The 134,156-nt window shown below is 38.1% G+C and overlaps 1 protein-coding gene across 3 annotated transcripts; it reads right to left on the bottom strand.

The window, feature by feature from the left end:
• Positions 1 to 33,539: 33,539 nt before the first annotated feature.
• CDC7 (cell division cycle 7) lies at positions 33,540 to 90,453 on the bottom strand. 3 transcript variants are annotated; one of them, XM_081307674.1, is made up of 12 exons: positions 90,335 to 90,453; positions 89,452 to 89,610; positions 78,722 to 78,805; positions 78,269 to 78,404; positions 71,865 to 71,958; positions 71,637 to 71,779; positions 70,562 to 70,811; positions 69,811 to 69,906; positions 68,829 to 69,007; positions 67,942 to 68,024; positions 65,358 to 65,507; positions 33,540 to 35,272 (listed from the first exon to the last, which is right to left on the bottom strand). In XM_081307674.1, exons 2-12 carry the CDS (start codon positions 89,564 to 89,566, stop codon positions 35,223 to 35,225), a joined length of 1,380 nt encoding a protein of 459 aa, XP_081163800.1. In that variant the 5' UTR covers positions 89,567 to 89,610; positions 90,335 to 90,453; the 3' UTR covers positions 33,540 to 35,222. The 3 variants fall into 3 exon arrangements, with proteins under 3 accessions (XP_081163800.1, XP_081163798.1, XP_081163799.1); XM_081307672.1 differs by lacking the exon at positions 33,540 to 35,272 and adding an exon at positions 60,869 to 61,574; XM_081307673.1 differs by lacking the exon at positions 33,540 to 35,272 and adding an exon at positions 60,869 to 61,574 and having other exon boundaries at positions 89,452 to 89,629; positions 90,335 to 90,451.
• Positions 90,454 to 134,156: the final 43,703 nt, after the last annotated feature.

The following is a 134,156-nucleotide window of genomic DNA, read 5'->3' on the forward strand; positions in this document are numbered from 1 at the left end:
GGAGGAAGAAGTACGTGTGTGTGTGTGTGTGTGTGTGTGTGTGTAAGAGAGAGAGAGAGAGAGAGAAATGCTGGTATGACCATGTGGTTTTTGTTTTTTTTTTTTTTTTTTTTTTTTTTTTTTTTTTAGAGAGAGTGAGAGAGGAGAGAGAGAGAGAGAGAATTTTTAATATTTATTTTTTAGTTTTCGGCGGACACAACATCTTTGTTGGTATGTGGTGCTGAGGATCGAACCCGGGCCGCACGCATGCCAGGCGAGCGCGCTACCACTTGAGCCACATCCCTAGCCCGACCATGTGGTTTCCTGATTCACTTGTCCACCAGATCTGAGGGTGAGAGAGATATGGATTTTTCTTTGGCTGACCTCAGAAGGCGCCTCACACCTATCCAAGGCAATTGGAGGTCAAGGGCAACTGGGCAGTTGAGTTATTCATGAAGAACTAGCACTCAAAGGGCAGAACTAGCAAGACTAATTTAGTAAGAATCCTGAGGAAAGGAGAGCAAAAAGACTTCTATTCCAGAAAATAAATACTAGAAAATGGCAACCATAGCACCCTAATGGAGGGAAAGAGAACTTGATGATACTGGGTCACCCCAAACCTTGGTTACTCTAAACCCTTATGCATCACTGCCCTTGGCAAGCTGCTTGTAGCCTGGGACTTCACTGCATTGCTGTAGCTCAGTCCCTGTTTTAGTGGATTTCAGGCCTGTGCAGATGGGTCTGCTCCCTTTGCTGCTACTGCGACTGAAGCTCTTGGCAAACCTTGCTAAGAGAATGTACAAACTCAGAGTGCTTCCAGAAACCCAGGGATCATGAATGGGATGAAGAAAAGAGATAAAAAGCAAATATCTGGGGGCTGGGAGTTGTGACTCAGTGGTAGTGCGCTTGCCTTGCACGTGTGGGGCACTGGGTTTGATCCTCAGCACCCCATAAATAAATGAAAAATAATAAAATAAAGGTATTGTGTCCATCTACAACTATCTTTTGTTTTTAAAAAGCAAATATCTGTGGAGAAACTCTGACTCTTGGTAGAAATATCACACAGGTTGGCCAAGGATACTGTCTCTGAGCTTCCCCACAGTTGGCCTTGGGGAGATGGCCTCCTTATCAACTCTTTATCATCTGATGCATTTCCACTGTAACTATGGCAGTGGCCTCTTCCACCCCTCTGTGTGCAACCTTCCATAAGTCCCTGGAGAGGGGCTGCAGAGAAGGGAACATGAGAGCTGACACCAGAGACATGGGTTCTTAGCTACAACACATCTTAGCTACATCTGAGCTGAGTTGTGTGGGCAAAAGCAGCCAGCAAGGGACTTTAAGCAGGGAAGAGGAATGATTTGATGGGAGTTTTAGAAGTTTCTTCCAGAGCTATGTGGAAGATAACTCCTTGAGAAGATAAAGGAAACATTGACATCCCCCCCCCACCCGCCCCTTTACTGTACTTTATTTTCCAAATGAAGCATAAATCATGGTTTTGTTTTCATCTAATTATATATTTTTATTGACCCAATCTCTTTAAAAGGTTAAGGAAAACTTTTGTCATCTTAGGCCTTTGATGAGGTCCTGCTTTGCCCTTTCCCAGCCATGTGAAGTAGGGCACAGAGAAGTAAGGCAACTTTCCCAAACTCATGCTGTGGGCTTTTAGGACCTCACAGAGTCTGGGTTCTCTGAATCATGCTAGAACTAGATCCTGCTGCTTCCCACCCCCACAAACTAGTTCACACTTGCCTCCTAAAATGTAACTTTCAAAGACTAAGGAAAAAAGAGCACACTCAAGCTTTGGAAACCCAGCTGAGCCCAAGTCCTAAGTTAGACCTTTACAGTTCAATGCCTCAGTTTCCTTCTGTGTAACCTGTCTTCCATCATTAATGTTTTCCAGTGGATTTCCTGCCAGTCTCTTCACTGTAAAAAGTGTCAGTGTTGGCCTTTAGCCCAGTGTGACTGTGAGTCCCCAAAGAAACCCTGCTTAGGAAATATGAAGAGTAAACATATGTTGAACAGAGTCAGTGTTCTGCCTTTTCTGTGGGTACCTCCACCACACCCCTGCCCTTTCCATGGTGTGCCAGCCATTTGTCTAATTCACTCAGAGCAATGATGGCTGCTCCATGGGCCACCCCGTTGCTCCATCTCCAGAACACACCTGACCAGAAGGAACTATAGTAAAGAAGATGTTCATGAGGCCACATTTATAGCGTGCTATGGATTTACTGTAAATGCTTCTGCAATTTGAATTAGAAAATGGTGCACTTTCGATGATCTCAAATTCTATCTAAACTATCCCCAGATGCAACATAAATGCATCACCATGCTTTGTACAAAATACTTCCAAACTGTGCAATGATAAACAGGTATATTTCTGAATGGTTTCTCTCTTTCTGTAATACTACACTGTACTTTGCTTTTAGTCTATGCCTCACAGACCTATGAGTCTTCTTTTTTTTTTTTTTTTACCTTTTTAAAAATTTTTTTTAGAGTAGAATTTTCTTTTTTTCTTTTTTTTATTGGTTGTTCACAACATTACAAAGCTCTTGACATATCATATTTCATACATTAGACTGAAGTGTGTTATGAACTCCCAATTTTTACCCCAAATGCAGATTGCAGAATCACGTCGGTTACACATCCACAATTTTACATAATGCCCTATTAGTAACTGTTGTATTCTGCTACCTTTCCTATCCCCTACTATCCCCCCTTCCCTCCCCTCCCATCTTCTCTCTCTACCCCATCTACTGTAATTCATTTCTCTCCTTGTTTATTTTCCCATTCCCCTCACAACCTCTTATATGTAATTTTGTATAACAATGAGGGTCTCCCTTCATTTCCATGCAATTTCGCTTTTCTCTCCCTTTCCCTCCCATCTCATGACTCTGTTTAATGTTAATCTTTTCTTCCTGCTCTTCCTCCCTGCTCTGTTCATAGTTACTCTCATTATATCAAGATTATGCTTAGTGAAGCTAGCCAATCCCTAAAAACAAATACCAAATGTCTCCTATGAGTCTTCTGAGGAAAAGACACCACTACCACCAACAACAGGCAAAACTTCTGCATCACACCAGTCGATGTGCTTCTTGAACAGTATGTTGTTGAACTCAAATTGGACCTTGGGTAACTGGGAACAAACACTGCCTTTTACCATAATCCTATATGTTCCTGGGGAAAAGTAGAGCAGTCTTGAAAGGAGTCAAGCTTCAGACAAGTTAGGACTTTTACAAAAGGGAAGGGAAGGGAGGAAGCAAGGAAGGAAAAAAAGAAAGGATTGATTGTGCTTTTTGGGTATCAACTAGTCAGATATTTTCTGTCAGGTCAGTAACAGCATGCCTTAACCTGTTTTCAGAGAGAAGTACATAAAGTTATCTTGCCAGAAAGCGGAGACAGGAGTGAGGGAAAGGGGTGGTCAATTTATTTTTCCTCAGGGAATGAAGTGTTGTCCCAACAGAATACAGCATTCCCTGGGTGTGGATGAAGCCCCAGGCAGCTCAGCGAGTGCCATGTTTCACTGTGATATGCTCTGGCCCTATCATGGAAGCTCTCCATTCTCCTTTTCTGGAAATGGAATACTAACCCAGAACAAGACTGTGCTTATGGGAAGACTTACATTCAGCTCCCTGCTAAGTGGAAGTGGAAGGCAAATTGTGACCACAGATGGCAAAATCTACATGGGAGAAACACCTCCATGTGTGCCTTTCAGATTCTGAGGTGTCCAGGCCTGGAGCTACAGCTCAGTGGAAGAGTGCATGCCCAGGATGTGTGAGGTCTTGGGTTCCAAGGCCCACGTGCATGTGTGCACAAACACACACACACACAAACAAAAATAAATAAAACGGAAAACCAGAAATGTCCAGTCTATTATGTGCTACAAGCCTCTCCTCGACCTTGCTTAATGAAAAAAAAAAAAAAAATCTTAGAGACCATCTTCTTTGTATTCACTGTCATTTATGTATTTTGTTCCACTATGGGATGACTTGCATTCATAACTTTAAGATTTTCCACGATTCATAACTTTAGGTTTTTCTCTTTCATCCCCAAGCCCAAATAGGAACCACAAAACCCAATTATCATCAATTATTTTACCAGGGAATTGAGGAAAAGCTGAGAGTAAGTCCCTTAGGATTGATTTTGAGATTCAGCCATTAACTGTGAGCCTGAATATTTCTTCCTTTTGCTACAAGAAAAAAACAACCCACTGGAGAAATCATGTTGCTGATGAAACCGAAATGAGAGCATAAAGTCAAATGTCCCCCATAAATTTTCCAGCTGGGGAAATGAGAGAAGCTTCCCTAAAAAGGGATGAGATGGAAGGGAATTGTGTCATCACTTGGAGCCTGTTTACAAGATTCAAGTTATCAGCACAAAGCTTGCTAGTCTTGTTTGCAAGTGTATTCGAAAAAAAAGTCAACAAAAGTCAAATTAAAAATTTATAGAGGGCTGGGAGAGTTTAGAAAAAGAGTTTAAATCTATTTGCCCAAATGTCTAAGTTAATATTTAGAATTTATGATTAAAATGTGAAAGTGCAACATTTCCTTTACTTTAAACCAGGATTGATTTGTACACTTTCTTTACCATCGTTCCCCCTACTTTATAATTGCATGTACTGTTTTTTTTTCTCACTTATTGTACTGTAAGCATTTTTTCATGTTATAGTCTTCATAATTATTCATCAACTTATATCTCAATATTCCAACCACTAGATACACCATATATATTTTTGTCATTTCTCTTTTGGTTATTTGTTTCTTCAATTTTTCATTATTATAATGCTGCAGTGGGCATTTTGAAGAAGTTAGCTCATTTCAGCATTTAAATTTCTCTCCTCCCTCTTTACTAATACTGCAGATAGAAACTTGGAGGCATTTCACCCCTGAGCTACATTTCCAGCCTTTTGTATTTATTTTGAGACAGGGTCTTGCTAAGTTGCTGACGCTGGCCTTGAACTTGTGATCCTTATGCCTCAGCCTCCTGAATTGCTTGGATTACAGGTGTGTGGCACCATGCTCGACTTGAATTATTTCTTTAGGGTAGACGTCCAGAAGTAGAAATAATGGATTAAATATCATGTATATTTTTATTCCCCTGTATGGTTTGCTAAATTGTTTTCTCAAAGAATTATACCTAGTTAGCCAGTCATTAGTAATGAATGAGAAGTTTGTTCTTACCACTGTTGGATATTAATATGTATAATTTGTTCATTAATTTAATAGCAAAAAAATTATTTACCTGGAAGCTTTAAAATTCTTATGAAGGCAAATATTATGTCCATCTTTTCCTCTTAGTATTCCCAAATTGCTTTAAGTTTGGCAGATGGTCCCCTTCCCTGTCAAGAGCATGGAATTTGTAAATGTATAGGGCAAGGAGCAGGTTCCCCTGGCTTGGGTCACACTGTAGAGTGACTAAATCAAACCATCTGGATGTAGGTCCTGGGCCCCATGTGATTTTTTATGTGCAGCCCAGACAGAGAACTTCTGGCATATAAAGTGGGGATTAAATCTGATTTTGAAGGTGCCAAATAAGAGGGGAGGCGAAGGCAACAGTTTCCCTTTCACTAAAGAAATACGAGGATAGTTTGAGGGGATAGCAGGGTCAAAGATAGATGCTCTTGAAAATGGAATAGGTGGGCTGATGTGTTTGAAAATAGGGGGACCAGATTTTGTGGAAAGCAAAAGAATAATGGAACTAAGAGGGGGAAAAAAGACAAAGAAAGCAGAAATGAACTGGGTGCAGTGGCACATGCCTATAATCCCAGCTACTCATGTGGCTGAGGCAGGAGGATGCCATGTTCAAAGTTGGCCTGGGCAATTTAGAGAATTCCTGTCTCAAAACAAAACCAAAAACAGGGCTGGGGATGTAACCCAGAGGTAAAACATCCCTGGACTCAAACTTTCTCCCACAACAACAAAAAAGAAAGCAGGGATGAAGAAGGGGAGTTGGGTCAATGCCCCTGAAAGAGGGCTTGGCACGCATAAGGGAAAATAGTTATTGCTTGAGGTCTGTGAAGATGAGAAGAGGGGTAAAAATGCAGGAACACGTTGAGGTATGGGAGTTGGCCTACCTGAGATCCAGTCTCAGACAGCAAAGCCATTTCCGGGCAGTGGAAATGACATGAGACAACCTCGGTGGAGAAGGGAAAAGGAGGAAATAAAAGGATCGGGTACTAAAAGCCACCAAATTAGTTGACTGGTCAACTACACTGTTCATGAAAGTCACAAAGCAGACAACAAACTAATGATGAAATTTAGAGTTGCCGCTATTAATTGTCATTTACTCACACTATCCTTCCAAGTCTGTGACAGTGCTGGCCCTACACATACCACCAGCCAAGGTTAAATCAGAAGACCAGAACAATTATGGATGATATAAAAAAAGTGGTTTTTTTAAATTGTGAATTATATCACAAACAATTGTGGCATCTCTTGGAGAAGGCTGGGCACACAGTTGCCTCTGAATGTGGTGTTGGCACTGAAGACACGGTAGGTTAAGAACAGAGAAGAACTGGACGTGCAACGAGGAAGAGCAAAGATAATCTGGAACACCTGAGAACAACCAGCAACCCGATTCTTTGTACATCTCCAGCCTTGAGAGTGTTAGTGACTAGCAGAAGAAGTTGGTGCTCTTTATCAGAGATGCACACATAGCTGGCCCAGGACCTGGTGTTGCTGAAGGAGGGGAACTGGCAGGAGTGGGAGCCCCAGGCTGGCATGGTAGACCAGTAGATGCTCAACAACACACATGAGCTGCCAAGCACCTGGTGCCTATACTAACCTTCTGAGCATAAAAGGGGCTGCTGCCTAAACTTTGCCTTCCAAATCTCACTTAAGGAACCATGGAAAAAAGGGAATTCTGGGAGGCTTGGCTTCAACATGGCTGAGATGACACATGATAGTCACCACATACATAAAGTCTTAAGTTTCAGAAGTGTTTTAAAGCACTTTACAGACTTATGGCAGGAATCCAGTACAAAAAGTAGATTGCAATTTTGGGGAGGCGGTAGTGGGTACCAGGGATTGAACTCAGAGGCACTCAACAACTGAGCCACACTCCCAGCCCTATTTTGTAATTTATTTAGAGATGGTTTCACTGAGTTGCTTCCTCCCTCGCTGTTGCTGAAGCTGACTTTGAACTCATGATCCTCTTGACTCAGTCTCCTGAACAGCAGGGATTACAGGCATACACCATCACACCTGACAGTATTTGAGTCTTGTGAGAGGAGAAACGCCATCCCGAAGGTTACAATTTTGGCCTAAAGTCACATCTTGTGTTCTGGCTTTAATGATGGCATTTAGAACTTAGTTTTCTGGTCCTATAAGAAATGAGAACAGAGATGCCCTCTCTCTCTTGCTGCTGGTGGTGTGTATTATGAGAAAACTGCATGCATCTGTTTTATAATGGTCACTGCAGAAAAGTGTGGGACAAAAGGAGCCCCCAGGGTTTTCGGAAATGTAGCCTTCACTGAGCTTTTTCTTGTCTCAGCACACCTTCATAACCTGGGTGTGCCAAGGGATTGAGAATGGCTTCCTCAGCCAGCACCGTGAACAGTGCCTGGTTTGAGTGATTAATTCTCCTGCGGGGACAGCACAGCTGTAAATTTGAAGACTCTGCAACGTCCCAGGTCCTCATAAAGCAGCTCACATATTTGCCATCCAACGAAGCATAGCTGAAATAATATAATCTCCTTGCAGTAGGTTTGGGGAATGTAGTGTCAGCTGGACCCCAGGCCCTGTGGCTTCTGTCCTTTCCCATAGAAGTGGTCAGCCAGAGTCAGGCCCTTTTGGTTGAGGGAGGGGGACAACATCTGCTCTGGGTGTATGTCGTACCTGCTTCATCTTTCACTTGGCTTTAACACAAAGGGAATCAACACCAACTTGGAGGAAGGCTGAGTATTCCTCTCCATATTTAAGGTCAGATGGCCACATTTGATGTCTTGGAGAAGGCTAAATTTTAGATTTCAGTCAGGTTCAGACATCATTTACTTTTATTACAGATGTGCAATCAAGCTCAACTGGAAAGTAAAGCCTTGTAATAGGACCTGGTTTGAAGAATTTTGGAAAACATTCTTGGAACCATGAAAGGTTGATTTTCCAAAGTTTCTCTCCATCTCTCTCACTTCTCTTTTTTCCCCTCTATGATTTCCTTTTTCTTTCCCCCAGTCCTTCTCTCTGCCCTTCATTCTCATTCCAGAAACATAACCAAGTGTTTCCTGAGATCAAGCCTGAGATGTGGATGGGGGTACCAAGAAAAGAGACAGCACCTGCCCTCAAGGGACACACTGATAAGCACAGCATGGTGTGATGGGAGCGGGCCACAGTGATCAGGGTGCAGAGGATGGCTGTTGGGTGAGTCTTGAGGCAAGAGCAGGAGTTACCTGGTGGTCTTCTCCGTTCTTTGGTTCTCATTTTGTCTGTCCAAACATTCTCCTTTTAGACCCTTTGCCAACAACTAGAATATTTCTGAAGAAAATAAGACCTTGGAAGCTGAACCTTGAAGTCATCTGTGAACCTTGAAGTCATCTGCTAATGGCCATCTCTGGATTCCCATCTCCTGGGTAAAGAAATCATTCTCAAATAGCAAACTCCTAACTTACCGACTCTCCTGAAGAACCCAAAGTAAAGTTTCAAACACCCAATCACATACTCACTTTTAATGACAGTCAGCAAGTCTTCTCAGCTAGGTTGGCCATTACCATTTCTACAACTCTCTTAGAATAGAAACACATTTTGCTTTCAAGTTCTTTCCTGTTATTCCTAGTTTTCCTGGCTGCTTGCTGCATTTTGCTGTTGCCTCTACTTTCACGCATTCCCCATCCACACCAACACTTATAAGGGAGCGGAAACAGTTTTGAACATAATTTGACTCCCAGCCTGAGAGTTGAATTTATCATCCACCCCTCCCCTGGTATCACACCCATCCCAATGGTAACCTTTGGTACTAGGCTCAACCTTAGCCTGAAGAAGTTAATTGCCAAGGAATTGGAACCAGCTCTTAAGGGAAGAGCTTTAAGAGATTGACGTTACGGTTACCGGGTCTGCAAAATGGTATTGAGCAAAGTGTGAGATTGCTATGAGACCAAGGGCAAAACTTTATACACATGTAAGACCTTGAAAATAGGCATTAAGTGAGACCCTTTGGATCTACTTTTGCAGAATCTTTAGGAGGAGTGGGTCACTATCCACACTGTTATGGATGCTACATCTGGAGTCAAGAAGACAATTTGAGGGTCTTGGAAGTGACTGTCTGCTTGGTGATCAGAAGGCTGCCTCATGATGCATACAAGTCTGGGGGGACCAGCATCATCCATTTCGTCTGGCAACTTGTTAGAAATGCTGAAGCTCAGGCTCCACATTTGATCTACAATAATGTAATCTACATTTTTAAAAAGATCCCAGGTGATTCTTATGCACAGTGGAATTTGAGAAGCTCTACTATAGAGATTTATAAAATCTTTGTAAGAGCAGGACAGAGAAAACTGAAGATTTCAAGCGAGAGACTCATCTAAAATCATAGGGCTACAACTAAAAATTTCTTAACTGATACTGGCTTGGAGTACTTTTCGCTGCCCCATTTTCCACCTGCCAATTGTCAGGAGAGAATCGTGTCAATGAATACTCCTATTGGATTCTCACCATATGCCAAGGCTTGTTCTGAGCTGTTATTAAATCTCACTGGCTCTGTGAGATGGGGACATTCATTTTTCTTATTTTTAACTAGAGCATCAGCAGTTTCCTGGTGCTCCAGGAAACAAGTAGTATATTTCAGACTCTGAGTTACCCACATGGAGAGTTTGATTTTGGATTTCTCACTAGTAACTGGAAAGCAGTAAAGAAGTGAGGGAATAAACAAGGAACTAGATATGTGACAATTAGACAAGTTGCCCCACATTTGGTTCCTCTTAAGAAATGAGATTGAACTAGATGATCTTTAAAGCAATTTCCAGCTCTGAAATTTTAGGATTCTAAGTCCTTTCCTTAATATCTACTGATGACTTTTCTTCTGAGCAGCTTTGATTTAGGAGCAGAGACTGCCAGCTCAGACCAGAGGATGTTCGACAGGGAGTAGAAAGAGAGGCACATTTGACTGTGTGGGACAGCTGTCAAATCCTGCACCCAGCCTGCTGGCCAGCCTCACCAACCTGCTATGTGGTGTCATGAGGCAGTTTCCAACATGGCTGTTCTGCAGAATTTCTGAGGATAATTTAAAATCACTCCTTACAGCTGTACCATATCTTTCCAATTCAGCTGGCAAGAGGATAACTTTAAGCAAGAGAAGGTAGTTGGGCCCAGAGAGTTTCCTACAAACCCCACGTCACAGAATGAGTTAACTGCCAATGAATCAGAAACATGTGGTACTCAACAGGCCTCTCCCAGAACGTGCTGAGGGAATCACTTTCTCTCAAAACACATGGGGCTTGTTACCAAATCCAGGACCTCTGAGGTCCACTATGAAATGTATTGTCAAACAGGCCATGGTCTCCAGGGCCATATTAATGTATCTTTGCTCCATCTGTGGGAGATTATTTTCCAATTGTATCATTTGGTGATTGTGACTCAGAATGGGGTCCGAATAGGACCAAGGTTTAAAAGACACCTGACCAATTATGCCTAAGCAAATAAAGCTTAAAACAGATCACTAGCAAGCACTACTTAGTCACAGGGCAAAAGAACACACACTCATTGCTTCTATTTTCAGAAAATTAATGAACGATCTCAGTTATGGTGAAACAACCCTGCAGAACAAGGGTCAGTTTGCTCTTTTAATCAAGAAGCCTTGCCAAATATTTACTAAAATAGGGCAGACTCCTTGTAAAATTATAAATAGTTTTGTTTCTTATTTAAAATAAAAAGGTCCCTAGCACCGTATATGGTCTGGTCCTTTTGATAGCACTCAAGTGTTTTTATAGTAGGATTTCCATTGTGGTCTCTGCTACGGAAAAAAGAAGACTACAGCACGAGGTCAGATAAAAATGATACTTCACATAAAAATCCGATAGAAAACTCTGCAGAGTAAACTGTGAGTAATGTTGTCTCAAGAGGATAAGGCTTGTGGCCATGCTATGTTCAGACTCAAGTGAAGACCAAGCTTTCTTCAGCTGACTCAGTTGCTTACTTGTTGGTTCCTCCCTGAGAGAAACCGATTCTGCTCAGTTATCTGTCTCTCCCCAGTGAGATTCAGGGCTCCATGTTCAGCTCCTGGAGCATATTCTATTAGGCAAATCATGGGATTCCCCTTAATGGGTACAGGAACAGGCATTTGACCCAGTTCTGTCCAATAAAAAGAGGAAAAAATAAAATAAAAAGAGGATAAAAAAATTTTTTTTAAATGTCTGCTGGGGATAGTGGTCAGGGGAAAGTTTTCCTTGCTTCTAAGAAAGAGGAACCAAAAAAGACACATGATTCTGCCTATGTGAATCATAGTCCTGTCCTGGTTGGATATGGTGTTGGTAAAGTGGCAGACATCTTGCTTTCAGGAGAGGGCAAAGCTGATGCAGGGGTTGGGTAAGATAACAGAATCAGTGAGAGATGGAACACAGTCCTGGGACATCACATCTGGAGTCCATCTGCCTTTGGATTTCATGTTATGTGAAATAATAAATTTCCTTATTAAGTTTATTTGAGTTGGTATTTCCAGCTCACAAAAGCATCCAAACTGATTTAATATAGCTTCCAAATCAACATACAGACCAGCCATCCATTTTTTCATTCCATTGTCCTGAAAACTTCTCCTCACCCATTATTTTGCCAAAACACTTCTGAAAGGGTAAAAATTTCCTTCCAAATATTGAAACATAAACTAAATATTTATAAATATGTCTAAGTAGTGATTCCTTACCGATTACCACTTATTTTATTTTCATTTCTCAAGCTAGGTGAACCAGAGAAGAATCCTAAAGCATCCTTTTTTGTAATAAAGGTAACATTGAGTCAATAGCACATGTATCATGTATTTCCAGGACTGATTGAGTGGATCCATCCACTCACACTACCCCCTACCCTCCTTTGGTACTGATGTTTATCCCAGGGGCACTTAACCATGAGCCACATCCTCAAGGCTTTGCTAAGTTGCTGAGGCTGGCTTCGAATTCATGGTCCTCCTGCCTCTGTCTCCCAAGTCACTGGGGTTACAGGCATGCACCACCACACTGGGCTTCCACCCTCTCTCTTATGTACCACTTGTAAAGAATAGCCGGAATGTCAATACAACTGATGGGGGTGAGGATCGACCAATGGAGGGCCTGTACAGCAGATCCTACTGCTTTAACCAAGATACAAACTTCTGAGATTTTCTGAAACCCCAAATTAGGACCTCAAACTCCAGTTTCAGAAAAACCTCATTGGCCTCATGTAAAATGTAAAAAGTATGAATTCTCTTGAGTGTTGCCCATTTATGCCTTTGTTTGTGTGCATACCAATAATCCACTTTCAATATTTCCAAATGTGAATTGATCTCAAATTATCACTTTTATAAGGAGTCAAAAAGTTGACATAAATAAAAGGTACAGTATGTATTTTGTATTTAGAATTTCAAATTTTTCTCCTTTTTTTCCTTTTCATTGCCATCATCAAGGGTCTTTAAACACAAATATTCCAAAAACAAAGCGATACAGTAAAAGAGTCAGTAAGAATTCCAAAAGCATTCTCTGCCTCTATCTGATGAATGAAATGGGTGGATTTTTTCACCTTTGATTATTTGGCATATTACCTCAATTTTCTGCTTTCTTGTATATAGGAAGACTTGTATTAGTGCTGTCCATCAAATCAGTTGAGGGAGGTAGTTAATGAATGTGCTACCAGCTCTAACGAGAAAAAGCTTGATGCTTAACTCCATCAGGGTCTCTGGAACTTAGAGTACAGATTGTAGTCATTGCTCTAGGCAGTACAATACACACACTGCACCCTTTAACACAAACCACTTGACCCCAGATTCACAACCTTTGGGACTCCTCCTTTTGATGTGAAATCCAGCCATAAAGCTCATGAACTATACTAACATAGGCATTTGTGTATTGTATTTGTTAAGGAGTCAAATTCAAGCAGAAGGGAAGTGAGTCAGTGACATAGGATCATGGGACAGTGTACTTCAATGATGGTATTTATGTCCTCTAGAGCATACCTCAGTTTGCAAAATGCTTTTCCATATATTATCACGTTAACCTCTTAATAATTTTGATTGGATTCTATAGACAGGAAAAAATCAAAAGGCTCAAATTACTTGCCCAAGTTCACAGTTGGAAACAGAGCTGGCACTTGAGCCTAGACTTTTTACTACAAATCCAGGGTTTTAGAGAAGGTGACAGAAGGAAAGTATGATATGATAGTGAAGAGCACAGTAGATCTGGGTTCACATTCCAGTTCTGCTACTTATTGGCTCAGTCAATTTGGGAAAATTCCTAAGCCTTAGGGCCTTGCCTTGGTTTTCCCATCTATAAAAGAGAAAGAATAATAAGTACATCATTGAGTTTTGAAGCTGAACGTGTTAATGCAAGAAGAGCACTAAGGATAGTTCTTAGCACAAAGCATAGTACTCAGCAAGTCTTCAATGAATAATAGCTATTTAAGAACAAAGAGTAATGAGCCTTGGTTAAGAACTTGAATGTGAATACCATTTCTGTGAGGTTTTTTTCACTGTTATTGACTGTGTTAGTCAAAGATGCCTGGTGAGTCCTGTTTCCTATCCCAACAAATGAAGGCAATAGGGTCTTGATACGAAAACCTTGAAGAACCACTCTGACTTCTGTTTTTATTTTTAATATATATTAATGTTGTAGATGGACACAATACCTTTATTTCATTTATTTATTTTTATGTGGTGCTAAGGATCAAACCCAGTGCCTCACATGTGCCAGGCAAATATTCTACCACTGAGCCACTACCCCAGCCCCCTGACTTCTGTTTTTAACACAGGGCTCTCCATTATCTGTGGTGTGTGCATTTGTGTGGGTGTGTGTATTCATCCAGGTGTCTAGGGAGAAGGGAGGGAGAAAGAAGTGAAGAACACTGGTATCAAATTTACCAGCTTTTTCCTTCCTGTTAACACTCATCCAGCACCCAGGCAGGATGTTTACAGTGCAGAAGATTAAAATGCAAAGTAATGTAGTGACATTTAAAAATTGCCACAGTTGTCTTAGAAAATACACACCAACACACAGACAAGGCCTCTATTGATTTCAAGGACTTAATGATCCTGAAATAATTCACCCATATGATTTGGTAGTTTGATTTCTTACATTTATGTCATTTGCTTAAAATATTGCAGATCATAAGCAAGTGAACTATAATATTCACATCACCTGGTAGGAATGATAACAAGATGAGAAAGGCAGCTTAGAGAAGAGGCTGTTTCTTATCATCATGCTGAATGAGCTGGATGTTTAAAGTAGGAATGGTTTAGTTTGTGCCATAGAAACTGCTCTCACCATGGTCCCTGGGGTGGAGAGAGTTCCAGAGATGCAAGTCCTCACTCCACCCTTTTTAAAGGGAAATTGACCAGCTCTTTGCTAGAATGTGCAACATATAAAGAAAACAAGCAAGAATTAGTACAGATTCCTGCACAGGGTAACAGTAATTCTTGAGGAAGGACAATCTCCAGAATTAGGTTATACTTGGCCATGGTGGGGGAGTCACAAGAGGCTATCAAAGTTATAACTCTATATAAACAACTAATTGTTCCCAAGAATACACCCCCTCATTCAAGGAGTGATTAAGAAAGGATGGTCTCATTTTGAGCCTTCCTCAGATCAAGTTTTCCAACACCTCCTTCTCCTTTGCTAGCTCAGGCCCTAGAGTGAGTTCTGACTTCTCTCCCTCCCTGTGAGTTCACCCTCAGAACACTTGGTGGCCTTTCTCAAAAGCAGAGCTTGGGCCAGGCATGGTGATGCATGCCTGTAATCCCAGCAGGTCATGAGGCTGAGACAGGAGAGGATCATGAGTTCAAAGCCAGCCTCAGCAAAAGTGAGGTTCTAAGCAACTCAGTGAAACTCTGTCTCTAAATAAAAATACAAAATAGGACTGGGGATGTGGCTCAGTGGTTGAGTGTCACTGAGTTCAATCCCCAGTACCAAAAAGAAAAAAAAAAAGTTTGGACCCTTTCTACCCCCAGTGAAGCTCTAGTGGCATGAAGCCCCACAGCACTCCTGTGTTGAAGGGCAGCCTTTGTCAAGTCCTGAAAAGTTCATCTTACCTCTCTCCCCTGGGACAGTGAGTCCCCATGACTTTAAGAGGACCAAAGAAGGACCCCTTAAGTGATTTTTTTTTCTCAAAACAAAGATTTATTCCAAAGCAACTTAGTGTCTCTTCCTATATGCAACACTGCTTGGCCACTTATAAACAAATAGCTCCTGCTAAAAGAAATATCAAGTTCCACCTAACTAGGTAGCCCATTGCATTAAAAATAATATCTACTTAATGTAGTTTCTTTCCATTGACATTATTTAATAGACTGTCTCTGGGAATGTTTCTGAAAGTCTGGTCTGTTGACTACTTTAGAGTCGCCTGAGACATGTGTTAAAGCAGATCCCTGCTCCCTCCCTGGCCTAATGAATCAAAATTTCTGAGAATGGGTACAAAAATAGGTATCGCATGTGATTCTGATGCACACCAAATCTTATACTGATGAATGAGAGTTTACCTTGTCTGGCATTCATTCAGTTCATGAATATTTATTGAGTTCTTACAATGTGTCAGGCATGGTTCTAGGCTATATAAATAGAGTAGAAAATAAAATATACATTAATCCGATAAAGCATAATTTCTAGAGGCAGGGGACAGATAAATAAATTATTTAGCAAATAAGCACATTTTAGTATTAAGTAGTAAGAATCAAGGAAAAAATAAAAGGGTAAGGGTTTGGATGGTGGTGGTGCTATTTTTAGCCAAGGTGCTTGGGGAAGGCTTTTCTGGAAAGTCATGTGAGCCAAGACCTGAAGGCAGTGAGGGTGATGCCTGAAGAAAGAGTGTTCTGGGCAAAAGAATAGCAGGTGGAAAGGTCTCAAGACAAAAGGATGCTTAGCGTATTTGAAGGAAAGCAAGGAGAAAAATACAGCCAGAGTAGAGGGAGTAAGGGGGAACAGGGTGGAAGGATCATGAAGGAAATGATTTTGAGGACTCTTACTTTTACTCTAAATGTAATGGGAAGCCGCTAGAGGCTCTGGACAGGACAGTGATATGCTCTGCCTCCATGTTTGAATGGTGCTCCTAGCTGCTCCTCCTCTGTATCTCCTCTCTAGGTAGTCTCATTCAATTCTAAGGTTTCTAGGTGGAGAGTTGATTGAGGCAAGCAAGAGTAACTTCAAGTCAAAGTTATACATCTGTCATTCCATGGACTTATCCATGTGTCAGGCATTTAAAACACCATGTCATTTAATTATATGAGATAGGCACAGAATAATCACCCCTATTTTATTCATGGAGAAATTGAAGTTCAGAGAAATTATGTAACTTAGAAAGTGATGAAAATGGAGTTTTGATTTTAAGCAGTATACCCGACCTTCTCCCCTGATAAAACCACCAAACTTCATTGTACCTCCATGGGTAAAAGTAACCATGAGAAAAGATTTAATAAGGAAAAGAAAGGGGACCTGTGGGGGAAAGGTTGAAACAAACACATGTTTATCAGAACCTTCAAGTTTCAGCTTTATTATATTCATTCTTTTAGTCAACCTCTTCTTCTGCGGACTCGATTGTGAGTCATGTAAACCCAAAGTCACAGCCTTTAAAAACCACCTGTTCGCACGGAGTTTAATCTATACCTACAATTTCAGGCTGCTTTCTTTCTCTCCCTTAACTGCATCTCTGCACAGCTGCATCCTGCTCTATTAAGCACAACTCAAAGACACTGCCAAAGTCTTGTTTTACGTTTTCAAACTTTTTTTTTCTTTTTTAGGGAATTATCTGCATACAGAGCACATAAAGACGGAAATTAAATTTTCTATCAGCTAGAATTACCTCTCTTAGTTATTAGAAAGTTGAATAGAGCCCTGATTGGAAGTAACCCACCTATTCTCAAACAATGCCATCTCAACATATCAAATATTGGCCCTGTAGACCAGCAAGACATCTTTTAATATAGTATTTTGTAGGGAGCCTTAGTTAACCAAAGGGCAGGGAGGGAGCCAGACACATGTAATCCCAGCCACTCAGGAGGAGATTGAGGCAGGAGAATCACACTGGAGGCCAGCCTGGACAACTTAGTGAGACTCTGTCTCAAAATTAAAAAAAAAAAATAAAAGAGGATGTAGTTCAGTGGGAGAGCAGTATTTTTTTTTTTAAATACTGGGTTCGAACCCCAGTATTTAAAAAAAAAAAAAGGAATGGAGTAGGAGTTAATTACCACTATAGTTTTTTTTAATATTTATTTTTTTAGTTTTAGATGGACACTATATCTTTATTTTATTTTTATGTGGTGCTGAGAATATAACCCAGTGCCTCACACATGCTAGGCGAGCGCACTACCACTTGAGCCACATCCCCAGCCTACTACTATAGTTTTTAAAGTTTTAACTATTAATTGATAAGTTCTTATGTATCTGAATACAAACAATCAGAAAGTATTCTCATTACTAATTCAGTTAAATTGTCACTCACTTTATCACCCCCTGAAGTCCACTCCTGCAAATTCTGTACAAAATAAACTGAAGATATTTATGTTTAATTTAGTTGTCGATAAGAATTTATATTTGCCTAACAGCTGGGCTGAGAGCTGAACTTTTTTTTTTTTTCAAGTCTTAGAAGAAAAAAAAAAAAAAAAGGTGAGAAAGGAGGGGGTGGAAACTAAAACTAACTTTGAGCCAGCTGTGTTTCTTCTTTAAGAGGGACCACTGAGGAGGTGATGGTTTGTTTAATTGCAGAAATGTAAACAGAAGGAAGCTTGTCACAATTAAGTTAGAATTTAAGCACTAATTAAGTCTGCTGCAGTATAATGGAGATTTAGATTTAGTAAATATTGGTCCCAAATGGCCCTCCTTTCTTTATCCATCTCAAATTAATCTTAATGTAAACCAAAGTGCATGTGTTCTTTCCACAGTAAAATCTGCTCATATCTGTATTCCAAGAGAAAGGAGATTGGAAACCGCAAGGATTACATTTCCCAGGAATGTATATGAAGGACCACAGCGGTGGAGCAGTGCTATCTGTATTTCTGCAGTACTGCTTGGGTCTGTCAGTTCACACAGAGCAGGAGCAGATCGCTAAGGAATCCTGGGTAAGAGTAAACACACACACACACACACACACACACACACACTCTTACATATACTGACCCAAAGTATTATAGACTCCAAGGTTTTAAGATCTACTTTTTAAGGTCGATTGCATAACCAAAAGAGTGTGTTCAAAATACTTGAAAAAAATTATAATTAATCTACCAGTGACTACAGCTCCCATTTCAGTCCACCTCTGTGATAGTTAACTGAAAATCCAGATTGCCTTTGAGGGCATGGAGAAATAAACAGTTCCTGATACTTCACAGAAGAGGAATTTATTTAATGCTGCTAAGGGAGTTAGTAATTTCCCAGATTACTTTTAGACGATTTTCGTCATTTGAAAAATAATAAAAAAAATGTGAAAGAAGTTTTTGTGTAAACCTGATATACCTATATTATCTCTTAAAGTTTTACTATTATTTTTAAACAGCTGGCAAAAAGAAAAAAAATTCAACTGAAATAGGTACATGATTTTCCCAAGATGAGAATTTTGCCAGACTAGATTGGTGGATTGGCCAAGAAATATTTTGGTAATGGTATGGCAGCTTACATTTTATATTAGAACCACAGTCTACAAAGGACTATCCCCCTCCCAGGCAGGGCTATCCCTGGAAAAACATTGGCATTTCTCTGAATAGTTTGATAACAAATAGAAACCAAGAAAGTAAAATAGCTGGGCTCCCCTTTTTATACGGAGGAAGACTGAGGCTTCTGAATGGATGACAGTTTAGATGAGATCCAGTTTGCATTTGGAGGAGGAACCAGAAGGAATCAGCAGTAGATGGGATGTGGAAGGTGAGAAAAGGAACCAGGGATGACTCCTAAGTTTTTGGTTTAAGTAGTTGAGTGGATGGTGGTATCTCTTCCTGAGGTGGTGATTACTGGGAGAGCAGGACAAAGTGTGTCATGTGGATGATGTACCAGGTGCCTGTTAACCCTCTAACTGGGGACATCAACTAAGTAGTTGAGTATGTACGTCTGGAAGCTCAAGGGAGCTAAGGGTTACAAATAGAGCAATGGAGAGGATTCAGAGGGAGAGGAGCTCTGTGTAGGGAGTAGTTCTAGTAGGAAAATCAGAATAGGAAAACTCATAATTTGGAGCTCCTTTACAGAGTATCTTTATTACTTTGTTTGGAGTTACAAATTCCTAGAATAGCAAACATACCCATATTCAAACATAGGAACAAAAACATATTCTAGGATCAAATGTTGGTGAATTTTGGATTAATATCTTTAAAATCATTTTAAAGCATTATCAATAAAGAGTTGACTATATTAATGTTTTTATCTCTAGTAAGAACTAGTTCAATGAATTTGACCAGCATTTAGTAAGTGACTTTGAAATCAGACATCCTGGGCTTATATACTAGTTACACCAATTGACTAGTTGTGTGATCTTAGCCAAATGAATTACGGTCTGAGTTGTGGGTCCCTGAGGTAGAAAATAGTATGGGAAGGAGTGAGACTATTTAAGGCAGAATACCTAAAATAATTCCCAGTCACAATAAGAGCTTAATAAAAGGAAGTTATTATTAATTAAGTAAAGCAAGAACCCAGGGAGAGGTGTCTGGTGAGAGGTGTCTACAACCAGGAAAAGCCAGCAAAAAGTTTCCAAAGTGAGAAGATTGAAAGGAGCAAAGAATCTCCTCAAAACACTGCTGTTCCTTGCCGTCTGTCAAAGTCAGAGGCATGGCTCAGCCCAGTGGCAACCCAGCTCAAGCCCATGGAGAACTGCTTCTATGCTCAGAAGAGATACTAACTCCTCAGAACCCAGAGCCAAGAGCAGCTGGCTGGGCAGATCTTGGTCCTTTTTTGCCCTTGGGTGCATCTCTGCCTCCCCTACTGCCCTCCCCTTACCCTCCTAAATATCCTTCCAGCCAGAACCTTACTCTACTCCTCCCAGGGTCACACTTGGTTTCCTGACATGCTGGTATGTCCCTAATTAAGCAGTTTCAGTTCCCTTTCTAGCCAGGGGTTTCCAATAACAAAGTCTATGGTATCCAAAGGACACTGTTTTGTTTTCACATAGTACTTATTTACTGCTGGGTTGGGGTTCCGCCAGATGAACTGTTGTACAACCACCTAGGTTGAGGACACCAAGCTCAGAAAAGGTCTTTTAGGGGCTTGGGCTAAAGTCTCTGGTTTCATGGCCTACTTGGGTCTGAGGCACTGCCTGTATTTTTGCAGGCATGGATTTTACCCCCTGTGATAGCCTGGGGCAGTTGTTCCTGCTGGACATGGTTCCTCGGCTCATTGGTCTAATTTACAACAGATCCTAAAATGTCTCTTTCTTTTATTCATCATGGCACACCAGCTTGAGTAGCTAAAGAATCAAATCTGAGCAGGAGATGAGATGCATTTCCTGCCTTAGACTTGTGCCTGTTGGCAGCCAGGCTGCTCTAGAGGCCAAGGGCAGAACTTAGTACATTGTTCAGCATGTAGCTCAGTAATCGCTCAATTTTTAGGATGTTGGGTCCCAAGGCAATGGGTGAGCCATGTCTTTAGGAATGCACAGAATTAAAGAATAACAGCAACAAAAAGCTATAAGTGTTATTTGCTGGCAAACAGTATCTCATAAATTTATTTAAAACAGCAAATATCCTCTATAATGCAAGTTTCTAAAGCAATCTTTTAAAATGATTACTCTTGAACTGATTAATACTGCCCTTCAATCTATTGATAGTCCTTAGCCTTGACAAATTGCTTTTACTTCTTATCCTGACCTAATTACTTTCTACCCAGCGCTTGAAAGTCTTCATTTATCTCTGTTGCGAAGGAAATCAGGTCAAATCTTGCTTCTTATCATCAGACAAGAGCCATCAAAGATCTCCTTAGGTGGTCAGAGCTCTGGGGTGCAGAAGTGGGCTTATTTCAAAGGCTGGCTTTAGCTCTGGGGCCTTTCACTAGGACTAGTGCTTCCACAGGTTCTGTACCAGATTTAAAATTTATAATTTTGCATTCTTTTTCTTTAAAAGGAGCAGACATTATATAGGCTTGTTATACCTCTAGGAAGGGTTAACTCACGTGCCAGCCAGAGGATCCTGTCAGCCCTGGGCACCTCTGGGCGGCCCACATTGATTGGGCCGGGACTGAGATGTTGGGTGTAGTCTCTATGTCAACAGGGCCCAGGGCACACTAACCAAGAGCCAGATTCTGTGAAAGACTCAGGATCCTAAGACTCAAAGTCCCAGGGACTTTACAGAAGACTTTACATTAATTCTCTACAGAAGCAATGTATACAAAGTGAGGTGATTTCTGGTAGAATCTTGGAAAAACAAATTCACATAAAACATAGGCTGTGAGGTGGTGCTGAGCATCCATCTGATCACTTCCAGGAGCCTCCCAAGAGCTCCTGTCTCTCTGAATTTGCCCACACATGACTGGATCCTCCTCACCTGGAGGCCTTATGCTGAGGGTTCCCAGTTCTTTCCACATCCCATTTGGTGTTCTTGTTGCTTTACTGTTTGTGGTTTCTATTTAATCCTAGTTGTTTCCCCAGGACTCTGGCCAAGTTCCTAGATCCATTTTACCTGCATGGAGGGCGGGGAATGTAAATAGTATATAGATTTTGAACAACATTGTAAATGCTTTACAGACTGTGTGTTACGGGGAGTAGTGAGCTGTAAAATTGGAATTAAACCAATGTGTTTACAGAATTGTGCCAATTGTAAAACTTAGCTGCTTTCTAAATACAGGCTTTGTGGTGTAGGGTTTGGGGTATTCAGAGGGTGACTCGAAGCTGGGGATATAGAGAACATCTCTGGCAGGCTCCTGTGAGTGTCTGAGACAACATCTTGGTCCCATTTTCTCCACGCACTTTGGAGTGACTCTTCTTGTGGAGCATGCAGCTTCTTCCCTGAGTCTGTAATGACTTGTCGAATACCCTTCCCATGTGACTTTCCACATGAGCACGCCACTGCCCTCCCTGTGAGGTGAAAATGCTGCTGCCAACATCCTCCTCAGAGAGCATGCCTCATGAGTGACAGAAATAGATCCCCACCAGCAGCCATGTCCTCCGCCCCTCATGCCTCAGTCTCACAGGAAAGGCTTCTCTTCACTGACAAGCCCACAGGAAATATCCTCCTGAGTTATTATTACCACGGCAGGAGAAAACAGCTTTCTTCCTTCCCTCCTCTCCTCTGTTTCCTCCTCCTCCCTCCCTCCCTCCCTTGCTTCTTCTGGCTCTCCTTTCAGAGTGGTCTACCCACATTTCCTTCTGTCTTACTTTGTTCATTCAATCATTGCCTGGCTCTACCAGCAATGTATAAACTGAAAGAGGATACTGACAGCTATCCTAGGTCCACAGGATTACTCCAATACACTTGTGAGTGTGTACACACACATGCATACACACCCGTGGGGTAATAGGAGAGGGAGAGGGAGGCAGCTTGGCCTCATGAAAAAGAAGTCATTGCTAGTTTTGAATCCTGGCCTAGCCATCTACCAGGTGGGGAGACCTTGGGCAAGTCACTTAACCTCTGAGTTGCTATTTCCTTCCTTTGGTGTATAATAGGGATAAGAACCTTTCAAGGGCAGTATAAGGATTCAGATCTATGTTGTAGGTGTCCAATGAATGGTAGATGTAGATTTTTTGTATGATTTGGGCAACTATTTATAATAGCTGTCTATACACTAAAGCCTATAAGAACTTAAATGAAGAAAATACCTCCAGATTATTTATATCACCTGGGTTTCTGATGGACACAGACAGGAAGGAAATTGTGAAAGAGTGCTTCTGAAATTTTTGAAAGGTAAGAGAGGCTCAATTCAGAGACCATTTTGAATGAGCCTTGGCTCATGATTCTCTGAAGACCAACCTACTGAAGTTCATTCATTGCAAGACAAATCAATAAACTAGGATTGTAAAAGGAATGGTTGGGATTGCTGAGTGCTGTTTGTCTGTGGGCTACTGGGTGTTGAGCAAACAGGAGCAGGGTTCTGGGATATTTTGTCAGTGAAATATGAACAATATTACCTAAAAATCCCATGCTGCACTGAAGAGTCTCTCCCAAAGCTAAACTACCTAATGATCTGGAGCCATGTCTTAAGAAAGGTTGAAGCAGGAAACTTCCAGTATCTTTTTTAGTACTTTGATATAGTATGGATTTGCTTTGTCCCCAAAAGTTCATGTATTGTGAGCTTGGTCCCCAGTATAGCAGTGTAGGAGCCGACAGAACCTTTAATACATGTAACATTTAAGAGCCTACTAGGAGGTCATTATGTCAGTGGGGGTCCTGCTGTGGGAAGAGATAAAGGTAGTTCTTGTGTGACCCCTTGGTACTTCTCACAAGATGATTGTTATAAAAGCCTGAGCTTCGCCCCACCCAGCTCTCTGGCTTCCCATATCAACATGTGATTTCTTGCTCCTGAAAGTGCTCCTATTATTACCATTGGCTATGATGTAACACCACTGAAAGGACTCTCACCAGAACTGAATGCAGTTTCTATGCCCTTGACCCTCCAAAAGTGTGAGCTAAATGAACTTTTCTTTATAAGGTTGGCTGCCTTGAGTATTTTGTTATGGCAACCAATAGTTGACTAATACATATCTCTGACACTTTGATGCCACCCCCAGACTCTAGGTTGCACCTTCACACTCTTTGTATCTTTTCCCAGTTTCATCTGTCATCAAAGTGTTCATTTCTACATTCCACTTGTTCTCCACCGAATGTAGGTAACACCAAGAAGCAACTCGATAAACAAATCCTCATAAAAGTGGCCATTTAATAGCGCTTAAAAATACTTTGCAGAATATATTATCTCAAATCCATACAATAATTCCAATAGTAGCTTTTTTCCTTATACTGCTATGCAGAAATAGAAAATTTGAGGATCAAACAGGCAATTAATTTGTGGGTTGCATATTTAGTACAGGATGGAACTAGAATCTAAACTCAGATTTATCTGCAAATATGTATATGTACTTGCATACATATTTGTGGGTGTGTATGTGTGCACATTTAGAACTATACATTGTCTAAAATCAAGGCTGCATGGGAGGAGGAATACCTGAGTGACAATTGGCACAATTACTAAAGGAAAGGGGAAACTGATATTGGAGAGGCAAACCTCAAGGTCACTGTGGACTGGCCTTCACTTCTTGTGTCCTGCAGAACCATTATATCCCTTCTGAGTAAATTTCCCCCCACTCCGTGCTGAAGCCAAAGGGTGATTAGTTCTCTATCTAAAAGAGGTGGACATGGTGGTAACCAGATGGGGGTGATCCTGGGGGCAATAACAGGGATAGAATCTGTTCCAGAAAAGATGTTGGTGATATGGGAAAGAGGTGAGACACTTGGTCCTCAAGAGCATGGCAGAGCAGAGAGTAAGACACATGATAGTGAGGATGGTGCCCAGAGGTCTCTTGGGCAATGTGTGCTGCATCCCAGGGACCTACTCAGTCTGATTTCCAGCAGCATTTGGGACTGCTGGAAGGAGCTCCTGTTACTGGTGCACATACCATTTGGTTTACTCTTCCAAATGAGAGATGCCTGGGGAGTCTGGGGTATAGTATGATGTAGATTGATAGCCAAGAGGGTGCATGCTTGGGTCAGATCTTGAATCTGCTACTTGTGAGGAATATGAGTTTGAGTAAGTTGTTAAATTCTCTGTCAAATGTGAATAATTTCTTCATCTGTCAAATTTAAATAATAAATTGTCCCCTACAAATTGGGGTATGTGAGGAATAAATGGATTAATGTATGAAAACACTTAATGTAGACCTTACCCATAATAGATACCCAATAAGCGTAAGCTTTTTGTATAATTTTGGTTTCTTTATATAGAACAGTGGTTTTTAACTGAGGGTGGGTGTATCTGGCATCCTGTGGATAGAGGCCAGGGATGCTGCTAAACATGCTCCACTCACCCCACAGAAGATTTATCTGGTTTGTGCTGAGGTTCATAAACCAAACTATGTGGATCTTCCACTGTTTACCAAGAAGTTGGTGAGCTATTTGGTTCAAAGTGAGAGTGGGGAGAGATTCAAGAGCTTAACAAACCAGCTCTTCAGAATAGGTAAGTGGGTCTGTACCCCACATTTTTGACCCAAATTTCACTTTGGGTTTTTCAGATAGGCTGTTCTATTCTAGGTGTTACAGACAAGGTGACAACTTTGACTGATGTGATTTCTTTTCTTTCTTTGCAGAGAAGATCACCAGCATTCCGAAAAACTGAATAGCAACAAGGAAATGAAATAGGCCATGGTAGTGCCTGAGGTTTGGCAGAACTCCTTGCATTGGTAGATGTCGCCACCACGAATGGTTTGACTCATTATACTTACAGAAGACTTTATAAAATTTTATTTGCATGACTTTGTTAGAGATGCCTCCTCTACTCGGAATTATTCTCTGTTCCTCTATTACGACTACCACTACCACCCTTTTCATACACCTCAACTCCAGAGTATTAAAATTGGGAATTTTATTCATCTTTCAGTGTCTGCTTCACACTTTATTTCCTGCAACTTCACTGCTGCAGTTGGAAATTGTCTCTCCTTCTTCTGAACTCCGTGGTCATGGTTCAATCACACCCTACCCTAAATTAAAGTTATTCAGGAATATATCTTCCCCCCCCCCCCACACCTGCCTGAGAGCTTTTCAGGACAAAGGCCTTCTGTTTTTCTTCCTTATATCTCCCAGAGCTACCAAAACTGAGGACCAGTAAGTGCTTGAATAAATGAATGAATGAATAGATAGCCCTATGGAGCTCCCATAGAAACATTCCTCCATTGCAAACCAGGGAGTCAAGTGCAAGTCAGAGCAACCTGTGTCCAGACCCAGACCTCTCTCAGGCATTTTCATGGTACCACATTTCTCTAATGAAGCCATTTTTTTCCTTTTTTTTTTTTTTTTTTCAGATTCTTTGGGAAAACATCCCAGGCATGTATGATAAAGGTCACTACATTGAGCAGAGGAGTGTCCAGCTGAATTTATGTTTTTACCCTCAAGCACCATGAAGCCAGAGTACAAATAGGGTGGGGCCCTGAAAGAAGAGGAGATTGTGGTGTGAATGCCAGCAATGCACAGCATCGGGCCCCCTGCCCTTGATGAGCCAAAGGGCACTGCCCACTCTCTATTGTTAAGGGCCAGAGGGTGTCATGTGAGTACCAAAGGAAAGTTCACGTTTCCATGGAAGGCTCAGGGCCAAGAGAAAGGTCAGGCGTGTCTGTGGGGTTTTTGTCTAACAGCTCTTTGTTAAAACGCACATGTGGCCATATTTTGGTCTAATAGATATCTGCATATGTTTCTGGGTGGATGAGAATGCTGCACAGCTGGACCCTGAGTCATGATTCCGGCCTTCCACGAGCTCTACAGAGGAGCTGCCTTAGACAGGGTTACATTCTGCTCTCACTTTCCAATTTGGCAAAGAAAACTGCATATTCATCTCATCAAGTCAGGGGAGAGTTAAGGGTGTTGCCACCAAATTCTTCTCCCTTCCCACCTGTTTAAGTCATGAAGGAAAAGTTCTGACTATGTTTCTCTGTGATGCCAATTTATGACTTAGGTCAATGCCCACTTACATAGTAGGTGCTATTTTAAAACTTTTAGTATGGAAAACTTCAAGAATATACAAAAGGGAGATAGAATACAGAAGTTTGGAAGCATCAAAAAAGGTAGCTCAGCTTCAATAGTGGCCAATGTTGTTTTATGTATGCCTCCACTTGCTTCCTCCTCCCTTCTGCAAAATCTTAAAGCAAATTCCAGGTGTTGTATAATCTCCTCTGTAAACAGTTCTGTATGAATCTCTAGAGAACTCCTTTTTAAAACATATACACAATATTATTACCACATCTAAAAAAACCCCCAATAAATCCTTAATATCATAAAATATTTAGCCAGTGTTGAAATTTTAAATAATTTCATAAATGGCAATTTAAAAAGTTTTCTTATTTGATTCAAGATCCAAAATAAGGCCCATATGTACTGATTGCTCTATCTCCTTATATTTCATTTGATCTCTAGATCTCTCTTTGCTTGAAGAAATGGCGTTGCTAGCCATGTGGACTTGCTCAGTCCGGAGTTGTCTTACTGATCCCTCCAGTGGCATTTTTATATGTTCCTTTTCCCTCTGTTTTTTGGGTTTTCTTTTTCCCACTCCTCTGAATTGGTAGTTGTATCTTAAGCTCAACAAACTTCAGGTTTGATTTTTTTTATTTTTCAGAAAGATTACTTCCAAGCTGGAGATGTATTCTTCTGTCAGCAAGTATGTAACGTTTGGCTTTTCTCTCTTTGCAATAATCACAACTTGGATGATTAATTTCTAAATTGAATTAACACAGTAGAAGTTGCAAAATGGTGATGATAATATTCTAACTCCACTTTTACCTCTTCATTTTTAGCTGTAATTCTATGAAGAGAAGAGAAAATCCCCCTTACTTGGTTATCCAGTGCAACCATTTATACAGGAAAGGCAGGAAAATGCTTAATTTTTAAATTTTTTTCTTATTTCCAAGTAACAAAAAATAAATAAAAAGACTCACAGCCTCCTTCAAGAGTGACTAATGATTATATTTTAGAATTATTGTGAACTCATGATTCAAACATATTTTAATGTATTGCAGTTATTGTCATTATTGATGCTCAAATCAACTCGATTCTTCTAAAAGTTGACTCGTCAGTCTTCCAGTGCAATCCTTATAGTTTGATAACTTTCTTGTTATCAAGAAGACAAAACGTTCCAGGGACATTTTGTGCATTTCCTGCTCTAATTGTGGAAATGACCATCTCTCCCACGAGCCCTTCCTTGTTCCATTAGTGAGAAATGGTATATCTGGAACTCACTCTGGGCACTGTGGGGCACTATGCTAACTGGTTTGATGGTTATTTCTAGGCCTTTATTGTAGATTGAAGCAGGAAATATATTTATTTCTTAAGATAAAATATATCATGAATTCATATTTATACTTCCAATTCAAGTTCAGGATTTCAGGAATTTTTGTTTTAATACCTTCAATCCTACATCTCCTTTCTCTCATAGTTAGGAATTCGGGTTTTCAGACATTAGTAATGATTATCATGTAATTATGCATTTGTTCTATCATGAAACATGTAACACACACACACACACACACACACACACACACACACACACACACACAAAACCTTTCAGAAAAACTACCAACATTCCCACCAACAATGTTATTCCTAAAAAGAATTTTAATGTTTTTTGTTTTTGTAGTTCTTATTGTTCTTCACAAGATGTAGTCAAGTTGAAGTTTAAGTCTCATGGAATAGTGTGGTTATGAAAACTATATTCATATTTAGAATCATTTGTTTCATTTTATTTTCCAGGATTATTTTTTAAAATTTTGGTTATTACATGAAATATTTACATTTCCAAAGTCAAATCTACCATCTTAAGTATAAAGTAGTCTACCTTGTATCCTATATCTTCTATTTCTTCCTACCTCTTACAGGTAATTGTTTTTTAATTTTATGATTTTTTATTGCTTGTTTTAAAAAAGCTACATACATACACAATTTCCTTTCCTTTTGTGTATGTGTACACATACAATTTTCTCTACTTTGCTTTTTTTTTGTTGTTTATTATAATCTGGAGATCATGCCATTGTGGTGTATAGAAATATTTCTTATTCCTTTTTAAAGTGTATATATGTACAATAGTTCATTCAGTCCCTTAAGATAAGGTATTTGAGTTATCTTTTTTGGCAAAAATAATAACAGCTTTGAATTTTTTTTCTCAGCAATATGTGTTTTGATTACATTCCTAAAAATATAATTTTTGGATATATAATAGTTTGGGGGCTTTTTCTTAATCTCAAACTTAAACTTGCCATTTTTTTCCTGTACATATTTTAGGTAGGATGTCAACATGATGTGCCATCACCATTGGATACATTACTATGTGTTTCCTATAAACAATAACATTTGCTCACATAACCACACAAGAGCTATCAAACTCAGGAAATTAACAATGGTATTACACTCCCTTCTAATCCTGGACACCCACTTGACCTTTACAATAATGTCCTTGAAGGCAGAAGTACCCCGTTTAGAATCATGTGTTACATGTTGGTGTCATATCCCTTTAAAACAGTTCTCTCTTTCCTTGATTTTCATGACTTGGATATGTTTGATGATTACAAGTCAGTTATTTTGAGGAAATTTGAGTTCATAGGTTTTAACAAAAAGATGTAGAGGATTAAGGTTGATCATATTTCCCTTAAATTAGTCTCAAGATCTTGGCTGGGAGGGTGGAGCAGGATGAAGGGAAAGAAATAGCTCTAGAAGAGAGGGGTCCCTTTTGGAAATGTGCTTATCTCACTGTACACAAAGGATGAGGGCTTTTGGCCTTTTCCATGGAGGGTGCCGGTGGGGGAAAGGAACCTGATTCCCCAGGAAGCTCGATCAGATAAGAAATCTGTGCCTTTGTAAACTCATCTGCTTCTGTTTTAGTACTGTCCTTCCTTAACTTCCTCCTGAGTTTCAGTAAAATTATTGGGGGGAGGGGGTTTCCATCTTTCTTTCAGCTGAGCTAAGGGGAGGAGGATTGTCCAAGAAGCTGCTCTTGAGAGGGCTGCCTGGGGCCAGGTGTGGTGAGTCTATAGCAGACAATTAAGAGCTCCTTTTTCTGCTGCCACAGGCATCTGTTCCTACCCCCTTGAAACTGTTGAGTCTCTCTTCTCTATGGAGCTGCAGCTGCCTTCTGAATGGGGGCTGTGAGCTATGATCAGTCAGGCAAAAGGACTGATGTGTGAGGAACAGCCTCATATTCATATGGCTCTTATCTGCCTACCTCATCAGTAGCTTTGCAGGCAGCAGGCACCTCCTCCAAAAAGAAGCTGGATAAGGGCAGTGTTGAAATGGGAGGACACAGGAGGACAGTGGAGTGTTCTGGAAGGAGGACCTGGTGAGAGCACTTTACTTGATGCTTTTGGATACATCAGTCAGAGTAATTTCATTTCAACTGATTTTGAAGAGAGAGGAAGAGAAGAAAAAAAAAAGGAAGTTAAAAGAATTTGTGATTGATTTCCCTTTCAAATACAGGATGTCGGAGACTTCAGAGGTTGCCTAGTTTAGCCAGTGCTCCCAGGAGCCCCTGCGTCCCAAATCCAGCCAAGCCCAGCTCTGGAACTCCACACCCTGAGCCTACCTGACAGGTTGAGAGTTTGGTAAGGCAGGGAGCAATTTACTTTAACTGTATTGCTAAAGCAATGTTTTCTTTTCAGAGGTGGGGGGGTGGAGGGTGGATAAAACTACACACTCTTAGCTCAATCCAGGTGTTTATACTGTTTGCTGAAGTTAGAACAGGCATGATTTCCCTTAAGGAGAGATGGTGGCATTTTGAGGGATGGTCTGTGTTTGTGTGTTTAATTGGGTAGAAGCCCCAAAGAGCCTGAGTCCTTTTTACTTGGCAGGAACTCCAATCCATTCATCAAGGGAAAACCAAAGTGTACCTTCAAACACCAGCTTTGTGATAACCTCAAACACTTAAAAGTCAATATTTGCTCACAGGAACTTTATGTATGTACATTTCAAACACTTCCTACGTGGGTCAATTTTGATTTCCTTCTTTCTGATAGAGCCTAGCTTGGGGAACAACACTAATCAAAAGGTCCCTATCAGTCCATCTCCCCTCCCATCTTTTGGACTGATCATTATTTTTTAACTCTCTAATATAGGTATCAGACTTTGGTTGGAACTCCCTTAATAAGAGAGTTTTTTGGCATGTTTTTGTTTATCATTTTATAAATATGAGAGAGACACAATTTGACAATAGAGCTTCTAGATAAAAACTGGTTTTGTTAAAGTACTTGAAATTTAAAAGTCCTTCTTGCCTTGAAAGGAGCCCTTTGAAAGATGATCTGTTTGGGGCCCTCTGGGATTTCTGAGGAAGCACACAGCTTTGGGGGGAAATGCTTTTTTTCTCCCCTGATCCCACAAGTACACATTTCTCAACCCCACACTCTAGCTGGACCACTCTGCTTCCTGATGCAGTAATCAGATATTTTGATGAAGAAAATTTTAAAGCATAATCATGCTGTAGTAAGGAAAGTGGGATTTCTTTCCTTGTTGCAACTCAAGGTCACATGTTCTTTAAAATTTTGGTCTCTCACAAGATGCCCAACCCATAACTATGAAAAAGTCAGTCTCCAACATTAGACAGGTTACCAACCGGAATGGAAGAGAGACAGCCAGCCAAATAATTTATGCATGCAGTAGTTGCAGTAAATTTTTACTCATGTTATCAGCATAAGTGACACATGCATTACATTTACTGAGTCCAGTGCCTAAGAACACAAAGGCAAATATTAAAATTTATCAAATCTATGGCTTATATTGCAATCATGCCTACTTAAAAAAAACTCACCAAGAAAAAATACACTGCCAATTATATACATAAGTAACCCTCTCATTTCAGAAATGCTAGAAAATGGAAAATCTAGAAATGCTAGAAAATAGAAAATGGAAAATGAATAAATCTTTCAAGATTCACAAGGGAACCAGGTAGGGAACCAATTACAAAACAAGGTAATAAGCACCATTGCAGTGGTAAACAAAGCGGAGGTTGGTCCAGAGTCAGAGATAGGCACTTTAGATAAGCTTCATAGAGGAGGTGACATTTGAACATGTTTTCAAAAAATGAACATGACTTGCAGGTGAAGAAGACATGGCATTCCAGGTTGAGGAAACTATGTGCAAAGGCAAAGTGGACTAATGATCTTATGTGGGGCTTTGGCTACCTCTCTTGATTTAATGCTTACAACATGATTAGGCTTTATCATTACTTCTCTTTTACAAAGGAGGAAACAAGCACAGGTTTAGTAACTTGCTCAAGATCTTTCAGCTGGTAATCAAGAAATACTAGCTATTGCTATTATTTCTGTCCAGTCATGTGGGCCATTGATCCAGAGCTGTTATCAAATATGGTAGATACTAACTACATGTGACTATGGGAAATGTGGATTGTACAAATTGAGATGTGCTATAAAATATACCTGATTTTAAAACCTTAGTGCCCCCCAAAAGATGTAAAATATCTCATTAATAATTTTTATATTATGGGCTGGGGATATGGCTCAAGCGGTAGCGTGCTTGCCTGGCATGCGTGCGGCCCGGGTTCGATCCTCAGCACCACATACAAACAAAGATGTTGTGTTTGCTGAAAAACTAAAAAAAATAAAGAAATAAAAAATTCTCTTTCTTTAAAAAAATAATAATTTTTATATTAATTACATGTTAAATGATGTTTCTGATAATCTGGTTGAGAATATATGGTTAAAATTAATTGTTTCTTTTTTACTTTTGGTAATTGAATTACTAGAAAAAAATTTAATTAAGTATATGAATCACATTAAATTTCTGTTGGTCAGCATTGTTCTAGAGCAGTCTACTATGAAGTGGCATTGTGAGAGCAAATGATCCTGAGGGCAAAGGAATGTATTTGTGCCCATATTCTTTACATTCTGCCAGCAGAATCCACTTGTGGTTCCTCCCACAGGGTGACTGGCTGTCACTCTGCCTCTGGGGCTCGGTGAAATATAGAAGCTAGTAATCAAGAAATACTAGCTATTGCTATTATTTCTAAACTTTGAACACAGACAGCCTTACACCAGAGTCTGCCTTTGAGTTCCAGAAAGGTGACTACCTGTGGGTGTGACATTGAGCACAAAGGGCTGTGGTCAGATTGTTAATGTGCTACTTCTTTCAGGGAACCTCTTTGTACACAAAAGACCTCTAAGGAGTGAGTAGAATGCTGGGGATTTCTGGCACCAGTTGAGTGGCAAGGCCTCAAGGAAATAACTTCCAACCTAAATCAGGCTCCTTCCCCATTACATTCCAAGGCCAGGTATTGGCTTATGCTAGTGAGATTCTGCCCAAGTTCTGAGCAGGGAAAATACCCATCCATACCCAGGACCTGTCTGCTTCTTCTGCCCTGCTCCATCTTCTACCCAGGCACACACCTACCCGGTAAACTTCTATGCATCTGTGGCTTTGTTTGTGCTTCCCCTCACTAACCCTTTCTTGTCTTACTTTCAAGGCCAATTTACCCTTGAAGACTCAGCTCAAACCTCACCTACTCTACAACCTTCCCTCACTTCCCCAGGGCATAATGTATCCTCCTTCTGTTCCACACTGTAGTTATTTGTCTACACATCTATGGCCCCTGCTTGATGATGGGTTCCCTCTAGTCAGGGAAATGTCCCACTTGTTCTCCTCCACCCAGCAGTGCCTCATCAGTATCCACACACATCACACAGATGCTCAATCCCTGCTCTGGAATTGAGTTGAGTCAAATCACATTTAACCAGCTAAAGGAGAATGGGGACAGCTCCTTCACAATAGAATTCTCCCCCTCCTCTTTCCCCAGATTTGCTTGTGCTACTAATCTCCCTTGTATTATTAATTAATGCATTAAAATTATATATATGTATATATATATACATATATGTATATGCAGGATTCATGATATATTCATACATGTACAGTATACATTCATACATGTATATATTCATGATATATTCATACATAATTGGGTAGATTTCATCAACTTCTGAAATGACTTTTACAGAAGAAAACTGTGCAAGAAAAAAATCATGATACCTCACCAGCATGACTCAGCAGCAAGGCACATCTCAGGGGAAAGGAAGATTTGGTTTTTGGTTTTGCTCATATTGGCTTTTTTTTTTTTTTTTTTTTTTTGGTACTGGGGATTGAACCCAGGAGGCACTTAGCCACTGGGTTACATCCACAGCACTTTTTATTTTTTGAGACTAAATTGCTTCAGGCCTTGCTAAATTGCTGAGGCTGGCCTTGAACTTGTGATCCGCCCTGCCTCAGCTTCCAGAGTTGCTGAGATTACAAGCATGCATCATCATGCCTGGCTGCTCATCAAAGGCTCTTAATCTGTGAAATTCAATCACTCTCCCACCCTAGTGTCTCATGCTCTGATTTTGTTACAGGGGTTGATGCATGATCTGGGGCCTGTTTCTGTGGCATTCAAAGGGTCTGCATTTGGTTTCCTTCCTAGTTTGCTTTTCACAACAGCCTCATAGAATACAGTGGGTTTGTTTTTAAATTTTATTTTGGTACTCATACATGCTAGGCAACCACTCTGCCACTGAGCTGTAACCCCAGCCTGCGTTTTTGTTTTGTTTTAATATTTCCATTATTCTTAAGAGTGTCATGAATTAACAGTTTGTGACAACTTCTCCCACCTTCACACAATTTGATGTTTTCCTTTCAAACCTACTATTGACGATATGATAATCTGGATCACACCCTGTGAGTCAGGACTGTCCTCCCCTTACTAGAGACTGATGTAGACAGCAATGACTAGGTGCTTTGAAATACTAGGCAGTAGGGCCTGGAGAACATGTCACAGGCTCTGAAAAGGTATGCCAAGTCAGATCCAAGAGCTAGTCCTCCCTTGCCTCACAATGCTGCTCCCACCCCTAATCCTTTCCCAAGGTGACATGCACCAAGGGGCCCATGCACAAATTGTTTTCCTACCACTGATCCTAATCCTCCAAAATAAAACTGATGCTTATTCTAAAAATAATAATAATAATTTAACTTCAGACACCCTGAAGGGCTGGGGATGTGTCTCATCCTAGGAGCCTGCCCCATCACCTATAGTACTATTTTACATAAGTTTTTCAATTATTTTACTAAAATGTCTAGCAAAGAGTCAGCACCTTGAAGCCAGACAGCTTAACAGGATGATCTCTCAATTTTCTTCCTGATTGTATGTTTGTTCTTAAATTTTTGAGTAAGTACAATTTAGAGAAGGAAGTCTGATTTCTGCTTAAGAAAAACAGGGAATCTGTCTTGGCAGTCAATGTGTGAAGAGCAATGTGTAGTAGGATGATCTATTCACATTTAGCTTTTATTTAATGTCCTCCTCATTCTTCTCCATTTCCCCTTCTTGCTTCTCTTCTTTTTTAAGAAATGCATTAAAAAGTCTGGGAGGGTGAACTATCCTGAGACTCTACAGGTAGCTCCCTCCTCCAAAGGCAACAGGGCTCCATAGAAACCATCGAAGTGATGAATCTGAAGAAGTAGATGTGATATCAGTGAAGAGTCCAGTAGGGGTCCAGGTTCTTGGCTTCCAAACAAAGAACTGAGCAAGACATGCAGAAATAAAAGGCAGAGTATAGATGTATTAGAAGTAAAAGTGAGCTCAGAGTGGTGATCCAGCCATAATCCCAGCCACTCAAGAGACTGAAGAAGAGAATTGCAAGTTGGAGGCCAGCCTCAGCAACTTAGCAAGACCCTAAGCAACTTGGTGAGAACCAGTCTCAAAACAAAAAAATAAAAAAGGGCTGAGGAACTGGGCACGGTGGTGCATGTCTGTAATCCCAGCAGCTCAGGAGGCTGAGACAGGAGGATCATGAGTTCAAAGCCAGCTTCGGCAACCAGTGGGGCGCTAAGCAACTCAGTGAGACCCTGTCTCTAAATAAAATACAAAATAGGGCTGGGGATGTGGCTCAGTGGATGAGTGCTCTGAGTTCAATCCCTGATCCCCCAACCTCCTCCAAAAAAGGGCTGGGGATTTGTCTCAGTGGTTAAGCACTTCTGGATTCGATCCCTAGTACAAAAACAAAACAACATACACAACAAAAACACTCCTTAAAGTAGAGTGGAGCAACCTCAGTGAGAGGTCAAGACCCCAAGGTCTGGGCAATTTGATTTTTTATGTGTCAAACTGTCCCACATTCTTCTCTTTATGTACCTAATTGAAGACCCTGCCCTATTTGTTCCCATTGGTTACTTTATTTTCGCCTAATTATAATATGGGACTTCTGGCAGAGTTGCTATGTTGATAAGCACTCAGTGGCGGGAGTTGCCATGGTAATAGGACTTACCATAAACAGGGACAAGATGATTCATTGTCCCATCTTATATTCTAGCCAGCATTTTTCTTGTACCCTGTCTCTGCCATCTTGATATCCCTAAACTCCTACCTCAGATGCCGTGGCATTATTTGCTGGAAAATATTAAATAATGAGGATCTTTTACATTTTCAGGAATTGCCAGACTTACAGTACAATGTTCCCAAGGAAAGGAAAATATCCAGACTTTTTGGGTCAGAGGGCTGGCTACCCTGATAAAAGCTGTTGCATGGGCTGGGAATGTGGCTCAAGCGGTAGCGCGCTTGCTTAGCATGCGTGTGACCCGGGTTCGAGCCTCAGCACCACATACAAAGATGTTGTGTCTGCTGAAAAACTAAAAAAAATAAATATTAAAATTCTCTCTCTTTAAAAAAAAAAACCAACAAAACTGTTGCAGCCCATTTAGATGACTAGATTTTGGGGGACAGACCACAAAAGGACTTAAAATTAGCACCAAGAGTTGCAATTCTGGGAATCTAAGCAAGGGACCTTCTTGGCCAAGTTGAACAAGAGGCTGAGAATCATTTTCTCAAAGACCTTGGCAAAAATTCGTATGTTAAAGCTTAATCCCCATTTGGGCAGTGAGAAGTGATTTGATCAAGAAGGCTCTGCCCTCACAAATGGACTTGTGCATTTTGAAAGTGCTGGAGAGAGGAGATCACACTCAGGATACACATACGCAAGAGGTTTTACCACCAGCCCAAAGTTGAAAGTGAAAGGGATGACCACAAGTCTCTGTCCCTGATGATTTTGAGAGTCACTGAGTCAAGAACAAGCAGTAGAAGCCACATGAAACATATTTTATGTTAACAATGACAAGAGAAAATGTTCACTTGTGGAGAGGATGGTGGTAAAGCAAGGCAAAATGAGAGCCTAAGCCTTGAGAGAAGGCTATCCATAGTCATTCTCCATTTAATAAAATTTCCCTAGTACATACTCTTTGCCATGCACTATGCTAGTATGTACTATTTATTTGTCAAACAATAAATAAAACTCACATGATCCTTACCCTCTGGTACAGAGGTAAAGGTTATTTCAAGTCCTCAAATAACTTTAAACTATAGTTAGCACTGAGGACTAATTATCTGTTTTCAACCCAATCAGTTTTTAACTAAGAGATAAAACAGATGAGTCTCTGTGCACAAATTTCAAGAAAACAAAGAGTTAAGTCCTGTACAGGGCCCTGCTGAAGCTGTCCCAGGAAAAAGAGGGGCCTATTTATTAGTCCTTGGGCAATGGGTTGGTTCTTCCTCTACTGTCATTTCAGAGAATAAGTGCTCCCTCCGGCATCATGGCTGGCCCGGAAGGTCACTGCAAGCTCAGGGTACCACAAATGCAGGATTGTTCACTCTCTTTGGCAGAGGAACTGGGCTTGGGACCAAGCTATCCCACAAACTCAGGTTTTTCCCATTTTATTTCAAGGGCAGCCAACTTTAGGACCTTACAAACAGGCTTATGGCAACACTGACAGTGGTGATGAGGGGAGCCAAAGTCAATGCCATCGACAGGCCACTTTGCTTTCAGAATAATTTCCCAATCTTTGAAACAACTACAGAGTTATTGCCAGAGTGCCTTAGAGGGGAGGAGGAGAGCTGGAATGCCTTTGGTGAGTAAGGTTGTGTGTTCAAATGATAAAGGTTGTGTGTTCAAATGATAAAAGGAATTTTCTGGGGATCCCCAATCTAGTAGCCAGCCTTCCTTCCTTCCTTCCTTCCTTCTTTCCCTTCCTCCCTCCTTCCTTCCATCCATCCATCCATCCATCCATACTGAGGATTGAACCCAGAGATGCTTTACCATTGAGCTACAATCCCAGGTCTTTTTTTTTTTTTTTTTGAGGCAGAATCTTGCTAAATTGCTGAGGCTAACCTCAAACTTGTGATCCCCTTGACTCAGCCTCCCAAGTCTTTAAAATCATAGGCATGTGCCATCACACTTGGCAGTCTTGTTACAACTTTCTATAGTGTGAAGAATTTTTCTGGAAAATTCTACAGTCTCTTCTGTGGTGATTGTACTATATCCAGTTGTTTAAGCAGAAACCTGGGGTTCATTCAAAACTTTGGTATTTGATCAATATATTCTGCATAGGAAATCTGGCTATTTTTTGATGTTTTTTTTTTTTCCTAGCTGGAATAAGATCATTAAAAGTGACTTGATGTAGCCTAATTTCTTCTTTCCCTTCAGTATTAAACTAAGACACCCCCACCTTTAGAAAGCATGTAGTAGGGCAAACAAGGCTAGGTCAATAACAAGGAAGCCCCAGACCAGAGTCCTTCTGTGGCTCTCCTTACAGTGGTGACTCAGGGATCCACAACCCTATAATCTTATATTGCTGTTATTTAGATTCAGAGGTCATCACAGAAGGGAAAGTGAGAACATGGACAAAGGTGCAATGAATTTTATGGCCAGAGGCCTGAGAATAACATGTAATTTCTTCCCTGTGCTATTGGTTTTAATCCAGTCATGTGGCCCCAATCTGATAAGAACTCCCCAGGGTGTCAGAGAAATTAATATGGAATTGCTGAGGCTGGCCTTGAGCACATGATCCTCCTGTCTCAATCCTCCTTCAGAGATTAGAGGCATGCATCACCACACCTAGCTGTGTCCTATTTTTTAATGGCGTGGTTTTGATTTCTTCCTATAATTTGTGGGCATACCATAAATTAATACAGAATTTTCTATTAACCAGCTAACCAGTTCAATACAAATCCATTCCAGTCCACTCTTTTATTCACCACAAGATCTTAGGTTACAATTCGTTCATCGTTTCTTCCATCCAATTTACAGTGCTGACTGTACTTACCGTATCAGTCTGTAGGTCAGACTGCTACATTTGAAGAAGGAGGATAGGAGAGGAAGAGGGGGCTTCCCTGTAAGCAGACACAATGCTTTGGATTCACCAAATTTTATCATTCATCTCTTTCCAGTACATATGAAAACATTTCCAAGATTCTCTGGGAAGTTCTTATTAGGTTGGTGTCACATGACTAGGGGTACAACTAGTACTAGTGGTGAAGTGCCTCTGGATTCCATTGCCAGTTGAAAAAAATAAAAAAGAAATAAAGAAGAAAGCTGTACCAAGACTGAAGGAGGTAATGAGTTAGTTAAAGGAGTCTCTTTCTTATCATAAAAATGGATTATCCAGTTATTGATTCTTTGAAGAATTCTCTTAATTTAATGAGGTAAAAAAGAGAGGAAAGTAGGGAGAGAATGTCAGTTTCCTTCAAGTCCTAGGGTATTGGGACCTGAAATGAGAACCATGAGGTAGCCATGTCTATCATTCTGCATCAGAGAAAAACCAATGTCAATCAGCATTAATATGTTGACTCTTGAAATTAAAATATTCTCAAGTGGTTATACAGAACCAAGTCTATTGGACCAAGTCTGGAGAATTCTTTCTTTAGACTTTACAAAATCCCAGGGTTGTAAATAGTTTTGATTTAATGGAATTTGTATTCTTAATTAAGCCCCTTTATTGCAATATGTCTCAGATCATTTGATACCCTAGATTCAATATTTGCTATAGAAACTAAAGGAAGCAAGTTCTCTCTTTCAAAAAAGACATATCAGTTCTTGGGCATGGATCTGCTCTACTTGAGCTAACATCTCCGGACCTTGTGACATTGGTATTTCAGACCTGAGTTATCAAGAAATAATAAGAACATGTAGGAGGTCTGTTCCATGAACTAATACTAATACTGTATTTAGATTAGTAACTAAAATCTCAGTTTGAACATTATGTCTGAAATGAGTGTAAAGACTAAGGGGATGTGGTTGCAATCCTGAAAGTCTGAGTTTTAACCAGAAAATAGGTCAAGAAAAAACCAGACTAACAAAAACTACATGTAACTGGGCCCTACAAGGATAAGCCTGCTGGTCACATAACAAGGAGGACTTCTCAGGGAAACTGAAGGACTCACATAATCATAGTTTTAGTAAAAATCACAACTAACAATTATGAAGTGATAACTATGTGCCAAGCACTCTATCAAGTGTTCTACATACATCATCCTGTTTAATTCCTCATTACAAGCCAGTGGGGTACATATTAGTAATTTCTTTCAGGAAACTGAGGTTAATAACTTACCCAAGTACCAAAGTTTTCCTGACTCTAAATTTAAAGTTTTTAACCACAACCCTGCCAAATTTAACATTCAAACTTCCCATTGTGAATTCAGTTTAGGAAATGATATATTGTGTAGTGGGAACAGTAAAGCATGTCAAAGTTCCTGTATCCTACCTTACCTTTGGTCTCAGTTTCCTGGCCTATAAAATGGGACTAATTCCTATCCTGTATTTAGCAGTCTTGAGAAAGCTTTCTCAAAGGCTTCCCAAGTGAAGGATTCTAATTTAGGTTGTCTGAACAGTTTATATACATTTCAGCCTTCAATAATTTTTCCTGTGCCCACCAGGTCACAAAAGAGAATGCTACAATATAATCACAATATAAATCAAAACTTATTAGCACAACAGAAATGTTAAATCATTCTCTGTGGCCTATGTTATGTTTTTCCCTTTAAAGGACAGAAAAGGGAAAGTCCTATAAGTGCCCTGAGGAGGTAGCACAAAGGAGCCTGGAAGAGGATATTCTCTCATAGCCATTGTGGGAGACAGCTGGCATAATGGGCAGCCTCTAAAACATCAGGTGTTTTAGTCAGCCTTTTCGATGCTGTGACTAAAGGATCTAACTAGAATAACTATAGAGAAGGGGCTCACGGTTTTGGGGTCTCAGTCCATAGAAGGTCAGCTCCATTTCTCAGGGCTGGAGGTAAGGCTGGACATCATGGTGGGAGAATGTGACAGAGGGAAGCAGCCTCACATCATGGTGATCAGGAAGCAGAGAGAGACTCCACTTTCCGGATACAAATATATACCCCAAAGCTATGCCCCAATTCCCACCTCCTCCAACTACACCCTACCACTTCAATTAATCTCATCAGGGATTAATTCACTGATTGGGTTAACCTGCCAATCATTTCTCCTCTGAACCTTCCTGTGTTGTCTCACATGTGAGCTTTTGGAGGATAACTTATATCCTAATCATAGCACCAGGAAAGGTAGGGTTGTACCACAGACATCTACTGAAATTCCTTCAATTTTATTTATTTTTTGTTTGTTTGTTATTGGGGATTGAACCCAGGGGTGCTTAACCACTGAGCCATATCCCCAGCCCTATTTTGTATTTTATTTAGAGACAGGATCTCACTGAGTTGTTTAGGCCCTTGCTTTTGCTGAGGCTGGCTTTGAACTCATGATCCTCTTGCCTCAACTTCCTGAATTGCTGGGATTACAGGCCTGCACCACTGCACCTAGCTCCTTCAACATTCTTTTTTTTTTTTTTAAAGAGAGAGTGAGAGAGGAGAGAGAGAGAGAGAGAGAGAGGGAGGAGAGAGAGAGAGAGAATTTTTGATATTTATTTTTTACTTCTCGGCAGACACAACATCTTTGTTGGTATATGGTGCTGAGGATCGAACCAGGGTAGCACGCATGCCAGGCGAGCGCGCTACCGCTTGAGCCACATCCCCAGCCCACCTTCAACATTCTTATTGTCCGTTGTGTAAATTATAAAGCTTCAGAATAATGTGTTTTGGAATTTTCTAGGTAGAAAGCTTGGATTAACTCCATGTGTTATATTTAGACAAAGTGAAAAAGGGTCTCTTGGTCTGGCTGCCTGCCTCTGAGAGGCAGAGGTGAATTAGGGAGGACTCCAGGCTCCAAGGATGCTGAGAACCTCAGGCTTGAGGATGCTCTGTGGTAGAAGGGTGGAATCCAAGAGATGGTTCAAAACACCCTTCTTCCTCCTGTTGATTGTGATATGTGAGGCACTGTCCTGGGCATTGGAAATGTGTCCTGGGCTCATCAATGAGGAAAATGTCTTTACTAGAGTGCTTTAATACAGACTTTTTTTTTCTCCCAAGAGAAAAAAGACTTTTATATACATTAAGTAATGACTATGCATTGTGAAACCATGCAATTCTGAGCTAGAAGTATGGATCTTCAGTAACAGACTTGAGATGACCATACTTAGGCCTAAATCCTACCTATGCTTCTAAATTAGCTATGACCCTAGGGAAATTATTTAAGGATTTTAGCCCAGATTCTTGCACCTATAATGTGGGGACAACCTCACAGTTATATTGTTGAAAACTAAATAAGATTACCTAAATTAAGCATTTAGCACAGTGAGGGCTAAGTAATGAACACAATGGTGCAGACCCTTGGAGGCAGGAATTGCATCTTGCATTCACTTTGAATCCTCAGTGTTCACTGGTGTAACAGAAGGTGTTAAAAGAATTATCTGTTGAAGATCAGAAAGTTAATGGAGGCTAGGAAGCAAGCTAAAAGTCTGCAACAGGATAAAAGACAAAATGTCAAGAACTAGAAAAGGCAGAAATAGGATGTAGGGAGAGAACAGTCATAGCAACTAAGGTTACTCTAAGAGGAGGTGAGAGGAGGAGTAGTGGGTGTGTGGATCAGCATCGAATAAAAGAAAAGATGAAGGGTTATGACAGTTCCGGAGATCTCTCCCCATAAGCTCATTAACAGTCTTCTCTGCTGCCCCAAACACTCTTCTCTGCTTCCAGCAACAACTTATGCTGTAATAATAGCAAGCACAACTAAAGAGGAGAACAAACAATTCAATTATTAGTTACCTACTGTGAAAAAAAAAGAGTCCAGAAAGATAGGCCTTGAGACTCTATCCCAGTTTCGGAGTAAGAGGATCCTAGAGTTGTAGCTGCCCAAATTTCTTCTCTGTCCTTTCTTCAGCTCCCACATACTATCTCCATGATAGGAAGAGTGACCATAATAAGTTGCCCTAGTTAAAGCTCATGCCCCAGTGCAATCACTAATAAATCAAGAGTTCTTATACTGCAGGGTATGAGCTAATCACCTGAGCATCTGACTACAATATAGATTCTGATTCGGTAGTTTTAGGTGTAGCATGGGATTATGCATTTCTTGATTAGTTAAGGCTGAAGATGATGCTGTTTGCCCAGGGACTACACTGTCAGTATCAAGTAGATCCCACTGATAATCAAAGGTATACATCAGCATCACCTGGGCTGGTATGTATGTGTGTGTGTGTGTGTGTGTGTGAGAGAGAGAGAGAGAGAGAGAGAGAGAGAGAGAGAGAGAGAGAGAGAGACAGACAGAGAGGGAGGGAGAGAAAGAGAGAGAGTGAGTGTGTGTGTGTGTGTGTGTGTGTGTGTGTGTGTGTGTGTGTGTTTGGTGGGGAGTACTGGAGTACTGGGGATTGGACCCAGGGCCTAAAGCACATGAAGCACATGTTCTACCACTAAGCTATGCCTACCTTCCCTTTTTTTAAATTATAGACTCAAGGGCTCAGAAAGACATGATCTGAAATAGCATCCCTTCAGAAATTTCAACTTGCCTTTTCCACCAAACCTTTTCTTTGGGTTAAGGGGATGTAAACTGAAAAACAACCTGCTAACCTCAATAAACACACCTCTCAGTAAGTCTACATGCAGGAGGAAGCATCCATTAGGGCACCTGACAGTGTTTAGTTAGCAGGTACTGGAAGTAGCAGCTCTGTCTGATTCAAAGAGCCAGTAGAGCTTTAACTTCAGGCACCCTGGGGTTTAGCTGTAAGGCATGTGTGAGGCTTTGCGGAAGGTGGTCAGTGTCTTGTGGGCCAAGAATTGAACTAAGCACTGAGTGGAGAAAGATGCACTCTGGCTTTAGGGATTCTGAAAGTAAGATACAAGATTTGGATTACTTCAAAGCCACTACTAAACACATGCAAAATAAATCAAACAAAGCATCAAGGTGGTGAAAAAACTGGTAGAACTCAACTGGTTAGAAAGGAGAAGTCTCCGGGTAAAAATTAATCTCACACTGCAGGAGATAATCTAGGGGGATAAGTAGAAGTGGATGGAGGAGGTTGTACACTAAAAGGTGGAAGTACAAATAGACAGGTACAAGCTCTAAAAAGGGCCTCCATGAAAAGACTTCTGGTTTTAAAAATAGGAAAGAAATACCTCTATTTGTCAAAATCCCACAGGGGATCCTCCTCTAACAGCTTAGATGCTGAACTGCTGGGGGCAGAGACCAAACCTCATCCTGCCCTCCTGCTGTAAGTCCTGCACCAGCTGTAGCCCCTGGCTACAGAGGCCTCTCCATGGAGTGTTAGTTTAGTAATTCTTGCTCGGCATCAAAATAACACCCATCAATGAGCTGCCAGTTACAAACCCTATTCCTACTCTCATCCCTGGATGGTCCCACACAGACAGGAGGAAAAGGTGGAAGTGAGGAGAAACCAACTACTGGGGAACTGCACTGAAGCAGATTTTCCACACACTTCAGAGCAGGGTCAAGAAAAAGCCAGAATCAGGGCTTCTAAGGGAGAAAGGAAGGGCAGGGAAAAGGCTGCTTCATTGCAAGACACAAAGCTGGATGAACAACTGAGTCTTTGCCTCGTTGACAAAGGAGAATAAGGGACTCATGCCAGACTGGCTTAAATTGACTGGAGAAAAGCGACTTTTATAATTCACGATCCCTAGCATGTGATGGAAACCCTGGCAAAGTGGCCAAACAGGCACGTACTCTCCAGGCAGAAAGAACTTGAACCATGAGACAATGACAGGCTCCAGGGTCATGGGTAGGGTTGCCCGGGACCTCAGGGCCACCTCAGGAAGGGAGGAAGTGCCTAAATGGGGTCTTGCTGCCCCCCATGGCCTGGGGACCACATGTTCCAGCTGCACCCCCTTAGTCACTCACTTCACACCTGCTCTCTCCAGCCGTGATGGGTCCACCCATGTCTGTGATTGTGTGGGCAAGGCTAGTCCTCTTGTGTGGTCACCTTCAGGTTTTCTGTAGAGTGTCGAGGGGCTCAGGGAGACTTCTCTGTGCCAGAGTCCGGTGGGGTGGGGTACACAAAAACAAGTTAGAGATAGTAACTTGACAAGGATTTACTGAAAGGTTGCACTGTGCTCTCAAAACCTGCCTAAGAGGCTTGGGACATAGTGAATAGTTAACTTATCAGCGATAAAGGATACTAAAGACCTTCCCCCAGAGCCACTGCAAGAACCTCAGAAAGAAGGAGACATTCCTTTTAGTTGCTGATTCTAGATTTCTCATCAGTGTTGGTGGGTGGAGCTACAGATCATGATTTAGACAAAAATAAATGTGAAATTTCCTATATCCAAGTGGTTAGGAAAAACTTTATGAACTACACAGCACAAACCTGCTGTAATCATGTACTGAGTGGCAGTCAGACTACAGATGTGGAGAGATGAAGAAATTTCTGGGGTCCAGATTGATCAGATTTTAGAAGATTCAAGATAGGTGCTGAAAAAGGGATAAGCAGAAGAAAGTGGGAAGGCATTCCAAGAGGGAAGGGATAGCATAACCAGAGACCCTAAGATGAGCATGGGGCTTAGGGGCTTTGGCAGGATCAGTCTGTTTGGGGTTAGCAGGTGCTCTAAAGAGCGTGGGTGAGGAGAAAGCACAGGCAGGTGGAATATAGCAGGGAGCGCATCACAGGATCCCGCAGTGCCTAGGAGGCTCTCAGCTGTCAGGTTCTTGTGAGCATCATCCCAGCTCCTTCTGGAATTTAGTGAGATCTTGCATCAGAGTTCTAAGCACCATAATTTTCATTTTTCCTTCACTGTTACAGTTTGAATCTGGAATGTCCCCAAAGGCTCATATGTTGAAGGCTTGATACCCAGCTGGTGGCACTATTGGGAAGTAGTGGGAACCTCAGGAGGAGGGGCCTAGTTGGAGGAAGTAGGTCACTGGGGGGCCTGCCCTTGAAGGCTATATCTTGTCCCTGGGTCCCTTTTCTTTTTGTTGTCTGGCTGCCATGAGATGACAGCTTTCCTTTACCAGGCCCTTCTACCATCATGTTCTGCCTTACCAGAGACCCCAAAACAACACAGCCAAGTGACCTTGGACTGAAACTCCTGAAACCATGAGTCAAAAAAAAAATCATTATCCTTTAAGTTGATTTTTCTCATGTATTTTGTCATAGTGATGGAAAGCTGACTAACATACTCACTGAATCCCTGGAGGGGACCAAAGAAGAAAAGTGTTAAACTCCTTTCACATATTAAACCTCTCCTGCTGAAAGGATGAGGCTGTTCCAGAGGGACCTTTGAGAGAGAAATATGGATGTCATTTGTCCTTTATGAGAAATCCACATTTCATACATCTTCAAGGAAAGAAGGCAGGAGGAGATGATGAAGATACTCCTTAATTCAGCAGAAAGGCTTTACTACCTCCTTTCTGGAAGAAACACCAAGATTCATTTTGAAAAGACAGCAACCAGGATCTGTCAAAAAGAAAGCAAAAAGGACAAGAATGTTCACTCTTAGTGCTGCTATTCAGCTTTACATACAAGATCCTAACCAGTACAACAGGGCAAGAAAAAGACATTGAAGACATGCACATTGGAGGGGAAGAAGTAATCCTTTTCCTTACTTTGCCGGCAACATGATCTTATATGTAGAAAAGCCTAAGGAATCTGAGAGAATATACTAGAAGTGATAAGTTTAGAAAAGTTTCAGAATACACTATTAAAAAACAATGGGAAGACTAAGCTATGAAAATATTTCCATGCATAATAACAAGAAAAAGATATGAATAATTTTAACAAAAGTAGTACAAGACCAACATATTGAAAGAGAATTGAAAGATCTTTTAAAAATGGAGTATTATGCCAAGTTCATGGATTGGAAGATTCAATATTGTTAAGATTTGTTCATAAGTTGATCTATAGTTGCGTAATAAGGCTAATAGTAAACCCTAAAGTAGTAGGGAGCACTGAAGATCAGTAAATGCTTAGCCCAGAGCCTGACAACAGAGGAGGCTGCTAAGGGAAAATCCTGAATCAATTATTCCAACAGAAAATGCAGGGCCTCCTTGTAACTCTAGAATTGTAGACTCTTTGGCATACTGTAGCAGAATTGCAAGACCCTCGCTTTCCTAATTTAGCAGCCTTTTTTCATGAAGAAGCCTGGGGTAGTGGACTTAAAGCCTTGGTTTCCAAGTCCTGGTTCTGTCACAATTGGAACATAAAACTATAACAGAGTTCCCTATCCTCTCTGGGTTCCTCCATGTCCCTCCTCCCAAGTGGGGTTGTTGGGCTATGTCTGAAGTCACTGCTCATTACCAATGTTAAAAGTGTCAGGCTGGGCTTGGTGGTGCGTGCCTGTAATCCCAGTGGCTCGGGAGGTTGAGGCAGGAGGATCAAAAGTTCAAAGCCAGCCTTAGCAAAAGTGAGGTGCTAAGCAACTCAGCAAGACCCCGTCTCTAAATAAAATAAAAAATAGGGCTGGAGATGTGACTCAGTGGTCCAGTGCCCCCGAGTTCAATCCCCAGTACAAAAAAAAAAAAAAAAAAAAAGTCCTCTGTGAAGTAATGATAGCACAGAGCACAGGGTGGGGGCTGGGGCCCAGCCCAAGAGATCACTGTGCTATAAGCTGGAATATGTAGAGAGTAGCCTAGCAGGAGGCCATGGAAATTTTCACAAACCAAAATTGGCATTTGGAGTCAAACTGGAAAGTTGTGAACAGGATGCTGCTGAAAATGGTGCCAGGCAGGGCTGCTACCTGAGGTTTTGGCAGGCTCTACCCACTGCCAGCTGATTACAGAAGGATGTTGTGTCATCAGGAAATAGGAATTTGAAATGACCCTACAGGAAGGTGTGAACAACAACAGAAGCAACAGAAAAAAAATAAAAATAAAAACCAGACTGGTGGAGTGTGTGGGGTGGATTGGGAGACATGTGAGTTCTCACTTTCAACACTCAAGAAACTTCTAAAGAAAAGTCCATCTGGCATTCAAAGATGGCACTGTGATAGATTCCTTCATCTGCCCCTCTTCTCCTCCATTAAGACCTCCTGGGGGAGGAGAGGGGCATAGCCTCTTTGGGGAATGACTCATTTCTGGCTTAGGATGCCACAGTCCTCCATGTAACAACTTGCAATGGACATTTGCTTTTCTTTTCCTTTTTGGATGCCCAGTATATGCTCCTATTTTTTTCTTTTAAAATCACTTGGATTATTTGGGGGGAAATTTCCTTTCCCCTATTGTACAATCTTGGGCTGTCAGTACAGGCATGCTGCCCTCCTCTGGCCAGTTAAATTTTCTCTTGGATTCTGAGTTTTCAGAGTGATGGGTAAGAATGAGAAAAAAACTCAGTTGATGACCTGATTTTATGGGCTTTGCTCAACTTTTACTTCTACTACTTGAACCCAAGCTCTTCTCCAGTTTCTTAGTTGTTCTTCCATTCTATGATTCCCTGATACTATTTCAAGTAGGGTGTGGTCCATTTCTGTTACAAAGACATAGAATGTGGTTGTGACACTTGCTTGAGGCAGTTTTCAGGAGGGACATGCTCAGGGAAATAGAAAGAGCCTAACTTCAGGCACCCACCTGCAATCTTCAGATTCCTCAACTTTTTAGCTATGTGATCAGAGGTGAGTCACTAAGTCCCTCTATGCCTCAACATCTGTAAAATGGAGATAGTATTACTTTTCATCACTATCAAGTTTAAATGCATTTATTCACTCATTCATGTAATATTTGCCCAGCAGCCACTATTTGCCTAGAACTCTGTGAGGAACCAGAATAGAAATATGAACAAGAAAGACATTGTATGGGCTGGGGATGTGGCTCAAGTGGTAGCGCGCTTGCCTGGCATGCATGCAGCTGGGGTTCGATCCTCAGCACCACATACAAACAAAGATGTTGTGTCTGCCAAAAACTAAAAAATAAATATTAAAATTCTCTCTCTCTCTTAAAAAAAAAAAGACATTGTATAATCCCAGTCTTCATGGGGGCATACAATCTAATGGGAAGAGACATATCGTATATGTATTTACAAGTTCAAAAGGCACATACTCTAGTTTCTCTTCAGATAATATAAATCTTTTGCTTTTTGCAAGTTTAAAGCCCTGTGGGAGGACTGAAGGAATCCAGTAGAGAGCCATGTATGAAAGACCTTTAATAATTATGACTTCCTTTTCTCCTGGCTGTTTTCTTTTTCATCATGACCTTTTGCATTTTGCATGCATGTTTACTTTTTTTTACCACTGATACCCCACTCATCCATGTTCTTGTAGTAGAATTAGAATACTCCAGAGAAATCCAGATTTGGTTCACTGGTTGATTGACATCCACATTATATTTAAAGCATGTATTAGAACACTTTCACCCCTACAGATGAACCAATTATGTGTGTGTGAGGAGTGTCCTTACCTTGTGCATAAAGAGAAGCCAAGAATGAGAGAACAGGGAAAGCAATAGGGAGGCTCTAACACCTTTAGAATTGACTGCTTCTCAGATTAACAAGGTCTAGTAGGAGTTATGACAAAGAGGCTGACCTAAAGTTGATTGACAAAATAAGGATAAACACTATCCCTGATCCACTAGGTAGCTTTCTAATATAACAAAGTCTCAAAAATGATTCACAGAACTTAGCACCACAAAATGTTCTTAGAGAACATTTAGAAAGGCCCTTTATTGCCAGGTGTAGTGGCACATACCTGTAATTCCAGCAACTCAGGAGGCTGAAGCAGGAGCATCACAATTTCAAAGCCAGATTCAGCAACTTAGCAAGACCCTGTCTTATAAAAAAATTTAAAAAAAATTTTAAAAAGGATTGGGGATATAGCTCAGTAATTAAGTGCCCCTGGGTTTTATTCCTAGTACAAAATAATAAGAATAGGTCTGGAGATGTAGCTTAGTGGTAAAGTGCCCCTGGGGGGGGGAGGAGGGGAGGAAGGGAGGAGGGGGGGTAGGGAGGGAGGGAGGAGGGAGGGGGGTAGGGAGGGAGGGAGGAGGGAGGGGGGTAGGGAGGGAGGGAGGAGGGAGGGAGGAAGGGAGGGAGGGAGAAGAAGGAAGGAAGGAAGTCCAGCCCACTCACCCCTTTATTTACTGATAAGGTAATCATGGCTTATTAAATCTCTTATGTATGTCCTGGGTGTGTACTCCTGTGTACTTTTAGATCTCTGCTAAAGCAGTAAGAGAGCCTAGACTATTTCATCATCATATGGTCAAGTCTTGGTGGCTGTGTCCTATGTTAAAAGCCTGGGTTGAGCTCCAAAAGGACAAGAACCAGAGGAATGAGGGTCTGTGTTAGATATTGGGGAGGGACAAAGAAGAGACACAAGTACTTTAGGGTTCTTCTGACATAGCTGGGGAATTCAAAAACACAAAATGCCAGATATCACACAAGGCAATAATTAACAAGAACTGCCTGTTAGATATGATCATATCAACATTTCTGAAACCCAGTTCATCATTTCTGCCCAGTTATCTCCTTAGACTCATATTGGAAGTGCCTTCTCCTCAGACACCTGCATACATTAATAGCAGTATCATCCTCCAGTCACAAAGGCTTAAAACATTCAAGTTAGTTGTTATTCCCACATTTCCATCAACCCCATATCCAGTTAATTATAGGTCCCACTGATCTGATCCTTAAATTCTACCTTTTCCTGACTAAAGACATCAGGGTAGTATTCCTAACTCTTACCATTCCCCTGCTCAAAATCCTTTGGGTTGCTGCAAAATATCATTTGCATAATGAAACACAAGCTCCTTATGATCTATATCCAATTCCTTCCTTCTTTCCTGAAACTATCTTATATGATTTATTAACCATGATTTTAACTTTTTGTTTTGATACTTTGACATCTGAATTGACTCTGGAGGGAACTCCCCACACACACACACCCATCCAGGGCTAACCAATGCTTAGAGATAGTAAACTGCTATCCCTGGACATACCTTTCAAATGCAGAACAACCCACCCCACTTTCCCCAACACCTAATCTATGGGTCCTTTGCACCCATGGTCACTAGTCCCCTGCTCTAATCATCCAAGGGCCAGTTAACAGATAAGTAGGGATAATCCCTATTCCCCTAAATTGGTTGAAGTCATTAAAACTAGCTAATCCTGAACTGTTAACTCCTCTTTGTCTGATCCTTCCCATAGAAATCACCATCAAGGCTTCTGCCCTTATTTTCTTTTGCTCCTTTTGTCTCATTAGTGCTTCCCTCTGTGGCCCCTTGCAATATGTCATGCCTCCTCTTGGGATCTGTGAGTATAAATTAAGTCATCTCTCTGTTGACTTTGTTATATAATATTATAAATACCTGTATTTTAATATAAGGAACTCTATCCTCCAGAAGTAGTCCTCTGTTCCCCAAACAGGACCCTGCTTTCCTATGTCCATATTTCCTCATTTTCAAATAAACTTCCTTTGCGACTACTGCACTTTATAGTTCTATCCATCCTTCAGTGTATTCTCACAAGCATTGTCTTAAAACCCTGGTAATGAAGATGAGTGTGTGAATTACAAGTTAGTGACTATTGTATGCCACATGGCAAGTTAAAGGCAATGTCAGGCCTTGGAGCCTCACAGGCTTTCTTTGCAACCTTCTCAATCATTGCATTGGCTCAGATCCTCTGAATGTGTGCAACAGAAATAGACATTAATCAACTTGAGCACAAAAGGGATTTCCCGGAAGGATGACGGGGAAGCTCACAGAATTGCAAAAGAGCTGAAGAAACGGACCTCAGGTGAAGTGGGAACAAGTGATGAGTCTCTGAATTTCCCTTCATGATCTGTCTTAAATAGGACTCAAATCAAGCCTACTCTCCTTAAAGTTTCAAATGTCTGGAAGTGACATTTTGAGGCATCCAGCCAATTAGATGTAATCCCTAAATCAATGAGCTACGGTAGGATGTGTTTGAGAGGTAGGGGAGGGTCCCAGAACACCGATGGGATCAGTGGAGTACTATGCTTATTAGAATTTCCCAAAGAAAATGGAAATGTTGACACCTGGGCGTACACCCCAATTCAAGTCTCTTACAACTTCCTAATGTAGCAAACACTTAAGTCTTCTATACCCAGTTGGGCAATAGACAGTCAGATTAAAACAGCTCCAAAGCAAAGCAATTTTAACAGTTGAATAAATAGTCACTGAACACAATTCTATACAAAAAAACTAGCTAGATACTGCGTGGAGAAAGTGATGAAATTGGGCTCTGAAAATTAGTTAAGACCTGGCAACTGTTCAAGGATAAGATAGGCATGCAAACCAGGATAAAGGCAGACAGGGTAAAGGAAGTGATGTTACTAAAAGGTAAAAGTCATGCTCCTAAAAGAATGCTATGAGGTTTTACAATATGAACAAATTCCCTAAAATCTACATCCAGAGAAAAACTGAAAAGCTAAAGTCCAGATTTTCCTTCTTATTGAAACTTCATCTTATGCTGAAAAACTATACATGACTCTATGTGGAAAGGAACTCAATGTTCTTCTTTCCACCTACTGCAGCCCAGATGCCAATTTAAACATCTGCCACCCCTTGACTGCAATTAGGGAAGCTCTGGGGTCAGCCCCTACTCAGATGACTAAATAAACACTGTATCTGGGGAAAAAAAGAAATTACCAAAAGAGTCTTGCCTATACATCTATGAAGATTTCAGATGCTCCATCAAGGAGAAATTTCTGAAAGTCTTTGAGCACAGCAAGGATAAAGTACTTTAGAATGCTTGATGATAGGGTTAAGCACAGAGTTCTTAGCCAATAACATTACTATACAAGGAGAGTTTGCCACAACATTTCATAACTCAAGTGCAGGCCCAAGGCCACGTTGTTGCAACATATTTGGATCCATCTCACATTGTAGTGATGAGAGAGCGTGAAGAATTTAACAATATTAGACTCATTGGTATTATCGAAATGATCTTCTTTATTGAAAGCAGCAAGGTATATCTCACAACTTCTCAAAGTCAAAGATCAAGTTAAAAATTTGATATGGGGGTGGAAAAATGTAAAAGCTTCTTCACTTACTCCAGAGGCACAAGAGGAGATGGACCATGAAGAATATAGGGAGAGGGAAAGCTGAAGAAGGAAATTATGCAGGGAAGAGTTACATTATCTGCATTATTTCTACTGTTGAAGTGGGTGAAAGTGAGGGCAACAGAACCCTCTCACCTTTAACAGCAGAAAGATAATCTGTTGATTAAGGGAGAAAATCAGTTAATCTTTCTACAGGTCCACTATGCTTCAGTTACTGCTGCATTTTCTTTGACTTATGAACCTACAGATAGGGAAGCCTCCAGTATTTGTACTTGTAAATTACAACTTAAAAGGTAAGGCAGACATCTCCTCACTCTTAATACATATGTATGTCTCATCTTTAGAACTCAGTTTCTTTTAGCCTAATGTTCAGCCTCCACTGCTGAGTTGAAAAATAGTTGAATGGAAACAATTTCATGTGGCTCAACTTGATACATAAATTAACTATAAATTATGTTAAGTGTACTGTTAAATAAAAATATTAAAAATTGTGAACTTGCTTTGTCATCTTGTCATTAAAAATATCTATCTATATATCTCACATTGAGATCCTTAAAAAAAAAATAAATGGAAGTGACCAAGGCCCTTCTTGGCTAGAGCTAGTTTCTACCTTTATCCTGAAGCCTTCACAGAGCAGAGAAGGCCTCATGAGAATCATTTGATGCTCAACACGAAGAGCACTTCCCATGTAGCAAGTCTTTTTTTTTTTTTTCCTTAAATGTTGCACTTCCACCTCACTTTTTTTTTCTTTTTTTGTGATACTGGTATTTAAGTTACATCCTACTCCTTTTTGATTTTTATTTTGAGAGAGGGTCTCACTGAGTTGCTGAGGCTGGACTTGAAATTGGATCCACCTGCCTCAGCATTTGGAGTAGCTGGTATTACAGACACATGTTGCTGTGCCCAGTTTCATTTCTAGTTAACTACCTAAATCAATAAAGGCTGTCCTACTGCATATTTTTATATCACTGCATCTGTTTGGCCACCAGACTGCAAACACATCTTCTCTCTTTAAATGTTCAATGGCCTCTCCAAACTTGCTCTGCAAACTATATTTAACCTCCTACAAAGTTTGACATGAATTCTAAATTCACTCACTGAAAATTTAGGCCAACATAAAACTTAGTGAAATTGCTATCAGAAGTTTCTCTGGCTGACTCTGCATATAGATGCTGCTGTAGCAAAGACAGACTGATAACAGGTATAGAGTCCTGCTATCATTTCTCCTCACTCATCTCCTACAAAGATTATGTTTGCTGCAGGTATGCTGTGTATATGCATATAGCATAGCTATATATGTGCTTATTTTTAAATAAATATTCATGGAAGCCTGATGATGTGTCAGGCACTGGAGATACAATGTGCATGAACTAGACAAGTTTTGTCACGGAGCTCACAATCTAGTGGGTAATACAGACAAGAGGGAATGATAATATGTTAAGTGCCATAATAGGAAGAATCAAATGTGACTAAGGTCCTATGGAAGCAGCCATCCATACCACAGAGTTGTGTCTACGTGGGCCAAGCACCATTTAGGTGCCAGAAGAAGAGATAACTGGGAGGCTCATTTGAGCAAGGTACTTACTTAATGAGGAACAGGATGCTAAGGAGCAGGATAGAGACAGTCACCTGGACTCAGAATGAGAGGTCGGGGAAGTCTTACTGATTGCAGTGATGCCTGAATTAAGACCTGAAGGATGGAGTAGTCAGCCAAGTGAGGAAGTCTGCAACTAAGGGGAAAGTGCTCTAGACAGAGCAAAACAAGACATGCAAAAGACTAGAAGGAACAAAAGAGATGAAAAGTTTGGAAAAGATGAGGGGGTAGTCAATAACCACTAGCTACCCCTATGCCTGAAAACATTTGTTTCAAATGTGCAGGGGCCAGTTTATTCATTTTTTTTTTCTTTTAGAAGCCTTATTGATACACCAGTTGAAAGATGTCTGGGTACATACCTCGCAAAACATGCCAAAGGAATTCCTGCCATCTGGTGGGCAGAGAGAACATCACAATGCACAGAAAATCACTACTATAGTTTTTAGGATCATGGTTTCTCAGATGGTGACATTTCCACCCAATGGTATAAAAGCCCTGACGTATGTAACTACATTCTCAGGCAATGCTCTCCTATATGAAAAGATGAAGGAAGCTAGGGGAAGGGAAAGTTATGTACTTGTACCAACACTATACTCAGGGAGCATAGTCTCATACAATCCTACAAATAGCAGGTGCATGTACCCCATTTTGCAGCTGAAGAAACAGATTCAGTTAAAAAGCCAGTCTTGGCTGAGTGCTTCATGTTATGCTACCTGCAGTCAGGGTTTATTTTTTAATCATTAAAAGGTGAAGCAGGAGGCATGAAAATGCTCCCCAGTTGTGTGTGACATTTATACTTTAAAATACATTTATACTTTTAAATGTATACCTCAGAGAAATTACTGAAGACCCCATGTGATGCTCTAAGACATTGGAAAAATCTTAGAAATAAACATGTCAGTTAGTCCCCCAAAGCAGAGTTAGCCTCAGAGGCTACATTACAAGGGACATATTTTCAAAGCTAAAAAACTGGAATGCATTTCTAACAATTTCATAGTACTTTTGGTTTAATGTCAGAAATGCAATTTGGAAGTAGAAATGCTGGAATTCCCAGAACACATAAGTGAGTTTTTGGAATTAAAACTATTTTGGAAAAATCCAGGATAAATAGGATCCCATATGTATGAAGATGAATTATATCAGCATAATCAAGTGTGCACATTATGCTTTCCCATGATATAACTTATTTGTGAGTCCTTAAAACAAATTTTTTATTGTTATAGTGTTTGGCACAGAAATAGGAGTGAAGAACATGACTATAATAATTATGAAATTTTTTGCTTGTACAAGGATGTGAAGGGTTATAGATAAAATGTCCACCAGCTGTTCTTTTTCCATTGAGGTCAACCCAATGGAAAGAGCACCAAGATGGAACAGAGGAATTACTAGATAGATAGGATGGGGATGGGGCAGCTGAGAAGCCTTAGGAGGGATCACCAAGGGAAACAGGCTAAGCCTTCAGATGCTTAAGAATTAAAGGGTCTATTTTTAGGCTGGTAGTATTCTTGGAACTACGGAGTCAGGTTCCTAGTTAACCCAAAAGTTTTGACTGAATAGGAGACTTTAAAGTGTTGTTAGAGACCTTAACTTCTTATAATTTATGTACAGGAAGTCAAGGAAATGATATTTGGACTGATCAGGGAAGGTTTTGTAGAAGGCAGTGAATTTCTGGTGGCCCGATAAGAATGAAAGCATTTGGGATACACAGATTGGAAGGACAAACATTAGAGATAATGGCAACTACAAAGTTCAAAGACCACTTTGGCTTAGTATTTTGCCAAGAAAGCAAATTAATTAAACGTAACTTAAAAGCATTCACTTGACTAATATTTATTGAGCACCCAACTCAATAAATGCCAGGCACTAGTCACAACTTATAGGGGAGAACAAGAAAGATATTTTCTCATAATATATAACAGAGATGTACGTTGTTGTTTTTAATTTTTTTAAACATAAAACTCATGTTTACAGGCTGGGGTTGTGGCTCAGTGGTAGCACACTTGCCTAGCATGTATGAGGCACTGGGTTCAATTCTCAGCACAACATATAAAAAAATAAATGAATAAAGGTCCATCAATAACAATAAAAATAAAAAATTTTTAAAAAGTAATGTTTACTTTTTGTGAAGAGTTTAAAATTTTTATGTGATCATTTACCTGTGGGGTTTTAAAATAAATCAAGATCAAAGAAAGGTACTCACAGAACACCAGGTATTCATTTAATGGAAAGTGTATGTGGTACTGAGGTTGGTGGCACATGCCTATAATCCCAGTGACTGAGGCAGAAAAATCAAAAGTTTGAGGGCTGCCTCAGTAACTTAGTGAGACTCTGTATCCAAATAAAATAAAGAGGACCAGCATGTAGCTCATAATTAGAGTGCCAGTGGGTTTTACTTTTTACTTCAGTAAAATAATTTAAAAAATAAAGGAGCTATGGTTATGCTTGCTAAAAGTTACTCATATGCATAGTGTGACTGGTTTTGTTTTTAATCAGAGCTTTTGGGTACAGGAAGATAGTGATCAGCAACATGCCAGAAGAAATGCAGAAATTTCTACATGGTAAAAAAATGAGTGTCTAGAGAGTTTTAGAAGTAACTGGATTCCCCAGGCCCCTGCTCCTCTTTCTTAAGGACAGAGATAAAATAACAACAATGTGAGGCCACAGAGGCATACATCTGTTTCTGATTTCTTTGTCTTGTCCTAGTTGGAAGTAATTTCTAGATCATATGCTAGTCTCAGAAAAGTTACAGAAGGAATTCACACAAAGGGCAAATACATAATTAAATACACATACAAAAACACACCATCAATAGAATGTAGATAAGGAACATATGCAGAACTTTTGATTAGGATGAAATCATCCGATGGTTCTTTAATTTTCTTATTTGTGCAACTAGCCCAAGTGTTCAGTATTTACTGATATCAGGATGTCAGAAATCCATCCCTTGATCCATCTTCTTAGTTTCCTACTAGACTGGCACTGCCATTTTGGAAGTCTGGAACTAGAGATGAATCTACAAGTTACTTATTCCTTATTTTCCTTTGTGTTAGAATTAAATTTCCTAGTTCTAAACCTGGTACTTTTCTTAAAGAATTGCTTCAGTAAGGTCTAAGATGGAATCTGCTTAATGGCAAGGACCTCAAGTGTTAAACTAAAAAATATATTTGCACTTGGGGCATACTTAAATAGAAATTCTAAACCATTCACGTCTGTTTTCTAGTCATCTTTCTTGCCTTATTTTAAAGCAACAACTTATTTTTGTTGTTGTTGTTTCTTTGTTTTCTTTTTTTGTGGTGCTGGGAACTAAACCCAGGGCCTCATGCATACTAGGCAAGTGCCCTAGCACTGAGCTACTCCCCAGCCCCACACATACCATCTTTTGACTTTTTTTTTTTTAAATTCATCCTTTTGAATTCTTTTCTATAAATTGTTAAATGTTTTAAGCACTCAAAACAGAGGTCAAGGATAATTTTATTCTTTTAGTTCATTCTCTTCTATGAAAAAAAAATTAGCAGGTCAAATTAAACTCTTAAATTAAGTTACAATTTCTTTTCTGGACTTTATTTTTAGAATTTTCTCACCCAATTCAAATTGCTCTTCTAAGATCATGCTTTTTAACTTTAGATTATATATCTAAAACATCATTATTTATTAAATGCTTGCCTTACTACTGACTTTTGAGGTTACACTGTTTAAAACCTTGCTGTAATTTGACCCAGCATTAACTAATTCTGATTACTTATTTGGTACATGGTGGATAATGTTGACCTTTCAAGGAAGGAGTTTAACACATAATTTGACAAAATTAGGAAATGACAGCATCAGTTCTAAGAATATAAAAAAAGAATTTGAGGAGAGAGTTGACAATGTCTGGTGTTAGATACCGTGTTCTTTAAAGACCACAGACAACATGCACCAATGTAGGCGGAAACAATACATCTGCAGACACTGGCAGACAGCATTACCCGCCGAATTTGGCCAGTTTCTTAAGATAAATAACTTTTTGGTGACGTGCAGGGCTGAAATTACATAAACAACAGAAATTACTAAGCCTAAGCCAGCAAGTTTTGTGAGTTTTAAGCTTTTATGCAATCAATACCCTGACATCTGTACCACAATTCTGTCCCTAAAATACTGATGCCAGAAACTAAAATATTAACATTACTTGTTGACTTTTGTTCAGATTTTGAAATAAACTAAATTTAATTCTTTGGAACAACCATCTTAAGCCACATTTTTATTTAGATCATTAAGACAACCATAATCATCTCCTTATAAGGAAAAGTTTCATTAAAATGCTAGAGAGCTGCAGCCTGTTTAAAAAACCAATACTTGTAGCTTGTTATACTAACAGTTCCAATGTCTAACCATTATAAATGAAAACACCCTTAACAGTTTTATCTCAAGAGTCTGACTAGTAAGAATTTTAAAAGGCTGACAATGAAAAATAGCTGAATATTCCAGGAACTTCTATAATAATAGGAAATGGCATTAACTCATTACCTTCTTAATCTTTCTCCAGAAATGACTATTTTGTCTGATTAAAATATATGAGGGAGGTAATTGCCATTATAAAATGGTATCCGGAAGGCTTAGAAACTGCAAGAATAGGTATACAGAAGTCCCTTATTAGTTTTATCCAGCACGTTGGGAATGTGTTTGCCAAACTGAGGCAACACTCTCCAGTGGAACTGAAATATACCAGGAGCAAATTTCTAATATTAGATATTTTAAAAAAGATCTTTTACCTCCCTCCTTGAATATCAACAAAGTCTGTACCAACAGAAAATTAAAACAATAGCTCTGAATTCTAAACTTTCTTTAAAAATGTCTTCCTCCCTTGTTCTTCTGGGTAGTTAATTTTTTCTTCCTCTTAATTTTCTGAGGATATGTGAGTCAAAAATCTTAGAGCTAAGATTTCACTTTGGTTACTGAGGTTTACTGTTTTATAATTTGTGATTAATATCCTACAAATTAAGTCAATTAGCAGCTTTTTAATTAAAAAATCAATAAATTATATATTACATTTGAGCCAGGTCAGTATTTGTTTACCTACTATCCACTATTTGCTTAAAAGAGATGTTTCATTAATCTCAGAATAAAATTACTCCCAGTAGTCAAATTTTTTTGGCATTTTCCTCCCTTTCTTCTAAGAGAAGGGGTATTGCTATATTGTTCATGATGGCCCAAATTCTTGGACTAAAGTGATTCTATTGCCTTGACCCCAAAGAAGGCACATGCCATACAAGACTGGCTTAAACAATCATTTTTAAAATCAGTCTGACATAAAAATACAAAAGGATAACTTTATTAAACATTCAAATTCAAAAAGGATTACAGCATAAGACAGCAAATCAAAAGCCATGGTGTGTATATATATATATATATATATATATATATATATATATATATAAAATAGTGTACACACACAAACACACACACACAATTATCTACATTTACCAAATATTATACTACACTTATCAGATTAGGTAGCTATACTGACCTGTCAATGCTCAAAATAATGAAGTAAATATCTGTCCCTAATCTGTTTTTATAATTTATTAATCTCAGATCTACTCCTCCAGACTTATTTCCCATAGGAAGTTTGTGATGCCGTACACATCATACTACATGCTCTACATATCATTTTGGAATGTAAATAATATATAAACTTCTATCTTAGGTCCCTTCCCACTTTGCCTCCTTCATTATCTCTTTTCCCAATCCACCTAAAACTCCAATAATCATTCTTCACTAAATAAGACCAACTTAGTTAAAACAGGGTATAGAAATCTGGAGGGCTCTAGATAGAGGAAAAATTTCAATTCTGTATTCATTTTTCCTTTGGGCAGCTACCTAATAATATTAATATGATGTAAAAAAAAAGAAAAAGAAAAACACATTCAAAAGAGAAAAGGATAAGCATTTTAGACTATTAATACTCACCTTAGTCCTAAAGGCTTTCCCTTATCAACCAATGTGTATATTATTACTTTTAAGTTCCCAACTGTAAACATAAAACATTTAATACAATACCCAGAAACTTTATGGTAAATGCCATATGATTTCCAAAGTGACTATGTTAGGTGAGGACAAAGAAAGAAAAATAAATAAGACAATTTACACAAAAATGTGTTCATGAAATACTTTTTTTAAATGGGTAAATTCAACTTTAAGTGATATTTTGCCCCACGACCAACACTTCCTTACTGTCTTACTGTTCGTAAAAGATATCCTCTAGGAAAGGAAATTATCTTTGTCTATAAAACTATTAAGAGTTCTAGCACCATTTTGAACTTTTCAAAAGGACAGAGCTTATACTCTTACAGAATCAGTAAACTAAGTCTTTTGACTCATTTGATCCCTATCACACCCATTAATTTTAATACTTTCACTTTGAACGCATGTGCTAGGCTAAAACTACTCTTTTTTTTTTTTTTTTTGTATATGGCAGTGAAAAATTTTAGAGAAACTAAGGTCTGATTTTACTTGTATTGAAATAACTCAAAGATTATGCTATCTGTCCAAAAAATTCTCCCAGATATTTTAGAGTAATCTTAATCTCTATTTTATAACCTGTCATGAGAGCAGATAATAACATTTTAAAATAAATTATTTACCCTATTCTGGTATCAACAAGAACATACAGCTATTACAAAAACTCTTCACCTCACAATACACAACAGTGACATTAAATGAAATACCACCATCACAAGTTCATATCTTTAAAAAATGGATGTAACAAAGCTTCTTCTGCTGTTATTCTGGAAGCTGGATTTAAGTCTAGAAGTTTATCAAGCAGGTCATAAGCTTCATCAGGTACCTCATCCCAGCCTTCTAAATTGGTACTACATTCATCACAACTACTGCCACAGCCATTACTATCCCCTTTACATAATGAATTCCCTAAGTGTTGTGCCTGGGATGTTTGTATGATGTAAGAAGCTTTCTGGTCAGTCTTCTCTGAAAAGGATGGGTCATACGTACATCCTTGACTATCACTTGTTAATCTGGAAGTATTAGAATCTCGACCCCTGAGTCTCTCACAGAGTTTCCTTAAGTCTTGTGCTGGGACTTCTTTGCTACATAATATTGATTTGCCTAAAAGAAAAAACAAAAATACATACACACATATTTCATTATATTAGTTGCATATATCAAAAGCATCTGTCATGGGAAAGAGGCAAGTCCAGCCATGTGCTTTATGAGTATATACACATATATGCATACACACAGAATATTAACACAGAGCACCACATGCATTTTTTTTTTCTGGTGGGGGTAGTGGAAATTGAACCCAGGGGTACTTTATCACTGAGCTATATCCCCAGCCCTTTTTGTTTTTTATTTTGAGAAAGGGTACTGCTAAATTGCTAAGGCTGCCCTCGAACTTGCAATCCTCCTGCCTCAACCTTCTAAGCCACTGGGATTAAGAGCATGCAATACGGTGTCTAGCTACAACATCCTATTTTTAAGTTGTATTTGAACTACATAATTGAAGGCCAAACCATACAGTGAGAAATAGTAAGTAGAAAGCAGCAACTTACTGAGCTATGCCAGGTACTCACTTGACTCTGCCCACTTCTCCAGCTTTCTTTTATTCTTTTGTAATCTTTAGCTGTAGCTCCACCCTCCATCCTACCTCCCATGGTTTATGCTTTTAAGCACTCCACACCCTTGTGTGCCCAGGAGGCTCCCATATACATCTTCACCTTGCTCAAGAAGCCCCTCTGTGATGACACTCAGATGCAACTGATCATGTTAAACTTCTGTCATTTCCTGGGAAGAGTTCTATCATTACTTTTTTTTTTTTTTTTTTGGCAGACTCCACCTGCTCTACTTATTTATATATTTTTTACATGCGCTCTTATTATTATTATTTTTTGCATTACAATTCTTAATACAACTTTATACCACAATTTATCATACCACTGTATACAAGATATGTTAACACCAAATTCACATCTTTGTACATGTATTTTGTACAACAATGAGGGTCTCTCTCCTTCTACCATCCATGCAATTCCCCTTCTCTCTCCCTTTCCCTCGCATCCCTCTTCCCTGGCTACATTACATTGTAACTGACAAGATGTATGTATGTCTTACTTACTAGATAATGTATTCTTTCAAGATAGGGAATGTCCTATTTATTTTTGAACCCCCAAAACCTATACAATGCCTGGTACCTGCTTGTTGCTCAGTTAATGTCTGTTAGACTGAACAAAAAGGCATTGTTCATTTGAACATCTGTATTCAAATGTCACACTTTTAGAGGTACTGGTTTTATTCAACCCGTCCTAAATGGCTGAGCTCTCTCCCTTTCTCCTCATGTTTTTCAGTACCATTCACTTGTTAGTAAATATTTACTTTCTTGCCCTCATTAGAGAGGGTATTTAAGCTCTATAAAAGCAGAAACTCACAACAGTACCTGGCATATAAAGTCCCAATAATGTTTCTCAATGAATTAATAAGCAAATTAGATCTCAAGTTTCTAAAACATAAATGTATTTATAAAATAATTTACCATCAGCTTATTATCAGACACAGGGAAACATAAGTTACGCACACAAATAGGTAACTGTATACTAATTGCTAATTTCCTTATTAAACAGAAATGTGGCTCTAAATGATTAGCATAACATTTAGATCTCTTTCTGGAGTATGCAGATTATAAACAAAGCAATTTGGATGAAGTTACCTTTACATAATCTGAGACTGATGTAATAGGGCAGGAAAAAGTGGGGAGGATGACCCCAAGGAAAAACAAAAGGAAACAAATGACTCCCAGCTAAGTGTGGTGAGGACACCACAGGCCAATTCTTCTTTACTTTTAAATCTATCATTTCTATCATTATCTCTAGAAAATTCTAGCCAGAGGAGAATAGTCACATAGTTTTGATTTATTAGCTTGCTCTCAAGTCATGAAATAAAAATAGTATATAGAACATCCCAAGCAGTACAATATGCTTAAATTATTTTTGTACATGACTAAAGAGTACATTTAAACTATTCAGGGAAAATAATTTACACTAGTACATTCAATCAAAATGCATTTTGTTACAGACTGCTATCTGTCAGGCATTTGTTTTAGCTCAAAGTTTTCTTTTGAAATTATTCAATAGAATTCAATGAGTATTAAATGATGACCTAAAATGGGGCCAGGTCTAAAGCTGAGGATAATGGGGTAGGTTATATATAAGAGAAGCAGAGGTACACTCACTGCTATCTCAGGGAAGTCATCTCTTTATGTTCTAAAGGAGAACATAGTTTTGTGTATTTAAATTTTGAGCTTTCGTCGTCAGCTCAAAGTTATAAAATGCTCTAAAAACTAAAAAGTTATGCTTAAAAAAAAGACAAGTATCATAGAGCATTATTATTTTTTAAAATGAGAACAATATAAATTTCTAAGAAGCCCTTGTGTGATATCGGTTATTTGCTCTGAAGTATTTTTGTGTCAGATGTACTTTAATTTGTGGCTCTCATTACATCTTTGACTATCAATGGGGGAAGAGTCAAGCTCAACAAAATGTTTTAGTGCTGGCTGATAAACTTTCTGTTCATAAACTTCTCTTAAAGTTATTTAATAGTAGATAAAAACTAGTTAAGCATAAACATAATCATGTTTATTACAATGTAATACCAGTTTCAAGATAATTATCTTATTTTACATTCACAGTCATTTTTTCCTTATATGTATGCATTATTTCATCTTATTATCTTCAAATAAATTTTTCTTATAATAGGTAGAAGAAAGGTACAACATGTGAATTGACTTGGAGGCAGAGATAATTTTTGGCAAGCCTTTATTATGAAGCTTTCCTAAAATTCACCACTAAGTTTTCTTTATGGACTAGACCATAGCACTGGTGCCTAAGCAAGAGGCAATGATTTTTATGGTGGTTGACCAGAAGTGATTTACAGTCAAAATCATTTGTTTTCAAACTAACAAGCCTGGAGCCTTTTTCAGTATATTTTTCTGAATTATATTCTCAGAATGGCACTGCATTTTGGGCATATGAATATCTTGAAACTTCTCAGATAATTCTGATTTGCATTGTTGGTTAAGACCCACCAATCCTGGGACTGAGCACATGGCAGCCCAGTTACTCTTGATGTAGGCTGATTAAAACATTGTCCATAGGGGTGTTCCATATTGTATGGTGCAAGCTGACTTAATCAGACCCTCTCCTTGGAAAGTATCAAGTCTAATTGTGCTTAGAGAATAAATTCAAGGTGGGCATTTGAATTCATATTGTTGGACAGAGAGAAGCTGAGAGAATTCTCATGTGTCCTATAAAGTAAACTGTATATCCCAGTCTTGAAGAAGAACCTTTGTGGAAATGACTTCCTATGTCCTGTGTCTGATACACGCTTACAAAAATACTCCATCTGAAAAGGTGTTCTATTCATTTCACTTCTCTGCTACCCTACCCCTCAAAACCTGAATACTAACACACATTTCTCTTCTCTTCCAAACTATAGTCCTTATTAGGCTGTATTATAATTCTTTACTTATTATTCTAAAATCAATTAAGAACATTCTTAGTACCATGAAGAACATCTGGTAAATATTTATGTAATAAAAGTCACTAAAGTAGTTTTTATTCCTTATTCTCTTGTTTAAGATTATAAAGCTGAGCTCTAAATACTGGAGTAGTTTAGTACTCTATAATTAGTAAGAGTAAATGATTACATGTAATGAGGAGAAGACATGATAAATTATTTTCTTACATAAATGCAATGTGTTGCCAAGCAATTAAGAATTTCCTACCTATGAATAGATATATTTATAAACATTGAATATGTTTATTTGTAAAGAGAATTTTATGTTTGCAGCAAATAATCAAAGGCATCTGTTTTGTTCTATAATATAAAACTGCTTACCAAAAGTTTCTGCAGCCTGGATAGTTTCCCTGGATCCCCGAATTGTCATAATTTGAGCCAGTGCAGTTAAGTCATCACTTGCTTTATAAAATGGATATCGTCCACTGAGCAAAGAAAGGAATATGACACCTGCAGACCACATGTCAATTGCTGTAACAGAAAACAAACTTTAAAATAAATTCCAAATCTATAATTTCATCATTTATAATTTCAAAGTTCTCATCCTTTACTGTTCATTAAAATCATCTTGGGAGCCTTAAAAAATTCAGATGCCAAGGCTCAATCCCTCAGAGATTTTGATCAGACTAGAGTTAGGTATTTTTAAAAAGACCCCCCAGGTGACTGTAATGTATACCCAGGATCCCTGACTCAACATCCTTGCTAAAAAATACAATGTTTTCTTTCTGAAACAATATGGTAAGTTAAAAGGATATTTCATCATTAGAAAATTCTTAAGTAAACATACATTGTATAAGATCAAAAGAAACCAAAAATAGCTCTGTGGAAAAAAATCTGGGATGCCTCTCAAAAGCCTATACTACAGTAATGTTTTTTCATTCTAGTGAAAAGTACTGAACATTAGAAGCTCTTCTTCAGCCAGATGTTAACATCAACTACTATAGAAACTTTCATCTCTGGAATTCTGGCAGTTAAGATTAAGACTAGTTCAGCTTTAGCCATAGGTTCAATACACAGCACCACCTAAAACAAAACAAAACAAAACACATCCAGCTCAGCTTCATGTTAAAAAGCTCACTTTTCTCTGAATTGTTCAATTTTTAGTATTATCAACTTATTGCTCTCTATTCCCTTGGCCACTGATCATTTGCCTTTCTTAGTTCTACTACTCCTTCAATGTTTGTGCCAAGGCTTCAGTGCCAAGGTTCCTCAGAATTCCAATCTGTTCCTCTGTTATATTCTCCCTTATTGTTTCATCCATCATACAGCTTCAACTACCACTTATTTAATGATGATATGCTGTATTTCCAGCCCAGCTCCTTCCCTGAACTTCAGACTTAACTTTTATTCTGCTAGATGTCTGGAAATGCCACAAAAATCTCAAACCAAATTATGCTGCATTCCAACTTTACCTTCCTTTATAAACCAGTTACCTTTCCTTTACTCTCCATATTGGTTACTGACAGTACCCAAGTCCTCAAGTTAGTAATCTGGTAAACATCCTGAATGCCTCCCACGCCCCCACCCCCAACAGCTCACTTCCCCACACCAAATTCAACATTCTATTTCCTCTCAAGTCTGGTCTTTCCAATTCTTCATTTTTCTTTTCATTTCTTGTACCAAGTTTCCCTTTCATATTTTCATCATCTTTTACTGAAGAGCCTCTAAAATCTATTTCTCTGTACACCTGCCTGAATACAATATTACCATCTCTTTCCCTTGAACAGCTTTCTATATTATAAAACCCAAGCTGTTTAAAAGTGTGATCTGACCTTGTATACCTCTTTATAGGTTTATTCCTAACCATTTCTCATCTTGTATCTAATATTTAGCAATACTAAACTTTTACTGTTTCCTTTATGGCTAGACTATGCTGTTTCAGTTCCTCAGTTCACACCTCAATTCTAATCCTTTACCTCAATTCAGAGTCTTATCTCAGAGGTCATCTCTTCCATTAACTTCCTTTCATAATCCCTTTGAGTTAAAATAAATACCTCTGAAATACTTTGAATAAGGCTTTATCATCATGCTCAACACATTATTTTATAATTATTTGAGAATGTGTACTAGCCAGAGGGTGAGCGGTCTCATTCATTTTTGCATCATTAGCAAGCATAGAACAGACATACAATGAATGAATGCATTATTTCAAAGCCTATAATCCAAGTGAATAACAGGGTTCAATCTATTCATTCAACAAAATGTTTCCTGGTTTCTAGCTCCATAACAACATTTTTTAAAAAAATTATAATTATTAGCACTTATTAACTGCACCAAATAATGGGTTTCACTGTAACAATTTCAAATATGTGTATAAGGTACTTTGATTGTATCCACTCTATTATCCTCTTTCCCCCATCCCCCTAGTCACCCTCTCCCTCCTCAGTAGTCAGTCCCCCTTCTACTTTTACATGCCAACTTTAGATTTTCTTTATTCCTTTTAAAAAAAATTTAACAACCCACTTGAATCAAATGAATGGAAGATGATATGTCATGAGCTTTGTAATGTTTTGAACAACCAATAAAAAAAATTTAACAGCTATTATTATTGTTTTCATAATAACAAAAAATAATTTTAATCAAACACAATTTTACCTGCACCACAGAAAACTTTTGAGGTATTAAGTAAGCAGATGAAGTGCTGCAAATCTAAGTTGGCAAAAAATTCAACACAATTTTCCCCCAAGAGTGACAAAATACACTGTATGTTTTCTTTTTTTAAAACAACATTAGGATGAGAAATTTTCATAAGAATGGCATTATCTCAAAAATGGGAATGTCCCATTGCTAGAACTACTTAATAATTTAATTAAAGCAGGAGAGTTCAATATTAGTCATACAGAAAGATCATAAAATATATCTAAACAATTCATTTGAACATACCTGTATTTCCAGTACAACATACCTGTAGTTTGATTAGGGCACTTTGTCAATACCTCTGGTGCTCTGAATCCTGGTGTACCTGCCCTAGGGGCAACCTGCTGACGCCTTAAGATGAAGAAATAAAATTTCTCTAGTTACATTAAGCTATTTAAGTACAAAGAATAGTATTTGTCAATTTGTTAGTTCACAGTGAATTTTGCCTAGATACTGACGTATTTATTAAAAGCAAATGATAACCTAGTGTGATGAGCATCCTTATTTTGCCTCTACTGGTCACCCCCACTCTTCTTGAGTTCTCTGGCCTTATTCCAGAAGGATCTTAAGGTAATTTCCAAGCATGAAAAGATGGTAGTTGATATAAGCCATAATAAAAAAATAGATCACAAAAAAGAATTTATATGAAAATTCATTTGTTTGGGGATGATTAATTATCAACGTACTTACTCAACTATATACTTGAGTTAATCAGGAAATGCTCTACAAAAGTCAAGTCTTAAAGAAAAGGGAGAAATTTATGAAGCAAAGAGCTGCAGGTGTGAGTAAGAAAGGAGCTCTATTATTTGTACCCGATTATACCACAAAGGCAGAAAGAAACAGAGAAAACAGAAAAGATGACATTAGCAAGCAAAATGTACAATTCAAACTTCTAAAAAAGTTACTCTCTATCTCCTCATATTTGCAATGAAAGAACAAATGTGTTTCTCAAAGAGCATATGCATGTTAAATGAATAATATGTGACAATAGATATCATTTGCTCTTCAAGGTTTTGTTCTACATCAATGTCTGTGTAGTTCATAGATTTGTTATTCCTTTCACTCAGTAAATCAATTGTCCACCAAAATTAATGCAATTTCTAATCTTGTCTGACAGCATGCTGGTGATTTTATAGTGCCATCACAACGCATTACCTTGAAAGGCAAATACTGCAAACTTTATCTGTTGCATAGCAGTCACAGGTCAGGTTAGCTGGGCAAGAACTGGCAGTTTTCTTTATTACACCACTATTCATAACTTTTGTAGAAACTGGCTTCTTTTTTGTTGGTAACTTTCTTGATATTACATCCATAGTCTTTGATTGCTTTACAAGCTACAAAAGAAAAGTCGTATTTTCTATTTTCATGACATTTAACATGATGCCTTCATAAGCTAGTATGGCAGAAAGCAACAGCAAAAGCACAATTATTTTTGTGGTGCTAGGGATCAAACACAGGGCCTTGCACAAATGAGGCAAGCACCTTACCACTGAGCTATAACTCCAGTTCCAGCCTAATTAGAACTTTCAAAAATGGCTGAATTCTGTTGGACTATAAATAAAAGTTTAAGGTCTTTTTCTGTTGAACAGACTTAAGTTTACTAATTAATTTGGTAAATATTTGACTTTATTAGAACTTCTCCCAATATATTACACAAATATAACAGTTATGTTCTAGTGTCTAACTCCATTTCAGAACTGTAAACTGCACATTTACCGTGGCTAAAATCAGAGTTTTAATTTGTTGCTCAAGCTATCTAGCTATCACAAATCAATTTAAAATCATCTAACACTGAAAACAATTTTGTTACCTTTATAACCTTCTTTACACTATCAACTATATGTTAGAACTCTGTTAGGCCTTTGGAAGTCACATTCTAGCAATGATGACAGAAAAAGTCTCAATGTTCCAAATGTTTTTATAGGGAAAGAACAATAAGAAGCAAAAATGATGAAAAATTCCACCAGAAATGTTCAGAAAAAAAATTAGAGAAAATAAAATTTTGACTGAATGCTCAAAGCAGTAAAAACTTCTGCCAAAGCCAAACTTTACGTAATAAACACTAATCTAGTCATTACCTAAATTTTCCTCAGTGTATGACTGACTGACCATTGCACTATTAAGCTACATTACTTACTTTCACTGCAGGGCTCTCATGTGAAATGGAACTGTGTATATTGAAATTTCTTTCTCCAAAAACAGAGCGCTGGACAGAAAGGCCTACAGATCCCTCCTACAATACCAACAAAAACAAGGAAAATAAGGATTATATCTGTAACACTTTCTGCCAGCTGTACTCTGCCATAGTTTTGAAAGAGTTAAGTGACATGAAATAAAAACAGCTGCATCCAAGACATTCTCAGGCATCAAAACACTCTGTGAAAGGAGAAAATAGTCTAGACAAAACTCTTCAGACCCATACAATGTTATCATAGCCCACAAATATATATATATATAACTAAAAATCTCAAAAACCACCTGCATGTTACATTTTGCTGTGCAGCTAAAATGGAGATAGACACTTCAGAATTTTTTTCCTCTGACTAATGCTTTCTTTTAAAAAGGATGATTATACTGAACTTTATAACATGCAAAGAAAATCTGTTATTTTCCATTTTATCATATAATTTAATTTGTAATATATAATGATAAAGATATTATAAATCAACTAAGTAAAAAATTTCAGTGTCAAAATAGTAAGTAAAATGATTCAGCACAGACCTTAGTAAAAATCTAACCAACTGAATACACATAACCAATGTTAAAAGAAAAAAAAAAAAAACTTTCTTTTTAACCGCAGGTACTAGTATTATATCTCCCCCTGTTGGATAAAGGAGTACATTTCCAAAATAGTGCTAGTACTTAAAAAATATATAAAAAGGTAGAACCTTTCCATCTTTTCCTTGTTTCAACTGAATTTGTGCATTTGTGTAGGGTCTTTTGACAGAAGTTTTTGCAGTGGATTGCTGATCCAGTTCCTTAGGTGCTGAGCCACTCAATGAAATCTTATTTGAAGTGATTACATTAGATTTGTTTTGTGAACAACTTTCCTGCTGAGTTTCAGACTGGACAAATTTGAGAAGCTCTATTTTCGTATCATGGGTTCCTTGAGCCAAACCAAAGTCTACCAAGGCATACCTAAGAAACAAAATTAAGCACTTTTACTTTTATTTAACAATTAAAGTTGAGTAACACTGTAATACTCAAACCACACTCACATAGAAACTAGTTCTTTTTAGGAACAATTAAGAATTTTAAATATTCCTGAAAAAAAGAAAAAAAATATTTCCAAAGTAAAGATGTAACAGCTAATTAAGATTAAAAATTAAGGAATGATATCCCTCAATTCCTTAATCATTCTTCTCTCTTTTTTTCCCATGGCCTATGTTGATAAGACAGAAGAGGAATGCATAATATAGTGAAACACTCAGACAGTGGAAGAGATGGCATCATAGCAGATAATTTAATTAGAAAGTTAAGGAAATCAAAGAGCAATGTCAAGGACATAAAAGCCCAAGAAAGAATTATAGTTTTCATCTCCTTACTATATTTAATATGATATAGTTATATTCAGCTTATAATGCCTCTGTATATAATCAAAATATATATGGAAACAGAACTTTGGTGTTGAACCAGGAAATTGGCTATCATGCCACCCAATTCTCTCATTTAGTAGCACAGAAAAATGAAGCCAAAAGATGACAGACATATGCAAGGGCAAAAAGCACTAAAATTCTATGTCTGTCTTAGTTAAGTGCTGTTTCTGTTGGTATATCTAATGATGGGCATTGCTTTAAGAATATAATTTTATTTTCTTCATTGCATCTCTTTTCCTCAATCAATAAAAAATTTATACAGAAATAATTTGCACTTAGCTGTTGCAGTATGTTCTGTCTAAGAGAATGACTCCATAACACAAATTCACTTAAGCAGAAATATTTTCTGAAAATTCTTCATACTTACTTTTTCAAGCGCCTATTATATAAAAAATTGCTGGGTTTGACATCGCGGTGAACAATACCAAACTGATGAATGCGTTTCAAAGCTTTGAACAGATTAAACATATATTCCCGTACTTCTTGAAATGAAAGAGAATTCAAAATGTCCTAAAATAAGTTATAAATGAGATCATAAAATTATTTTCAATTAAACATTTAGCTAGTAAAAATTCAAGAAATATTAAAAACCTACCAAAAAGGACTCATGCTCCAGATACGGCATAGCAATAACCACATGATCGTTTTTCCTAAAGCAGTATTTAACTCCCATGACATTGTCTTGCCCCCTAGTGAAAAAAAGCGCAAAACAGACTTTAAAGAAAAGGTTAAAATGAATTGGAACTTTATGCTTCTTTATTTTTTTGGTGGTGCTGAGCATTAAACCCAGGGGTTTGTGCATGTTAGGCAAGGACTCTACTACTGAATTACATCCTCAGTCTTATTCCTCTTTTTTAAAAAATGTAATTTTAACAATGCATACACACTGCCAGGAAACTGGCTTAAAATCATGATATAGAATAATACAAACATTTAACTGACTTATATAAAAGAAAATTTTCTTTTAAAACAAAAATAGTAACAGTTATGAGGTTGGTGCTCAATAATAATTCAAGGGTGAGATAATTCTAATTTCAACCAAATTGGCAGAATGAGAAAGAAAAGATGAACAAGATGAGTAGCAGGTAAGATGATAACAGTAATCAGATTTTAAAAGTAACTATAGGGAACATTTACTGAACATTCACTATATGCCAAGCTCTAAGGACTTCACACCTATCAGTAAACTCAATCTAAGGAAAGTGCTATTATTCCCCTCAATACACCTTTTTTGTTTTTCCTGATGAGGTAACTAGAGTACGGAGAGATTATGGAACTTCTCCAAAGTCACTGATTAGAGCCACACTTTGAAAGCAGTTTGCTCTGGATTTATGCTCTTAATCACTATACTATATTGCTTCATAAAAGGTAAAGAAAATGAGGTAAAGCTGATTTCCATGGTTTTGGACCTGAGTAAAACAATGTGCATAGCAACAAAACAAGCAGGAAAATCACACAAGAAAGCATCTAAAACCAGGACTTCATCATTTTGATAGAGATTTCTAGATACAAAGATTAAATATTTAAGTGGGAAGTCAAGGGAGAAGTCAGTGAAAGTACCTATAGAAGTGTTATCTAATTCTGTGAAAATTTACATAAAAGAAAACTGAGTCTTGGAATAAAACCTCGAAGTTGGTAAGGACAATGAGGAAGACGAAACAAAATGAGGGGTTTTGAACAAAGAGATAATCAGCTTGGAAGTCAAAGAGAATAAGGATTGAGGGAAGGCTTTTAGTTTAATAATGAGGAATTAATTATGAGAGTAATTTAGGTGGAAAGGAAAAAGCAAAACTGGAGATATGGAAAGAAAATAGGATTCTATGCCGTATCACTAGAAGTGGAGCACCAAGACAATTTGCCTAACTGCACTGCAAGATCAGATGAAGACATTTTTAGCATGTACTTGCTGAAGTTCAGAGAAAGAAAAAGTGTAGAGGGAGATAAAGTATAGAAAAAGAAATGATCACATCTAGGGAGGGGACTAAAATACACACAATTATGCCTTGGAGAGGCTATCTCATCTTCTATAATAAACAGAAGAGTAAAACAAGGAAATAGGTTCATTCAGTAAATATTTAGTGGGTAATATTATCTGCTAGACACTATGTTAAACATTAGGTATGCAATTGTGAATAAAATTAACACAATTTCTGTCTTCACGGAGTTTACTATTTAGTGGATATACAAATAAACAAGGTAAGAAACAATGACAGATTATCATAAGGTCTTCAAAAGAAACCAAAAGGTATGTGACAATACTTTAAACATCACTCTGAATGCTGTGTAAGGATGGGATCAATAGGGTAGGAGAAGCCAGCTATATTAGTAGTCTAAGTCTGGACAGAGGTAGTGGCAGCAAAGACAGAAATGAGTAAGTACAAAAAATATATCTTGGAAGCAAAATGACCAAGATGGACGTGTTTCAGGAAAGAAATGAAGAAACTGAAGATAATCTCCATGTTTCTGGCTTGAGTAACAGTAGATGGGTGGTACCATTTGCAGAGATGGGTAGCTGAGAATATTTATTATGGTAGGGGGTTTTCTGGTTGGGGAAGGTGAATTAAAATTTAGTTTTGGACATATAAAATATGAGATTTATCAGCCACCTAATAGGCAGATGTGTGTATCTGTAGTTAAGAAAAAAAGCCTGAGGCTAGATATATACTTTTGAGAATCATTACTATAAGCCATGTGGAATTGCAGGATACTATCTAAGAAGAGTATATAAAAAAAAAAAAAAAAAAGAAAATCCAGGATCAAGCATTGAGGAATTCCAGTATTTAGGTGTTAAGTCAAAGAGGAAGAGGAAAAGCTGGAAAGGATACAGAAAAGAAAAAAAAAAAAAAAAGGAGATGTGGCAGTACAAAAGTCAAAAGATGAAGGTTCAAATCAACTGTTAATATCTATAATGAAAATTATAAAACACTAGTGAAAGAAACTAAAGAGGATACAAAAACAAGGAAAGACAGCCATGGAAGAATTACTATTATTATTAAAATGTCCATACTATCTCAAGTAACCTACAGATTCAATGCAATCCTCATCAAGATACCAATGGTTGGTCTGGGGTTGTGGCTTAGCAGTAGAGCACTTGCCTTGTACATTCGAGGCCCTGGGTTCAATCCTCAGCACCATATAAAAATAAATAAATAAAATAGAGGTATTGTGTCCAACTACAACTAAAAAAAAAAAAAAATATTCAAAAGAATACCAATGGCATACTGGAAACACAATTTCAAACTTCTTATGAAACCAAGAGATCCCAAATAGCCAAAGAATCTTAAGCAAAAAGAACAAAGCTGGGAGAATCATGACACCCCATCTCAAAACATGTAACCAAAACAGAGTGTTACTGGCATAACAAGTATTACACAGACTAATGGAACAGAACAGAGAACCCAAAAATAAATCAACAGGTGATCTTCAACACAGGCACCAAAAACATACACTGGAGAAATGACAATCTTTTCAATAAATGGCACTGAGGAAATTGAATATCCATGTACAGAAAATGAAAATAGGCCTCTATCTCTCACCTTATACAAAAAATAGACTCAAAATAGATCAAACACCTAAGTGTAAGAACTACAACTGAAAAATTACTAGAGGAAAACACAGAAGAAACTCTTCAAGACATTAGTATAATATCAGGCTATGAGGTTTTACTCCCCTCCTCCCTTTGAACAAGACCCCAAAAGCAAACATTGACAAATGGGATTACATCAAATTAAGAAATTTCTGCTCAGCAACAGAAAGAATTTACAGAGTAAAGAGACAACCTACAGAATGGGATAAAATACATGAAAACTATTCACCCAGCAAGGAATTAGTATTCACAATATATAACGAACTGAAAAAAAAATCCAACAGCAAAATACCTAAATACTATGATTAAAAATCAGGAAGATGATCTGAATAGACATTTCTCAAAATAAAATATACAAATGGCCAACAATATATGCAAACATGCTCAACACTATCCACCATGAGGGAAATGCAAATCAAACCACAAGACACCACTTCCATTAGAATGGCTGTAATCCCAAAGAGAAAAATAACAAGTGCTGGTTGTTATGAGAAAAGGAGCAACTCTTACACACTGTTGGTGACAATGTTAAATTAGGACAGTCATTATGGAAAAGAGGCTGAAGGTTCCTCAAAAAACTAACAATAGAAGCACCATACAATTTAGCAATCCTACTATGGGTATATATCCAAAGGAAATAAAATCTTTATATGAAAGAAATACTTTTCTCTTGTGCTTATTTGCAGCACTATTCGCAATAACTAAGCTATTGGAATCAGCCATGGTGTCCATCAACAAATAAATGAAGAAAATGCAATATATATACATACACACACACACACATACACACACACAATGGAATATTACTCAGCCATAAAAACTGACATTCTGTCCTTTGCAGGAATATGGAGGGCACTGGAGGATATTAAGTGAAATAAATTAAGCACAGAAAGACAAATACCACACGATTTCACACATAAGTGGAAGCTAATAAAGTTAATCTCACAGAAATAGGAAGTAGAAAAGAAATTACTATAGGATAGGAAGGTTGAGGGCATGGGGAATAGAAGGAGTTTGGATAATAAGTATCAAAGTACAGTTAGGAGGAATACGTTCTAGTGTTCTACAGCACAGTAAGTTGACTAAAGTTTACAGTAATGTATTATACATTTTATAAAGAACCAGAAGAAATGAGTTCCAGAGTTCCCAACACATAAAAATGATAAATAAGGAGACAGAAATGCTAATTACCCTTATTTGATCATTACACATTAAATATATGTTTCAAATTATCATACTGTACCCCATAAATGTCCACAATTATCTTGTGTCCAAAAAAAAAGTCAATCACATTAAATGATATTTGTAGTCATGGTTGACTGTTACTAAAGTAGTTTCAGTTCAACTAAAAGGGAGAAACACACTAGGGGTGTAGTGAAGGGAAATTGTAAAAGTAAAAACAGTATGTGTAGACTATTTTTGAGGGAACAAAGAAATTAAGGAGCAGCTAGAAGAAGGACCACAAATCAGGAGGCATAACATACTAACTACATCATGTCTACATGATGACAGAAATGAACTAGCATTTTTTCATATATTCGTTGATTGATTGTATTTCTTCTTCTGAGAAGCACTTGTTCAGTTCCTTGGCCCATTTATTGATTGGGTTATTTGGATTTTTTTGGTGTTAAGATTTTTGAGTTCTTTATATATTCTAGAGATTAGTGCTCTATGTGACGTGTGTGTGGTAAGAATTTGTTCCCAATTATTAGGCTCTCTATTCACTTCACTGATTGTTTCTTTTGCTGAGAAGCTTTTTAGTTTGAATCCATCTTATTTATTGATTCTTGATATTAATTCTTATGCTATAGGAGTCTTATTAAGGAGGATGGGGCCTAATCCGACATGATGGAGATTTGGGCCTACTTTTTCTTCTAATAGATGCAGTGTCTCTGGTTTAATTTCTAGGTCCTTAATCCACTTTGAGTTTTATGTGTGGTGAGAGATAGGGGTTTAATTTCATTTTGTTGCACATGGATTTCCAGTTTTCCCAGCACCATTTGTTGAAGAAACTATCTTTTCTCCAATGTACATTCTTGGTGCCTTTTTCAAAGTGTAATCATATGGGTTAGTCTCTGAGTCCTCTATTCTGTACCATTGGTCTACAAGTCTATTTTGGTGCCAATACCATGAGCAATTAGAGAAATGCAAATCAAAACTACTCTAAGATTTCATCTCACTCCCAGAATGGCAGCTATTAAGAATACAAACATCAGTAAGTGTTGGCAAGGATGTGGGAAAAGGCACACTCATATATTGCTGGTGGGACTACAAATTGTTCAGACAGTATGGAAAGCAGTATGGAGAATCCTTGGAAAACTGGGAATGGAAACACCATTTGACCCAGCTATCCCACTCCTCAGTCTATACCCAAAGGACTTAAAAACAGGAACACAGCCACATCAATGTTTATAGCAGCACAATTCACAATAGCTAAACTGTGGAACCAACCCTGACGCCCTTCAGTAGATGAATGGATAAAGAAAATGTGGTATATATACACAATGGATTATTCAGCATTAAAACAGAATAAAATCATGGTGTTTGCAGGTAAATGGATGGAGCTGGAGAATATAATGATAAGTGAAATTAGCCAATCCCAAAAAATCAAATGCTGAATGATTTCTCTGATTTAAGGCTACTGATTCATAATATGCTGCAGGAGGCGGGGGGGGGGGATGGAAGGATTAAATGAACTCTAGATAGGGCAAAGGGGAAAAGGGGAGGAGGGCAAGGGAAGGGGCACAGGAGTAGGAAAGATGGTGGAATGTGATGGTTTTCATTACTCTAAGTACACGTATAAAGACACAAAGGATGTGACTCTACTCTGTATACAACCAGAGATATGAAAAATTGTGCTCTATATGTGTAATATGAATTGTAATGCATTCTGTTGTCATATATAATAAAAATTTTTTAAAATTTTTAAAAAATAAACTAAGTTAAAAATTAACAAAATTAAAAAAGAAAAGAAATGAACTAGCAAGAGAAACCAAGGAGAAAGACATGGAAAATATTCTGTACCAATGGTACAGAACAGAGGACACAGAGACTAACCCACATAATTATAGTTATCTTATATATACCTATAGTTGTAAAGATAAGAAAAATTAGTTCTTCATACTAAAAAACAATCTAGACCATGGAACTCAAGATTTATGATTTGGCAGGAAGGTTACAAAAAAGTGGTACAAGAACAGGAAGTCAAGTTGGGCCTCAAGAAATCCACTCTAAAAGAATATAAATTTAACCAATCATTGTAAGGTTAGAGACAAAGTATTTGCAAACTGCAAACAAGTGAGTGAAAAATACATTCAGTTCATGCATAATCTCTAATTCCCAATAAGCATATACTTTAAAATATTATAAATTATATACAGCCCAATCAATGAAAGTATCTTAAAATTGCCTACCCAGCCACTGTTAAACACTGCAGTTCAGCTGCAATTCTTACAGGATGACTTGTTGGAATTAAGTGTTTTAGAGCAATTTTCTCTTCAGGTCCTACTTGTAACTGTGCTGTGGCCAAATAAACAGAGCTGAATGTGCCTGTAAAATAATTTATTAAGTTTTAAATATCTCACTTTTTAAAATGTTAATGAAATGATACTATTTATAGATGAAGAAACTTTGAATGGCATAATATATTAAAACAGGACTGTTCATTTTACTGTAAATATTTATGTTTTCAGACTTTACAGGAGGGAAAAAAGAAAGAGAAAAGCTGTTACCATAATAATATTATCATGGTCTTAATAGTTTAAAAATAGGGTATTTTCAACAAATAATAATGAAAACTTAGATTATGCAAAGAAAACAGAAGGAGGAAAAACTTGTAAAGGTAATAAAATATATCCCTAAATTACCTTCTCCAATTTTGTCCTTTATTTTAAACACATTACTAAGCTGTGGTACAGCTTCATACAGCTTCTCAATATCTTTTTTAACACCTACCAAGGAAAAGAGAAAGTATAAATAATACAATTAATAAGAGCTCTTTTACAGTTTCTCAACTTAAAAAATAAAATAAAATGTAATTAATCACAAATGTTTTAATGAATCTTAAAATTGTAAGAATATTGAAAACTCCATCCAACTGCTAGCACCCACATACACCTATTTTAGCTAATGGACAAAAAGATAGTCTCAGATTATAAATAGCAAATTTCTACTACACTGGAACTACACACTAATAACTACATTGCTATTGCATATTTGTCTTTTAAATAAAGAAGCTAATTTTTTTATTGGTTTCTTTTTTAAATTAAATTATTTATTTACTGTAATTTGTTATACATGATGGCATAATGCAATTCATTTCATATTACACATATAGAGCACAATTTTTCAAGTCACTGATTATACACAAAGTATTTTCACACCATTCTTGTCTTCATACATGTACTTAGGGTAATAATGTCTAACACATTCCACCATCATTCCTACCCCTTTAACCCCTCCCTCCCCCTCCCCCTTCTCCATTATGAGTCAGCATCCTCATTTAGAAAAAAAACAACTGCTTTTGGTTTTTTGGGATTGGCTAATTTCACTTAGCATTATATTCTCCAACTCCATCCATTTACCTTCAAATGCCATGATTTTACTCTCTTTTAATGCTAAGTAATATTCCATTGTGTATATATGCCACATTTTATTTATCCATTCATCTACTGAAGGGCATCTAGGTTGGTTCCAGAGTTTAGCTATTGTGAATTGTGCTGCTATAAACATTGATATGGCTGTGTCCCTATAGTATTCTGTTTTTAAGTCACTGGTGTGCATCTGTACTCCCACCTACTTGGGAGGCTGAGGCAGGAGGATCACTTAAGCCTAGGAGTTTGAAACCAGCGAGCCTGGGCATATAGTGAGACCCTATCTCTTAAAAAAGAAACACAGCTATGTCCCATCTCACTACATGTGAAAGTGACTATGAAAGAAGTAGGCCAGATTTCAGTACATTTAAAGTTATGTCCAAAGGTTAGTTTTTGTCACGATTACCAGGATCTCAAACAGGGAATTATAATGTATAACTCTGCCAAAATTCAAGGTAGCTATCACATAAACTTAGTTTTTACCCTAGTTAATTTTATTTTGTAGTTTTCTTATAAATGGTCTAAAGATTGCCTGTTTTGCAGAGGTACTGATTTAAGAACACACAACCTGGGTTAATTTAAGATAAGGAGTTATCACCTACAGGAGAGACAGATAGATAGACATTAAAGCCCAGTACTCTTAGTATAAGGCTGTTGAAACTTATTTGCTGGATGTTTAAGATTAAGTTTTAAAATTAAAGTTAAATTAAAGGGCCAAGAAAACCAATATTTGGCTCTTGCCCTCTGAGTCAGTCTGAATCAGGGAATAGGGGACTTCTCCAAAGAGCTTTGCAACTCTGGGCCACATAACCTCCTGATCAGATCAGGGAGATTAATGAGATGGCTGGAGGACAAAAAGCCAATTAGTGCATTTGCTATGAAGAGGAGGGTCATCAGAAAAGGGAGACATCCCTGATGCTTCCGAGGGAAGCCATATGGTCAAGCAAGGCCTGGACCCATCCTAGCGCAAATGACACTAGCATAACTGAGAAGCTGCTGTAAGTTCCCCGAGGACTCCCAGGGAAACTCTTAACAACAGATAGAAACAAAAGTCAGTTTGACTTGCTTCATCTTAAACACTTAGCAAAGACAGTCAAAGCCAAAACACAGCTATTCCTAGGCATTTTAAATAATAATAATAGTTAAATGTAACTTCCAAAAATAAGTAAACTGGAGGCTGCAAAAGAGATTCTTAGGTAGGAATGCCTGATAACTATCAAAAGAAACTGCCAGAGTAGTTTTTAGTTTGAGATCTACAGATATTCCTAACCTACACAGGTAGGCTTAATGTTTGCTAGTATGGTTATCCAGCCCTAAGTAACAGAATTAAAGATTTCTCTATTAGACACAGAGGTCATACTAATAAAAGGATTTTGCAAGATCAGATGATATTAAATTATTAAACTGTGTCTTAAGTGGAAGGACATCTGTAACTCTAAAAGTTAAATGTCATGTTTATAGTCCTGGTAACTGGAAATGTTAAAGCCTGGTGAGGGAACTTCTGTACAGTGACATGTTCCAGCTGCTGCAACACTTATTCAGTACTCATGGTTTTTGTTTCTCTCATAGAAGCACCCATCCCCAGATGACAACCTGTTTTTCCCCAACCAGACTTCAAATGGAACTGACTTCTAAAAGGGAACTCACGTCGCCCCCCCACATCTTCAAGCCCCCTCATGTTCGACACCCCTTTTTCAGCTCTGAAGCAGCCAGAACGAGTTGTCGCCCCTTCTCCACACACCAATAAAGTTTCTAAAATTAGGGGGGGAACAAAGCCAAAAATGGATAGGCAATGTAGATAGGTAAATCGAGTCAGGTTGGATCTAGGAGGCCAATTTTAAGTGAGTTTGGGAAGTTGAAGACTGTCCCCTGAGGATTACTGTTTACCAAGATGTAGAGCCTGCCCAAATAGGCCCCCAACTGAGGAAACCATGATTGGTTCCCAAGTTTCCAGACAAAGGAGGGAATGAAAAACCAGCCTCTATCTCAGAGCAAAGCCTGTCCAAGAAAGGGACATGACCTTTGTCCTTGGAAAAACCCACAGAGCACTCCTAAGCAAATTCCCACCCTGCTAAGTTATTTATCTACAAATAACAGGAGAGATCTGCTGCCCCAGGTGTCCCTGACTCAGTCAGGCTAGGTGGAGATCCATAGCAACCTCCTAGCAGCCACCAATCAGCATGAGACAGGGAAATACCTGGGATGCCAGATGACCTTCCCAGTTTATGGTGGTTGATAACATGTTGGGAAACCATGTAGTTCAGCATGTACACCCCTCTTGGCTTAAACCAATCAGTTCAAACGAATACTGACCAATCACCCCTACCCAACTTGTTCCCGCCAGTGAATGTGCTAATCATGTTTTAGAGTTGTTATTTGATTTTCCCGTGGTGTGTGATGATTTGCTATGATGTATGTGAAGTCCCTGCCCTCTCCAAAGAATGTATAAAACTGCTGCAAACCCTGGGCTCGGGGCCTCTCAGCATCACCAGTTGCTGTGTGTGCACGCGGAGGACCGAGCTAGCTCGCAATAAACACCTCTTTGCTGCTTAAAAAAAAAAAAAAGAAACACAGACAACTAAATAAAAAATAAATAAATAAACATAAAAAAATGAATAAACAATTTATGCTGTGATCACTAGATGGCAAAACATGGACACAATGCAATGTTCTTGAAAACTATTTCTTTCCCCAAAGATAAAATTTTAAAGGGCTCAAAAAAGCTTTATTTTTTTTAAATCAATCTCAGCTTTGTTTCATTTTGTTATCATCCATACAAATTAACAATACACTTTATGTATGAAATATTTGGAAGAGATGATAATTCCTTGGCAAACTAGCAAGCTACAGAATTCCACTCAGTGTAAAAAACATATTCACAGGCCTTTAACCATTTAATAAACAAATTTCACTGTTTGGGAAAACAGAATAATGGAAAACAAAAATTGACAGTGTGTGATATTAACCTCTTGATATAATACAGGAAAGCAGCTTAATAATATGCTATTTTTTTTCCACCTTCATCTTCTCTTAAAAAAATAATTTATTATAAAACCATGCAGAAAAATGGTGTAAGATATTATTGAAATAGTCTATTCCTGGAAAAGTATTATGTATTAAATATTTAGTTAAAAATCATTTTAAAATATTTTAAAGTATTCAATAATATTTTAAAAAATGGTTCCAAATACCATTAGTTATCCTCATTTTAATATAAGCTCTCTGTGAAAACATGTGGTTAATATAAGTGGCAGCAATAATACAAAATCTGATAAACTACTGGATACAAAAAAGAACTACACAAGTGTCTTCAGATTTTATTGCAAAATCTAAGCTAAACATGAGATACTTTTAAGTTATCACAATAATATTCCACATAATGTAACAGATTAAGACATACTCAAAGCACTCACATGTACTATCTTTTTAGATCTTCATAATAGCATTGTGATTTTGGGAGAACAAAAATTAATATCCTGATTTTCAGAATAAAAACCCTATTCAGGAAAATTAAAATCATTTGCCCAATTTCACAGAGATACTACTATACTCTATACACTGTTTTTAAACGTGCTCAGCAATGAAATTTATTTTTAAATGAAGAAACTGACATTCACTGTCCCCTACAGAGCTTAGTCTAGCATAGGAAAAAGACATTATTATTTTTCATACAATGATAAATGCCAGAGAGTAGGTAGAAGGGACCTGGGTGGCTTAAGGGGGATAAATCCTTCATAAGGTACCAGGAAGCCTTCAAATGATAGCTAAGTTGTGTTCTAAAGCATTCACCAAGTAGCAAAAGTGGAAGAAGACATTTTTGGAAGAAAGAACTATGTATATAAAGACACTGAAAAGGGAAAAGGCATTCAGGATTGGGGTCCTGGGAGAGCGAGGAGATAATGAAACACAAAGTAACTGAAGAAGGGAAAAGCAGAGAATGCAAGTGAAAGTCATGGAAAATTTTTAAGCAGAAAAAATAACAAGTAGTTTGAACTTCAAGGGGAGGAGAACATGAAGAGTTGGAGACCAAATGAGAGGCCAAGAAGATCTAGTCCAGTGTTTTTTCTACTATGTTAGCCCATTTAAATAAATAGTAAGAATTTATTTAAATTACCCTCACCTTCCCATCTATATCATAAGTGGACTAGAGAACCTTTATGGCTCTCAATACAAGAGGCAATATAACATAACAGTTACATATAACAGTACAGAAATGGAGGCCCTAAGTTAAAATTTGGGCTCCACTGTATACCACCCAGTATGACTTTCCTTGAGCATAGTTTCTCTCTGTGAGCCTTACTTTCTTACTTTCTTATTTTTCTTATTTATTTGGGGAGCACTAAGGATAGAACCCAACGCTTGGCACATGCTAGTGACATGTTTCACCACTTAGGTACATCCCCAGCCCTAGTTTCTCCATCTACAGAAAAGGGGTAACAGTGTACATGCCACTTAGATACTATGAGGATTCAATAAAATTTAGACACACACATATAGATGAACCTTTTTACACTGCCTAGCACACAGTAAATATTAAATCACAATGATGATTCCCTTTATTTCTTTAAGTAGGTTTTGCTTTTACTGGCTCCTGTTTTAAATGTGCTCGTCTGACAGTCTGGAATATATAGCTCAGCTAAGCAAGCCCAAGGTACTGGATTAAATTCCAGTACTTCAAGAAAAAAAAAAAAAAAAAAGGTTCTTCAAACTTCCCAGGTTAGTTTAATTGTCACAGTCCCCTGTGACACTTATTTAAATTAGCACTTCTCCTATTACCCTGTTTATTTATTTATCCACAATGAAATTAACCTATTTGTTTATTCATTTTCTGCCTGCCTCCTTCCACTAGAACAAAAGCCACATCACTATAGGTTCCCTGTTATTATAATTCACCTCACCTCCTGGTTAGAACACAGCAAGGAACATATGCTAAATAAACGAATAATTACTATCATTATGGGCATCCAGAGACAACTGTAGGGGGACAAAAAGCAAAAGTTTAAGAGTCACACCACCCTACTTTATTCTGTAAGCCAAAAACAAGGCCTGGGGAAAAAATCTATATGGCTTTCTAGCAGTCACAGTTGCTGTAGTAAATTATACTCTTTCCCAAAAAGTGTCATTCCAACCAACTTCAAATTCCACAGGGTCAAAGGAAAAGGACTTGCATGGGTATTAAAATGATATGTTCAACTATTACATTTCTTTTGATTCTTAAGACACAATTTTAGCAACTCTGGAATTGGTATGCATCTTACAGTTGCCAGACAGCATCAAAACTTAGTGATTTGAAGAAAATCAGAGTATTTATTTAACCCTTAAGAATCAAATCAATGTAGGGAGAAGTAAAAATGAAGCAATCAAATATAGGCCAGATCGACATATTGGGCTCTTCTTAACAGCCAATGAATCACGATTAATATTATTATTAGATACTGGGGAATGAACCCAGGGGTTAAACTACTAAGCCACATTCCCAGCACCCCTCACCCCTTTTGGAGACAGGATCTCACTAGGTTGTTAAGGCTGGCTTTGCACTTGCAATCCTCCTGCCTCAGCCTCCTGATGGTTTCTTATTTTTAGTGGTTCTTCAGAGAAAAATTGTTACCATTAATGTATACAAAACAGTACTAAGAGGAAAATGGGATATGAGTTTAAATACAAAAATTTAGGAGAACTGAAATATTTTCCTTTTTATATAATTACCCAGATATACAATTATTTGTCTATTTATGTCTAAAATAATTATTTTAGTAAGTATAAAACAAAAAATTTTCTAGGTGATAGAACATTGTATCATAGTATAACTGGCAGCACAGTGTTTAGATATGAAGAAATATTTTAAAACTATGCAGTTGTATACTAAACATATTTAAGTGCTTGTTTTGTAGTGTTTTGTAGTCATTTTGTTAACATATTCAAGTATTCAATGCATTCATACTTTGTTCTGTGATTACTATTACTGAAAGCTTTATAGTAGGATGATAGTCACATGAAGCTAGTGGACAGTAAGACTAAGTTTATTAAAAGTACATACAATTAAAAATTATTTTCTTCAGTTGCCTCACCACATGTGGCAGTAACGAAACATTTCCACTATCACAGAATGTTCTATTGGATAGTGCTGATATATATGAAGGCTGGAATGTAAACATCTGGATTCAACCCCTGTCACAAACTATACTAGTTCTTAGTTTCTTAACCTATAAAATAAAGGGGCTGGATCAGATGAACTTTTTACCTTCCAACTATAATAATCTATAGTTTTTCTACAAGTTCCCTACTTTGGAACTCTTCTTTGTATAAGCAAGAGCTGGCAAACAGTAGTAGAAATACTAGTTAACTATTAAAAAATCATAGGAAAGAAAAGAGATGTTAATAAGAAAATGCTGTAACATACAAGTCATGTGAATAATATACTTCCATGCCACTACTCACTTATTATGTACATACCCATCTTCACAAAACTCAAAATGTTTATATTAAGGATTCCTGTCACTACAGAACAACTCTGACATTTTTAAACAACACTAAAAACTTCTGACAACTAAAGTGAAAGTAATATCCTCAAATTCTGAAGTGGAAGATGAGTGTAAACAAGCAGAAAAGCACATTCATGTCAAAAGCTGGAAAATACTACCAGACAGAAACAAATGAATAGACTTTGAGGACTAGGGAAGTTCCTAAAAAAGACAAAAAAATTAAAATAAATAAATGCCCATATTTACATGAGGGCCTAGGCTTCTATTTTGAAAACTTCAGACTAATAGTTTCAAATCTTCTTCCATATAAAAGCCAAAAACTACTCTCTTTACATTTTTCTTTGATTTCATTCCCATCATCTTTCTTCTTTTAGCCACAATGATCTCCTTGCTATTCCTGAATGGCAGGCAAACTTCCATCTCAGAGCCTTTTGCCATTTCCCCAGCCTGGAATGCTCTTCCCCAAACAGGTGCATAGCTCACTCCCATCACCTTCCTTCAAGTCTAAGCTCAAATGTTCCTTGCCAAAGTCTTCTCTGATCATCTACTCTTAAAATCAATCTCCTCACCCAGTTCTTTCTATCATATTTTCCCTTCTACGTTACTTTGCAGTACTAATCACTTTTGAACACAGTATTTCTTTTATCTCTTTCCATTATATTGAGGGCATTAATTTCTGTTTTATACACAGATTTATCCCTACCATCGAAAAAGTGTTTGCACCTATTAGATACTTAATAAGTATTCCACCAAATAATACTTTCAATGTCTTACCATGGAGTAAAACTAACACTTTAGTAATGTACATCATTATTCTGGGGCTCTATGCTACAAATAGGGGGATCATTTATCATTCTGCCCAAATTGAAACTCTTCAGAGTGAAAGGGGACATCAATAATAATTACTTTGCGAAAAAAGGCATAAACTAGATCTGTTTCAGGCAAACCAAGATGTTATCTATAATCCATTTTAGAGCATAAGGTATGGGCATCCATAAAATATATAGAAAGCAAGCATAATTTAACAGCATAGTTATTCAGTATATGAAAAGTTTATTTTATTGTTTCACTGAGCAGATCTTTCTCACTTACTAAACTTGGCATACAGTAGATACTTTAAAATACTTGCTGAAACACTGAAAGAACAAACATTTGATCCAATACTATTCCAAGTACTTCAAGCAGTGCAGCATTTTTCTTAATTGAAAAACAATCTAAAAATTCAATAATAAAAGCCAATTAATATCATACAATGGAATTTAAACCAAGTTGTAGAATATTTAAGTACAGAAGAAATATTTAAGACACACATTAAGCAAAAAATGGAGACAAGGGGAGTTGGGGATGTAGTTCATTGGTAGAGTACTAGCCTAGCATTCATAAGGCCTTGGGGTCAATCTCCAACACCTCAACTGAGGGAAAAAAAAGGAGAGATTAGAAATAAGTGCATTATGATCCCATTTTGGATTTTTACAAATATACCTCTAAAACTAAAGGAGTACAATAATCATTGGCAATATCTGAGTAGTGGGATAATATTTTCTTATTTTGGCTTTCTACAGCTCATAAATTCTTTTCAATAAGCATGTAGAATTTTTATCAGAAAAAGTTATAAGAATCGGGGGCTGGGGTTGAGGCTCAAGTGGTAGAGTGCTGCCCAGCACGTGTGAGGTACTGGGTTCGATCCTCAGCACCATATAAAAATAAAGATATTGTATCCACCTAAAACTAAAAAATATATATTAAAAAAAGTTATGAGAAACTGACAAATATCCCAAAACAAAGGGCTTTGCTATTCATCCATTACACCAAGTAATTTACTTTATATCACTGCATTAAATCTTTCATTCAAGTATTTTCAATCATCCATTATATTTAGAACCTTTCTGGTTCTGGGAATATAATACATATTAAAAGCCCCACTACTATATAAAAAACAATTTCAATAAGGCATAAAAGCTGATGAGGTCCAGGCATATAACTATGTCATGATCCAGTATCACTTTCCTAATTAGATCAAGAGACAGTAATGTGCCTGGACTTCTTCAGCTTACTCTTTATTGAAGTTATATTTTTGATATAAGCTTAGTTTTTATTCAGAGTCATAAAAAAGAACTATAAGGCTAAAGTTTCAGAACGTTTTATAAATTATCACAGGCACTATTAAAAATGTTCTCAATGTTAGGTTATGTAAAAGCTATAAAACTTATGAAATTGGGAATAAAATTAAACCCATTCTTTATTCCCCAGGAGATTTTCAGAATACTAGAGAAGTAGCATGATCCTAAACATAATGCTAGAACCAAATCAGATTCATTCATTCATACATGCTACTTAATGCACAATTTATCAGAAGCCAAACCATGGAGGTAAAATAAAAAGTACTAAATACAAGGATAATACAATAACTATGTAATTGTATTATGTGTTCAATAACTAATGAAGGAATGCTAAACTATGAAAAATAGGTAATAGCAAGAAAAATGGAAGGGAAAAGAGACAGCATCCATGAAACTGGATCAAAGCGGTACTTTAAGAAATCTAGTAGCAGAATGTAAGATGAGCCAGGAGAATGAAACAGAAATGTTTAGATAAGAAAATTCACTGTAATTCAAAAACAAAGCATAAGGAAATGAATTAATATGGTAGAAATAGCAATGGAAAAAGGCAATGCTATACATATTAAAAAGAAGATAAATTTGATTGACGAAGTCAACTCTTAAGTGTAGGAAATTGAAATACCAAAAATAGGGACAATGAGAAGATACTTCCAGCTTCTTAACCTAAGGTCTGGGTTATGGTCAAACATAGCATGAAGTACAATGAGGTATGGTGTCATTATCATACCTCATTGTATTATCATACCTCATTATCATACCTCAGTGAACGTTAGAAATATTTCATTCATTTTGGTCAAGGAATTCTGCTTTTGAATTGGGGGAGGGGGTACCAGGGATTGACCACAGGGGCACTCTACCACTGAGCCACATCCTACCCCTATTTTGTATTTTATTTAGAGACAGGGTTTCACTGAGTTGCTTAGTGACTCGCTTTTGCTGAGGCTGGCTTTGAACTCATGATCCTCATGTCTCAGCCTCCGGAGCTGCTGGGATTACAGGCCTGCACCCCTGCTTTTGAATATGTAAGTGAAGATCTCTTCAGTGTCAATTTCTAAAATAAGTGTAAGGCAGTATGGCAAGGGGAAATAAGAGCTGGTCCAGAAGAGAAATTCTAGTTTGGACTCCAACACACTTATGTTTTCTTAGTCACTAATATTTAGACCTTAGCTACTTCATCTATAAAATGATCAGGCTGGACTACAATACTCCTAAAATGCGATCTATTCCTAAATCAAGATCTTCCTACTCTTGTTTGTAAAATGATCCTATATAAACATACAGCTCACTTTAGGAGTCAATGTTATTTTTTAAAAAGCTATAAGAAATACAGATGCCTGTGCATCTTTATAACTGTTTAGATCCTAAACATGATCCTAAACATAATGCTAAACCAAACACATACCTGAAAGTTTAAAATTCTGCTCATATTTTTTTGAAGAGTCTTCTGCCTGAAAACGGTCACGCAGGGGAGAAAAAGCCATTGGCTCATCCATCTGAATCCCCAAAGATGCCTCCATCACAAAACAACTGGGATGCAAAATGTCAGCAAACGGGTCATGGCCTTAGGGAGAGCAAAGCAGCTGTGAAAATTAGAATGCTGGAGAAGGTAAGTTTAAATCACTCAGTGAACCAAGCACTAAACAATGCTGCTGTCCTCAAAGGGGCAAACACTTAAAAGCGCACCATATGTTCAAATCCCCAAAGTAAGGGAAACTGTGACCATTTCTACGGAAATCCCATTTGCTTTACTTTCACCTTCCAGAAACACCGGCAGGGGGCCGTAGGGAGAATTTCCCAGATGGGGCAGCCTCAGCAGCAGCTGGAAAGGGGTTTGGGAAAGCTGAGGAAACGAGCCTGGGCACAAGCCTGCGGGGAGTGTGAGGGGGGCGAAGAGGAGGACGGTTCGTCCCAAGGAAAAGGAATGACGCAGGAAACGACTTGCTACTGAAAGGAAGCCCCAGGAGGCTCGTCCAACGTCCCACGCAAATTGATGGAGAATGAATGCAATACTGGCCGCGAGCGCCAAGCAGAGGAAGAGAAGGGGAATGAATGGGCATTCTAAAGCGCCGGCCACGAGCGCCGCGGGAAAGGACCTTCCTCGCTCAAACCCGAGACCAAACCGGATGCTCTGTGCGCAAGCGCGTCACTTTGCCGCCCCAGGTGGTAGGGATCTGAAGACGGGGAGAAGAGAAGCGCTGTACTGCGACAGAACCGAAGTCAAGACCCAGAATTCGCTCCTAACCCCTCACAACCCCGAGCCGCAGAACAAACCGTCGGAAACTCACGGTTTAAGGGAATACAACTTCTGTAGCTCCCAATATGCCCGGGTCGCCGGCTTCTAGAGTCCCCACCCAGCGCTCGGCCAAACGCGGCTGCGCAACACTTCCCGCCTCGCTGCTTGGAGTTGCTCATGCGCACTACAACGCCCTCGGCGCTGCGGAATCCGCGCTCCGCGCCTGCGCGAGAGCCTTGGGCGCCTTCCCGAGGCCTGGAAAGGCCGAAAGGGCAGTTACAGAAATAAAACTCAGGATGTTCTTTAGTAAAAGATAGAGTGAACGGTAAGGCCTAGATCTAGTATTTTCAGGAAGGAAGATATTCAGAGGGAAAAGAGCCTCAGGTGTAGGCGTTTTGTCACATCCCTACATACTGTGTTAACACACGACATTGGGCACAATGGGTAAAAGGCCCTTTCTTGACTCCCTGCTTTGACTTTTCGTTAAAAACAAAAATGTAACAGCCGACTGTTTATGGGCGTTGTATTGCAGTAGAAGTGAGCAGCGCGACACCCAGCTTATATTTATTGAGCCCTTAGCTTACAATGATGAGCAAGGCAGATAAATGGCCATCTCTTTTGAGAGTTAAATGGCAATGAGGCAGCGACAATATACGAAGCAAGTAAGCCATGTGCTTTCAGATATTCAGTATTACTCCAAAGGAAGTAAGATGGAAGAACGTGATAGTACTAGGAAGGTGGCACCTTAATGAGATTGTCAAGGAAGGCCCTTCAGAGAAGGGACCTGGATAAGGAGGAGCCAAAAGAGACTACCAGCAAAAGACAAGGCTAGTGCATAGATAAGAATGAGCTTCCTGTGCTTGGGGCAGGGGTAGTCAGAGTGAGGGAAATATATGAGATGAGGGTGGAGAGTTAGGCAGAAGCCAGATAGACCTTGTAGGTCTTTGAAACCCAGAGTAAGACTTTTGGCTTTAACTAGGGGAATGTAAATCAAAACTGTCTCACTTCAGTCAGAATGGCAGTCATCAAGAATAGAACAATAGGTCTGTAATCCCAGCAGCTTGGGAGCCTGAAGTAGGAGAATGGGAAGTTCAAAGGCAGCCTCAGCAATTTAGCAAGGCCCTAATTTAGGGAGACCCTGTCTCAAGAAAAAAAAAAAAAAAAAGAAGAAGAAAAAGAAGAAAATAAAAGGGCTGGGATGAGCTGGGGTTGTGGCTCAGTGGTAGAGTGCTTGCCTAGCATGTGTGAGGCACTGGGTTCAATTCTCGGCACCACATATAAATAAGTAAAATAAAGATCCATTAACAACTAAAAAAATTTTTTTTTAAAAAAAAGAAGAAACAAAAGGGCTGGGAATGTGGCTCAGTGGTTAAACTCCTCTGGGTTCAATCTCTGGAATAATAATAATAGGATGTGGAGAAAAAGGAGCACTTTACACTGTTGGTGGGGTTTTTAAATGGGTACACCATTATGGAAATCAGTATGGAGGTTTCTCTAAAGACCTGGAATGGAACCACCCAGCTAGCCCACTCCTCCACATTTATCCTAAAGAATTAAAGTCATCATATGATGGGGAAACATGCATAACCATGTTTACAGCAGCACAATTCACAATAGTCAAACTATGGAACTAGCCTAGGTGTCCATCATCGGATGAATGAATAAAGGAAAATGTGATATATATGTACAGTGGAGTTTTATTCTGCCACAAAGAAAAATGATGTTTTTCTTTGGATAGAACTAGAGATTTGTTAAGTGAAATAAGCCAAACTCAGAAGGTCAGAGGTTGTATGTTTTCTGTCGTATGTGGAAGCTAGAGAGGAAAAAAAAGATGGGAAAGGTCTCATGAAAATCAATGGGAGCTTGGTAGAATAGAGGAAAAGGACCAGGGAGAGGGAAGAGAGGAGCTAATGGGGAAATACTGGGCTATGATATTGGCCAAAATATATTGTTATATTGTGTGCATATACAAATATGTAACAATAAATTCTACTATGTCCAACTATAATGCACCAATAAAAAAGGGGAATGGGAAGTGTGTTTTTTACTCTAAGAACAATGGAAAGTGGTTTTAAAGCAAGGGAATATGATTTGATTTGTGTCTATTGCAACAGTAGAGGGACAAGAATGGAAGCAGAGAGAATAAGAGGCTACTTCATATTTAGGGTGCTTTGGATCAGAATGATGGCAGAAGAAATAAAGAAGACAATAGGGGCTGGGGATGTGGCTCAAGCGGTAGCGAGCTCGCCTGGCAAGCGTGGGGCGCTGGGTTTGATCCTCAGCACCACATACAAATAAAATAAAGATGTTGTGTCCACCAAAAATTAAAAAATAAATATTAAAAAATTCTTTCTCTCTCTTTTTTTTTAAAAAGAAGACAATGGGATTTGGTGTTTGGGTGTGCAAGGTGACAAAAAGGGGAGTATTAATGATGAATTTTAAGTTTTTGTGTGAGCATATGTGTGGATGGTGGTACCATATAAAAAGGAAAGCTGTAAAGTGATAGTTTTATTCGAGAGTGATGGTTAAAGTAAATCAAGAGTATGGATACTGAGAAAGAGAAAAGCAGATCATGCCATCCGGGAGATGACTTGGTACTGCCAGCTTGTCTTGATGTTGCTACAACTGGCCTGGCAAGCACAATTAGATGTCGTGTTCTTTCATTGAAAATAAACAGTTTCACGTACCCTTAATGCCAGCGCATTGCTGTCCACACAGTAGAGAATTAACAAATGACTGGAATTAATGAAATGAGAAGAGGGTAGTTGAGTTTAAATAAGGATGAATCTCACATGGAGAGAGCCAAAATGAGAGCTTAAAAGGAAGCGATTATAATTCCCCATGGAATCTTTGGGAGGCAGGAGGAAAGATTATTAGGAATTTAATAGATAGTAATGTATAGATTAATCCATCCAACCATAAATAGATAAAAAGTGCTGGGAATAATAGACTAGTAATCTCTGTAATCTTCAAATTGGTATAACTAGGGAAGAAGGGTAAACTAGCCAATAAAGGTAGTAAGTGGTGCATGGAACGGTGAAAATTGGAATTCCAGAGACTGTTGGAGACGTTAAAGTTGCTGGAGGAAAAGATCTGCTCTGGAGTGAAAAATTCAGATTATCCTGACTCCAAAATCCATATTTACACCAAAGAGAGATCAGTTATTTTGCCTTATCTATTTTCTCCCCAGCCTGTAAGTAATATGCCTTTCTGTGGGCTCCCTTATGCTGTATGCATGCCTCCATCTCAGTCCATAGGCATTGGAAAGAAATGCAAAAATTTGGCCTTCTCCAGAGCACTAAATCAGAATCTACAGTACAGCAGAATTCCTTGGTAATTTGAATGAACTGTGAAATAACTGCTGGAAATAACTCAGAATAACTGCTTGTACATCAACATCACCTGAGAAACTATTAAAACTCGAAGCTCAGGATGAACCTCAGTTTAATTACATCAGAATTTTGGGGGATGGAATACAAACATCAGCACCCTTTAAAACTCCTTTATTCGATCCCCCCATTCAATTCTAACTTAACCAAGGGTGAGAAACACGGATTTTGAAGCTGGTAACATTAAGCTACAAAGCCTATTATAATCCTTGCCAAAGTTATTTTTTTCTGTTAATCATTCATTGTAGGGTCTTTAACAACTTGTTTTTTTAAAAATTAATTGTAGGATCTTTAACAACTTTTTTGTCTTTTCTATTAAATACACTTATTTAAATGACTGCATTTGTGTCTCTAATTGTTTATAAACTTGGCAAATTAATCTCTCTGACATTCAGTCTCTTTATTTTAAAAATGTAAAATGGTCAAAAGCTTACTTGGTTTTGCTGTAGTCTAAAAGTAGACAAAGTGACATAAGATATGTACAGTCCTTAGCCTAGTATTATTCAATATGTATAGTGCTTACCCTGACATTGTTGGCTCATTTAATTTATATAGGTATTTTTTCTCCCTTTTCTTATGATCATATCCTTAATGCCTAGCACATTGCTATCCACATAGCAGAGACTTAATAAATGGCTATAGAATTAATGAAATGAGAATTTAGGTTTTAAATGGTTGGTTGCACTCAATGTCTCTCATAAGCAGGTTGGAGGTGGATTGATTATTGCATTAATAATTGTTACTTAGGGATGTTGATAATTACATACACAAAATTTTTCTTAAGGTCAGACCAGTGCCTTTACCATTTTTCCTTTAAGGCACAGTTCTGTGTGTTTCTTATTTTATCCTTTGTTTCTATCTTCTCATCTTCCAAAATCAGTGAAGGTTTCATTTCCCTGGATATCCCAGTCCAGGATCTGTATCTTTCTTAACTCATGGTTAAGCTCTATATAGACTGGCCACAAGTAATTTTATCACATACTGTTTTGTTTTTTATTAACCACATTGAACAATTTATTTTTTTATTAAATAAAGTCACATTTTCTAAATTATGCTGTTCTTCTAAACATTTTGGTTTCCAACTCAACTATTATCTTAGAAGAAGTACCTTGTCTTTTTAAGAATTTCTTTTTCATATTACTTAGTTCGTTGATAGCCACAAAATAGGTGTTTTATTAATGCTTGGTATCTTTTTTGGCACTCATTAACATATATTGAGTTTGGGGTCTTATTTAGTTCAGCTCATTTTTTGAGGAAGGAGTTTGTTTATCCAGTAATTTGTTTCTTTTTCTTCTGTTTCCATAGGAGATAGTTAAGAGAACTAGTTGGTACAGGAATCTGAAGGTAATCTTATTTCAAAGGAATGAAAAAGCTTTCCAATTATTTGAGGCAATTAATATCAAAACAGGACTTTATTAAATCATTCTATGGTTTCAAATGGTCAGAGAAAAGACAATGAATATGTAAAATTAGTGGTTTTGAATTCTCCATCTTCAAAGGTAAGATGCAGGAAATGGAAAAGGGAATTAATAAGAAAAGAAAAAAAGTAGAAGAAAAAGGAATTAACAAAATGAAAAGATGATACTGTTTTAATCTTAGATTATTTTAGATGTTATGTAGAGAGGGGGGAAAGGAGATAGGGAAGGGAATAGGGATACTTCAAACTGGGATGAGGACAGAAGTTGTAGGTCTAATTCGAGGGCAGCAGAAACAATTGAGTGGAGAATGACTGGGCAATGCATGTAACAAGACTGACTTTCAGGCTGAGCAAGATGCCTAATCCTGTTGACCTAGGAGCAGGGGCCAGTGGGCTGGACTGTAACAGTCACCTCGCCAGTAATGAGTGGCCTCCCTAGTATTGTGGCACTATATGGGATACCACCTGGACCTTTCCATGATCTTGGAAAGGGCTGGAAGGGATATAGAAAATGAATTTCCTACCATCTCAGCAGAATGGTAGCTCAGAGGTAAATTAATTTTGTTTCAGATAAATAAAGAAATATGTGTTCTTTTGAGAATCGAACTTGCTTGCCAAGTTCATACAAGAATAGATATGCTGGGCATGGTTGTGCATGCCTGTAATCCCAGTGGCTCAGGAGGCTGAGGCTGGAGGATTGCAGGTTCAAAGCCAATCTTAGCAATAGCAAGGCACTAAGCAACTCAGTGAGACCCTATATCTAAATAAAATACAAAATAGGGCTGGGGATGTGTCTCAGTGGTCCAGTGCCTCTGAGTTCAATCCTTGGTACCCTCCCCACCCTTCAAAACAGAGTAAATGCATTGGGACTTTTAATTCTAGTTTGTTTTACAGTGCTGGTAATTGAACCTGGAGTCTCATGAATGCTAGGCAAGTGTATCTACAAGATATCCCAGACATTAATTCTAGTCTTTATGTCACAAAACCTATGAATTAGAGGTACAATTACCTATTCTCCATCTTGGGCTGGGACCCAGGTACCACATAGCACCAAGACTTCTTATGTTTATCCAATTGTTTAAAAAAACCCTATCTTGTTCTGAAGTTGTTGTCAGTTACTTTTATTAGCATAGGGACAAAGCTTGTCCTTTGTATGCATTCTGAAGCTGTATACTATATAGGGGACCATGGAAAAATTACTTAACCTCTCTGGGATTCAGTTCCCTCATTAATGTAATGGTGATAATAAAAGTATCTGTTCCATAGAATTATTGCTCAGAAATAAATAAATGTGGGTCATTTGGAAAAGTGCCTGACACATGTTGGATTCTGTGTGTTAGCCATGATGAAAACAATGATAGTGAGGTTCTTTAACATAGTACTTGACACATATTAAGTGGTCAGTAAATATTTGTCAAAGGTAGTTGAATTTGCTGAGTAAGTGAATGAATAAAATGAAATAAGTTCCCAGAAGATAGGAGCTTTATCTGGGGAAAACTGAAGTCCACGTTGGGGTTTTGAAAAATTAATAGGCGTTTACTAGATATGTAGGAGAAGGAGGAAGCACTCTCTTAGGCATTCTAGGATGACTGAAACAGATAAGTGTGGTCAGGGAACTGTAGGTTTTTTAGTATTACCTTGGCACAAACAGTGTGAGAAGGACGGGTAGCAGTTAAGCTAGAGATTAGCAGGGGCCATGCCATGAAACTTCCTGTATGCTGTTTGCAAAATGATTGACATTTAATAATTGGTTTGCAGAGCTCTTTTGACATGTTCCTTGACCATTTATATATCTTTTGGAGAAATGTCTGTATCCTTTGCCAACTTTTTGAATGACTTTTAATGTTGAGTTTTAAGAGTTCTCTTATATTCTGGATATTAATTCTTTATCGTATGTATAATTTGCCAGTGTTTTCTTCCATTGGATAGGTTGTTTTTTACTTTGATAATAATATTTTTGATGCACAAAAGTTATTAATTTTCACCAAGTCCAGTTTATCTAATTTTTCTGCTTTTGCCTGTGCCTCTAGTGTCATATTCAATAAATCATTGCCAAATTTAAAGTTGAGAAACTTTTCCTTTATTTTCCTATCAAAGTTTTGTAGTTTTAGAGCTTGTGTTTAGGTCTTTGGTCCATTTTAAGTTAAATCTTATATGTGGTATCAGATAAGGGCCTAACTTCATTCTTTGGATAACTTGTTTCCCCAGTAGACATTGGGAAAGTGTTTTTTAGTATTACTAGCAAATAAATTGCTCAGCCTAAATTAATTTGAACATACAAATAATCTCAGGCTCTATTAATGGAAAGAAAATACTATTTTTCCCTATTATTATGTAACATAGTTTAAAGAGATATCAATCTCTCAGGATTGAGTTTAAAACAAAATTTTAAAAGGAAACCAGGTTATTTATAATAGTTATCTATCTATTTTTTCTTGTCTGTTTATCCACTCTTTTTGTGGTACTTGTGGCAAGTTGTAACCCAGTTTCTAAATTAAAAACATGATGAATGGGAACATCTGTAAGAAATATCTAGAAATCTACCAAGGGAGAAGAGATATTTATAGGATGAAATAAATATGCTCTATTTGAAGGTGATTGCAGCAAAGAAAATAAATAACATATTTTCCATCTAAAACATACAGACTTCAAACAGTGGGAAAAAGTGCTATTATCATCATGGAAATTCAGAAATTGATAGAACCAAATTCATATTTTAAATATTTAAATGGAAACTTGAGAAATCTGTGATTTGTGTATACTTGCATAGCTCCAATATGTAGTAAAATATTATTAAAACTAGAAAGTCAAATAGCAAGTACTATTATAATAAGTCAAATTTCATCTTCAGGGACTGAAACTTGTCTAAAAATCTGCTCACACTCTTAACCACAGCTGACAATTTCAGTTCAACCATTAATGGGAAAGCCAGCCACTACAATGAAGTCATAATGGTTTAACTTCCAATTGTTTGTTATCTTTAAGTAAGATGATTTAAAGTTTTGAAAAAATTCCTAGAAATTCCAGTTCAGGGCGTTTCCTTGAAAAGAAATATGCTTGAAAATACATTTAAAATGATATATTAATATTGTATTAAACTCTTAATACTTCTCTGTGTTTTAAAATTTCAGATAAGGTTATAATTGGTTAACTTTTATTTTAAAAACTTAAAGATGTAAATGTCTATTATTCAAGACAACTTTTTAAGATAGTTGTATACAGCAACATTAATTGGAGCTTAGTGCTTATCTTCTCAATTTAAGGATTTAGGTATAAATTTAGGGCTGGAGAGCTGGGTGTGGTGGCACACGCCTATAATCCCAGCAGCTCTGGAGGCTGAAACAGGAGAATCAAAAGGTCAAAGTCAGCCTTAGTAACTTATCGTGGCCCTAAGCAATTCAGCAAGACCCTGTCTCTGAATAAAATATAAAAAAGGAGTGGAACGTGGCCCAGTGGTTAAGTACCCCTGGGTTCAATCCACAGAAGGAGAGGAGAAGGAGGAGGAGGAGGAGGAGAAATTCAGGACTGGGGATGGTAAAGCACTTGCCTGGTACAACAGCCTGTGTTTGAACCCCAGCAGAAGGAAGGAAGGAAAGAAGAAAGAAAGAAGGAAGAAGAGAGAGAAGGAGGAGGAGGAGAAGGAGGAAGAAGAAAAAAACCCTAATTTTTATTCTAAAGAATTTTACAGTTGAGCTGTAAATCCCTGCCTCTCCTCCAAAGTAGTAAAAACACAAGCATAATTTTCTTTGAAACTTATATATAGTGAAAAACCTAACTCTCTTTGGTTTGATGTTGGAGCATCATAGGGCTCTGAGAACTACAGACCAAATCCCCCATTGACTAAACCCACCTGCCACCTGTTTTTATATGTACTGCAAGCTAAGAATGGATTTTACATTTTTTAATTATTGAAAAAATTTAAAATGTATTTTGTGACATATGAAAATCAAATTTCAATGTCCATAAATTAGGTTTAATTGGAAAACAGCCCTGCTCATTTGTTTACATATTGTCTATGCCTACTTTCACCCTATAATGAATGGTAGAGTTGAATAGTTCTCACAGAGATGTGTAACCTGCAAAATAAAAAATATTTACTCTTTGTCCCTTTTTGAAAAAAAATTTGCCAACTTCTGGAGTGTAACAATTATGGCTTACATGCTACATTTTTTTCTTTATTTATTTGTGTGGCTTGAACATACAATTTAAAAGAATGTTACTATGAGTATACATAATTTTTAACATACTTTAAATCAGTTAACATGGAGAAAAAGAGGGCACAAATATTTACTTCAGAATTAATTACAACAATTAATAATTGTGATTCATACTTTCTTATGGTAGGTTTTTTTTTTTGTATTTTGTTTGAGAAGAAAGTCCTAATTCAACCTTTTTGTGTAAAAAATACACTGATCCCATGATTTTTCACAAGCCAGAGATGGAGGAAATATGGCATAAATTCATATGCTGAAGTCTTTGTTAACAGCATGACTGGATAGACACTGACTTTGATGTTTAATTTTGATGTGAAGAGGAAAGAAGAGCTTGCAAATACTCAGTGTCTCTATTTGAAGTGAAGGCCAAGATCCACGAAAACTCTCCTTGATGCTGCTTCTGTAGCTGGGAAGACATTAAGGTAAAGCCAAAACTGTTTCAACATCCTTGAATAGTTAACAATTCTAATCCTCCTTAACAATGTGTGTTCTGTGTTGTTACTCATACATTCTAATACATTCTTCTCTCTAGCCACATAAAAAGGATGTTTCAGATTATGAGACCTCTTTACCTGGAATCTCCTCTGAATGTTATAAGACTAGGGTTACACTTTCATCGCCTAGGAATACCTTCTTGTGGCCATCCCTCAAAAAGGCTAACTGTGGTATCAGAGTGTGTTATAAGGAACTAAAGAGGATCCCTTGCCTTAGGCTAGGCTTGAAGATGGTGAGTTATACCCTTAAGAACATAGAGCTACCATCTTTTGTAGCCATCACATAGCTAAAATTTTGACTGAATGTGAGGACCAAAAATAAAAGATCAATAACAGAGGCTCAGGAATGAGAATGATTAATGCTTTCTCACATATGAAGTATAATGCATAACATCCCAAATCAACATCAGTCTTAAAAAAAGTAAAATAAAAACAAAATATATTCTGTTTTTAGATCCTAGAAACAGGCAATGAATGTCTAAATATTCATCTTCTATACAGCAAAAAATCACATCTCTGTGATTTATGCCAGGCTCCAGTATCTCAATATTTTGGTCATATGAAGCACATCTGGAACTTGTCAAAGCAAGTTAACTTTACAGGATAACTCCTTGTAGCAAGACCCCTGGCCAATGCATTCTTTCCACCACATTTCCACTGCAGTTTACCCATGAATGGTCACCATGAATATTAAAAATGAAGGGTAAGTTTCCTTAAACTTTATATTTTGCTTGAACAAAGTGAGCAAGATGATAAAGTTATAATAAAATAGGTCTAACAGCCAACTTTTCATAATTTCCTGTCTTTTTCCTTTTTTTTAAAAAAAGTAAATCTTGAGTAGGCAGTTATAGAAACAAATGTGTTCATGTGATATGCCTACTTCTCTCTTTCATGCCTTTTTGGGGATATTGTTTTATAATTGTTCTTTTGCAATAAAAGATTAGGAATTCCTATGAAATAAATTTATAGGGGGACTAATCACTCTTTTTAGCATTCTGTAAGAACCTAGGATGCCACACTCTTTGCACTAGACAGCTTAGTCCCGGTGCAGATGCACAAATAAGTCTTCAGACATTTGGAATGTTAATTTATGGGGAAATAACAATTGCTAAAGCCAAGGCTTATACAATGACATCTCTACCTTGATACCCCTCAAAGCCAGTAACATTCATTAAACACTGTGATTCGTTAAACACTGTGATTCCGTGTAAGTCAGAAAGGAGGAAAGGCCAAGACAAGGTTGTGTTCAGGAGTTTACTACTCCTATAGGTAGGTGATTGGTACACAATCTTTCAGCGTCTCCTCAGGCTTTTGAAATATGCTGTAAAACTTTTCACCTGGGTTTAAAAGGGGAAGCAAGTATTTATCCATAAAATTATGTTCTCCATTAGTCAATTCCCTTTCCCATTTCAGACTGCAAATGCCAAAATGTGAAGTGGGTTCCTATGGCACACAAAGAGTGCCAGAGATTCCCCTATAGAAGATAGCTAGAAGGATACTGCACAGGTTGAAGCAAGAGTACCATCAAATTGCTTCTGCACAAAATTGTTGGGGTCTATATGGAGCTTGTTGCAGCCGCAGTAGCTAAAGTGAAAGGTATGCCTGGTAGGATTTGAAATGGTGCACTGTCAAAAACTATCATGGGTCTGAATTTTACCCTACTTGCAGACTAACAAATTAGTCTGTCACAATTTCATGGCTGCTGGCAGAACACATAAGACTGCTGCTTCGTCAGAGACAAAAGACAGGGTTTGGAAAATTCATACAACTATATGAGTCATCCTAAGCTGTGAAAAAACTTAGAAGTTCTATAAGTCTGCATTGACTCCACCATTCCCCTATGCTGTATGTCATATTGCCAATCTGCCCCATGCATAATGCATACAGTTGAGCTTATGGAGATTTATAAAGGTGAAGATTTACACGAAGATGATAAATCTTGAGTATCTGAGTAGCAGTAAAGAGCAGAGGGCATATAAATTTTAACAATATTGCATTTTGATGGTTAAGTGAACAACCTATCCTGTACAGCCTATATGCTGTAAGTAATGTCAACCTAAATAACAACAGAGAAAGTGGCTCTCAAAGAAAAACGTTAATAAATAAATAAGAAAGAAAAGGGGGGAGAGGATTTATTTGAGAACGAGCTGAGGATTACAAACTGAAGTATGTGTTCTGACACATCATAGGCATAGCTGGCCTGGGCAAAGGAAGACAAGGGCTTTTAAAGCCAAAATGAGAAAGGTTATCCAAGTTGTTGCAAAACAATTATTCTTGGCTAAAAGGATCAATAACAAGAATGGCTTAGCCCCAGGGCTGAGCAGGCAGTTGCTGGGCAGATGTCCTTGCAGAAGTATTCTTTGTGCAGGCTTGTGGTTTTCACAGAGTCTTTTGTGGTAGTTCTTATTACCAGGCAAATCATGTGTGAAGGCTGTTCCCTGTAATCTCCTGGGTCTATTTTGCTAGGATTGATATAAGTGACTCCATTTTCATTCTGACAATATTCACAATAATTTCCTTTTGGAGTAAGTTATGGACAGAATGATATCTTATTCATTTTTGTATTACTGACACTTAGCATAATACCTGGTACATAATAGATACTATAAAAGGTATTTGTTGGATAAATGTAAGACTAAGATTACAAAATATAAAAGAACAAAAACAAACCTAAATAACAATATCGAAATATAGCATTCCTTGTCATACTTAACAGGGATATTGCTGTTTTATTTCTACTTAAAACTTCCTCCCCATTCAATCTCCAAACAAAGAGAAAATACTTGTAAACATTTGCATAGTAAGACTATTTTATATATTTATGGGTAAAAGAAGATCCTTGGCTTTTTTTGTTTTTAATAGAGCGAAGAGCCACACTTTATTTTGTAGGTAGCATGGTACAGTGGATAGCGTATGAGCCCTATGATCAGACTAATTTGGATTTAATCTCAGCTCTACCACTCATTAGTGATGTGACTGTGGATAAGTTCCCCATCTAACACTAGGTATCATAAATGGCCTTAGTGGGTTCTTTTGAGGGCTAAATGAGACAACATGTTTGAAGTTCGTAGAGGAATGTTCATAGAGGAATGCAATGAATATTAGTTCCTATATTAGTTTCCTCTGGCTGCCAGAGCAAATTAGGACAAATTGGGTAGGTTAGAACAGAAATGTAGTTTCTCCCAGTTCTGGAGGCCATAAGTTTGAAATCAAAGTGCTTTGGCAGGGCTATAAAGACTCTTGGGGGAATCCTTCCTTGCCTTTTTCAGCTTCTCATGGCTCCAGGTATTCCTTGGTTTGTGGTAGTTCTCCCATCTCTGCCTGATCTTCTCTTCTCTTCTCTTTGTGTGTCTTTTATAAGGATGCTGATGGTTGGATTTAAGGCCTACTCAGATAATCCAGAATGATCTCATCTTGATATCCTTAGATTAATTACATCTTCAAAAAACCCTTTTTTCCCCAATAAGATTACATTTATCACACATAAGTTTTTACTGTAAAGTGTCAGAATTTTTAAAAAATCTACATCTCAGTTGTACAGAATTTATAATCTTTTGTTCATGGAAATCCTAGTATCATTTGACCGTGCATACTTTATTATTTATTTGTTTGTTATACCTTATTATTATACTTTATGATTATTAATTTGATTTTAATAGTGAACGACCATCCACAAACCTATTACCTAGCAAAGAACTAGAATCATAATAATTTACATCTATTTACGCCTTCTTTCTCAATCTCGTTCCCTCAAATTCCAAAGGTTTATTCTTTTCATTATATCATAATGTCTGATGTTTAAAAATAAATGGTGAGGGGCTTGGCATGAAATTAGAAAAGCCTATGTTCTCATCTCAAGTCAGTCACACAGGAGGGGGTAACATTGTTCCAGTGATTGTGTTGGCCCCTTTTGACAAATCTTCTTCAGGCTCAGTCCACCTAATCCCAGTGAGAGTCGGGTTTAGCAGCATATTAGAAATATCCTACCTGGTTCCAGATCATTCTAGGAGAACTATTGTGACTTAAAATACATTGTCTAAAATATTTTCCTTAAAAATAAATAATTACATTACCTCAGTGGCAGAAAGAGTAAAATCTATCCATGTTGGTCAGCTTTGTATCACTTTCACCAAAATACCTGACACGAACACCTTAGAGATAGCAAAGTTTATTTTGGCTCATGGTTCCAGAGGTTTAGTCCATGCATTGCTCTAGGACCAAAGTGAGGCAGAACATCATGGTGGAAGAGCTTGGCAGAGGGAAGCTGTCCAGTTCACAACAGCCCCAAAAGGGGCATATGGGGACCAGGGAAGATGAACCCTTCCAGGACACCTCCTCCAGTCACACCCCATTAAAACTAGCATGGACTGATTAAGTTACAGCTCTCACAAGCCAATCATTTTATCTTTGAACAGTCTTGCATTAAAACAGGAGCTTTTGGGGGACATGTCATATGTAAACCACAACAATATCCATACAGCATCTTTCTTTGCAAAAACCTTTGAATAATAACATTGGTCAGAGTACTATGTTGAGTACTTATAGGACATTACTATGTTGAGTACTTATGGCACTTATAGGAACAAAATAATCTTAAGAACAGAAAATAAGATGACTCTATTATGAGTCAGTTTTCTAAAATTATTCATATAAATTAAGTATTAAATAATCTTGGAATGAAGAGTCAAAAAAAAGAAATGCCCTGCATTCTTTCTCTACTACGAGGACAAGATTTTTACATAGGAAAATTCAATATATGAGAGTTTTGTTTTCTCAGAGAAATAAAACCTAAGTATAAGTTATACACATGTTAGTAATTAGAGATTAATGTTTAGATTTTCACATTATGTGCTACAGTTAAAATGACCATATATTTTATCCAAAATTGTTCAAACTGGGATAATTTTGAGAGTGAAAGGGTAATCATTATAGTTATGCTGGATCAACAGACATAAACTGGCACTGTTCCTGGGAAACTGGAACATATGATCACCCTGGTTTTAGCATATTTAAATTACCATTTCAGTATTTTCTCACATAAAGTAGAGGCAGATAATTTTAACATGTTTAACTGGTTTCCAAAATACTTTAAAGCTACATAGCACTTTATTTCAGTTTATTAAGTCTTCAGGGAACATCAAACTTAAATATACAGCATCAATATTTGAGACAAAATTCTGCTTAGTACATTTTATTAACTAAAATTATTAATATATAGATTTATGGTTAATCAAGATCAGACCATAGTGTTTTTTTCTCCACTAAAGAATTAAAAGTAGAGAAGATGAGGAAATAAATGTATTATCTGGAATGACTTTATATTAAGGTAGATTAATAATAACAAATTATAATGTAATGAATTTTAGGATAAACTTTAGGACACAGCATATGATATTTATGTTTTATGAAATTCATTTCAATGTAATAAGAGTATGTATATAAAATGAGATTCTTTTTTTTAAATTGCTTTTATTTTTTAAATACACTACAGCAGAATGCATCACAATTCTTATTACACATATAGAACACCATTTTTCATATCTCTGTTTGTATATAAAATATGCTCACACCAATTCATGTCTTCATACATGTAAAGCTGCTTTTTCCTTTATTTTTTTTGATAGAATGCTAGAATTCAATCTATATTAAGAAAAATCTGGATTACAGAGGTAACTTTCATCCTCTTAAATCAATAACTTATCATTTTTTTTTTGTTGGTCGTTCAAAACATTACATAGTTCTTGATATATCATATTTCACAGTTTGATTCAAGTGGGTTATGAACTCCCATTTCTACCCCGTATACAGATTGCTGAATCACATCATTTACACTTCCATTGATCTACACATTGCCATTCTAGTGTCTGTTGTATTCTGCTGCCTTTCCTATCCTCTACTATCCCCGCTCCCTTCCCCTCCCCTCCCCTCCCCTCTTCTCTCTCTACCCCCTCTACTGTAAATCATTTCTTCCACTTGAATTATTCTTCCCTTACCCCTCACTTCCTCTTGTATGTAATTTTGTATAACCCTGAGGATCACCTTCCATTTCCATACAATTTCCCTTCTCTCTCCCTTTCCCTCCCACCTCTCATCCCTGTTTAATGTTAATCTTCTTCTCATGCTCTTCGTCCCTACTCTGTCCTTAGTTACTCCCCTTATATCAAAGCAGACATTTGGCATTTGTTTTTTAGGGATTGGCTAGCTTCACTTAGCATAATCTGCTCTAATGCCATCCATTTCCCTCCAAATTCTATGATTTTGTCATTTTTTTAATGCAGAGTAATACTCCATTGTGTATAAATGCCACATTTTTTTTATCCATTCGTCTATTGAAGGGCATCTAGGTTGGTTCCACAATCTTGCTATCGTGAATTGTGCTGCTATGAACATCGATGCAGCAGTGTCCCTGTAGCATGCTCTTATTAGGTCTTTAGGAAATAAACCGAGAAGGGGAATAGCTGGGTCAAATGGTGGTTCCATTCCCAGCTTTCCAAGAAATCTCCATACTGCTTTCCAAATTGGCTGTACCAATTTGCAGTCCCACCAACAATGAACAAGTGTACCCTTTTCCCCACATCCTCGCTAGCACTTGTTGTTGTTTGACTTCGTAATGGCTGCCAATCTTACTGGAGTGAGATGGTATCTTAGGGTGGTTTTGATTTGCATTTCTCTGACTGCTAGCGATGGTGAGCATTTTTTCATGTACTTGTTGATTGATTGTATGTCCTCCTCTGAGAAGTGTCTGTTCAGGTCCTTGGCCCATTTGTTGATTGGGTTATTTGTTATCTTATTGTCTATTTTTTTGAGTTCTTTGTATACTCTGGATATTAGGGCTCTATCTGAAGTGTGAGGAGTAAAGATTTGTTCCCAGGATGTAGGCTCCCTATTTACCTCTCTTATTGTTTCTTTTGCTGAGAAAAACTTTTTAGTTTGAGTAAGTCCCATTTGTTGATTCTAGTTATTAACTCTTGCGCTATGGGTGTCCTATTGAGGAATTTGGAGCCCGACCCCACAGTATGTAGATCACAGCCTACTTTTTCTTCTATCAGACGCCGTGTCTCTGATTTGATATCAAGCTCCTTGATCCATTTTGAGTTAACTTTTGTGCATGGCAAGAGAAAGGGATTCAGTTTCATTTTGATGCAAATGGATTTCCAGTTTTCCCAGCACCATTTGTTGAAGATGCTATCCTTCCTCCATTGCATGCTTTTAGCCCCTTTATCAAATATAAGATAGTTGTAGTTTTGTGGATGGGTTTCTGTGTCCTCTATTCTATACCATTGGTCCACCCGCCTGTTTTGGTACCAGTACCATGCTGTTTTTGTTACTATTGCTCTGTAGTATAGTTTGAAGTCTGGTATCGCTATACCGCCTGATTCACACTTCCTGTTTAGCATTGTTTTTGCTATTCTGGGTCTTTTATTTTTCCATATGAATTTCATGATTGCTTTATGTATTTCTACAAGAAATGCCATTGGGATTTTGATTGGCATTGCATTGAACTTATAGAGAACTTTTGGTAATATTGCCATTTTGATGATGTTAGTTCTGCCTATCCATGAACAGGGTATATTTTTCCATCTTCTAAGATCTTCTTCTATATCTCTCTTTAGGGTTCTGTAGTTTTCATTGTATAAGTCTTTCACCTCTTTTGTTAGGTTGATTCCCAAGTATTTTATTTTTTTTGAGAATATTGTGAATGGAGTAGTTGTCCTCATTTCCATTTCAGAGGATTTGTCGCTGATATACAGAAATGCCTTTGATTTATGCGTGTTGATTTTATATCCTGCCACTTTGCTGAGTTCATTTATTAGCTCTAATAGTTTCTTTGTAGACCCTTTTGGGTCTGCTAGGTATAGAATCAAGTCATCTGCAAATAGTGATAATTTAAGTTCTTCTTTTCCTATTTTTATGCCTTTAATTTCTTTCGTCTGTCTAATTGCTCTGGCCAGTGTTTTGAGGACTATGTTGAACAGAAGTGGTGAGAGAGGGCATCCCTGTCTTGTTCCAGATTTTAGAGGGAATGCCTTCAATTTTTCTCCATTCAGAATGATGCTAGCCTGTGGCTTAGCATAGATTGCTTTTACTATGTTGAGGTATGATCCTGTTATCCCTAATTTTTCTAGAGTTTTGAACATAAAGGGATGCTATACTTTGTCAAATGCTTTTTCTGCATCTATCAAGATGATCATATGGTTCTTATCTTTAAGTCTATTGATGTGGTGAATAACATTTATTGATTTCCGTATGTTGAACCATCCTTGCATCCCAGGGATGAATCCTACTTGATCATGGTGCCCAATTTTTTTGATGTGTTTTTGTATTTGATTTGCCAGAATTTTATTGAGGATTTTTGCGTCTAGGTTCATTAGAGATATTGGTCTGTAGTTTTCTTTCTTCGAAGTGTCTTTGTCTGGTTTAGGCATCAGTGTGATGTTGGCCTCATAGAATGAATTTAGAAGTTCTCCCTCTTTTTCTATTTCCTGAAATAGCTTGAAAAGTATTGGTATTAGTTCCTCTTTAAAGGTTTTGTAAAACTCTGCTGTATACCCATCCGGTCCTGGGCTTTTCTTAGTTGGTAGTCTATTGATGGTTTCTTCTAGTTCCTCAATTGTTATTGGTTGGTTTAGGTTGTCTATATCCTCCTGACTCAATCTGGGCAGATCATATGACTTAAGAAATTTATCAATGCCTTCACTATCTTCTATTTTATTGGAGTATAAGGATTCAAAATAATTTCTGATTATCTTCTGTATTTCTGAAGTGTCTGTTGTGATATTGCCTTTTTCATCCCATATGCTAGTAATTTGAGTTCTCTCTCTTCTCTTCGTTAGCATGGCTAAGGGTCTGTCGATTTTATTTATTTTTTCAAAGAACCAACTTTTAGTTTTGTCAATTTTTTCAATTGTTTCTTTTGTTTCAATTTCATTAATTTCAGCTCTGATTTTAATTATTTCTTGCCTTCTACTTCTTTTGCTGTTGTTTTGCTCTTCTTTTTCTAGGATTTTGAGATGAAGTATGAGATCATTTATTTGTTGGTTTTTTCTTTTTTTAAGGAATGAACTCCAAGCAATGAATTTTCCTCTTAGAACTGCTTTCAATGTGTCCCATAGATTCTGATATGTTGTGTCTGAGTTTTCATTTAACTCTAAGAATTTTTTAATTTCCTCCTTGATGTCTTCTAAAACCCATTGATCATTCAGTAACCTATTGTTCATTCTCCAAGTGATGCATGATTTTTCCTTCCTTCTTTTATCGTTGATTTTCAGTTTCATTCCATTATGATCAGATAAGATGCATGGTATTATCTCTACTCCTTTATATTGTCTAAGAGTTGCCCTGTGACATAATATATGATCTATTTTTGAGAAGGATCCATGCGCTGCTGAGAAAAAAGTGTAACTGCTTGATGTTGGGTGGTATATTCTATATATGTCAATTAAGTCTAGGTTGTTAATTGTGTTATTGAGTTCTATAGTTTCCTTATTCAACTTTTGTTTGGAAGATCTGTCCAGTGGTGAGAGAGGTGTGTTGAAGTCTCCCATGATTATTGTATGGTGGTCTATTAGACTCTTGAACTTGAGAAGAGTTTGCTTGATGAACATAGCTGCTCCATTGTTTGGGGCATATATATTTATGATTGTTATGTCTTGTTGGTGTATGGTTCCCTTGAGAAGTATGTAGTGTCCCTCTTTATCCCTTTTGATTAACTTTGACTTGAAATCTATTTTATTTGATATGAGTATGGACACTCCTGCTTGTTTCCGCAGTCCATATGAGTGATATGATTTTTCCCAACCTTTCACCTTCAGTCTATGTATATCTTTTCCTATCAAATGCGTCTCCTGTAGGCAGCATATTGTTGGGTCTTGTTTTGTGATCCATTCAACTAGCCTGTGTCTCTTAATTGGTGAGTTGAAGCCATTAACATTTAGGGTTATTATTGAAAAATGGTTTGTTCTTCCAGCCATATTTGTTTATTAATGTTACTAAACCTGATTTGTTTTCTTCTTTGATTATTTTCCCCCCTTTATTGTCCTACCTCCCACTGTTGGTTTTCATTGTTATTTTCTATTTCCTCTTCCTGTAATGTTTTGCCAAGGATTTTTTGAAGAGATGGTTTTCGAGCTGCAAATTCTTTTAACTTTTGTTTATCGTGGAAGGTTTTCATTTCATCTTCTATCCTGAAGCTTAATTTTGCCGGATACACGATTCTTGGCTGGAACCCATTTTCTTTCAGTGTTTGAAATATGTTATTCCAGGATCTTCTAGCTTTTAGAGACTGTGTTGAAAGATCAGCTGTTATCCTGATTGGTTTACCCCTAAATGTAATCTGCTTCCTTTCTCTTGTAGCTTTTAAAATTCTCTCTTTATTCTGTATGTTGGGCATCTTCATTATAATGTGTCTAGGTGTGGATCTCTTATGATTTTGCACATTCGGCATCCTGTAGGCTTCTAGGATTTGGGATTCTGTCTCATTCTTCAAGTCTGGGAAGTTTTCTCGTATTATTTCATTGAATAGATTGTTTATTCCTTTGGTATGGACCTCCATGCCTTCCTGTATCCCAATGACTCTTAAGTTTGGTCTCTTTATGTTATCCCATATCTCTTGGATGTTCTGCTCATGGTTTCTTAACTGTCTTGCTGAGCTGTCTATGTTCTTTTCAAGTTGAAATACTTTGTCTTCATTGTCTGATGTTCTATCTTCTAAGTGTTCTACTCAGCTGGTAGTATTCTCAATTGAGTTTTTAAGTTGGTTTATTGCTTCCTGCATTTCTAGGATTTCTATTTGTTTGTTTTTTATTACCTCTATCTCCCTGTATAATTGATCCTTTGCTTCTTGGATTTGTTTATGTAATTCCTTGTCAAAGTGATCTTTCATTGTCTGATTTTGCTGTCTCATGTCTTCCTTGAGACTCCAGATCATCTGAAGCATGTATATCCTGAATTCTTTATCTGACATTCCATCTGTTGCAGCTATTACCTCTTCTAAAGTTGAGTTGACCTGCATTGCTTGTGGTCCTTTCTTGCCTTGTCTTTTCATACTGCTCGCGTTTCTTTCTGCTTGGTAAAACTGTTGTGTTTTTGAAATTTTCCCCCTATTTATTTATATTGGTCTTGTATAGTTGAAAAATCTCCCTTGCAGAGCGGGTAGTGGCTGTGCTCCTCCTCCAATTGTGGTGATCTGTCTACTACGCTGGCGGGCCGCTAGGCCTGCTCTGCCGGTCGGTCGCAGGTCTGCCCACCCTGTGGGTGCGGGTGGCGGCTCTGCTCTGGCCCCACACCAATTGTGGTGACATGACTACCACGCCCACAGGTCGTTGGGCCTGATCCGGATGCGGGCGGCGGCTCTGCTCGGCCCCTACTCCAATTGGTGTGACGTGTCTACCACGCTGGCAGGCCTCTGGGCCTGTTCCGCCAGTGGGTCGCAGGTCTGCCTACCTTGCGGGCTCGGTCGGCAGCTCTGCTCGGCCCCCACTCCAAATGGGGCTACCTGACTGCCACTCCGGCGGGTCGCTGGTCCTTTTCCGGACACGGGCGGCGGCTCTGCTCCACCTCCACTCCAACCAGTGTGACGTGTCTGTCTCGCCGGCCGGCCGCTGGGCCCGTTCCGCCTGTGGGCCGCCGGTCTGCCTACCTTGTGAGCTTGGGAGGCGGCTCTGCTCGGCCCCCACTCCAAATGGGGTGACTTGACTGCCACGCAGGTGGGTTGCTGGGCCTTTTCCAGGCACAGGCAGTGGCCCCACTCAGCCCCCATTCCAATCGGTGCGACGTGTCCACCACGCTGGCAGGCCACCGGGCCTGTCCCGCCGGTGGGTCGCAGGTCTGCCTACCTTGCAGGCTCGGGTGGCGGCTCTGCTCAGCCCCTACTCCAAATGGGGTGACTTGACTACCACACCATCGGGTCGCTGAACCTGATCCAGGCGTGGGCGGCTGCTCTCTTCGGCCCCAGCTGCAGTTGGGGTGACGTGATAGCACGCCGGTGGGTCGCTTGGCCTGTTCTGGGCCTCAGGTGGCAGTTCCACTCTGCCCCTCTGGCCCCCACAGCACCCAGCAGGACCCGGACCGAGAAGCAGTTTCAGCGGGATCCCCAGCCCAGGGCCAAAGCAGCTCCGGGAGCCAGAACCCGGCCGCCCCGAGCTCGGTGCACGCTCTTCTGGGAGCGGGCTCCAAGAAGCAGACTCCGTGGGTTCCCCCAGCCCTGGGCCAAAACAGTTCCGGGAACCAGAACCCGGCTGCTCAGAGCTTGGAGCACGCTCTGCTAGGGGCGAGCTCCAAGAAGCCATCTCCGCGGGTTCTCTAGCCCTGAGCCTGAGCTATCTGTCTGAGAGACCCAGGCAAATAACAGCCTGAAATCACCTGTTCCGTAGCTGAATGAGCTGAGATCAGTAGAAAACAGGGATGATTACATCAGCTCTCCAAGATGGCGGCCGCTGGCCTCCTCCATGGACTGACCGGTGTGGAGAATCGAACTGAACCGCTTCCCTCCTCCGTCTCAAACCCAGAACTAAGCACTGAGCGCAGCCATTCCACCGCTGGCAGAAGCCCACAGAATCCGCAGCGCTGCACCTCCTTGCCGCCACCTCTCCGCTTCCCAGCGCGCGCCGCAGACTCCGGCCGCCGGGCAATCCACCGAACAAGCCGTGCGACCCTCCGTGCGGAGAAATCACCCGCAACCGAGCCCCTGCCACCGATCCTCACACGATGAAAATCCCTCCACTAGATTCTGGAGCACCTCAATTTCGCTGGAAATTCCCAAGAAGACAGACTTCAGCTGTTTTAACTCGTCATTCTCCCGCACAGTGACGTGGCACACGGGGGTGATGCACTCCCTTCGCTGCCATCTTCCTCCAGGACTCCAAGATTCTTAAATTACATGACAAGGTGTGATCTAGTCTAACTCTGCACTGTCCAAATAGAAGCCACTATCCACACGTGGCTCTTGAGAACCTGAAATGAGTCTAGTCTGAATTGAAGATATGGTATAAGAATAAAATACACAGTATATTTCAAAGACAGTATAAACAAAAGGATGTAAAAAATCTCATTACTTTTTAATATTGAATATATGTTGAAATAATGTTTTTGCTGTATTAGATTAAAATATATTATTAAAATCAATTTTACCTCTTTATAGCTTGGCTACTAGAATATCTAAAATTACACATATGGCTCAAATTATATCTCTATTGGGTTGTGCTGGTCTAACCTATTTCAAAAATTATAAATGAAGATAGACTATAGAGCAGGATGGACATACATGATCATGAAAGGCCCTACTGATCTTAACATGACATGTATTTGGCTAATTCTTTTCCCACCTACCAGTAGCATTCCTGGGTTTTCCCATGGTTCTCATGAAGAAATCTTGACAGTTAGCCATGGATTTTCCCGCTCCTGCTCCATCACCTCTCCTGTAGGCAACACCTTGCCTAACATCATATCTTCCACTTCCACTGGGAACCATTTTATCTTCCTGATACTGCTACCTCTATGGCTTCAGAGGAATCCTCCAGGTGCTGAAGTTACACCTCATTGCAGATAGGGAGAATGTTGCTCTACGTTTTAGTATTTTTAGATTTTCCTATTAGACAAAACAGAGGTGTAGTACCTGGGACCAAATATTTTTAAGAACAATTCAAGTGTAGCAGCTCACTACAATGTAAAAACTCCCTGACCTCCATGATACTTTCATGAGTCCATGAAGGGCTAACGAGAGCAAATTCTGAGCAAGCTAGAATTAACCCTCCTTTTATCATTTAGGGTTTGTTTTTTTCTTTTTTTTAGTCATTTAGGTTTTGCTACTAGGCCAAGCCTGCCTGCTTACCTTTTCCCTTGTGCAGCAGTTGAAATTAGTGGGGGTGGAATTCAACTGCTGACATGTTTTTGTTGGGCTTGCACAATGTTTTTGTGGGAGTGCTTGAAGGCATGCACCAGTTCATTACAGTTCCTACTAGTCCCCAATACTATGTATCCTCCTACATCATACATCTGCTACCCGCTTCGATCCTGAGTTTGCACCCCTACTTTACAGACTTGATTTTCAAAGTGTGTTCTGGGATACTAAATCAGCAGCATTAGTATCACTGGGATTTAGTTAGAAATGTTCAACCCCAGACCTATGGAATCAGAATCTGCATTGTTAAACTTCTATGGTTCCTATGAACATTTGAAGTTTGAGAAACCCTGCCTTATAGGATCTGTTCTCTCCCTGAAGGCTCTGTAGCCCTCATTTAATAGGATTTGGTCCAAGTGATTTGCAGACATCCCAGACATGAATGGTGTGCAAAGGGAGTCTCTGCTTAGACTATGATTCCTGACACTCCATTAAAACAACAACATAACTTTCTAATATATACAAAAGATTGAAAACACAAGGTAGCAATCCCTCCCTCATTTTGCAATAGAAAGGAGGTCGTTATTGTTTCTCAGTTGCTTTCTTATTACATGTCTTATTTGCAGGTAGAATGTCTCCCCATCTCTTTTTTATCCAGTGGCACCCCTCCCACACACATACTCATGATTACCATTTTCATGAAAAATTGAGAGAAATGATGTTTTATATTTTTAAATCAAATTTGAACTATTTTCTGCTTGTGAACTTAGGGAGGAGAGAGAGAATACCTAGAGAAAGAGGTCATTTAGACTTTGTTTCAACCTAAGTGGTTTGAGCTTTTGAGAGTTGGCAAGATACTCCTTTAAAAAGCCATTCCTCATCTGGCAGCAGAGACATCTTCACAAGGCCTTGTTGCAGCCATAGAACAGCATCAGACATATTTGGCAAACATGGGTCAGGGGTGGGGCAGTGGGCTGTTTCCTAGCGGGGTTTGGAAGTTCTTTATTACTCACCTCCTAAGAGTATATTAAGAAAGGAATATTAAAATTCTAAACAGTAGCTTTATGAAATGCAATTTGACAATAAGTATTGTGTTGGATATTCTTCCCTCTCAACTCTTTTCTATTCTGCTCTGTGTCTTGCAGACTAAAATATACTTTCTGAACCTCATCATCCAGGCCTTCTTCCTGTCCAGAGTCTGTGTGAAGAGGAGGTCCCTTAACTGTCAGGGATGAGAGGAGGAGGAGAGAGAGGCTGAGATTTCATTCCCCTACTCCTTCTCTGTTAAGCAGTGTCCAGGAACTGAACAACAACCCCCTTGCCAATAAGGAGTGGCCTCCCTGTTGTGGCATTGTATAAGATACTTCTGTGGATCTTTCCATTATCTTGGAAAGAAAGGATTGGAAGGGATATAGAAAATATAACTTCTACCATCTCAGCAGAATAGTGGCTCAGAGGTAAATTAAATTAGATTCAGATAAATAAAAAATGTGTTTTTTTTTTTTTTTTTTTTTTTTTGGAAATTGAACTTGCCTAGCAAGTTCACACAAGAGTACATGCATAGAGCTCAGGGCCTCATGCATGTTAGATAAGCACTCTACTTCTGATTCCATTTTCAGCCTTCTTCTCCCTTTTTTAATACAGATTTATTGAGGTATAATACAGAGTGTAAACCACGCATATTGAGAATACACAATTTGATCAATTTTGACATTTATATATATATTTGACATATATATAATTTGACATATATAATATATATATAATTTTGACATATATATATATATATATATATATATATATATATCCCATAAAACCATCACCACAAACAAAATGATGAACCTATCACATCACCTACAGAAGTTTCTTCTTGTCCCTTCTCATTCCCCAGACAACATCTGATCTGCTCTGCTCTTTCACTATACATTAGTTATATTTCTTGAATTTTATTTTTAGAAATATTTAGTGAATTTACTCAAATGAAGGAAATTTAAATGATACAGAAATGAAAAATATTAGAAATATATATATACAATAAAGAGTTAATATAAATGAGTCAATTGTATGGATATTTCCAGTTACACATTCATACAAATACATACTTACCTTTTTATACACAATATGAACATTCTGGCAAAAAAAATCAGAGCTATTAACAACATTCTCAAGTTTTAAAAATACCATGTAATATGTTTCCACAACAATTACATGAATGTAAACTCCTGATTTATTCTTTTTAATTTTTTTATTTTGTTATATATAACAGCAGAATGCATTACAATTCATATTACACATATAGAGCACAATTTTTCATATGTCTGTTTGTATACAAAGTATATTCACACCATTCATGTCCTCATACATGTACTTTGGATAAGATGTCCATCTCATTCCACTATCATTTCTACCCCATGCCCCCTCCCTTCCCTTCCCACCTCTCTGCCCTATCTAGAGATCATTTATTTCTCCCATGCTCCCCCTCCCAACCCAACTAAGAATCAGCCTCCTTATATCAGAGGAAACATTCGGCATTTGGTTTTTGGGGATTGGCTAACTTCACTTAGCATGATCTTCTCTAGTGCCATACATTTACCTGCAAATGATTTCATTCATGATTTCATTCTCTTTTATCGCTGAGTAATATTCCATTGTGTCTATATATCACATTTTTTAATTCATTCATCTACTGAAAGACACCTAGGTTGGTTCCATAATTTAGCTATTGTGAACTGTACTGCTATAAACATTGATGTGGCTGTGTCCCTGTAGTATGCTGTTTTTAAGTCCTTTGGGTATAGACTGAGGAGTGGGATAGCTAGGTCAAATGGTGGTTCCATTCCTGGTTTTCCAAGGAATCTCCATACTGCTTTCCATATTGGCTGCAGCAATTTGCAGTTCCACCAGCAGTGTATAAATGTGCCTTTTCCCCCACATCCTTGCCAACACTTATTGTTTTCTGTATTCTTAATAGTTGCCATTCTGACTGGAGTAAGATGAAATCTTAGAGTAGTTTTGATTTGCATTTTTCTAATTGCTACAGATATTAAACATTTTTTATATATTTGTTGATTGATTGTATATCATCTTCTGAGAAGTGTCTATTCAGGCCCGTGGCCCATTTATTGATTGGGTTATTTGTTTTTTTGTGTTAAGATTTTTGAGTTATTTATATATCCCAGAGATTAGTGCTCTATCTGATGTGTGAGGGGTAAATTCGCTCCCATTCTGTAGGTGCTCTCTTCACCTCACAGATTGTTTCTTTTGCTGAGAAGAAACTTTTTTTGAATCCATCCCATTTATTGATTCTTGATTTTAATTCTTGCGCTATAGGAGTCTTATTAAGGAAGTTGGGGCCTAATCCAACATGATGGAGATTAGGGCCTACTTTTTCTTCTATTAGACATAGGGATTCTGGTTTAATTCCTAGGTCCTTGATCCACTTTGAACTTCTGATATAATTGCATGATTTTATGATGTCAGAACCATGGTTGGTTTTAATTTTTAATTTGGGAAAGGATAGTAGGGATTGGACCTAGGGGTACTTTATCACTGAGTTACATTCTTGGCCCTTTTTATTTTGAGACAGGACTTTCACTAAATTGCTGGAATGGCCTTGAACTTGTAATCTTTCTGCCTCAGTCTCCTGAGTGGCTGTGAGGTTGGGATTACAGGCATGTGCCACCATGCCCAGCTGGCTTTAATTTTTTTAGAACAGACATTGGTATCATAGCACATGGCTTATTAATAGTTAAGGAATTTGTAAACATATTCTCATATATTTGTTGACAAAAATTTTAATACTTATTATTCACTATGATGTTTTACATTTTCAAAATCTTTCAACATAAGAAAATAGTTGTGGGGGGTCCCGAAGGCCGCTGCCACCGCCGCCGCCTCCCGCGGACCACCATAGAGCAGACTCTTCACGCGCGAGTGAGCTGCCAAGTTAAATGAATCAGCTGATAAGATGAGTGACAATTTAAAATCCAAGTGATCCGAGAACACGCACTGAGCCCTGATCGGCTGAATTCAAACTCCCGTTCACCTGCTTCCCGCAGACAAACAGCTATGACTCAGCATTAATCCATCCGGCTGAAACAACTGGTCAGCCCTTCTCATCCTACGAAGGTAAATGCCTACCGAGCCTTCATAAGTAGTGGCCACAGGTTTGAAACGGGGCTTGGGAGAGACAGTAAGGACCCACCCATTGCATTGGTCGCCCGGCAAAGGGAAACGAACTGTCACCATTTGCAAGAGACACCACTATGGCAGAGAACTGACGTCATCAGACTGCTGCAGAGGAGATAACTTCATTGAAACCTGCAGCTACAGGTGTGTGATCCCCTAGCCTTCCCTCTCCACACATCGAGGGAATCAGAGGTGGTGCGGGACCCACGGCGCGGAACTACCGCTCCCACCAGGGCTGACTGCTGAGGTCTCTTGCACCAGCTACGGGGAAGTGGATACCGGAGGGCAAGTAAAATCCGCTGAGGATTCTCAGCCCCAAACTCTACAAACTTAGGGTCTGAGGGAATGGCAAACTGGAAGAGTGTGCCCAGTCGTTCATGAAAACAGGGCTCCCGGGAGCAGCAGACCTGGCATGTAGCCAGTATTGTGGTGAGAGGGGCCTGGCTAGAGAAAAAGTGGGAAGTGACTAGACACAAGAGGAGGCCCTAGACACTCAGGATTGGAGACTCGCCCAGTCTGGGAGGAGCTGCTGCACAGTGATTGGTTCCCACGTATTGACACGAGAAACTTGACCTGGTGGGCACAGCGCCACCTACTGGAAGAGAAGTTAATCAAACTCTAAGACGGCATTTATTAGGTTTTTTTTTTCTTTTTTCTTTTTCTTTTTTTCTTTTCTCTTTTTTTTTGATTTGGGTTTTTCTTTCATTTTCATTTTTCTTTCTTGTTGTTTTATTAATTTTTTTTACAAAATATTTTTTAAAATTTTTTTTCTACTACTTTTAATTTTAATTTTTTTTAATTATTATTATTTTTTTAAAATTTTTTTCTTTTTTTTAGTTCCTATTTTTTTCTTCTTTAGTCTTTTCATTTTTCTTATCCCCCTTTCCTTGAATTCTACCTGCCTACTCTCATTCTCTTTAGTGACTTCTTCCCTTCCCTTCAAATACCTTTCCTCCCAAGCATCAAATTAATTTATAGGAGTAAACAGTAACTCAGCAGTCAAACAGAACAAGAAGTAACATGAGCAGCTTCAAAAAACAAGGAAGAAAAGGAGTACAAACAATGCAGGACAGCCTAAATATTCAGGAGGACCTAGAGTCATCAGAAAAATGGTCATATAAAGAACTCAAGGAACACCTTAGACAGATGGAATGGAACCTTAAAGAGGATACAAGACAGCAAATTCAAGCAGCGAAAGAACACATTGAGAATGAATTTCATAAACAGATAAAAGAAGAAGTTAAGCATCTTTATCAGGAGATAGAGATTATAAAAAATAATCAAACAATAATTCTAGAAATGAAGGAAACGATAAACAAAATTAAAAACTCAATTGAGAGTATCACTAACAGAGTGGAGCAAGTAGAAGCCAGAACGTCAGATAATGAAGACAAAATATATCATCTTGAAAAGAGTCTAGCCAACTCAGAAAGGCTGGTAAAAAATCACAAGAAAAACATCCAAGAGTTATGGGATAACATAAAAAAACCAAACTTACGAGTCATCGGGATAGAAGAAGGTACAGAGATTCAAACCAAGGGAATGAGTAACCTGCTGAATGAAATAATTAGAGAAAACTTTCCAGAAATAAAAAAGGAAACAGATATACAAATTGAAGATGCATACAGGACACCGAGCACACAAAATCACAGTAGACCAACGCCAAGACACATTGTTATGAAGATATCCAATATACAGAACAAAGAGAAAATATTAAAACTACAAGAGAAAGGAGACAGATTACATTCAGGGGTAAACCAATAATGTTAACAACGGATTTTTCATCACAGACACTGAAAGCAAGAAGGTCATGGAACAATGTATTTCAAACACTGAAAGACAATGGATGCCAACCAAGAATTCTGTATCCAGCAAAATTAAGCTTCAGGTATGACAACGAAATAAAAATCTTTCATGATAAACAAAAGTTAAAAGAATTTGCAGCCAGAAAACCAGCATTGCAAAGCATTTTGAGCAAAACACTACACGAGGAACCTAGATGCAAAAATCCTCAATAAAATTCTGGCGAATCAAATACAAAAACACATCAAAAAAATTGGGCACCATGATCAAGTAGGATTCATCCCTGGGATGCAAGGATGGTTCAACATACGGAAATCAATAAATGTTATTCACCACATCAATAGACTTAAAGATAAGAACCATATGATCATCTCGATAGATGCAGAGAAAGCATTCGACAAAGTACAGCATCCCTTTATGTTCAAAACATTAGAAAAACTAGGGATAACAGGAACTTACCTTGACATTGTAAAAGCTATCTATGCTAAGCCTCAGGCTAGCATCATTCTGAATGGACAAAAGTTGAAGGCATTCCCTCTAAAATCCGGAACAAGACAGGGATGCCCTCTATCTCCACTTCTATTCAATATAGTTCTTGAAACACTGGCCAGAGCAATTAGACAGACGAAAGAAATTAAAGGCATAAAAATTGGAAAAGAAGAACTTAAATTATCACTATTTGCAGATGACATGATTCTATACCTAGAAGACCCAAAAGGGTCTACAAAGAAACTACTAGAACTAATAAATGAATTCAGCAAAGTGGCAGGATATAAAATCAACACGCATAAATCAAAGGCATTTCTGTATATCAGCGACAAAACTTCTGAAATGGAAATGAGGAAAAACACTCCATTCACAATATCCTCAAAAAAAATAAAATACTTGGGAATCAACCTAACAAAAGAGGTGAAAGATATATACAATGAAAACTACAGAACCCTAAAGAGAGAAGTAGAAGAAGATCTTAGAAGATGGAAAAATATACCCTGTTCATGGATAGGCAGAACTAACATCATCAAAATGGCGATATTACCAAAAGTTCTCTATAGATTTAATGCAATGCCAATCAAAATCCCAACGGCATTTCTTGTAGAAATAGATAAAGCAATCATGAAATTCATATGGAAAAATAAAAGACCCAGAATAGCAAAAGCAATTCTAAGCAGGAAGTGTGAATCAGACGGTATAGCGATACCAGATTTCAAACTATATTACAGAGCAATAGTGACAAAAACAGCATGGTACTGGTACCAAAACAGGCGGGTGGACCAATGGTATAGAATAGAGACTAATCCACAAAGTTACAACTATCTTATATTTGATAAAGGGGCTAAAAGCATGCAATGGAGGAAGGATAGCATCTTCAACAAATGGTGTTGGGGAAACTGGAAATCCATATGCAACAAAATGAAACTGAATCCCTTTCTCTCGCCATGCACAAAAGTTAACTCAAAATGGATCAAGGAGCTTGATATCAAATCAGAAACTCTGCGTCTGATAGAAGATAAAGTTGGCTCTGATCTACAGATTGTGGGGTCGGGCTCCAAATTCCTTAATAGGACACCCATAGCACAAGAGTTAACAACTAGAATCAACAAATGGGACTTAATTAAACTTAAAAGTTTTTTCTCAGCAAAAGAAACAATAAGAGAGGTAAATAGGGAGCCTACATCCTGGGAACAAATATTTACTCCTCACACTTCAGATAGAGCCCTAATATCCAGAGTATACAAAGAACTCAAAAAATTAGACAATAAGATAACAAATAACCCAATCAACAAATGGGCCAAGGACCTGAACAGACACTTCTCAGAGGAGGATATACAATCAATCAACAAGTACATGAAAAAATGCTCTCCATCTCTAGCAGTCAGAGAAATGCAAATCAAAACCACCCTAAGATACCATCTCACTCCAGTAAGATTGGCAGCCACTATGAAGTCAAACAACAACAAGTGCTGGCAAGGATGTGGAGAAAAGGGTACACTTGTACATTGCTGGTGGGACTGCAAATTGGTGCGGCCAATTTGGAAAGCAGTTTGGAGATTCCTGGGAAAGCTGGGAATGGAACCACCATTTGACCCTGCTATTGCGCTTCTCGGACTATTCCCTGAAGACCTTAAAAGAGCATGCTACAGGGATACTGCCACATCGATGTTCATAGCAGCACAATTCACAATAGCTAGACTGTGGAACCAACCCAGATGCCCTTCAATAGATGAATGGATAAAAAAAATGTGGCATCTATACACAATGGAGTACTATGCAGCAATAAAAAATGACAAAATCATAGAATTTGCAGGGAAATGGATGGCACTAGAGCAGATTATGCTTAGTGAAGCTAGCCAATCCCTAAAAAACAAATACCAAATGTCTTCTTTGATATAATGAGAGCAACTATGAACAGAGCAGGGAGGAAGAGCAGGAAGAAAAGATTAACATTAAACAGAGACATGAGATGGGAGGGAAAGGGAGAGAAAAGGGAAATTGCATGGAAATGAAGGGAGACCCTCATTGCTATACAAAATTACATATAAGAGGTTGTGAGGGGAATGGGAAAATAAACAAGGAGAGAAATGAATTACAGTAGATGGGGTAGAGAGAGAAGTTGGGAGGGGAGGGGAGGAGGGATAGTAGGGGATAGGAAAGGTAGCAGAATACAACAATTACTAATAGGGCATTATGTAAAATTGTGGATGTGTAACCGACGTGATTCTGCAATCTGCATTTGGGGTAAAATTGGGGGTTCATAACCCACTTCAATCTAATGTATGAAATATGATATGTCAAGAGCTTTGTAATGTTGTGAACAACCAATAAAAAAAATAAAATAAAATAAACACTGAAGGATTCGGATGTAGGTAGAGAAAGATGATCTTAGAAAGTGACAGAGAAGGTGGTTAAGTGTCAGTAAATAAGCATTAACTGCATAAAACGATAAACATATTGTTTTGAAGGGTTCAAAGGTCAGTATTTATAATAGGGACAGCCTAATTCCCAATTAGTACATCCAAAACAATAACAGGTAGATATGATCCAATTTGAAATGGACTGCCATCGCTATAGTACTGATTTTAGAGTTTAAAGAATTAAATGCATAAGTTGACATTGCTAGGATTATTTTTGATTATTATTTTTTAATTATTATTTTAATTATTTTTATTATTCTTATTTTTAATTATTTTTAAAAGTAGCAATACTTTTTTTAAAAAAGTAACACCTTTCTATTATTCTCAATAATAGAAAAAACTATGAAATTATAAACATGCTCTACAATTCTTGAAGAGAAAACAGAATTCATAGGAAAGAGAAATGAATCATAGTAAAGGCAGAATCAAGGAACTGGGGGAAGATGGCAGAGGCTGTGTCAGAGCTCTTCAGTATATTCAAATCCTCACAGAATTATTAAACAAAAACGACCTCCATCACAAAAGCAAGAACACATTTTCAACAAAACTAGGTGACGACAAGGGCGCAGTGGCACATGCCTGTAATCCCAGTGGCTTGGAAGGCTGAGGCAGGATTGGGAGTTCAAAGCCAGCCTCAACAACTTAGCAAGACCCTAAACAACTCTGTGAGACTCTGTGTCTAATATAAAAGGGGGCTGGGAATGTGGCTCATTAGTTAAAATGCCCCGGGGTTCAATCCTCAGTACAAAAAAAAAAAAAAAAAAACCTAGATAACAAGCCATTAAGACCTGCATGGTATCCAGCTTCTGCATAGGACAAAATAGTAGGGAGCAACAGATGTCTGACAGATCTTAGGACAAAGAAACCCCAAATAATCAGCATGATAAAATGTATTGAGCCAACTTGAGAAGAGCAAGAAAAATAGGAAGGGTTGATCCAGTTCTATGGAAGGTCAGTATCTATAGTAGGGACAGATAAAACACTAGAACACCCTAATTCCCAATAATTCTACTAGTGGACCTAGCAGGTCTCCTTTCTAGGATAGGGCCCAACAGCTAGGAAAAACTTCCAGGAGAGTAATAAAAATGATACATGAGAAGAATAGTAGAAAATAAGGAAAGAAGTAGTCCAGGTAAAAGAGATAAGAGGGGAAAGAGTTAGGAAATCTCAGAGAGTAAGCCACTAATTTTTAAACATTACAATAAAAAAAAGAAAAAGCATACTTATGAATTTAGAAAGGTATCCTAAACTCCACCAAACTCTAATATTCAATAAAACTACTTACTCATTTCAAAAATTGAACCAGAAAACTATCAAGGTCAAATCTTATGAAAAGTTATTTTAAGGAAAAGAAAGAAAGGTCACAAAACAACATCCTTTAACACATAGAACAGGTCAAACTGTAACTTTCTATTTTAATATTAGCCAAAAATACGAAGAAAACAACATCATACGAGAAGAAACATAACCCACATGCGAGAACTAAGAAAACTCAGACTTAACTAGGGAGCAAATCAGAAATGAAAGAACAATTAGTTCACAAGCAAAGACTAAACTTGAAGGAACATAAGAGCAAAGAAAATACCTTGTTATTCTTTGCTGGGACTGCAAATTAGTACAACCACTCTGGAAATCAGTATGGAAGTTCCTCAAAAGACTAGGAATGGAACCACCATATAACCCTGCTATCCCACTCCTTGATATCTATCCAAAAGAACTACAATCAGTATACTAAAGTGATGTGTGCGTACCAGTGCTGCCACAATTTACAATAGCCAAGTTATGGAACCAGCATATGTGCCCATTAACAGAAAAGTGGATAAAGAGACTGTGATATATATACACAATGGAGTTCTACTCATCCATAAGGAAAAATGAAATAATGGCATTTGCTGGTAAATGGATGGAACTGGAGAACATTATGCTAAGTGAAATAAGACACAGAAAATCAAGGATTGAATGTTTCCTCTCACATGCTGAAGATAGAACTAAAAGGGGTTGGGGTTGGAGCTCAGTGGTAAAGTGCTTGACTCTCATGTGTGAGGCACTGGGTTCAATCCTCAGCACCACATAAAAATAAATAATAAATAAATAAAAAAAAGCATTCTGTCCATGTACAACTACCAAAAAATAAAAGTAAAAAGTAAAAAAAAATATGGAAATCTCATACACACATCTTTCAGTTAATAAACTGATTACAAACTTTGAAAAAAAAAGAAAATAGTTGTATACATTTAAATAGTTTTTATATAAAACACAATAAAAAATTAATGATGATTGACCTTTGTGGTTCCTAGGAATAAGTCCTAACTTTTCACATAGTATAAGTTATATTCTTTTTTTTTTTTTTTTTTAATTTTTTATTGATTATTTAAAGCATTACATAGCTCATGATATATCATCTTTCATACATTAGACTCAAATTGTGTTTTGAACTCCCATTTTCACCCCAAATATAGATTGCAGAATCACATCTGTTACATATTCACATTTTTACATAATGCCATATTAGTGTCTGTTGTATTCTGCTACCTTTCCTAACCCCTACTATCACCCCTCCCCTCCCCTCCCCTCCCATCTTCCCTCTCTATCTCCCCTGCTGTTGTTCAATTCAAGTTATATTCTTATGCAAGATTTTATTACAACCTTTTTAATATTTTTAATATTTATTTTTTAGTTTTTAATTTTTTTAATATTTATTTTTTAGTTGTAGGTGAACATAATATCTTTATTTCATTCTTATGCCATACCAAGGATCAAACCCAGTGCCTCACGTGTGCTAGGCAAGCACTCTACTACTCTGCAACAACTCCAGCCAATGACCCAGTAGTTCTTAAACAATATAACCAGATAACCATATAAATCCCAAATACCCCAAAGGGAACAATCTTCCTAGTGTGCTTTTACCTCGTTGAATTAGAAGCTGCTCCTTTTGGACATTTTTCCAAGTAGATGGTTAGGTTTTCATTATGTGACTTTTTAAAAGAAAAAAATGATTTTTATTTCTTCCACAGTTTATAGTTCTCAAAATAGACCTATTTTTTTGGAAATCATATAGTCCAGGATATTTTGAATAACCAAATGTTCTTTAGTAGATGAAATCTCTCAGTGCAAACTGTAATAAATAAGCATCTACGTCCTTGGCTATATTACTGATATATCCTGGAACCAAAATAAAATGGTTTTCCGGTTTCCACAAACCACTTAATTGTTGTTTTAAACCACCAAATACATTCAACTATCAAAGGGTAATTTTTCAGGCAAGTGGCCTGCACAAGCCAGCTCATTTTCTTTATTTGCCATGCCCCTACAGCCTCAATTTAAGAGGGGACTGTCTTTTTGTTTTGTTTTGTTTTCTGTAACAAGGATTTGGAAAGGGGTGATGAACTTCCTGTCTTCGATAGATCACTTGACTTAGTTTATCTGAATTTTCACAGATTGTCCAACTGTTTTACTTACGTAAGCAGTCGATTGTCTTGGAGATTTCTTAACCTCCTTCATGTTCTTAGTGAAATTAGAATTTTTTTTTCTATGAAAAATCCATGGAATGATCCTCAATATTATTACAAAATTTTTGAATTTTAACATTGTGAGTTTCAAATGACATAATCTCTTAAATACTGGTTCCTCACCCTAGCACTGGTGCTGGTCACCCTTGGCCCACTCAGAGCACCCAACATTACTGTATCTTGCCAGGACAGCACCCTGATGGGCTCTCCTGAATTTCAAATAGAATTATACAAATGTGTCACCAGCCATCCGTGGGCTGTGAGTGTGAGCTATGTGCATTGGAGCGATATGAAGGGACAAGTCTGGCTTTGCACACTGATTGGGCTGTGTGACATAAGTGTGCCTTTTGCTCTGCCTGTGATCCCACACGGCACCTGAGATGGCGGCACCTGAGATGGGTGTGACTTGCCAAGATATCAATCAATCTGCTGACTACAAGACATCACAAAGCAAGACTCCACCTTTGAAACATAATCCCCTGCCTTATTTGGTGAAGAACATTCCACTGAAGCTCCTTTGTGTGTGTCTCCCCCCACCCCCATAACAATAAAGAGATTCTGGGTGCACGCTGTCTGTCCAGTGCTGTCCAGCGTGGAAGCTGACCCTTAAGCTCGCAGAGCCATCCTACCCTCGACCTGAAAAATTCATGTTTGTTTGTTGTGTGATTTCCTTGCCATTTTCTTAGTTTAATGTTGCAGCCACCTCTTTCGAACTCAGCTCATCTCGCCAGCTTGGGCAGTTAGTGAGACAAATGTGCTTTTTTCTCCTTTGGTCTGGCTTCCTTCACTCAGCATAATTATTCTGAATTTTATTCACATCGTGAGTATCAAAATTCACTTCTTTGTATTGAGGAGTATTCCAGTGTGTAGGTGTGACACAATTTGTTTATCCATTTACCTGTAGCAGACATTTGGATTGCTTCTGGTTTTTGACAATTACAAATAAACTGTTATAATCATTGTGTATAAGTAATGAACATGTTCTTTTTATCTTGAGTAAATACTTAGAAGTAGAACAACTGAATAACATAACAGTGTATATTTAACTTTTTAAGAAATGACTAAGCATTTCCAAAGTGGTTGGACAATTTTATAGTACACCAGCAATATATGGGAGTTCTAACTCCTCCATATTCTCATCAATACCTGGTATTGTCAGTCTTCTTCATGTTGGCCATTCTGATGGATGTATAGTAATATATCATTGGACATTTCCCTAATGACAAATGGTGCCAATCATATATTTATGTTTTTGTGTAACAATATATAGCTTCTTTCATAAAGTGTCTTCTCAAATATTCTGCTTACTTTGAAATATTGGCTTCTTTTTTTTGAGTTTTGAGAATATTTTTTTTAAAAAACATATTTTGGACTTACCAGGTCTTTGCCAGATATTTTATTTGCAATTTTTTTTCAGTTTGTGACTTGTCTTTTCATATTTTTTCCACCTCCCTTCTAGCTTTTTAATAGTGTTAGGAATGGAACCCAGCATCTTACACATGCTAGGCAAGCACTCTACTCCTGAGCTATATCCCCAATCCTCTTCATTTTCTTGACATATGAGTTATAGAGCCAGGAAATCCCCTTCATTGTTTAAGGGAGTTTAAGGCCTAAGTTTATGTTTATTTATAATGAAGAAAATGTGGATACAGCCTATATGTGCAAACAGAAGATGAAGAGTTAAAGAATTAAACATCAAATGGGTTATTACACAAGCTATACAAAAACTGGTGGGGGGGGGGGAGAAGCAGCCCCTGACATCTGAGAGCTAGCCTGGTACTACTGGCTAGGGCCTCTCATTCCACTGTCAAACAATTTCACAAAACAGGCACGTCAGGCAAAGCCATTTAGTGACTGGGATGGATCAAGGCAAAAACAAGACCACTTGGGATTTATGTCAGATCAAAAACCAAAGGCTGAATGTTTTCTCTGATATGCGGGTGCTAATTCACAACAGGGGAGGCACTGGGAAAGAATTGAGTTACGTTGGGTAGAGGTGAGTGAGGGGAGGGGATATAGGGATAGGAAGGATAGTAGAATGAAACAGACATTATTACCTTATGTATATGTATGACTACCTGACTGATGTGATTCTACAACATGTACAATCATAAAAATGAGAAATTATACTCCATTTATGTATGATATATTAAAGTGCATAAAAGTGCATAAAGTGCATAAAAATGAGAAATTATACTCCATTTATGTATGATATATTAAAGTGCATAAATGCACTTTTACTGTCATGTATAACTAATTAAAACAAATTTAAAAATTTAAAAAAAAAAACATGAAACTTATCCAAGTCCCAAAAGTGATCCTAGCTAATGTGGCTGATTGCTTGAAATTTGTTACCAACCATAATTTTAGCTGTGATTCATTCTTCTTTCCTATCGATACCCAATTATGATACCCAATCTTTTTATTATCCCTGCTTCCTGACAGCATCCAATCCAGAGCAAAGCTCTGCTTACTCAAACCCTCCCCGAAATCATCTAATAGGAGGTCCAAATCTGTCCTTTCAACATTGATGCCTTGGGAAACCATGGGTGTCTCACTGCATGTTTAGTAGAATCATAAGACCTAGCACTAAACACAGCTTGCTTAACTACTGGTTTGTTCCAGTGGTTCTTTGTCTGGACATGACTGACAAAAGTGGGTCTTCATGTGCTGATGTGGATTTCAAGATATTTCATTTAATAGTAGAAATAAGAATTAGAGAGCATGTATATTCATTTTCTTGTATACAACTAGAATATTACTGGTAGGACATACAAGAAATTTGTTACAGGATTATTTTTGGAGAGAAAACTGGGTAGCAGAAGACAATTGAGATAAAATTTACCTTTTGTCATATATACTTTTGATTTTTTGCCACATATTTTCTTTTTTCTCTCTAATTATCTACTTTTATTGATCTTAAATATACAATCTAAGTAAAATCAGAGACCTCAGCTGGCATATGTTCTTTCAAGGTAAATTTCGAGGTAGTCTGTTGTATGCAGTTAGCCTCTCTGTGTTTTTTTTTCTTTTTATTTTGGTATCTGGGGTTGAACCATTTCCCTGATCCACATTCCCAGCCCTTTAAAAAAAAAACCCAATTATTTATTCTATTTAGGTATGTATGACAGCAGAAGGCATTTTGATTCATTGTACACAATTGCAGAACTTTTTTCTCTGGTTGTACACAATGTAGCGTTGCAGCATATGTGCAGTCATACATGTACCTAGAGTAATGATGTCCATCACATTCCACCATCTTTTCTTCCCCCATCCTCCCTCCCTTCCCCTTCCTCCCCTTTACCCAATCACAGTTCTTCCATTTTCTCCATGCACCCCCCCCACCCATCCATTATGGATCAACATCCACTTATCAGAGATAACATTTGGTCTTTGGTTTGGGGAGACTGGCTTACTTCGTTTAGCATGATATTCTCCAACTCCAACCATTTACCAGAAATGCCATAATTTTATTCTCTTTTATGCTAAGTAATATTCCATTGTATATATATACCACAGTTTCTTTATCTATTCATCTATTGAAGGGCATCTAGTTTGCCTCCACAGTTTAGTTATTGTGAATTGAGCTGCTAAAAACATTGATATGGCTGCATTTCTATAGTATGCTGATTTTAAGTCCTTTGCGTATAGACTGAGGAGTGGGACAGTTGGGTCAATTGTTGGTTCCATTCCAAGTGTTCTAATGAATATTCATACTGCTTTCCAGATTGGTTGCACCAATTTACAGTCCCACCAGTAATGTATGAGTATGCCTTTTCCCCTACACCCTCGTCAATACTTATTGTTGTCTGTATTCTTGATGACTGCCAGTCTGACTGGCATGAGATGAAATCTTAGAGTAGTTTTGATTTGTATTTCTCTAATTACTAGAGATGTTGAACATTTTTTCATATATTTGTTGATGGATTGTATATCTTCTTCTGAGAAGTGTCTGTTCAGCTCCTTAGCACATTATTGATTCAGTTGTTTGATTTTTTGGTGTTAAGTTTTTTGAGTTCTTTATATATCCTGGAGATTAGTGCTCTATCTGATGTGCATGTGGCAAAAATTTGTTCCCAAAATGTAGGCTCTCTCTTCACCTCATTAATTTTTTCTTTTGCTAGAAAAACACTTTTTAGTTTGAATCCATCCCATTTATTGATTCTTGATTTTATTTCTTGTGCTTTAGGAGTCTTGTTAAGGAAATCGGGGCCCAATCTGAAGTGATGAAGATCTGGGCCTACTTTTTCCTCTATTAGGCACAGGATCTCTGGTCTAATTTTTAGGTCCTTTATCCACTTTGAGTTTTGTGCATGGTGAGAGATAGGGGTTCAGTTTTATTTTCCTGCATATGGACTTCCAGTTTTTCTGCACCATTTGTTGAAGAGGCTATCTTTTCTTCAATGTATGTTTTTTTGGTGCCTTTGTCTAGTATGAGATAATTGTATTTATGTGGGTTTGTCTCTGTGTCTTCTATTTTGTACCATTGGTCTCTATATATGTGTCTATTTTGGCACCAATACCATGCTGTTTTTGTTAGTATAGTTTTGTAGTATAGTTTAAGGTCTGGTATTGTGATGCTTTCTGCTTCATTCTTCTTGCTAAGGATTGCTTCTGCCACATATTTCCTAAGCAAAAGAATGAGTGAAGTTCAAATTAGATAATCTTTTCAATTTCCAATAAGGTAAAATTCTGCGTGCGTATGTATTTTAAAGATTTGAAGGAAAATATTACCAGTAGTATTTCTAGAGGATGGGATTAAAGATAATTTTTTTTCAAAAATCTTTGCCTTTTCACCACTACCAAATTTTTTTTTTTTACAATAAGTAAGACTTGCTCTTATATTAAAATCACACAAACACAGTTATTTTTTAAAACAATAGTCGTACTGAAAGGCTTTGAAGAGAAACCAGAGGTGACCTACTTAGGGCAACAATTTCTGAGGAGGACAGGTCAGGGCCTAAAGGACTACCCTTATGACCCATGAAATCACTGCCCAAGGTGAGAGGGGAGCAAAGTATTGTTGGAGCCCTACCTGTTGTGGCTCATGTTTACTCAGTAGTGACAACAGCCCCCAGGATCATAGAGATTATTTTTTGTTATCAAGACCCCTAAGGAGAAGGGGTAGAGGCTCCAGAAAGATATTATATTATTATTATTATCCAGGAAGAAGGGGTAGGGGCCCCAGGATTATTCTTTTAATCCTCTTTTTTATACTTAATGCCCCCCCCCTGGAAAAAATGCTGAGTAAGTGAAGGAGATAGGAAATAGAAAACACTGTGGCAACAGAAGATGTGGACCTAATTCCTCATCCTATAATTTGACCATTGTTTGGGGTCACACTCTTAAGTTTCTTAAAGGCTCTGAGTCTCAGTTTCCTCAGTATTTAAAATTAGAGGTTTGTACTTGATCAATGATAAACAATCCAAAGTTTACAAATGAAGTGACTTGTCAATTAATGTCTGTACATTCATGGCTTTCCCTCCTACCTCAGTTGCTTTTCTCTAGATGCACTTGCCTTGCATATGGTTGCATCTAAGTTTCATGTGCCAAGATTTGCCTGTTGTCAAGATGTGCCTGTTTATCTACAGAAGCACACATGCTAACATCTGGTCTCTGCTTATCTTCTACATATGCTTGGCATCCACGGAAAGGCCCAGCCTCCCTTCCTGCCCTTGGCCAGCAGCCCAGACAGGACCCTGTGAGTCATTCTTCATTTCCTTCCACAGGGTCTCTGTACGTCTAATAACTCTTTGTTCCCACATCTGTGTTACTTTGGGACAAAAAAGAAACAGTCCAGCCTCCCCTGACATCTTGTAGTACAGGGAAGCTCAGAAAACTTATGTCAGAATCACTAGGCTAGGCACTTCACAGCTGATTCTGTCCTCTACAATGCCCCTAGAAGGGCTGGTCACCAACCTAGGTTCTCCTTGAGAAAGGACACTTTGCTCCTAGATCCCTGAAATTTGTTTGCTTGAGATTCTCTTATCCCCTACCCTCTTCCCATTTCTTGGCCTCGGAGGAGAGATTTCTGGACTCTTAGATTCTACTTGCATCTAGAACTCTTCACTTCCAACTTTCTTTTCTTCCTCATTCCCAGGATAACATTTCTCCTTACTCATCCCCCTAAATCTCTTGATTCTTTTGCAAAAGAGCAATACAGTGTAGTGGACAAGTACCTAGACTCTGGAACCAGACCAAAAATGCTTATCTCCTGCCTCTAGTACTTATGAGCTGTGTGGCCTTAGGAAAGTTATATCATCATTTGTGCCCCAGTGTTTTACATGTAAAATAGGGTTAGCAGGTGGGTACAATAGTACCCATCTGTATTAGTATTCTATTTCTGCTATAACAATTTATCACAAACTTAATGGTTTAAAACAACTCAAATCTATCACCAAACAGTGCTGGAAGTCAAAAGTCCTGAGTGTGGTCAGGGCTATGTTTTTTCTGGATGCTGTAAAGGAGACTTTTTTTTTTTTTTTTTTTTTTTTTTTTTTGCCTTTCCCAGATCCTGGTGGCCATCTGTGTTCCTTACCTTGTGACCCTTTCTCCATCTCCAAAACCAGTAGCATGACATCTTCAAATAGAGCGCTCATGCACACTCTACTTCCATCATCAGTCATCACATTTTTTTTTCTTTCTCTCTCTCTGACTCCTCTGCACACAAGGTTTTGTGTGATTACCTTGGACCCAGCCTGGATAGTCCAGGCTAATTCCCCTTCTCAAACACCTTAACTTAATCACGTCTACAAAGTCTCTTTTGCTATGTAAGGTAGTCTATCCACAGATTTGGGGGATTAGGGCATGGACATTTTCGGGGGTGGTGGGGCATTACTCCTTCGACCATAGTATCTGATAGGATTATTGCGAGGAATTAAATAAGAGGATTAATGCTTGGTTTGATACAATATTATGATTAAGCCTAGGCCCAGGTTTTTGAAATTCATACACCAATAATTATTTGTTTTCTGTTCTGTTATTTATTTTTCTTTGGCACAATGCATACCTTGAGCTCTTTCTACTATACCAAATAAATAGAAAGACCAAGGCATTTGAATAAATGTGAAGTTTTAAATGTCCATTAAATTGCAAAGATCTGCTCCTGCTATTTCTGTAGGCCTTTTCATTTTTCCTGACATGGCCCACAAGTAAAGAAGTGTATTCACTAGTGACCTTGATGGCCTCCGAAGTTCACTTCCTCTAACACTCTTCTTCAACCCTAAAGTCTTTTTCTGAGTGAGTAGGGGCTTGTCTGGGATCCCCGTGTGGCTTTTATTTTCACTCTGCTTTCCTCTCTTCCTCTTCTTCCTTCTTACTAAAATTCTTAAAGAGTCATTAGTGGCAGGACAGAGATAGTGTAGTCAGGCTGGGCACAGTTGGAACTGGCATTCTAGAAGGAGAACCTTACCCCACAGAGGAAAGCAAATAGTTTCTGGTACTCCATTAACATTTGTGAAGCATGAGCATTTCCAGGTGACAGTTGAGAGAGGCTGGAATGTGAAATTGAGGAAATCTTGCTTGGTTCATCTGAGTAGAAAGAGGACTGGTCTTTCACAGTCCTCAATATCTGTGCTAGCCCAACTATGCTGGGGCAAGGCTGCAACCTATCAACTCTGAAAATGACAAGAAGTGGGCAGCATTTAGTTCCTTAAGGCCAGGAAAGAAATTCTTTTAAAATGCTGGGAAAAACTTAAGCATGTATTCCCCTAAGTGGGGTCAGGAAGTCCCCAGAGGGGAGCTGTATCTCATTTTGTGAAACGATCTCTAGAAATTTAAGTGTGGATCTTGTGGGAACCAAAGGACTGCTCTAAGGATTAGAATGAACACTAAAATAAAGGAGGTAATGGTCTTAGGAAAAAAAGACAAGCCATGCATTGAAAATTAGAAGCAACTGTAATATCTGGACCTGATATCTAGTTAGAAGACACCAAGAAGCTCTGGTGTATTTCATTGCTCAATAATTGGAAGAATCACCTGTTATTAAGTTACTGCTATGTTCAAGATTTGAACATTTGGTACTTATTTATTTCATCTTTAACTATAAAAAAAATTCTGAAAGATAATTTCTTATTATCTTATTATTTATGCATTCTCACAGCTTTAATTTT

The sequence above is a fragment of the Spermophilus citellus genome (assembly GCF_964194105.1).
Source record: "Spermophilus citellus genome assembly, chromosome: 9".
In the NCBI taxonomy this organism is placed as follows: domain Eukaryota; kingdom Metazoa; phylum Chordata; class Mammalia; order Rodentia; family Sciuridae; genus Spermophilus; species Spermophilus citellus.

What these genes read in the sequence shown, in the direction of transcription:
- CDC7 (XM_081307672.1), bottom strand. Translation starts at nt 89,566, where the DNA reads ATGGAGGCATCTTTGGGGATTCAGATGGATGAGCCAATGGCTTTTTCT. An exon ending in ATGAGAGCCCTGCAGTGAAA is followed by an intron (nt 69,008 to 69,810) that starts GTAAGTAATGTA and finishes TTTCTTTTGTAG; the next exon opens with CTTGTAAAGCAATCAAAGAC. An exon ending in CCAGGCTGCAGAAACTTTTG is followed by an intron (nt 61,575 to 65,357) that starts GTAAGCAGTTTT and finishes TTTTTCTTTTAG; the next exon opens with GCAAATCAATATTATGTAGC.